General features: G+C 37.4%; 2 protein-coding genes across 5 annotated transcripts; both read right to left on the bottom strand.

The window, feature by feature from the left end:
* Positions 1-3652: 3652 nt before the first annotated feature.
* On the bottom strand, positions 3653-60537 carry Vta1 (vesicle trafficking 1). 3 transcript variants are annotated; one of them, XM_048425174.3, is made up of 9 exons: positions 60375-60534; positions 41221-41278; positions 40287-40381; positions 37918-38045; positions 37118-37193; positions 23828-23936; positions 15771-15944; positions 10608-10685; positions 3653-4214 (listed from the first exon to the last, which is right to left on the bottom strand). In XM_048425174.3, the coding sequence occupies exons 1-9, from the start codon at positions 60405-60407 to the stop codon at positions 4069-4071; spliced, it is 897 nt and encodes a 298-aa protein (XP_048281131.1). In that variant the 5' UTR covers positions 60408-60534; the 3' UTR covers positions 3653-4068. The 3 variants fall into 3 exon arrangements, with proteins under 3 accessions (XP_048281131.1, XP_048281130.2, XP_048281133.1); XM_048425173.3 differs by lacking the exon at positions 41221-41278 and having other exon boundaries at positions 60375-60537; XM_048425176.3 differs by lacking the exons at positions 40287-40381; positions 41221-41278.
* An 8151-nt stretch (positions 60538-68688) lies between these two features.
* Positions 68689-70619, bottom strand: Gje1 (gap junction protein epsilon 1). 2 transcript variants are annotated; one of them, XM_087902583.1, is made up of 3 exons: positions 70581-70619; positions 69701-69889; positions 68689-69238 (listed from the first exon to the last, which is right to left on the bottom strand). In XM_087902583.1, exons 1-3 carry the CDS (start codon positions 70617-70619, stop codon positions 68843-68845), a joined length of 624 nt encoding a protein of 207 aa, XP_087758709.1. In that variant the 3' UTR covers positions 68689-68842. The 2 variants fall into 2 exon arrangements, with proteins under 2 accessions (XP_087758709.1, XP_048281134.2); XM_048425177.3 differs by having other exon boundaries at positions 69707-69889.
* Positions 70620-121896: the final 51277 nt, after the last annotated feature.

Genomic DNA, 121896 nt, shown 5'->3' with positions numbered 1-121896 from the left:
TTTTGTGAAATCTTTCCTGACTTCCTTAGGCAGAAATATGGTGTTGCACACATCACGTCCAATGCAGTATTACTGTTCGCCATACCTCACTTTCAATGCAGCATTACCATGCCCCATACCCAACTTCAAATGCAGCATTACCAAGCCTCATACTCAACCCCAATGCAGCATTACCAAGCCCCATACTCAAGCCCAATGCAGCATTACCATGTCCCATACCCAGCCTCCAATGTAGCATTACCAAGTCATATACCCCACACCAATGTAGCATTATCATGCCCATACCCAACCCCAATGCAGTCCATTCCCAGTCTCTAGAACACCACTACCATGTCTTGCAGCTAATGTCCAATGTAGCATCTCTATGTCCTGTACCCGACACCCACAACAGCGTTACCATGATACACTTCGATTGCTGACCTCAAAGTACTTTAGTTTTCAATAAGTGACTTAAACATTTTATATCTTCTACCAATATCACTCAACTATGAACCCAGCTTTCTGTATAATTATAGACATGGGGATAGTACTATACATTCATTTTATTTCCCTTCCAAACTTTGGATCTGAACTGAGCTTTGGTCTATTTATGGAAACTCAATAAAAAGGAATAGCTAGTAACAAGAATTGTTGTTAGCTTTATATTGAAGTCCACATCCCAGTCTGATCCACAGTTGAAGGGAAAGAGAAGCGGGGATAATAATTAACATTAGATAAAACTGTCAAATTCCATTTGAGGTAGTGTGCCTTCAAGACAGCACACTAACCTACTGAACCACTTATTTAAATCCCACTTCTAGTTCCCTGGAGTCGTGAATTTTGGACCAGACTCCAGTGTGAAAATATGAAGGTATAATAGGACTTTGAAGTTCATGTTTGATCTGTTTTCTTCACTTAGTTCACCAGATGATATGGCTCAAGACAGCAGAAAAACCTAGCTGCTGTTACTCCCTACCCCCCAACATAAACTGTCTGCAGTTTCTCATACTATGGAATACACTCATAACATTGTTCTGGTAGTTTGCCTACATGAAACCTCCTTGTCTGCAGTAGACAGTTTTGAAGTGACTACAGTGTGTCACTTTGTAAGCAGATGATAGGGCCCATCTCTCAGGACAGGTGGCAGGAGGAAGTAAGTTAAAAGTTATTGTATGTAAAATCACTCAGAATTGGTGTCTGGCATTTAGTCCATACCCACAACATTCTTCTCTATTAAAAACAAATCTTAGAATTCTGTGTCCTTCAAAACACAACTTTTCTACAGACAAAGGTTTGTTTAGGGCCCAAACGAGAAGCTTTAAGCATGACTGCTTTGCTGTACAAAATGAGTTGCAAAGAAAAGATTAGGGGGCTGGGTGAAGAGGAAGACATGCAGATAACCGCCACTCTCCAGTCCTCTTTTCTTTCAGAACTGAAGATCTTTTTCAGTTTGCTTTTTCTTTTAACGAGGGCAGAGAAGCTTCACGTTTCCAGAAGTTCAAGTCATATACACAGCAGGTTAGCACCTCAAGACACGGCATTTCTAGAGGTGGAAGTGGGGGGATGTTTTCTTGGTGCAGTCTTGAGGCTAGAAAGCCTATTTTGGTCAGGCTGACCATGGGAATCATTCTTGGCTTTGGTTCAGCTGAGCAGGAGCTTGGTGAGATATTTGGGACAATCACTGTAGACAGAAATTTATCTTATGTTTTCATCCCTGTCTGTCACATTGGTAAACACTGTTGTCAGTTTTATTTGGGACGGTCACAAGGACTTAGGAACACTGTGCTTTAACTAAGGTAAATTCTACCATACTCCCAGCTGAGGTTACACTTCAAGCTAGAGACTTGGGTCAATCATGACTTCCACCTTCTTCCTCACGCCCAGTTTACAGAATCCCTTGAACCTACTTAATACAATTGGATATTACATTCTCTATGGCTATGGTAGCTGAAGCTAACCTCTCATACTCTGATCAATGCAATACTCTTAACTGGCCTCTTAGCTCCCAATCCTTCTTTCCCTAGCCTCTATTCATAGGCATTACAGTAATATAATCCTTTTAAAGGATGCTAATATCATACTAGGCTGTTGTTTTGTTCAACACCTACCTGCAGCTTTTCACTTTATTCTGAGCCAAGTCTGTTATAGTAACCCTGTGTTCTCTAGGCCTCCTTCCAGATAACCAGTCTTCTTTCCACATACATTCCGTGACCAATCACACACCAGTGTAGCTATGATACCCCTTCTGCTCTTTCCTGTGAGGCCCATCTGAATGACCAATTCAGACATGCACACACCTGCACACACCCAGTCTCCTAGTTCGTGCTTCAGTTTCTCCACAGCATTTACTAACACAGAAATTCGCTAAATGTAGTTACTGAGCTTTCTCACTAGTGCCCAGACGTCACTGATGCCCTGTGGACCAGGGCCTGCACCGTTGTGAAGTACTGCTTTAGAGATCTCACCTTTGTCTCCATTCCTTTTGATTGGACAAGACTAACCCACTCAAACACTAGGGTCACTAGATAAAGTATCTCTGGGAGGACAGAAAGCTGAGTCTCTCTGCTGGAGTTTCTAACTGATACAGCCAAGGAAATACCTGAGAACTACTTTTCTAACAAGCGTCCTTGAGAAAAACTAATTGAATATAACATCTGATAACTTTTATTAAAGACGGCCATTTCCTCCCCATTAGAATGTAAACTGAGACCAACTTTATTTTCTGCCCTTTGCTCTTGGAAAGAACAACACCAGGCACAAAGCAGCAGCAAGAAAACATTTCCTGATTATTTAGAAAATAAATTATCGTTAGTATTTTGTATCATTTTAAAACATCTAAATGAATAATCACCATGTATAGAATGTTGTGTGCTAAGCACCCTGACATGGTGCATGGTGTCATTCAAATAAGACCCTATTTGACAGGTGAAGTCTATAGGTCTTCTGGCCTGTGTTAAATGCATACTATGGGTCATGGCTTGCTGTCTCCACTGTTAACAGAGTTTATGAGTCATGTCCTGGTGTCCCCTGTGTTAACAGAGTCTATGGATCATTGCTTGTCATCCCCTATGATAGAGTCTATGTCCCCTACTCTAAGGAATTCTAACCCAAATAGCATAAGTAAAATGCATGAGACAAATTCAACTGCATTTATTAAATTCACCTTTTAGTTAAAAACACTTAATAAAAAGATATTTCTATCATGCAAATCACAACATGGTTGGTTCTGAAGTGCATAGAAAAAACTAAAAGAATATTGGTATTAATGTACATAGAGCACACCTCTAGGTGGTGCATAACCCCTATAAAACTTATCAACTTCCCCGGAACCGAACGTACTATGGTCTTCTTTATCCTCATGCTACAATTCTACCAGGGCAGAAGGGCATCTAAATCATCCATGTGCAACCTTTTGCATTTCATTTTCTAACATAGGAGCCAACCGCTGCTGAAGGACAGTGACTCACTGTGCATGTCACTGGGTAGGACGGAGTCACCTGGAAGCCAGTGTCATTTTCAGTAATAATTTTTCTACCTCTCCAAGACCTTGTACTTCTTTCATGACCTTTCATTTTGTTACCTAGTTTTATCTAAACATGAATATAAGCTACATTTTATCTGTTATCATTTACCATTTTACAAATCCTAAGAGGGGGAAAAAAAAGCCAAGATCTCCAATCCAGAATATTCTGGCAATCTTTATTAAACGTTTAATTTAGGATATTATAGCAACATAATATGGTTTGTCCAAATATTACAGATTTTTCAAAAACTTCCTTTAGTGTATATAAATTAAGAAAGCTTATACCCAACATGATTTTCTACAGGGACATTTTCCTTTTTTGAAGCAGGGTTTGATGCTAAGATCAGCTCTCTATACTCAGAGATAAATGGATCTACTCACTGGACAATGACAACTGGCTGAGGCAGCTGAAGAATGCGACCCCAGGAATCTGAAACACACAGAGGTCATTGTCATACTCAGTCGAACTGCAGTCTTCTGTCAAACCATGCTCCCGACAGGCTGAGGAAAGTGTGATGGCTGTTAGTTCTGGAGGCTGCAAACACATGGCTTCCAGGCCGGACGCTTCACTCCCTGCCTGTTGTCAGCAGCCTAAGAGCCTTCTGTAGGTTCTGCACAGCGGTACCCACATCTTCATATTGCAGAGCACTGCCAGCGTATTTGCAGTACTTCTGAGCTCGAGCAAAATCCTCTGGTGTCAGGCGGATATCCCCTAAAAGAAACATTCAGAGACATCACAGATGATATCACGCTGAGCTGTTCCTTAGGTCCCCCTTTACACTCAAGATGAAACAATGTATTTATGCTTATGTAAAAAGAACAAGTTTCATTTTGTTACTAATATAAACCAGATACACACTAATAAAAATAACTTAACTCATATGTACTCAATTTTCCATCAAGAAGTCCGCATTTTAGCAAATTAACTAAGGGCAAGAAATGACTGGCTGTATGAAACAAGAAAAGCAGCCTGGTGTTTGTACTAGACTGCCGAGGCTCTCTTCATGGAACACCACAAACAGACTAAACCCTTTAGCCCTCACTGAAGCTAGAATGTAAATATATCCTCCAATAAAAGGAGGGGAAAACACACTCCATGCAGAACAGTGTCACTTTTTAAGCACTAACTGTTCTACATTTTGCTTCATTCATGTAAAAATATACTTAAGGCCATCTCCAAATCTTAACATTAAAACGCACAACTACACATGAAAACAGCCATTATAAAACAGCTCTTCAAAATTTATTTCTAGCAGTTTTCTTCTTACATATAAGTAATATGGAAGAATCCAACTAAATAATTTGGATAAAGATATGCTATTCACTTAATCTAAAATACGAATGTTTCTGTATGTATTTCTATGATAAGATAAAAACAGATACTGTGTTTTGTCTTTGGCAAAGCAACAAACAAATGGGCATTTATTTATTTATATGTCTATTCATTCATTCATTCATTTATGACGTGGAAAATGTTGAGGATGGTAACCTGAATAGAAGGCAGAAACACAGAAAAATGAGTAGGCAGCATACTCTAATTATTGTTAAGGCTACACTGAGACACTGATTCTTTTTAAATGGTCTTCAATTTCTTTTTAACCTTTGATGGAAATAGCAAAATTGGACATTACCTTCTAAAGATGCAGCAACTGTAGGTAGGCTGAGAGTAAATCCTAACAAATATTACCATCTTCCAAAGCAAGCACTGATACACTCTGTATTTTTAGTGTTTATTCTGTACAAGGCACTTGGTGGTTACCAGCTCAGTGATTCACTCAATAAATAGGAAAAGGCTGCCTGTATTGTTACTAATTCTCCACATTCTATATATAGTTCATAACATATAAATACTAATTAAATCCAAGATTTTAAGATAATGTGCTTACAAATTTACATACAGCAAATATGCAGAGTGCTACATCAATTAAGCCTTCAAATAATCATTGAGTTAGTAAAAGATTAAGGTAATTAGACATTCTCATTTAACAGAAAATTTTTAACTTCCTTGAATTTCTCTCTTGCTTTAAAAGTAACACAAATGAACAAGGGAGTAAATTACAACTGTGTACTAACTATTCAGGCATAATTCACTACCATTTGTTAGTAGCAGTGGAGCTGCTGTTGACCACATCAGTCAAACTTAAAAACACCAACCTTCTTTTCTGTTCACAATTTGGTCATGTGCACTTCAGTTTATGTTTTCCTTGAAAATTATCTACTAGATTATTTAACATTTTTTTCAAAGTAGCTGAGGCTCTGGCTTCGCGGCTACTTGGATATACACATTCTCTTAGAGTAGAATATGTGTAGCTCGAGTGCACATTAACACTGCCCAGCTGGTGCCTGACAGCCTCTGCTTCAGCTTAGTAAACTTTAACGCAAAGGCAAGTACCCAGTATTCATTACACATATTGGGAAAGAAACTCTGATGCCCAGAACAACTTCCTCTTTACAGCGTCAACGTTAGTTTTGTTTTGGTAACACATCACTTGCTCATTAAAAAGCGAAAAGGTGCATAACAGCAAACCTGATATTACTTTTTTTCATAAACTAAACTTACTCACCAACCATAAAACTATTTTAAAGCACAAACATTTTAGTTTTTATGAAATCATCTCAATATTAATAAAGTGTAAATGAAATATCACTATGGAAAAATGACACATAAAGCTTATGGACACACATAAGACATTAATTCATATGGAAAAGATAGTACCTAGATAATAAAAATTGACATGTAGATTCACATTCAAAATGTAATTTTTAGACACAGATGTCAGAATTATTTTCAACAATATACTTTTGTAACACACCAGGCTTTCCTTAAGAAGTATAATTAAGTATAATAAAATATAGGAATTCAATTTATAATATGAATTAAACATAAAATCTGTCACCTACTTACGGTTATTTACAATTATCACAAAATTTCAACAGAGAAGGTAGAAAAAACAAGAAAGGATACGGTTTAATATCAGTGTACCTCATCCTATATCATAGTATCATAAAGACAGTCTTACTGTCTAAGGGGCACAGGTGAGAAAGCTCCACATGGTCCCAGGTAGTGGTGTCTAACCAGGCATCTCTCCCCGCCCGTCAGAGCAGGCAGAGGATAGCTGCTCAACTGCCAGCCTCTGTTCCTGGGGTAAGGAGTGGGTCAAGACATTTTCAGAGGGAAAGTGACATCACTGAATACTTAATGACAAGAGCATCCTTTCCCAAGATTCATTTATCCAAATTCCCTACATAGAGGACCGGATGCATAACTGGTAATATTTCCAGGATGGGCCTTTCCAATTTATGCAGATAGCTCTAGAAATTAGTATATCAAGGACTTTGGCTAATATTAGAATATATTCCATTATTGATTTGAAAGGACACAGGCAGAGGAAACAGAAACAGAGTTCTAAATCTTTATAAAAAGTAATTGCCCATAGATGCCAATAACAACAAAAGCAGTAAGAGATACAGATAGTATCACTGTTTCAGGTAATGACAACATTCAATATTTTTTCAGATATTGTAACATAATTTGAAGACTCAAAAAATATACAGGGTAAAAAATATTAGACTTTGAAATGTTTTTCAATTTTTCTCTCAGGAGCAGTCATAAATTCATTATGACAATAACTAATATACGTTAATATTAATACATCAATATTACATTTACATAATATATTTATATTAGCATAACAGGTATGCTTCTGAAACACGTAGTCATTAAACACTACTAAGAGGTAACCAGGCAGGAAGTAGAGGTGGGGCAATGAGAACAAGAGAATTCTGGTAAGAGGGAAGAGTCAGTCTGCAGTCGTCATCCAGACACAGAGGAAGAAAGATGCGACTGCCTCGCTGAAAAAGGTACCAAGCCACGTGGCTAACACTGATAATAATTATGGGCTAATATAAGTTATAAGAGTTAATAAGAAACCTGACCTAATAGGCCAAATTAAATTAATGTAGTTTAAAATTAACGTAGGTCTTTGTGTATTTCTTTGGGACTGAACGACTGCAGGACCGGGTAGGGCAGAAACCTCTGTCAACAATCAGGGAGAAGGTGCAATGGCGATCTCACCATGCAGGTAGTTTAAGCTCTCTAGACCTTCCACCCTCTGTCTTCACTGAGACACGCCCCAGCTCCTGACAGTGTGGGCTCACATAAGTACACGTGCAGAGCTTCTGGACTAGTGAAGCAAGTGAGACATCAGACTGGGTTTTCATTTAGTAAGACACCTAACTTTCCTTTCATTTCCTTCGTTTAAAATGGACAGCTCATCTGCATTTAACACAGGATGATGTATCACATGTGTTTTCTACACTTTATCCCTTTACCAACGAGAGAGATCGTGTTGCTTCTCAGTTTTGGTAAAAAAATAAATAAAGATCAAACAACACTGGATGCAGTGTTTTGTTGTGGACAGGTTCTCTACTTTGGATAAACATCAAGGGGTATGACTTCCTTTTTACATTTAGGTATGTGGTCTGTTTTGAACAATTTTTTTTAAGTTTTTATTTTCTGTTTTAATGACTTAATCCTTGTTTTATTCTTACTTGATTTAAACTTTGATTAACAGGTGCTAGTTCACATGCTATCTGAACACATGCAAATAGCATGTACAGACCATCACCTGCCATTTAAATGTTCAGCTTCTACGTATGAGATAACGCAGTGCTTGTCTTTCCATTCCCAGCTTCTTTAGTTTATGTCCTATAGTTCAACTGGTTCCATTCATTTGGCAGCAACTCACAGGATTTCACTCACCTTCATGGCTCAACAGCTTACATTTACATATTGTGCTGGCTAGTATTATGACATCTTGACACAACAGAATCTTTAAGGAAGAGGAAAGTTCAACCAAAAAAATGCTCCAGCCAGACTGGCCCAGAGGCAAGCCTGTGGTATATTTTCTTGATAGATGTGGGCGGGCCAAGCTCACTGTGAGCGTGCTATTCTGAGCTGCCAAGTGGTCCTGCTGCTCTAAGAAAGCAGGCTGGGTAAGCCTTGAGGAGAAATCCAGTAAGCAGTAGCCCTCTATGGCTTTAGCTTCAGTTCCTGCCTCGAGGTCCCCGACTTTTCTTAGTGCTGGGCTTTAAGTATAGTACGAAAAGACCTAGTTCCTCCCCATCTGACTTGGTCATGGTGTTTATCATAGCAAGAGAAACTTCACCAGGACACATATATCAGATTTTCTTCACTGGCTAATTTGCTGATAGCCATTCAGGACCATATTCTTAGTTACTGGGAATAGCGGCATGTGAATATAGATACAGCTGCCCTTTTAGCTTATGGATTTATTCCCATATATAAATCTGGGAACCTGAAAGTGGGACAGCTGGATGACATGCTAGAAGATCAGTTTCAGTATCTGGACTATTATCCACAAAGACTGTCTTAACTAATAAACTATTATAGTATATAAAAGTTCCTTAATCTCCATATCTAATATTTTTGTAGCTCTGATTTGTATTTCACAGACAGCTAAAGATATTAATCATTTATATATATTTGTTGGCCATTTCAACTTCTTCCAAGTGTTTATTTAGATCATGTAGTAATTTCTTTTTTCATTTTTTTTCCCGAGACAGGGTTTCTCTGTGTAGTTCTGATTGTCTTGTACTCACTCTGTAGACCAGGCTGGCCTTGAACTCAGAGATCTGCCTGCCGTTGTCTTTCAGGTGCTGGAATTAAAGGTGTGTGCCACCACTGCCCGACAACTTGCTAATTTTGAAATGGGTCTATTTCTGGTTACAGTTCTTAATTTACATAAATATTCCATATATAAGTCTTTTATCAGTTGACTATAGTTAGGAAATATGTCCCTCATTTTATAGGCTGCCTCTTCACTGCTCAGCTTTTACTCTGGAGTCAATACCATTTGTCAACTTTTGCTTTCATTTCCTGTCCTTTAAAAGTCATCTACATATAAAATCACTGGCCCACCAATGTCTATTAGTGAAATTACCTGGTGCGAGAAGGAAGCACAAAACATGCAACAAACCCGCTTAGGAGTTTATTAGAGGAGACATGTACAGGCCTGGTGAAGTCGGTGCTCCAAAAGAGAGGGCTGAAGATGGTTCTCCAGATTTTAAAGGTTTTCTAGCGCATGCACACAGGGGGATAAGATGATGTACCTATGTCATACGTAGGTCATGCAACCATGCTGCACATGGGTCACACAGGGCCTTTGGCTAGGTATTTTTGCCTGAGGGCTTGTCCGCACATGTGTGGCCCTGGAACCTGGAAGTACCAGGCATGCTAGTGGCTAAAATTATAATAATTAGTATTTCCTCTGTATTTTCGTCCAGTAATTCCAAGTGTTAGGTCTTGTCTTTAAGCAATGTTAGTTTGATTTCTATATAAAAGCTACAAGGGGATAACATTAACCTTCTGCAGAGAGATACCCAGATTTCTTACCACCATTTTCTACAGAGGTTGTCTTTGGCCCTTTTGTTGAGAACAGGTTAACTGGAGATGCACAGGTCTAAGTTCATTTACTGACATCCATTCTGTTACTCTGATATAGACGTTGGGTTTATGTCAGTACCGTGTTTTGGTTTTCCATGACCATAAGATCTAAATACTGAATGTGAAATCAAAATATGGCTCAAATCCAACTAGCGGCAAAAAAATAGAAGTGAGAAAAACGAAGAAGATGACATCAACACGACACGAGCCATCAAATTACCGAACTGCAGACAGCGATGCCGATTTTCATCACTGTTACCTTTCTCCTTTCTGGATAGTGTAATAATGTAGTGCAGATTATGAAAATCACAAAGACAACACATAGTGATTTTGAAATGAAGGAACGTAATTGACCACAAGCTTTCACAGTAGTTGTGGCTAGACATGTGTTATTATATTCATCACAGAACAAATGAGGAGAAAAGAACAGTAAAGAAAGAAAATGGAGTATCTTTGGATGTGGGTTTCTCTGACCATCTTATAGAATCCTGGTTCCCTTGACAATCAAGCAGAGATACTGAAAAAAAACTTGAGTATCCTCTATCATCAAACTTATATGGTAAATTCAAGGAACAATTACAAACACCACTCCAAATAAGGAGAAACACAATGCAACCTTCAGAAAGCTGGATGACTCACCCTGGGAAGCTGTATACAGGTCAGGATCGATGACTGGACCAGTCTGTGGACTAGGCTGCGCGGTATTACTTGTTACGCCTGTGAATGAAAACCAGAGATATGCAGAAAGTGCTTCATCTCCTAATAAAGTATTATTAGGAAAGCAATCAACAGTTGGCAATTATTTCACTATTTCAACATTTTCTTCATTCTGATGAATTAATTTGATCTTATACTACAAACTGGAACAGAAAATGAGCAGGAAAATAAGAGGGTTAACTTTCATGACAAGTGTTTCAATTCTTTTTAATTCTCTGAAATTAATATACAATAACACCACTTTCCCCTATCTTTTTCCTCTTGCCAACCACTTCTATGTATGCCCTTGCTCTCTCTCAATTCAATGCTTTTCTTTAACTGCTGTTATATGTTATCTATGTACACATTCATAAACAAGAAACAGTGACCTGCTCATCCTATATCATATTACTTATATGTATGTGACTATGTGGTCACATTGTTGCCATGTATCTTTAAAGGAGGACCTCCCTTCTCACCATTTAATCTCTTAGGCTGTTGAGTATCATTGAGGACAAAGCGAGACAAAATAATGATTTATTTTACGTTGGCAGAAGAGTACAGTTTAAAACCATGTGCAAATGAATACTGCAATTCTCCAGTTAATATTTTTAAGATGTTACTTCTTCTAGGTGAATGAGTGATTAGATTGACTTCCTGTTAAGCCTTGTCAACACTGTCATACTGAATGAGGAACTAGCACTGTATTCCAGATGTAGCCTATTACTCATCTAAAAAATTAGCAAAATGCACTGAAGTTTTATAACAGAAGACTACCATGATTAGATCAGCAAGGAAAGTAAACAAAGACAAGCTGATTAACTCCAGAAACCACGTGATTTCTGAAAATTCAATTCTGTATGGCATATGTCTTGCAAATAGTAATTAGGTCTGCATAGTAAGTACACTGCTCTGTGTGCTTTGGAGTTCATACAGCTTAGACACTGTAATGCCAGATTAATACATACAATCCTTGCTTCCCTTTTAATGGCCTTACAGTGCTCCTTTTCAATGCATGGACCATGATTTACAAAACAACTCATTATTAAGAGTTGCTACACACACAGTACTATAGTGGACGTACCTTTCAAGGCAGAGTTGGGAGACATAGGAAATTTATGCTGAACAATTCAGTGACCTTTTGCTTAACTTTGATGAGTGCTAACAAAGTATATTTAACTATTAACATTTGACATATTTTCCCATAAATATTTAAAAGCACACACAAAGTTAATAAAAAAAGAATGTTAGAAAGCAGGGCATGGCAGTGCATGACTTTAAGCCCACGACTTGGGAGGCAGAGGCAGGTAGATCTCTGTGAGTTCCAGACCAACCATGGCTACACAGTGAGACTTTGCCTCAAACAACAAAACAAAACAAAATTAACAAAGACTGTTAGCAAACTAGGAGGTCTGAGAGGCTGTTTATCAAGCCTAATTTAGCTTTCCAGAAGACATATCTTAAGTAGAGATGGCCGTGCACATACTCTGAGCAGGTAACACCAACTCTTCCCCAGTGACTCATACTCTTCCACAGCTTAAATCTTTCAGCCGACTCCTTCACAGAAGGCCACACTTTCAGGCCAGCATCCTATGATAACTTTCAAATAATTATGTGTGATAGGCTGTATTAAGAACACAGTAGGATTCATGGACTGCCTAGTTATACAGGATTATTCCATGTAAAGATTATTTTAACACACAGTGTGAATCTTACTAAGTTTTCGGTCAGTCCTTCAGCTGTACAGGCCTGAGGCAGGATACTCTGTCTGAACATGTCTCTTCCTGTCTAAAGCAGAGGCAGGTCTGCCCTTTTGTAGAAAACAAATAATGGGTTGACGTAAGCTCAAAAATACCTGGTAGGTTGGTAATGTCTTTTAGGTTCTATTTAGTCACCGGATGCTCTCATCTGCTTTTTTTTAAAATCTGTTTTGGATTTGGATGGGTCCCTCTGGGCAATCTGTACAATGGTCACAACTTAGACTGCACTATGCTGGAGTGAGATAAGTCTCTTAAAATCCACTCCTGGAGGAAAGCAGTGTGCTTGAGTATTTATTTTTTCCTGTCACTCAATAAAATGCAACTATTATGTCAGAATGTAACTTCTGAGTTACGCTTAGCCAGCATATTAGAAGGCAGCCATATATGTTCAAGAATAATGCAATATTTTCAGTTAACTAACTTGTTCTATAGAGTAAATGGTATGGAAACTCTTAGGAAGGGAGACATGAAAGTTGGTTAGAAGCTAAAATAGATTAACTCCCAAATTTAAACAGAGTCTTGAAATGCAGTGGGGTGCAGAGGCCTAGCAAAGAGAAAAACCTATAAAGACTAAGAGAAGCAGAGGTAAGAAAGTAGGAAACCGGATGCTGCATCCTCCATGTAACCGGGGGAAATGGTACTGAGATCGAAACACAGGCCAGGATGTCAACATATAAATGACACCTCACAGAACACAAGAATATAATTTCTTCCTCCACAGCTCCTCACAGAGCTCAGGTTTGCAGTGTGTTAGGTGAGAAGCAAAAAGGTGAGCACGGGCTGGGTGTGATGGAGAACACCTTTAATCCTTGTACTCCTGAGACAGAAGCAGGAGGATCTATGTGAGTTAGAGCCCAACTTATCTGCATAGAGAGCTCCAGGCCAGTTAGGGGTACACAGTGAGACACTGTCTCAAAAAACAAAACAAAACACCCAAAAGTTAGCAGCAATAGCACAATTCTATCATAATCTATCATATTTATCTAGTTTGATTTTCTGCTAAGGCCTTCTATAATACAGACTGCAAGAAACACAAGTTTTGAGAGATAAAGTGAACATTATTAATGTTCCATGTGGTTTAGGCACAGAGGTAAACACTGCCAAACAACCATTATTCCTGCCTGCTTGCACCCATCGCTTTTTCTGTGGAAGAACTAAAACTTGTAAATGAGTACATACTATTCTTCTCAGCTATCTGAAGGATTTCCCTTCGATAAAAGTGCATCCTGGACCCATTACATGGGAGAAGGTAAATCACTCTTGAAGCGAGCAAGAGGGGAAACATCTGTTATGTTTATAAACTAAAACTGTTATTGTTTTCTTTTATTTGACAGCTATGAACTGAGTAAATGTAACAGAAAAGAACCTGGAGTTAAGAGGAGATCCAGCGTCTAAACTTAATAACTAAATAGAACTATGTCATTGAGAAAGTACTTTGGATTTGAAAAGATTTTAGATCCTCATCTACCAAGGATGACAGACAAAGGTCACAGAAAGGAGGTAGCAGCTAGCTAAGTAAATGAAGTCAGAATCGTGAATTCAAGTTCTCGTTCTTCACTGAGTATGTTTCTTAGAAGTTTTACTTTAATTACTTTTTTTGATAAATGAAAGAGGAGGTATTTATTTATTTATTTGCTATATTTATTATTTATTTGCTATATTTATACACATATGTTTATGGAGAGACGGAGAAAGAGAACACACAGCCATCACATGCTTTTGTTAACCAGATTAAAATGTACTGTGCACACTAGAACACTTCCTAGATTGCACCTCCTAATATTTATAGTCATGAATATTCCCAACAATAAATACTATTAGTGGGATTATATGAAGCTCTCAAGATTTGAAGTTTTTCATTGTTCAAAAATGGCAATTTTATATAGATCGATCAAACAGTCCTCCTACTAAAAGTATAGCTTGCTGTTTCTCATGCAAAGCTAATCTGTATCGAATCCGCGGTGAGTAATTTTACTACAGTGCTGCCATCATGATGTGGTATTTCCCTCTGTTTCTTGTGATTATCATTAATAAGTAAAGAAACTGCTTTGGACAAACAGCAGGGCAGAACTTAGCTAGGCAGGAAAAACTAAACTTAATGCTGGGAGAAAGAAGGGTGGAGTCAGAGAGAAACCATGTAGTCCTGTTAGCACCAGAAGGAACTTTACCTGGTAAGCCAGTCACGTGGTGATACACAGATTAATAGAAATGGGTTAAATTAATATGAAGAGTCAGCCAATAAGAATATACGGCTAATGGGCCAAGCAGTGAGTTAATTAATATGGTTTCTGTGTGATTACTTCGGTTCTGGGCAGCCGGGACAAACAAGCGGCCTCCCTCCTACACTCTCGGATCTGTTTCTACAGTAGTACCTTTCAGGTCATCTTTCTGTACATGATACACTGACATATGATATTTGTCTTGATTCACAAAATTATTTTGAATGCCCATTGACTCTCCATAGAGAAGGAAAGAGAGTGAGAAAAGAATAAGGAAAAGAAGCTAATTTGTAGAGTGCTTACTATGCGCTATGGCTACATCCTAGTCAGTTCTATGCTTACTCTGTGTTATGGCTAAGTACTAGTCAGTTCTATGATTACTATGCATTATGGGTAAGTACTAGTCAATTCTGTGCTTCTGACTCTTCTTGAGACCATGTAGAGGTAGAGGGAGCATCCCAACTAATACACCCAGTGAGAAAGAATCTAGTATTGCAGAACTAGTCTAAATCTACAGTGAAGGGGACAAATAGGGAAGAAGACAAAAAGGGAAGAGCCATTTCTATAATGTACAAAAAACATCATTAGCAAAATAAGAAGCAAACAGTAATCAATACATATAAGCACCTGTCATTGCTCAAAAATTTAGAATGTAATAAATACTAAACCAAAAGTGAAACAGAATGTGAGGACCAAACTCTATTAACATCATTATGTGGACCAAATATAAGTGTTGCTCCTACTTCTAAAAACCTGAGTGTGGTGTATGTGCATGCATGTGTGTGGTGCATATGCATGTGTGAGTGTGTGGTGTAAGCACATGGTGCTTATATATGCCTGTGTGTGATGTAGTGTACATGGTATGTGAATGGATAGAATCTCTCAAAAACATCTGGAGCTAAGCTAATAGCTAGCAAGACCAGAAATCTCCTTGTCTCTACACTCTTTAATGTTGGGGTTATATCTGTGTATATGGCCATGGCCAACTTTCTATGCATGTGTTGGGATCTGAACTAAGGTCCTCATGTTTGTGCAGCTTGCTTTTACCCACTGAGCTAAGTGAGCTATTTCTAGTTTCAGAACTATGTAATTTTTATGAAAATGGGGACACAGTACTGAATTCATACCTGTGCTGTGTGGCACTTCTGCGGGTGTATTAGCTGGAGCATGTGCACCTGGAGGAATCTGTATCCCACTGTAGCTGCCTGGTGCCAAGTTGCTTGGGTCATATGTTGAAGATGATGACTGAGGTGGCTGAGTGGGCAAAGAGGTGGCACCAACATCTTCACTTTCTTCAACATCTGTATATAATGAACGTACAATGTTGAAGCAGGCATTTTTAAATACAATTGTTAAGTACTTTTATTTTTCTCCTATCACATGACAAACACAGTTCCACATAATGCATCTGATAAGCATGTTATTTCCTGAAATCATTTTTTATTTTCTGAAAAATTTCTGACTGACAATGAATACCATTTCTTTAGGACAGTAACAACCAGATCTACACATTCTTTACACATAATATTTCTTTCTTTAAAACACACTTCAAGTGAAAAATAAAGACAATTTTTTTGGCAAAATAGGTTACATTTATATTTTCCAAAATGGACTGTTTTTTTGATAGTTGTCTTTTATTCAATATTTACTATGTACAGGCTATTATTTATTACTGTTGTTCAAAGATTAATAAAAATTAAAAATGAAATTTTATGTTCAGATATTTACAGTATATTATAATAAGTGTTTGGAGAAAAGTGGTCTTTGGATTAGAAAAGCAGCTGAATGATTTAAGTGGGGCTACATGAGCCATCCTTATAAGGACACGGAAGACAGTGGTGCTAAGGATGATTTGAACTGTGGGGGCCTACAGACCAATCTTGTGATATTTTAGCTAAAAATTTGGCTGTTTTTGCCCTTGTCCAAAATGTCTGCCTGAGGATAAATTGAAGAGTTTTTGATTAATGGCACTGGCAGAGGAAATTTTAAAAGAGCCTAGTACTGATTCTGTCATGTGGTTATTAGCATTCACTCTCACGAAGAACTACAATGAAAGAGGCAAGCTGAGCAAGGAAAAATACAAAATGTACAGTTCAAGGAGAAAGAGGTAGTAGGAAGTGGAATAGAATTAAATCCTGTGTTCAGGGAGATAAACAGGTTAAGGGAAAGCCTGATGTTGGATGGAATACAGGGAGTTGAGAGTTCAGGGTAAGAGTCCAATCAGCTAAGTTTCCAACCTATGAAAAGGAATTAAAGAAAAGCTTAGGGCCAGGTGTAGTGGTGCACACCTCTACTCCTAGTACTCTGGAGGCAGAAGTAGGTAGATCTCTATGTTTGAGGCCAGCAAGGTCTACATTGTATGTTGAATCTAATCTGCCTTTCATTTTGATTTTACAGGTAGTTACAGTTAAGAGATTGCCTTGAGTCTCAGAAGAAACTGAACTTTTAAACAGTGTTAGGCTGTGACAGACTATGGGGACTATTGAAGTTGAACTAAATGTAGATTTGCATTATGATATGGCTACAAGCCTATGTATGGGGGTCAGGGAGTGAAATGTGGTGATTTGAAAGAAAATGGCCCCAACATGCCTATAGGGGCTGGTATTATTAAGAGGAATGACCTTGTTGGAATAGGTGTGATTTTGCTGGAGGAGAATGTCACTAAGGGGTGGACTTTGAAGTCTCAGATGCTCAAGTCTGTCCAGTGTATCACAGTCTTTTCCTGAGGCCTGCAGATCCAGATGTAGCTTTTCTCCAGCACCACGTCTGCCGGCATGCCGTGATGCTTCCTGCCATAAGAATAATAGACTAAACTTCGGAAACTGTAAGCCAGCCTCAATTAAATGTTTCCTGTGTAAGAGTTATCATTGTCATTCCGTGTCTCTTCACAGCAATAGAAACCCTAACTAAGACAGGTGAAAACCACATGATCATTTCATTACATGTTAAAAAAAAAAAACAAACCTTTGACAAAAATGCAACGCTCCTTCGTTATAAAAGTCCCAGTGAGGCTAGGGATACAAAGGGCATACTTCAACATAATAAAGGTAATTTATTCCAAGTACACAGACAACAACTTAAATGGAGAGAAACTCAAAGCAATTTCACTAAATTCAGGGAAAAAGACAAGGATAGTCTCTCCATTTCTAATCAATACAGCACCTGAACTCTTGCTGGAAGAGTAAGACAAATGAAAGATATCAAGAGGATACAAATAGGAGAGAAGGTGAAGTACCCTTACTTGTAGATGATATGATTTTATTCATAAAAGATGTTAAAGACTCCAAAGGGAACCATCTATAGCTAACAAACATTTTTTATAAAGTAACAGTACTAAAGAAAATCCACAAAAATCAGTATCCTTCCTATACACAAATGATAAACAAGATGAGAAAAAAAATTAAGTTAACAGTATCTTTTACAAAAGCACCCCAAAGGAAAACTCTAATCAAGCAAGTGAAAGACTTGTATAATAAAAGTTTTAAGACACTGAAGAAACTGAAGAAGACACAGAGATGGAAAGACATCCCATGCTCATGAATCATTAAGATTAATATTGTGAAAATGACTGTTGTAGAATATTATTTTAAGGTATGTTACTTTTGTTTATGCTGTGGAACATTTGTTTAATGATGTACAGATGTGTTACTTTTGTTTATACTGTATTTGTTTAACTCTGTAAAGCTATGATTCTTTGCCCTTTCTAAAACACCTGATGGTTTACTAAAGAGCTGAATAGCTAATAGCGAAGCAGGAGAAAGTATAGGTGGGGCTTGCAGGCATAGCATGTAAATAGAAGGAAGAGAAAGATAGAAAACAGAGAGGAGGACATCAGGGACAGCCACCCAGCCATCCATGGAGTTAGAGTGGAAGAAAGATTTGCGGAAGTAAGAGGAATATAAAAGCAAGAGGCAAAAGGTAGATGGGTTAAGTCAAGTTAAGAAAAGCTGGCAAGAAATAAGCCAAGCTAAGGCCAGGTCTTTATAAGTAAGAATAAGTTTCCGTGCATGATTTATTTGGGAGTAGGGTGGCGGGTCCCCAAAAGAGCTAAAAAGTAAACAACCAATGACAACATATGATCATCCTACCAAATGCAATCTGCACATTCAAAAGAATCTTCATCAAAATTCTAACATAATGCTTCACAGAAACTGATGAAAACAATCTTCAATTTCATATGGAAACACAAAAACCTCAGGCTATATAAAATAATCCTGAATAATAAACTGTGTATTAGCAACCCACATTTCAAGTTGCATTACAGAGCTATAGTAATAAAACAGCATGTTGGGGGGTGGGGCAATGATCAATGGAATTAAATTGAAATATCCATCCAGATGTATGTCCAAATACCCAAAAACCCTTTTTTTTTGCCCCAAAGATGCCAAAAATACACACTGGAGAAAATACAGCTTCTCCTACAAATGGTGCTGGTAAGCTGGATAGCTGCATGTAGAAGAATGAAGATAGATCTATATCTACATCCTGCATAAAATTTGATTGACTCCAAATGGATCTAGGACCTCAACATAAAACCAGATATCCTGAATACAATAGAAGAAAAAGTGAGGAATAGGAATTGGTACAGCCACTAAAGAAATTTGCATGGAGGTTCCTCAAAAAACTGACAATTGCCAGGCAGTGTTGGCACACAACTTTAATTCCAGAACTTGGGAGGCAGAGGCAGGGGGATCTCTGTGAGTTCGAGGCCAGCCTAGTCTACAGAGTTCCAGGACAGGCTCCAAAGCAACACAGAGATACCGTGTATCGAAAAACCAAAAGAAAATAAAGAAAAAGAAAAAACCCGAGAACCAATCTAGCTTAAGCATATACCCAATGTACTCTAAATCTTACTGCAGAGATACTTGCTCAGATATGTACAATTCTGCATTATTCATAATAATTAGAAATTAGAAACAGACTACATGTCCATGAACTGATGAATGGGTAACAAAAATGTGGTACATTAACACAATGGAATATTGTTCAACTATTAAGAAAAATGAGATTATGATATTTGCAAGTAAATGGATGAAGCTAAAATAATCATCTTGAGAAAGGTAATTTATAGCTAGAAAAACAATCATTGCATGTTTTTTCTCACGTGTGGATGCTAGCTTTTAAATGTGATGTATGTAAGCTTTAATTAGAATAACGAAAGAGATTAGGAAGGTAGCAGTAGAAGAGGAAACTAGAAGAGGTGGATTAAAAGGGGAGGGTGACAGGAGGGCAGACTAAAGGAGGGAATATGGGGAGGGACAAACAACATTAAAAGGTTTCTGAAAAGCCATATGAAAATACTGCTGCAGAAGCTTAAGTATATATAGACATATGAAAATAATTATTTAATAGGAATTAACATACAATGATGAGAACAATGCCCTAACTATGTATGTCACACTACCAAGTAAAACCTTGTGGGTTTTTTTTTTTTTTTTTTTTTTTAGCACAGGGAGGGTTATATCCTGTAGTCATTGGCCAATGGTGTTCCCATAGATCCCCTGTTCAAATATTACAGGAATTTCTAATGCTAGTTCTATTGCTGAAGACATCACTCATTATCATTCATGGAGAAATTGAGCTGGAGCCCAACTAAAAGCTTATCCTGTACTAATTAGCATACATGGTGTTGCAGAGTACTATACACACCATGAGAAAAGTAATCATCATTATCTTCAAGCTATGAACCCTGTGACTGATAATAGCAACCTGCCTGCAAAATACACTGGTGCAATAGTGGCACAATGTTACAGAAACAACTAACCAGGATTTCTTTTTTTTAAATCTACTCCATGATATACAGACCCAATTCTTGACACTGCTAAGGTGGTCAAGAATCTGAGACTAGACTGCCCTAGAGGAAATTTACTTCTAGTCTGCAAAGGGAACAAGGCAGTAACATGACTCTCAATGACAAACTGTTATACCCAGAGATAAATATATCATTCAATCTTTATCAGCGAACCATGGTCTTGCAGTAGATGGTAAGTAACAGAGACTAACAACTAGACAGTGTACAGAGAGTGAGAAGCTTGAGAGCACTCAGTCCTAAATGGGATGGCTTTATCAGACTTTCCCTTCCAGGCTCAAGAATCCATACAGAAGAGGAGGAAAGACTCTAAGAGCCAGACTGATGACTCCAAGGAAATAGCATTTGTCAGGGACAACAAGACTGATGATCATCTGAACTCACAGAAACTGACAGCACACAAGACCTGTACACAACCCCCCACAAAACCCCGGGCCAGATAGAGAAGTGGGTACAAGTCCAATCCTATCCAAGGAGTTATTTGCAATTGATCCCTGCTTGGAGAGAAAAATAATTTTCTTCAATGAGTGAACACAGGAGTTGTTAGCTAATACGTGTGTGTGCACGTGCGTGTGTGTGCTGTTTTAGTTTTTGTATTTTTTTGTCCTTTTAGTGTTTTGTTTATTTCTTTTTTAAAGAGAGAGAAAGAATAAGAAATTGGATGGGTAGGGAGTGGTGAAAATCTGAGAGGATTCAGGCAAGAGAAAAAAAATAAGATCAAAATATATTGTTATATATTACATTAAAAAGGACAACCAAAAAGAAAATAGTGATGAAATGGAGGAAAAGGAAACTTTATTCACTGTTGGTTGGAATACACACCGGTGAAGCCACCATAGAAATCAATGTAAAGGTTCTTCAAAAAGCTAAAAATAAGATTACTACATGAGCCAGTAACTCTAGTTCTGGGCACAGACCCAAAGGACTTTTATCTTCTACTCCTGAGGTACTTGCTCATCTATATTTACTGCCACTCTTTACAATAACTAGGAAACAGAATTAGCCTACATGTCCATCAGTGGATGGATAGCTAGTGACAATGTGGTACATATGCACAATGAAATCTCATTTACCTTTAAAGAAAAGCAGAATTCTTACCTTTATAGGCAAATGGATGAAACTGAAAAAGCTTACCCTGAGTCAGGTAACTCAGGCCCATAAAAACAAACCTTGTGTTCTTTTTCCTACATAGGTCCTAGCTTCAAATCCTTAAGTTTGTGAGGTTATCTTATAGTACCTGCAAGTCAGGTAGTAGAAAAGGGCAATTGAGGTGAAGGATGCTTTAAGGGAAGGGGTGGGTAACACAGGTAATATGAAAACAGAGTAGGAATACTAGGGGTGGAAAATGTAGACAAAGATGGGAAAGTTGAGTGGGGGAGAGAGGGTTATGGCAATGGAAGGGCACATAAAAAAGTCACATGGACATCTACTACTTTGTAAACAGAAGGAAATGGAGCAGGAAAAGTCAAGGTTGGGGGAAAAGGGAGAATTTTAGAAGAGAGGTATCCTGCAGGGTGGGAAACGCTGCTTCTAAAGATAATGGGTTATTAAAAAGAAATACCCGTGTCAGGTGTGGGATATTCCCTTATGAACTGTTAGTCAAGGAAACCCCAGGTACCATCAAATCAATACACAATTTTGCTTATTCTTGGTTGGTTACCAGACCTAGATGAGAAGACTTTATTACTAAAGACATATAAGGTGATTCCAAGATACAGATAAATCAAGCTAGAACTAAACTGAATGTTTCCTTCCAACAGCATAATCTTTATAGTACCTCTTGAAAGGTGAAAATCAGGTAGCTGGCATCAATGGTCTTAGTTATCCTAAAGTCATGAGAAGAGAGTATCAATTGAAGGTTTGGTTCAGATCAGACTGGTTTGAGAGCATGTCTACCAGGAATTGCCTTGATTATTATTTTATGTAGGCAAGTCTAGCCCACTGTGGGCAGCAGTATACCCTGAGCAAGGTGCCCTGGGCTATATAAAAAAGCAAGCAAAGTATAAGTTTCCAAGCAACCCACCAAACAGTGTTCTTCTATGGTTTCTGGTTTCAAGTCCCTCTTGAAGCTCCTACCCTGATTTTCCTAAATGTTGGACTTTTGTAGAAATAATACTTTTCTAATAAAACTACCTCAAACTGTTTTTGGTCAAAGTAATAGAAATGAAACTAGAGATACTCACAAAAATATTACTCTCAGTCTGGCTTAAAGTCGGTTCACCTTGCAATGAATGGTGCTAAATGTAAGAGACTCATTGTTATTCAAGGTGCTAGCTGAGTTGTAAGTTCCAAATGGGACATTTATATCACCCACTAAAAACTCAGGAAACATCATGAAAAGGAGGAGAAAAGACTGTAGCATCAGGAAAATAATGGAGAAAGTCCAGGAAATGCTAAATTCTTAGAATGACATAGCTAATGCAGTCATGATCTCACTGCACCATGGCTACCAATAATGGGCTTGCACATGACTGAACCTGTCAACAGTCAATCACATTATGAAGTTCAATGTAAATATCTGCTTTCTGATAGTTCTTAGGCAACCCCTATGAAAAGGTCATTTGACTCAAGAGGGATCAAATTGATTGAGAACTCCTGATCTAGCGGAAATACCTAGACTAGTCTTATGCTAAGTATATACAAAATTTAATATATTTGCTTTCCGTTTCCCATAACCCATCTGTGAATTACAGCTGATCAGCATCCTAGACAGCACAAACAGCCATTCATTAAATCATAACTCTAGCTTTTATTAAATACATGGTTATTTTTTATCGCATCAATTAATGATTTCCGCAGTCTTCCTAGGGCTTATGTGGCATCCATCCATCCATCCATCCATCCATCCATCCATCCATCCATCCATCCATCCATATTTCTATTTGCTTGGAAGTTTTAAAAAAAATCTCTATTAAGAGAACAACACTAAAGTATTTACTATCTGAATTTTGGTAGGATCTAGGAAGATGAGTATATGGAATTAAAAATTCACTTCCCACTTTTGTATGATCTGTAATTTTTGGAGCCCTGTAAAATATAACCCTGTCCCCTGCCAATATGGAACAATTAAAAAAATACACAAAGCATCACAACATTAATATAATAGTCATTGGGGTTTGGCAACACTTCTAGGTCACACTCTGAGTATTTGCCTATGCAAAGATGAAGTCTAGGTAGATATCGGTGACAGTGGAGACATTTAGCTGACATGTTTAGACAGCACATGTAAAGCTGTAATCTTAAATGTGTCCAAATTCCTGGTTTTATAATTATTGTAGGTGAAAAAAATTGCTAGCACCTTCTGAAAACTTTGAAATCTTTTGAAAACTCAACATTCTACTGAACCATTTCTGTTTAGGACTAATAGATACATACCGTTATCTTCTTCTATTCCAACAGGGCCTGCTTGAGGAGTCTCCCCGTTCTTTAAGCAGTTATGGATATATGTTGCCTTCCACCTTGCATACTTTCTGTGTTTCACATTCTAAAAGGGAATATATTTGTAGCACCATCAGACCATGGTAATATAAAAATAAGAATACTAACACAGGCTAAGTCACATTCTTGAGATGAAGTCTCTATTTGAGTGGTGCAGTTCTAAGAGTCTGACCATCTCTACATTCTACTGCTGATTCTTACAGTGGTCAGGGCCTGGCAGAATCTAAGAGAAGGACTTCTCATTAGAACACTGCAGCACTACATCACAGAAAAAGGTCGCAAGGGAAGTGTTTGTGTGTCATGCCAGCAAAATTCCTAACTCTTGGATTCCTAAAGAAAAATGTTAAATGTAATTTTAAGATAAAATATAAATGACTGCAATAACAACTCGTTTCTGTAAAGACACACACACACACACACACACACACACAAATCCATGAAAACACAATAAAGCTAAGCTGACAAAAGTGATACATGGTTAATGTAACTTCCAAGTTGTCATATGCTAAGTGCTCCATCTGATCACCTCAGTTCTCAAGGGGAGGGGGCAGGAATCATCCTGTTGTCTGAAGATGAGCTGAAAATACCAGCCACTAAGGACCCTGGAACTCTCTTTCCTGTTTGAGTCCCAAGGCCTGGTTCCCATTTCCCCATTTCAGGTTTGGCTGCACATTGTTCCACTTCTTTAACAAGTTTCCCAAACAACTGCCCACACTTAAAGTCTTCATGGTTTCACTGTTCAGCTCACTGGACGTGTGCCTGTTTCATTTGTTCTATGTCCACTCATGTCACACACTAAGTCAGACAATATGTATGTACCCATCTCTTTAGTGGCATGGCTCTGTACCTCAGCGAGGAGGAGCTTCTCTCAGTACTTCTCTTGGGCAAGGCTAGTGGACATTTCTAGACTTACCTTGACAAACCTGACCTGGGACCATTTCTGTTTGTGAAACTGTTAGTTTGTTTTGTGACTGTTGTTCTCCTTCCCGATCCAGCCTCCAAATAGCCCGAAGGTTCCTATTCTATCAGAGACTGCAAACTAGTAATCAGTGTGAGTGACTCATAGAGGACTTTAAAACATCACTTCTGCTTCCCACAGTATTAGCAAACTTGTCCAAAGTTGTAGAGAACAGAGGCTCTGTAACCCTGGGATTCTCTCTATTTGGCAGTGTCTGAGCTGGACGGCAGTTCCTTCAAACGACACACTCTTGCAGGTCCATTAATGTGTTTCTCCCAGCTCTTCCACTGCCCTCTCCCTGCATTCCCAGCTTTATACATCTTTAGCATCTATTGTCAGGTACAGTAGTTACCTCGAAGCAGCCTGCCTTTCTCCCCTCTACAACATATGCAATTCCTACAAGCATCAGGACAGAAGTCACTGAACTACATACTGATTTATATGGCTTCTTCATTAATCTTAAATGTATGTAACTAGCCCAAATTTGCTTCTGACGAATATCCGATAACGTGGTTATTTCCACTATGAAGTCACATATACAACTAGTCTCTCCTCTACCCAATTAACGTCATTCACTGAAGACTGGTTGTCTGTGGGAGTCATTTTGGCACCCCTATCCTATCTCTGGCCATTTCCATCATATTCAACTGATTTTATTTTAGAAAAATATCATGTTCTCTATCTCCACATTTCTCTCTAAGATTCCTTTAATCCCCTAACATGTCTCTGTTTTTAATTACCTTCCCCAATGTTTTCCTCATGCAGCGCTCAGATCAATCTTCTAAAATATAAACCCATTTATATCAATATTTTCAGTGGTGTCCCCATGCACGTGGCTATAAAAGTCTTTCCTACTTAGTTCATAACTACCCAGGCTTCTTAGTCTTCCTGTCCACTTTACTCATTATGTAGCTTTCTTCACAAACACTAAATTATCTAATTTAAGAATCTCCAGGTTTACATGTCCACTTGAATCTCATTATCTACAAATGATATTATTTGAAAATGTTCAATATCCTACTCTCCAGCTATAAAATTAATTACTTATTTTACATATAATTAGTTACCATGAATATTTTTGTAGTTTAATAAACATTTGCTATTAAGACTTTAAATTAGCAATCAAAGACATGTAAAGTAAGCTGTGCATTCCATCTTCCCCTTGAAGCTAATCATCCAGCTATGCACACAGGAAATATATCAGCTACAAGCAGGAAAAAAATAAACCTGTCTCTTGTGCTAAGTGTTTGAATACTCTATCTTAGGGTTTCTATTGCTGTGAAGAGACACCATGACCACAACAACTCTTATAAAGAAAAACATTTAATTGGGGACTGGCTTACAGTTTCAGAAGTTCAGTCCATTATCATCATGATGGGGAGCAAGGCAGCATATAGATAGATGTGGTGCTGGGGCTGAGAGTGCTACATCTTGCAGGCAACAGGAAATCAAAAGTCACACTGTGGGAAGCTTGAGCAAATGAGACCTTAAAGCCCATCTTCACAGTGTCATGCTTCCTTCAACGAGGCCACACCTACTTCAAAAAATCACCTTCTAATAGTGCTGCTTCCTTTGGGGACCATTTTCATTCAAACCATCATAAATTCAGAAAGAAAAACGGGATGCTCAGAGATCCCTGGGAGTATAAATGGTATTTTGGTTTGCTCTTTGAAGACAAACATGATGTGAAAAGAAGGAGAAAAGGGCAAGACCAGGAACGTAGAAAGAAAGGTCTATGTAGTCAGAAAGGCAGAAATAAATAAAAGTTAAGATAAATAGAAAATCAATCTGCTCTGGGTAAGAAGAATATGGGTGAGTTGGATAAGAGAAATCCAAAGCAGAATCATAAGTTTTAGCTAACAACTTTTTATCACTCTCCAGGTTATAAAGCACTTTTCTACTCTTTCCTCTTTGGTCCTCCATAATCACCTTGAAGCACAAGCAAGTCATATTTTACTTCCTCCAAGACTCAGAGACATTAAGGAACCAAGTGAACAAAAATACCTTCCACATTTATGATTCTGCTTCAGTCTCAGCTATGCCATTTCCTGCATACTATTTCCTCATGCTGTTTTCCTTTTTCTACCATGGTCATCTTGTGGTCAAATGTTTCCTCTTTTTCAAGGCTCAGCTCAAATATTTACTCCCAAATAGCCCCCCTGGCTTGCAGGAAGTTAATAATTATTTGTCATTTTCTCAAGGCAGGCACTATGCTAACTGCTGCGGGAGACAGAATGAAGAAGACAGCACAAACATTACATACAGTCCAACATGAAGGCCAGCCAGTAACTGCCATCTCTAAATGTGGGCCTTTTGATCCAAAGTTCGGCTTTTATCTTCTGCTGGAGAAGAAACCACACACTTAAGCACAAAGAAATAAGAATAAAAGGCCTGGGTCCCACAATATCCTTGGTGGGCATGTTTTCAATGGCCTGAAAGATTTCCATGGGGTCCAACCATTTCCATGTAGTGGATCCAAGGAAATAAGCACCTAACACGTGATTCAAACCACAGCAGTAAGATATTACTGCTTCATTCTTTCTCCTTAGGGTGGATTAATCTCATCATTACAGAGCTATCAACAGTTATGAGATTTTAGTAGTAAAAACAGGCACACTATTTAGTAATGCTTTGGTAAGGTACAATGATCATGACACAACTTTGTAATTCAGATGGAAATATGTGAATCAAGGGGAAAAGACTTTAAAAGGTCAATTACATAATGTATATTTAGAATGTATCTAGTAAAACGAGGATACTTCTGCAAACAAATGAACTGCATCTTTATACACGTTAATCTTGTCTGTTTTGTGGTAGAGTTGTATTATGACTGTATAAGATTCACTCCTAGTTTCAAATTGTGAGATGTTTAAACCATCCTGGGCACCTTTCCTAAGTATGTAAAGTTTTAAGAAAATATTAGTTTAAGTAAAAGAGGGCTTATATTAGTAAACATGAAACAAAATTTCCCACAGCAAATAAAGAAAAATTTGTTTTTAGTCCCTATTTTCCACAACCCTGGCATGAATAATATGTAGCAGAAATTTCTGACAGTTTTAACTTAAGTTAGTGGACATTTGAATGCTGCTGTAAAAAGAAAGAATGTTTGATGATGCAAAGTATTTTAAGAGGAAAATTTCAAGATGTCAATATTTGTGAAATCCATTCACTCTTTTTGGCTGATTAAGACATCCTTTCTGGGAAACAGGAATTGTAAAAGGAGCTTTTACTTTTGTCCCTGGCCCCAAGTTCCTGTTTTTTAAGTGAACTGATGAAAATCACTGACAATGGCAAATTTGATGTAGTAGAGTCAGCAGCGGACATGGAGATTTCCAATGAGATCTCAGTTTGTCACCTGTGCTAACCTTTATAGTGACTGGACTGCTATGAAAACACATAGCTGGATTAGGTGTTCTCAAACTAAGTCCACATGATAATGAAAGGAGATTTGATGTAGGATTCCCTCTGTATGCTGTGATTACCATTAATGAATAATTAAGAAATTGCTTTGGACCTATAGCCGGGCAAAACTTAGCTAGGCAGGGAAAACTAAACTGAATGCTGGGAGAAAGAAGGGCAGAGTCAGAGAGAAGCCATGGAGCCACCTCCAGAGACAGACATGCTGAAACTTTGCTGGTAGGCCACAAGCCTCATGGTAAAATATGAAATAATGGAGATGGGTTAATTCTATATGTAAGAGCTAGTTAGCAATACACATAAGTGATTGACCAAGCAATGATTTAATAATTAATATATTTTCTGTGTGATTATTTCAGGGGCTGAGCAGCCGGGAACCAACCAACAAGTGGCCAAACCACACAAATTGGCACCCAATATGGCTAACTAAAAATTGACTTAAAACCTGAGAAAGCTTAAAAAAGAATCCTAGACACAAAAGAATAGAGTTAAGCATGGTTTGGTAGTGGCATTTTCTTGGGTGGGTTCTGTTTGCTAGAAGCAAGCAGAGGCATGGCTCCTTTAAGAGAGGTTTTCCTGATTCAGCGGTAGCAGAAAAAAAGCTGCACTGGTTTTCAAAAAGTGGTGGCTTCCTGGTTCGCCAGCACTGGCTCTGGCTCTTTCAGGAGGTCTGGCCAAGGAGTGTTTAGATGGGTTTTGTGAGCAAAGTGCTAGAACTTGCTTAATGGCACGATATAGACCTGTTGTATACCTGGAACTGGGACAGTATTCACAGCTTACAGAGGTGGTGAACGGACTTCCACCACATTGGACTGTGCAGAGCAAGCAGGCAGGGCTGTATATACCCGAGTAATGCCGCAGCTTAAGTTTTTAAGAAGCACTTAGCATTATAAGAAGCTGTCCTGGCCAGTGAAGAATTATAAATACACAATAAAGACAAATTCAGACATAAAAGATGTCTAAATGAGACACAGTGTGTTTAATAAATGTATGTCGGCGAGGGAGAGAAGAAAGAGTATAGAAAGTTATAAAAAGTAAACGGTTTATAAAAATAAATAAAACAAAGTCTTTAAAGAGACAGAGTAAACTTGTAGAAAAAGTAATAGAGTAAGAAAAATAAGCCACATAAAGATGGACTATATACAGAGAATCTGGATTATGTATTATTGGGTTTTCTTTGAATTTTCTGACTGTGAAGTAACTAAGTACTGGGAGACAATTCCTTGTTTGGACTGCTAAGCTAAATCAACACACACATACACAACACACACACACACACACACACACACACACACCTTAAAGGTATCTTAATTTCAAAATATGGATCTAAGGATATGTTGCTTTGGAAAAGAGGTTCTTCTTTTGTTTCGACAGAGGATGAGAACCTATGCATTCATTCCAGGCTAATGTGGTTTGATGGACTAAGATCCCCCTAGAAAGTTGCTTTGAACACCCTTCAAAAAATTACTTTGCCCAATAAACAGCAGGAAGCAGTTGAGAGAGAAATACACCTATACTCTCAAATATTTTTTATAAATACTTCTTTACATTTAAAGGGGGATATGCTATAGAGATTTGTATTGGTACGGATTTTGGTTTATTGATACAAATTTATATTAAGGTCAACTTGTTACATATATATTTCTGCTCTTAAGGTATTGTATTTGTACGGCTCTTCAAAAATTTAATGTATAATTAAGAAATATAGGTTACTAGAGATTTATCTATAATAGTCAAGCTTCTAGTCTTGTTAGTTAGGTTTTCTAGATATAATAGAGACATATTTCAGTTAGACAGGTATTCTTCAAATCTTTCAAAGACCTTCAGAATATGGCACTTAAAATGTTTTAAGAGCTTAAGACTTTTCGTGACAGTGAGACACATATGCTCCTGGCTGATGTAGATGGGCTTTCTGTCTATGTGTTATTTTCATTGGTTAATAAAGAGACTGCCTTGGCCCTTGATAGGACAGAAAATTAGGTAGGCGGAGTAAACAGAACAGAATGCTGGGAAGAGGGCTATGAGGCAGAAGCCATGGAGCCAGTCACCAGGTCAGACATGCTCAATCTTTTCCGGTAAGCCACCACCTCGTGGTGCTACACAGATTATTAGAAATGGGTTAATATCAAGATATGAGAGTTAGTCAGTAACTAACTCTCTAGAGATAATGTCCCAGGCAGTGCTTAAATGAATACAATTTGTGTGTTGTTATTTTCGGGGCTAAGCTAGCTGTGCGGGAGCCGTGCGGGATGAAAAGCAGGCCTTCCCGCAGCCCCTCACTACACCTGGCAGCACCAATCTACTTCAAGAAGATGGGCATTGAAGAGGCTCCTTATGGAGTTTGCTAGTCATTTGGGCAAAAAACTGCTCTTGCCTGGTCTGCTTGATGGTATGCTGTGTGAACTGAACATGCAAGACCCACAGAGAAATGACTGCTGAACTTGCCTAAACATGAGATGACCCTTTGGGGTTCTTGCTTCATGAAAGAGTCTGCCAGACATTCTGCTAGACACAGAAGAAAGTAACTGATAAAATGCCAATACAAGTGGAACTGTCTTTGAAATTTCTTGCTTCACGGAAAAGTCTGATGGATACTATGGGCCTGTAGGCTGAAGATGGATGCCCCAATGTTACATAAGAATTTTGGGTGACTGTCTAGGCAGTGATATATCTCTGTCATTTCTAGAGTTTTGGAAGTTGCTTACAATGCACTTTCTATTTACTTAGGTAACATCAAATCCTTCTGGAGTCTTTGGTAGAATTGCAGTTATAATTACACTTTTCCTTAGTTATAATAAAAGATAAAGTAGATATAAATATTATAACTGTAATTCTTGTTTGATACTTGTTTTGTTGTACGTAATTTTTCTATGTTAAAGTTAAAAACCTTCCTTCTTATTTAAACAGAAATGGGGAAGTGATGTGGGATTCCCCTCTTTATGCTGTGATTACCATTAATGAATAAAGAAACTGTTTTGGACCTATAGCAAGGAAGGACCTAGCTAGATAGGGAAAACTAAACTGAATGCTGGGAGAAAGAAGGGCAAAGTCTGAGAGAAGCCATGGAGCTGCCAGAGACAGATATGTTGAAACCTTGCTGGTAGGTCACAAACGTTGTGGTAAAATATAAAATAAGGGAGATGGGTTAATTCTATATGAAAAAGCTAGCTAGCAATACATTTAGGTGATTGGCCAAGCAACGATTTAATTAACAGTTCCTGTGTGATTATTTTGGGAGGCTGGGTAGCCAGGAACCAACAAGTGGCCTTATCACAACAGAGATTTAATTAAAAACAAAAAGCAAATTTGTCCAAAACTTGCAGACTTGGAAAAACCAATTTAGCCAGTTTCTGGCACATATGAGATTTCACATTGGGGAAAGCCCCAATGACCTGTCATTGCCTTTCATTCTTTCTCCTTGCCTTTTTGTCTAGACTCAACATTACAAATATTGTCATTAATCACTTTAACTGCTTTCATCAACATTAGAGTTTCTAAACACTTCTGTACGCATCCTATACTAAAAGCTACATTCTACTCACTCTGTACTTCCTGCACCCTGAGACGTCATTGCATCACTCCCATTGCTTTAATCTCCATTTGTATTTAGTTTACTAGTTGTCCAGGTCTCCTGATTTTCCTTTTACCTTGATGACATTGCAACCAGTCCTTTATACTGGCTCATTCTTGTTATACAGGCCTGGACTTCCACAAATTAGTTCTTTAGATACTCCCTTTTCCCCATTTAACATGGATTCTCTGATTTAGGATGATGGTTTGAATCAGAATGGGCCCAGAGACTCATATGCAACGTGGGATTTCCTTCTGTATATGTGTTGCTTTTGTTTTGGCCAGTGGCATTGGAAATCTGAGCAGAGATAAAGAGAGTAGGCTGAGTCAAGGAGAAAACCACCACTGGAACCTTACCGGTAGACCATAGCCTCGTGGTGATACATAGATTAATAGAAATGGGTCAATTTATGATGTAAGAGCTAGCTAGGAATACACCTAAGCTATTGGCCAAATGGTGTTGTAATGAATATAATTTTTGTGTGATTATTTAAGTCTGGGTGGCTGGGAAATGAATGTGCAATCTCCGTTTACATATATGTCTGCTTAGTTCCCAGTTGAAGAACTGCTTGGAAGGGGTAGGAGCTGTGTCCATGTAGGAGGAGCAGCTGGGTGTGGGCTTCGAGGTTTCAAAGGCCCAGGCCAGGCCCTATTTTGCACTCTGTTTGTGCCTGTTGCCTGTGGGTCATGATGCAAAGTTCTGAGCTTAAGTTCTAGGACCATGCTTGTCTGCTTCCAGCCATCATAATAATGGACCAACCCTCTGAACTGTGAGCAAGTCCCATTTAAATACTTTCTTTTAAATTTGCCTTGGTCATGTTGGCTTTTGACAACAACATATAAAAAAGTTCCAAATTTACATCTTTTCAGACTATTTCAAATCTCAGGACTTAACATACCTAACTAAACATTTCCCTTTTAGGGTTGTCAGCCTCCCCCTGCCCCATTTTCCACATAGTTTTGTTACTGACAACAATATATGAGGGACAACCACATTAAAACCTAGTAAAAGGCATCATATTGGAGGAAATCTTTTTATTACAGAATATTTTCATTTTAGAATAAGTTCTTTGTAGTCCTAAATTAATAAGCTTATAATGATCTCATAGACCTCAGAGCTGTAGTTCAACTGACATTAAGCCACTATATACACATGTCTTAATGGCAGTTCTCCCTTTTTTGCTATTTGTTATTGTTCTAAGGCACTAGTGAGGCTAGGCTTAAACTAGGTTGGCCTGGAACTCATGATCCTCTGGCCTTCGTCTCCCGAGGGCTACAATTAAAGCATGCTACCACAAGTGGCTTGCAACACCATTCTTAACAGCTGCTCAAGACCAAGCTTCCAATCATTCTCTTATCACCTACTTCTATCAGAAACACAGTCAGAATCCAACTACTTACCATCATAACCACCACTGAATATTCAGGTCTGAAAAAGTGATAGCTCTCATATTGACTATCTAATGTCTACTTTCCCTATTCAATCCTTGTCTACCACCCTGAAAATAGTAACTTAAATAAAGAATTCTTATCAATTATTCTGAATTTCCCCTCCTCAGTATCTTCTATTATTCTCACTGTTCTTAATTTCCATTCAGTCACAAAATTTTCCTTGGTACCTCCAATCATGGATGTGTAGTTAATATTAGCTCCAGAATCATTACAGAACTTGATAAAAAAGGATGCATTTCATCTAAAATTGTCTCTTTCTAGACTATCTATGTGATTTTTTCCCCCTTATTGCTTTTAAGAATTTGTTAAAATGTTGCCTCATTCTCAGCGAAGCCTTCCGCAAATCAAGTTGCTTACTTATTCCTACCTTTAATTTCTCAAGCACAACGATTAAAATGTAGCAGTAAACGCTTTTTATTAAACCTGAATACATTCTGACTTGGGGTTGAGGACAGTGTTGAAGATATATGTAAGATCCCCAAGTAATAAAGAGAAGTGGAAAAGAAAAAAAACCTCCTGAGAGGGAATTTATAGCTTTCAGCACATTTTTAAAGCAGTCATAACAAAAGACTAATTATCTCTTAGTGCCTACAGCGCATTTACCTCTGGTCCCTAAAATACGTATGATGCCTACTGTTTGTACGATAAGCAACAGATATCAATATAGTACCAGCAGCAATGAAATGTAGTGAGAAATACTTGAGACACAAGCTATAAAAATTGTTTTAATAATGACTATATTGTGAAGTACTTCTAATTACTTTTACATATACTTCCCGAGAGGTTTAGACAAAAGTTTTATAGTTGCAGAATTTTCAAAGCAACCATAATCTCACAAAACAGATTTTGAAGAGAGCAGAATTTACTTAAAAAGTAATTAAATAATAAATGATCCACATAATTTATCAACTCTCTTATCATAGCATTGCTATGTATGTTTGAATTACCTAAGATTTCCAAATAACATATGGATGTCAACTATAAAATAATATAGCTTCATTAAACTTATGGGAAAGTTTTAATAAGAGTATATATTATATTACATACAGGTAGATACATTCTTTCTAATCAAGATATTCCACATATCTTGCAATCATTTTTCTCAGATGGAAGGCAATCTCCTACACAACAGACATGGAGATCAGGAGTATGTACACACAGCAGTACTATCTGCTCCACAGCACAACACCATGTCACTGCACCAGTGATGTCCTCTGCTGTTACTTCTCCCAAGGCAGAAGATCTAATCTAAGAAGCATGCATTATTTAGTCATATTTAGTAATCATGTCTATTTATTTTCGATCTGATAAAGACTTTTTCTTGACCCTGACATAAAAACTGCTAGCGTAGTTATAAAAATGTCTATTAATTGGATCTGTTGGATGTTTCTTCATGTTTGGTTCACATCATATATTTTGAACAGCACTGACACAAACAATTTAATATTGAATAGGATAATGGTGATGTTGGCTTGCTCCAATACTAGTGTTGCCAGGTTTCATAACCTGGTTAAAAAAGGTCCACGTGTTTTCCTTATAATTTCACTGTTTCTCTCTTTGAAGAAATTCAGTAATAGGGAGATAATTAATAGAATTTAATGCTATAAAGAGTCTCTCTGTTCTTCCATTATCTACTCATGTTATTATATGGCCCCAATGATTTATAGACACAAGTTATTGTCCGCTGTTATCAGACTTGCACTGATGTCCACACTTTTCTTCTCCATTCTCCTTCTATTCCTTTATTTACTTACTAATTTATTTATTTAGAGATAGGGTCTAAACATAGCTCAGGTTGGTCTCCAACTTGACATCTTCCTACCTCAATGTTCCACATTCAGAATCACAGGTGTGTACCACCATGTCCAGAGGAAGTTGTTCTTTATACAGACAATGTGGCCCCTTTAAGGTGTCTCCTGTGTCTCTTGATTATGACCACACTACAAATTTTGGTTTTTGTACGAGAAGGTCTAACCTAATGCAATGCTTTCCTGACCTGAACTATGATTCATTTTCATAAGAGTACTGGTTCCTGTTATAAAATCGGGTACTTAGGGTGTTCTTTGCTACTGGCACTTGACTGTTTTAGATAGTCTTGGTATAGAGAAATAGGAAGTAGGCAGTATATGCGTTTTACACATATTACATACACATTGTCAATACATATTCACAAAAACATGCAAATTGTGTATATAAAACAACATATACACATATGCATAAATGTGTATAGATAAACCAATGTATTCAGAAGCATGACATAAGATCCTCTAATTTTGCAACACAATATACTTCTCTCTCTCTCCTCTTGCACTTAGTTTCTACCACAGTGAAAACCTGCTTCCTTCTGTTTTTATCCATTTGTTCAATCCCAGAGTAGAGCAAGCCACTTTATAACTGCCAACTTACCCCAGATAAGCCTATAAAAAGTTCAATACTGAAATTTTTGGAATAAAGCTGACATATAATTTGTAATGTATGTTATGCATATTAATTATTATTTTGATAAACAGATATTGACCTAAATAAATTCCTCCCAAAATACATATTTCTAACTAATAATATTCCTTTATAGCCCTTTCCAAATCCGTTTCCCTTGCCCTCTTAAAAAAGTTCTTAAAAGTACTTTTCTTTCCTTTTTTTTTGTATTAAAATGAACTTTTCTATTAGCTACACATTATATACAGGCAAACATGCAAAGCACACCATTCGATTCTTCTTTTGACCAGCATTTCTACAAAATGTATTCATATTCTAGGCTACATCACATGTCAATTCTGTAGCATACTGAATAACACCACAATTTTGCTGATCAATTGCTGAGATGTAGACATCTGAGTTGTTTTCAGATTTTGCTATTATGAATAAATTTCCAATGAGTAAGCTCTTTTTCTAGACATAAGTTTTTATTTCTCTTGGGTAAGTACCAGAAAAGGAAGTGCTGGTAGAAAAGGTGGGCGTATGTTTAATTTTATAAAACCTGCCAATTCTTTCCACTAAGTAGTTAAAACATCTAATATTTTCACCAAGCACAGTTTGAAAGGTCTGGTTCTAAACATCTCAGGGCCAGTATTTGTTTGGATGAGTTCTGTGATTGTTAAAGCTACTGGTTTTATTTTGTGTTGTGTTGTGTTTTTCTTTTCTTTTTTTTTTTAAAATCAATGACTGAGTAGGTTTTTAAAATCTCTAACTATAATTACAAATTTTTAAACATTTTGTGCTAAGTATTTCATATAATTTGAAAATCTTGTTATGTGGTATAGAGACATTTGTGTCTATACCATTTTCTTCATGAACTGACTCCTGACTGGCAGGAAATGTCTCATGTAATATGAGACAGTAAAATGTAGAAGCTTACTTTGCTTATCATTGCTGCTTGGCTTTTGGTGACTTTGTATCTGACATGAATGTCCTTTTGTACACTTTTACTTTAGGAAGGGCAGCTAGTACTCCTAATTGCCGAGCTGTCTCTCCTGCCCCATCTTCATCTTTGTCAAGTAAATATTGGTATTGATAGGATTTTGATAAACAATTTTTTATTTCTGCTTTTCTTTTGTTCCATTCCTTTTCTTTAAGCATTTGTATTTACAATTACATTACCTTCTTGTTTCTTTTTCTTTTCTTTTTTAAGTGATAAATCAAGTATCTTCCAAAGCATTCCTACCCTATGTGTAACATGTTGTTTCATTTGACTTTCAAAATGTAGCTGGAAAAATGACCGTTTTTGCTTCCATTCACACTTCTGACAGACATGATGGTCTGAAGAAACAATACAACATAAAACAGCAGAAAGCAACTCTGCTCCTCTTCAGTTGAGACAGGCGCACACTCACCTCATCTGTCAGCTCGCCAAACACTGTTATGACATCGATTAAAAGGCTCGCGGTGTAGAAGGACTTGATCATGTTTCTGGAAGAGAACAGGTACTCGAATTTAAATTAAACACTGAAATGCAGTCAAGTACCTATAAAAAATATGTTTAAAAACACTGAAATTAGTGCTTGAAATAAAGTCTATTCCAAGAAAACAAATGGGAGCCCATTGCTAATGTCATCATAAAAATCTAACACACTGGACCTAAGTAAAGGCTACAAGGTTTTTATCGTGAAGTTTGATTTAGCAATGTCAACTATTATGGGAATCTATATAAAGAACAATGCATCTCTATGGTTTTAAATATTATAATAGCGACCAAGCTATCATCTAATTTGGCTAGTACTCTTTCTTGCTTTGTGTATGATTTATTTTTTGAGACAGTGTCTTAGATGTAGCCTCTGTTAGCTTTGAGTTTTTGAGAATCTTCTTATCTCGAAATAGCTATGTGCCACCACACCCAGCTAGACTGGTATGCTTTAAAAATTGACATCATCAGGACAAATTTGTTTTGACTAAAATCAACTCAGTTCTTTTCACTAACTGTAAGGACTGGCTAGCTGGGACAAATGTACTGAGGAATGAGTCTGACATAAATAGTCTTCTTGTAACCTAAAAAAATCACTGGACATTAGAGTTGCAAAGTTTAGAAACCAATACTCAGGTGAATACAAAGTATTCAACTGGAAACTAGGTAATTCTTGTCAGAAAGTAGCCAAACTTATAAAAAAAACCAATTTTATTTTCCTTCCTCACTTACTTGTGAAACCGTCCCGCTCGATCCTCATTGTCTGCATACAAGAACATTTTCAAAGCATAATTTTCCAAATGGGCGCAGCCAACTATTTCTTGAGTAACAGCTTCATTATCTCCCAGCTGTTTCTTAAGCTAAAATAAAATCAGACACATAACTCATGATTTTGGGTTCTCAAAAGGATCTGTTTAAGAACAAGTAATTCTAATAATTACTTTAAATAAATCACTTCACATTCATTTCAATAAAAATTGTATCAGCAAATCTTATAAAATAGCTCTACTCCAGCCTCCTGTACTCAAACAAAAGCTCAACTCCCTCACAAGGATGAAAACGTAAAGGTACATTGGAACTTTCAAGATGAAAACAACTAAAAATAAAAGACAACATTGCCAAGTATCGTGGTGAAGGATCAAACCCCATATAACTATTACCCAGCCACTAACAACTACCCTAAAATGGAACTAGAAACTTCTCAAGCACATAATTTAAAATTTAACTTTGACCTATTTCAGTTTGTATCAAATCTATAAAAATAAAATTTATGAGCATCACTGTGTCTAAAATAGCACCTCTAGAGCACAGTGTTTAAAGGAGAGCTCACAGCAAACTGGAGAAGAATAAAGTAGCAAATTAATTACCAGATTATTTTAACTTAGACACATATAGCCCAAGTCAATGCAGTTTACAATTATGCAGACTTTCAGTTTGCATATCGCTCCACTATCCAAACAGTAATTTGAAATAGTTTGAAACTGAAGTAGTTTCTCTTTTGCTTGTCTAGAACCATTAAACTGAAATAAAATTATTTTCAGGAACATCAGATTTAGGCAACCATATTACTAAAATTGCTTTTGTCAGAGGCTGGCTGAAAAAACAGTTCAGGGTTAGAAGCACTTGCTGCTCTTGCACAGTACATGGGTTTAGTGCTCAGCACCCACACAGTGGTTTATAAAAATCTCTCACTTGAGTACCAGGGGTATCTGATGTCCTCTTATGGATTTTATGGATTCTGTAGATACTGCACACATGGGGAACACTCACATACATGCAGACAATCTCTCTCTCTCTCTCTCTCTCTCTCTCTCTCTCTCTCTCTCTCTCTCTCACACACACACACACACACACAATGTGGATTGCCTAAAAGTCAGTCAAAGTTAAAACGCTAGCAATTAAAACAGCTAATTTAATCTCCAGAAGAGATATATGTAATGTTGGAATTTAAGGTAATTTTGCCTAACCTTACTCTAAATAACAGCAGAAATCCACCTAAATCCTCATATAACACAATTTACTGTGTTTAACCTGTAAACTGATTTGTAAAAGCAGATTTAGTCCTAAAAATTAGTGAAAATAGGCCACTTCATCTTATGCTCAAGCAAAAGTAGCTCATAAAATCATGACATATTTGAATGATTTAAAGTATAATGCAAACACTGTATCATTGAGATACACATGCATAATTGCTGACTTTATGTCATTTGCCATGATTGCATGCCTTGTAAAGAACTGAGTTCTGCTCAGTCTAAAGCTTTTATCTTAGCTGTTATTACTATAACTGAAAAAACATAATCTGTGTAAATGTCTGGTACAGGTGGAACTTTATGCATTCACCACAATGTATGAAAGTTCAAGCCAACCTGCCTTAGTATGACATCACCCACAGTGGGCCGAGACCTGCTGCACCAATTACCATGGACATGCCAACAGACTAATCTGATCAAAGCAATTCTTCAACTGAATTTCTCTCTTCCCAGTGACTCAGATTGCACCAAGTGACAAAATAAACTAACCATGACACTAGGATAGCAGGGCACTGGGTCACTGAGTGGACCTTGATTACTAATACAAGTAATGGTCGGCATTATATTCTTTATTTAGAGACACTCAATCCAAACAACTCAACTTTCTGTTAATCTATCCACATAATAACCGATAACGTTCCAGTTCCCCACAGTGAAGAGGGAGACATTCTCATCCACCTCTGTCCAGCCAAAAGAGGAGTGTGTGCTGCCATGAAGAGGATAAGCAACTGGAACCACCTCATTCATGATTCCTTCCACTAAACAGCCCACTTTATTCCAGTGGGAGCCATTGAAGAATTCCTCGGTCAGTAAACCAGATGACCATGTGAACGAAAGTAGGAAAGGATGAGCAGAAAGCCATCAACAATAATGCATATGCAATGATAACAGAGCCTACTTTACACTTGGAGCTCCCCTGCATACAGTGCTAAGTTTTCATCAGGTATAATGATATTGCTAAGTGTTGCCAGCGGAAGGGCTGAAATGACAGAAGACACACACATGCACAAAAACACAAAATGAAATGCCACCTAAAACAGTCAGATAGTAAGTTATTAGTGTTTAACTTACAGCTTCTAACTGATCCATTAGCTTTGATAAGAATTTACGACACTCAGGAGTTTTACTATCAATCTTCATTCCAGTTTGCATAGCATATAAGCGACCTACACAAAAAGAAAAATAAGTTGCTTTTAAATTTCTATACATTTTAAAAATATCCACCAGTTATTTAATTACATCCAAGATTATAAACTTTATAGCATCCATTCATGAGGATAAATTCCATTTGTTAGGATAAAACTGGATGAGGGAACATTTTTAATCTTTGAAAAAATATCCACAACCATTTTCTGATAAACCTTAGCTGCCCTATAATCTGGTATTTTCCTTTTTCCATGACATCGAGCTCATGGTCCTTGTGTCTGGGCTTCCATGGTTGTTGCTCTTGAGGTAAGTAAGTACTGCTGACTGGACACCAGGAGTGTGTGCTTATTGCAGGCTCCTCCCAATTCCCAGAGGCTCAAGAGCCTTTGCAACATATTTTGAGTAGAATATCTAGTCATTCTGCTAAGCATGCAAATGAACTAAACATCATTCTTGTTCCCACCAAGTGGTTTGTGGACAGTCTTATTCTTCGCAGCCTTGGACTTAACAGCTGAGCATGTCTTTTCCTACATTCCCTTTCCAGAACATCCAGAAAGTTGAGGAGTATCTGTCAATTCTCTAAACAAGACAAGGTTTCACATCTTGAGAGTTCTTGTCTCAGGCTTCCCCTGTTGAATCACGCAACAGTACTGCTTTCTTGGCTCTCAGCTTCACCTTTGGTTTAGTTTCCTGGCTTTTTAAGTGCTATCTTGTGAGATGGGAAACAGCTGAACTTTTATACTTTAAAATTTTTAAGAGACTGAGTATTTAAAATATTTTTACCTAGGAAGAAATTCAGAACGTATATAAATTTAAAATAAAGTTAGATTTATTCTGGATTTTACCACAAAAATCTTACCTAAACAATGCAAGAGAACCACTATGCTAGCACATTTTTCCAAGTAAGGCCTTCTTTGCTGTAAAAAGGGTGTACAATTTAACTTGTGAGTCAAAGCATTAAAGTAAAAAGACAAGACAAGAAAAGACAAAATACAACCCATGTAAAAAATGCCCAACATGTGCTAGTTTAGTGGTGCTGATAGACAACCTGGGCAAGGATGCCAAGAGAGGCTTGAGCTAAGATTTATAGGGAGAACTGCTCCAGTCATTTCAATGTATGCTCATCCTTTAAATAAATACACCCTTTTAAAGACTAATAAAAGCATTTGCGATAAGACTAAAGTGAAGACCTCCTTAACACAACAGTTTTCCATTGCTGAGAACCAGAAATGTTTATGGTGGTGACTACGGAATGAACACACACACACACACACACACACACACACACGCAAAACATGTAACGCCCCCTCTACAAACTCAGCACATCCCGGAGACGGCAGCACTAGTGTTTTCACAGTACACATGGGTTCTTCCAGCACGCACACTGGGGTAATTCTCAACTGTTATAATTGGTCTTGTGTTATGGCACCTCCTAGTGGATGTATTCACAAGTTGGGTAAGAGGGAACCAAGAGGTAGCATTTCAAGTGCCATTTCTGAGAGCTACTTTAAGGTGTGCTTTAAAACAAAGTACCACTATATAATTATTTCTATAATTATAATCTATGCAAAAGCCTGTATCTGTTAAACTCACAAAAGCTGATATTAAACAAAAACTTGTGTCAACCTGGGGATTGAAAGTAGCATCTTGCTGCATTTCCTAATGATATTATATTTCCTAGATATCTTGGTACTCTACTTTATGAATTAGGACTGCTATCAAAATTAAAATATTCTACTAAACTGATTTTCTTTGTAACAAACTGGTTTGAAGAACTATTGTATTTTTGGTTTTCTTGAGGGTGGGGAAGAAGAGGCAGGGATTAAAACCAGGGCCCAATGCTAAATTAACACAATACTAATGAACTATAATCCGTCTGTAGTTCATTACTTGAGATCAGACAGAATTCCTTCACATTCAAAGACCCATCTAGCCCATACTGCTTCATAATCAGCACTACCAGTGTTCCCCTGGTTCCCTTGCTCTGTCCTAACCTAAACTTGTTATCACTTCAGGAGATCAGGACTGCAGTCCTCAGATAATAATTATTTTTATTCCCTTACAGTCCACCTACCTTGGGACTTACAAGTTGCCTTTATGAGCTGAGCTGTTATCTAATTTGTAATGTTTCCCCAGAGTCTTCTCAACTCTCTCAGCTGTTCGTGTCCTCTGACACCCAATGCTATCGTATCTGCAATGGCCTGTGGATCTCAGCGTCTACCTTTGACCATCTCACACACTTCTGAAGCTTTCTTCATTACATGCATATTACTGTATGCCTTCCCATATGCCTGTTTCCCATTGTTTTGCTATGGAGACATGTGTACAGTCAAAGATTATATTTTGCAACATTCAAAACAAAAGTATTGCTTTGTACAATAACCAAGACTAACACCACAGAGCCAGAAACTGCTGGGAGACATGTCAGCAAAGTCTCCTTGCCGTCATAATGGCAGGGAAGGATCTCACCTTCTTCATTTTTTCCTTGCCATCTAGACTACTACTACTTGGTAACTCAAGTCTAGTATTCACCTTGAACTATATGCAACTTTCGCAGTGCTAGCTCTGAAACTCCTTGAGCTTGGGATCCTGTAATTTCATAGAGACGTACACTGACATGTGTACTGTTAGCAAGCCATTATTTTAATCAAGGGAGGAAATCCTTATTTTACTTAGCTCATTAGTTCAGGGTTTTTTCTACAATAAACAAGATAATCTAAATCTAATATAAATATAGAAACAGACTTACTGACCTCTAAAGCATTGTTTTCTGCTCACACTGCCATTCCACAAATAAATTACCATCACAAGCCAATAATGTGCAGCTAAAGTTGTCTATCAAGCACAACTCGTGAATGCAATACTCTGTTTTTCTAATGTTTAACTATATGCACAACTACAGGCTTCCAGTTCATTAGTACCTTTTCAATTTAAATTATAATCTGTCTTCTTTCAGCTATCTCTGTAACCAGATTTAATTTTACAATGTATTTTTCTTTTGGCTTTTTGAGGTAAGAGTATTGCTCTGACTCTCAGGCTGGCCTGGGACTCACTATGTAGCCTAATGCTAGCTTTAAGTCTCAGGTATTTGTTGTGCTTCAGCCTAACTGCTGGGGCTAGACGGCCATGTTACCATGTCTGTTGTGGTGGCTTGAATAAGAATCTTCTCATAGGCTCAAAGATTCTTAAGATGTGCTCCTCAGTTGGTGGACTGTTTGGGAAGACTAAGAGGTGTAGCCTTTTTGGAGGAGTTGTGGCCTTATTGGAGGAAGTATGTCACTGGGGGCAGGCTCTGGTTTCAAAAGCCAATAACATTCCCAACTTTTCTCTCTGCCTCTCACTTGCTGATAAGATGTAAGCTCTCAGATCCTGCTTCATCGCCATGCCTACCTATTTGCTGCCACCACCGCTGTCACCACCACCACCACTACCACCACGATGGTCACAGATTCTCCCTCTGAAAATGTTAAGTAAGCTCCCAATTAAATGCTTTTTTTAAAAAATAAGTTATTTGGTCATGGTGTCTTTTCATAGCAATAGAACAGTAACTCAGATATCTGTCTACAATATATTTTTCTATGTGACCATCCTATGTGACTATACTTCTACCTGTAAATCTTTTTATTATAGTCCCCTGGCAAAAACATACTCAGATATATATTTAACTACCCCTTTTCTCTATATTTGTATGAAAGCAGCACAGACTGCTGGCAAACTGTCATGACTGTTAATCTCAAATAACCTTAAAATGTACTTTCTCAAAATGCCAAGCTTTATTTTAAACACATTTTAATCTCTTTAAAATATGGACACCTACAACTACACACAAAAATTAGCACATATTAATTAACTGATCACTATGGAGACACCGGTCAGTATAAGATGATAATGTGTGGCAAGATAATCCTGACAGTTTCACTTCTGTGTGCCTTTTCTAATCTTCTCTCACAGTATGGACAGCGACCATCACCTTAGATCACCATTCAAGGACAACAGTTAGCTATTTAGACCAACTTGGAGAACAAGTGACTATCTGACACAGTTAAAGCCCAGGTAGAGGAGTGACGTTGATTCCTAGATTTACCTTGTCTTTTATAACAGCCCCAGGGAAATGAATGGAAAATTAAGTCAGCACTTTCTTGCTACCATACAAGATTTATTGTCATGTGAAAGATTTAAGGACCTTATTTAGCTTCTGCTATCTACAATATATAGAAAAATGTGTATCAATTTCCTCTGAAGGAAAGATACAATAAATAGAGAGAAATGTTTATCTATTTCCTCTGAAGGAAAAGTAACACTGTTTATACTTCACCACTATCATCCAGATTCTCATTCTTCAGGAACACTAGAAACACAGTGTAATAATATTTATGGACATGACCTAAACCGTGCCCCCTTCATTTGTGTGTGTGTGAGTGTGTGTGTGTGTGTATCTATATATACTACACTGTATTGTAAAGACATTATTATATAGTAAGATCCTTAAGAATTTGATCCTCTCAAATTCTGAATTGACACTTCTGTGCTGGTTATGTGTTGTGAGATATATGATCACATGTGAACTCTGAGTGTACATTTGCATTAATTAAACAGAATCAACCTTGGATCAGGAGGTGGAACCAGCAACTAGTTGACAGAAAGTAATCATAGAGTCAGAAGGAGTCTGGAAAACAGACAGATGCACAGAAAGTAGTAGGGAGGCACTTTGAGTGTGGTGGCCTTTTTTGGTTTAGAGGTGGAAGAGACTCTGAGACACCAATGGAGAGGGAAGGTCAGCTAGTTGCTCTTCAACCTCTCTGAGCTAGCAGGTTTTCACCCCAGTCTCTGACTGTACTGGTGAATAGAATGATAGAGATTTAGTTAAAAACTACATTTGGTGGTGGCAGCAGGAGGTAGGTCTGGCGGGATTTAGAAGCCCTGGCTACTGCCTGAGAAGTTAGCCAATAACTGAGGAGCCACAGTTGATGGCTGAAACAGTAGTAGATTCAGGTTCAGGCACAGCGGGTGATAAAACAACACTTATGTGGCTTACAATTTGAAGTTTGGAAAGTGTAATAGAAGATACATTCTTTAATAGTAATAAAAATAAGCCCTTTAAACTCTACGAAAATTAAAAAAAAATATCTGAAGCCATGTGGAAGGAAAAAAGGATCAGTTTCACGCAGAGCTATTTGACATATAAGCAATTCATTGTAGAGACAGAAATATGAACATTAATATGTAACACAGATAGAACAAATGCATGTGTAGCAAAAGTTGCCAACAAGAAAATATTTCATATTGGAATTTCTTTTAGGAATGGGATGGATAGTTTATAGTTTTTTTGAGATTATAATATAATTACACCATTTTCCCACTTTCATGTGTACCTCCATCCCAGCTCTTTTTCAAATTTATGGTCTCTTTTTGTTTGTTTTCATGAATAAATATTATTTGATGATGAGTAATGAGGTATGTTTGCAAAAGGATTAAGTACTTTCCAAACCAACTTTAATTTAATGTGAGGCATTCGGGAGACAAACATTTACTAATCATGAAGGTATGCATTATTCAAAGTTCCACAGACTCTGAAAATAAATGTTCTAACAGGTCTTGCTTATCCAAGAGAAGTATAAAAACATTTAACATGTAAATACAAAATTTTACATACAGATACACACACACGCACACACCAGAGAAGAATAAGGTTTTTTTTTTACCTTAACACCTGTATTTTTTTTATGAGAAAGTAATTTTATTAAATTATAAAAGTTTCCATTTCCGCCCCTCCTCCCAACACCCTCCCACTCCCCCAACCTCCCAACACCCTCCCACTCCCCCAATTCCCTTCTCTCCTCCCTCTCCATCCCCAAGAGGAGTCAGGGCCTCCTGCCCTGTGGGTAGTTCAAGCTCCTCCTCCCTCCCTCCAGGTCCAGGAAGGTGAGCATCCAAACAGACTGGATCCCAGAAATCCAGTATATGCAGAGGAAACAAGTCCCAGTGTCATTGTCAATGGCTTTTCAGAAAGACTCAAGAATAAGGTTTTATTATATCAAAGGAACATGACATTAAATACAATGATATACATTAATGTTTAAAAGCAAAACTTATTTCAAAAGATAGAGCTGAAAACACTACAATATTTTCAGTTTGTTATAAATACCTGCTATATCATCAGTATTATCCTTTGTGAAGCTACTTCTGAGTCAAACATTGAAATACACTGCAGCTCTTATAGCAGGTATAACTGCACTACTTTCCAAAGTAAAACAACAGTAACAACCTCCTCCCCTGTCAATACATATACACTTTGACCACACGTAAAATCAAAACTAAACAAAGAGCAAGAAGACAGAATAAATTAATGTCTACTAAAGGGTACACATTCTTCCTTCATCAGACAAGCATTTTGGAACCCTTGGATGCTACAACTACTTTAAGAAAAAGTTACTCTTAGTTCCTCCTACAAGATGAAATGAAAATTGGCCTATAAATTAACATATCTAGTTTTTATTATCTACAAATCAGCCAATATTCACACTTCCATGCTGGATACTAGCATTGTATTGACACACCACAGGCACTACATGACATTTGATTATTAACATAATGCCATAAGCTGGGCCAGGTAGAGCAGGACTGTACTCTAAAATACTCTTAAGGCTGAGGTGAGAGGATTATCAGGTCCAAGGCTGGCCTGTGAAACTGGGAGATGTCAAGGCCTTCCTAAGCAACCTAGAAAAAAAAAAAACCAAAAACCCTGAACAAAATACACGAAGCAAGTTTCCTGCATGCTATCTAGAGAAAACCTAAAAGCATGGAACAGCTAAACCAGCCCAGCATTCTGCGTGGAGACACACTGTCAAAACTCAGGGGAAAGACAACAGCTCCAAGCCAGGACAATATGTCCTCTAGCTGAATTGGGGAAATAAAAAACAAGTTTGTCTTTAATTCTTTTTTATCTATCTATCTATCTATCTATCTATCTATCTATCTATCTATCTATTTATTTATTTATATTAGTTATCTAGCTTCAGGAAGAATGAGTTATAAGGTGAAGGCTAGGGTAATGGCTGGGAGGAAGCTAAGAGAAAGAAGGCCATTGATCATCATGGCCAAACACAGCTAATGTTAGTCAAACACCAGTAAGGGTATGTGCATGGGGAAGCTTCACAAGGCCAAAGAATGCACACAGGCTATGTGTCTACCTCTTACCAAGCATACACACTGTGCTAGAATACATTTATAGCCAGGTGGTGGTGTGGTGGTGGTAGATATTCAGTAGACTTCAAAACCATACTTTAGCAGTTAGACTAACCTGTTCCTAGAGAAAAGTCTCTTTTATGCATACTCTCCAAAGGCTATTTTATCCATGCTTCCCAAAAGAAATAGAAACAATAATGGCGACAAACAAAAGAACAAAGCACAAAGAGATCCACTGAACCACTAATACCTTGAATGTTAGCCAGATAAGTTAGCCAGATAAGTGTTCTATGTCCAAGCAAAAATTACTAACCATGCTGGTGTGAAAATGTGATGCATAAAGCAATAAGCCAACAATTCAAGCAGATCAATGAATGATAAAATGATGTAAATATCAGATGACAGCCAAATACTAGGAACTAATATGAAAGTATTTACATAAAAGTAAGGAGAAATGTATGCAAAGGGCCTCAAATGTAATGCCTAGAAGTAATTATCCAAAGTGAAAAATTCACTTGATATGATTAGAAATAGTACAGTATAAACATAAGAAGAAGAAATGGCTAGCGAGCCTTAGAAATAGCAAGAGAAACCACCCAAAATAAATCTGGGGGAAACCAATCTTAAGAAAAGAATAAAAACAACTTAAAAACCAGCCCCTGCAGGTCCAGGAAAATGTCAAGTGTCTAGCTAAAATGTGACTAGATTCCCCAATGAAGGGAGCCAGTCAAAAAGGTGTCAAAAACGGGGTGAAGAAAAAAAAACAAACAAACTGTCAAATGCAATGTACAGCAGGCATAAATGCATCCTTAAAAAAAAAAAAACAAAAAAAACAAAAACAAAAACAAAAAACCAGCCTGAGATGAAAGCGCATGTCCTTACAGCAGAGGTTGAGATAATGTCAGCATCAAACTGAGTTAAGAAATGACATAGTTCTGGGAGAGAAAAGACAACACCACCAGATTTAAAGCTGAGGCTACAAAGAAAGGAAAATGATGAAAATGATATTTATATGTTACATAAAGGGGGCTGACCTGCTTGTTCGGATTTCTGTCCTGTCCGGTACCCCCAGCTATTTAGTCCCAGAGAAAAATCACACACAGATCTCTGTAAGTTATAATGCTGATTGGCCCATTAGGTCAGGCTACTTATTAGCTAACTCTCACATCTTGATTAACCCATTATTCTGATCTATGTTAGCCATGTGGCTCAGTACCTCTTTCAGTGGGGCAGCTCACATCCTGCTGCTTCGGTGATCTGGACAGGAGTGGGAGGAATCAACTTCCTCCTCCCCAGAATTCTCCTGCTTTCTTTGCATCATTTCTACTTCCTGTCTGGTTTTCCTGCCTACACCTTCTGCCTGGCCAATCAGCGTTTATTTAAAACATGATTGACAGAACACAAACAATTCTCCCGCACCATTTATATAGTCAAATATATGAAAGAGTAGTTTCTTACTTAATAAAATTAAAACAGAATAGTTAAAAAGTAAAAATGTACTACATAAAATATGAGATGTATGAACACATACATGCCAACTATCAGCAAAAGACTTGGAAAAACAATGCATACTTCATGGGTAAAGTTTTATATCATATGACAGCAGATTCTGATGCCTTAGTGCAAATTTTACAATAATCACTAATAAATAGAAATCTATTAATCTCACATTGGAAAATTGGAATGTTAGAATCCTTAAACAAACAAACAAAAACAAATTCTTGCAGGGACTAGTGAGATGGCTTAGTGGTTAAGAGCACTCCAGCTCTTGAGAGTATCTGGGTTCTATTCCCAGCACCTACATGGAAGATCAAAGCTCTGTAATTTCCATTTCAAGTCATTCAATGCCCTCTTCTGGCCTTTACAGGCAAAATCATTCAACGTTGCCCACCCCCACAAAAGAGTACCCTAATTGTGTACCAAAGAGACAGAAAAAGAAAGAAAAACCAGAAAAAAATCAAATATAAGGCTGATAGCAAGAATACCCAAGAGAAATGAAAGGATTTCCCCGGGAAGGGGAAATAGAAGAGATCTCCTGGGTAAACTGGGTGTGGGGTGGGAGGTGTAGGGAGAATGAAGGCATCCAGTTGGGCAGGTTGTGGGTAGGACAGAGTGACAGAGTAATGAAAGAGGAGTCTTGATGTGGGGAGGAGGCATTTCCAGGGTTAGGGAAAAACATGGTGCCAGGAAAACTTTCAGGAATCCACAAGGATGACCCCAGCTAAGACTCCTAGCAATAATGGAGAGGGTGTCTGAACTAGCTTTCTCCTGTAATCAGATTGGTGACTACCCTAATTGTCATCAGAGAACCTTCATCCAGTAACTGGTAGAAGCAGATGCAGAGATCCACAGCCAAGCCCTGGGCCAAACTCTGGCAAATCCTGTTGAAGAGATGGAGGAAGAGGTAGGGCATTCAAGGTCATCACAAAGGAACTCATAAAGAAACAACTAACCTGGGCTCATAGGTGCTCACAGACTCTGAACCAACAGCTATGGATCCTAGATAGGACCAACCTAGGCCCTTTACATATGAGTGAGAGTTGTGCAGCTTGCTCTATCTGCAGGACTCCCAGCAGTGGGATTAGGGCCTGTCCCTAATGCTTGAGTTAGGTTTTGGGAACCTATTCTCCTTACTAGGTTGCCTCGCTCTGGCTGAATACAAAGGGAGGTGCTTAGTCTTACCTCCACTTGACAAGTCATGCTTTGTTGAGACCCATGGGAGGCCTGTCCCTTTTTGTACAGAAACAGAGGAGTGGCGGATGGGGGGGAGGCAGAGGAGAGGTGGGAGAGGGGGGCATGAAAAAGAGGAGAAGAGGGAAGGGAAATTTTGATTCAGATGCAAAATAAATAAAAATTGTAATAAAAAAGTAGGCTTATATTCAAGCACATTAATAATTACATTAAACAATTTACTCCAATTAAAAGGACAAGGCTGCCATCTGAGAAAAAATATAAGACTTAAGAATATATTCTGTCTTCAAGACTCCAGTGAATTGGAGTAATAATTACTTAAAAATAACATTAAATTAAAAATTTTCAAGAGTCATGAACCTTCAAAATCATTTAAAAGTGGTCAAATCAAATTAATTGACCACAAAAATATTGTGAAGTGGATGCTACTTTTGTCCCAAGATTACTAATAAAGTGCATACTTCCTGCCATCCGATTCTCAAAGATGCTAAAACCATGTCAAAAAAAGACAGACTCTTAGACAAATGGTGCTGAGAGAACTAGATGGATGGTCAGATGTACAAGTGTCACTCTTGATCTTATATCCCTCAAAGATCAACTGAAAATGGATCCAAGTGCCAAAATAAAGACTTGAAATCACAGGGGAAACACTTCACATTAGAAGTACAGGCACAGACATTGGAACAGGATCCAAAATGGATTAGAGAAAATATCAAGAATTGGCAAATATAATTACATAAAATCACAAAGATTCTATATAGAAAACAATTACCAAGAGACAATCTGAAGAGCGTGAGAAAATCTTTGCCATTTACATATCCAGGGAACTAATATTCAGGATATACAGATAATTAAAATACAAAACAGTAATCCAAGAAATAAATGAACAAATATGCATTATTCAAAACAATCCAGAGCCAATGAATACAGAAAAAAAGTCAACAACTATAGTGAGATTTTTATCTTATATCAATCAGAATAGCTAAAACCAAAACCAACAAATGCTGGTATTTGTGAGTGACACAGTCACACATTGAGTGGGAAGGTAAACTAGTATATCCACAAAAATCAGGACGGACCTTCCTCAAAAAACAGAATTACCTACACCATTCCCAAGTATACACTTAAGGAACAAGGGCAGCTTATCGTAGAGATAACTGTATATCCATGTGTACTGAGACACTATTCACTACAGGCAAGTTGTATGACTAACAGGTATCATCAACAAGAAGATACAATGTGACACACACACACACACACACACACACACACAAAATGGAGTTTTATCTATTCACAAAGAATGAAGACATATCATTGGAAGAAAAATGTAGGAGGAGGGCCTGGGGCCACTTGTTTGTCCTGACTGCCCAGAACCGAAATAACCACACAGAAACTATATTAATTAAAACACTGCCTGGCCCATTAGCTCTAGCTTCTTATTGGCTAACTCTCACATTAATTTAACTCATTTCTATTAATTTATATATTCCCACGTGGCAGTGGTTTACCAGCAAAGATTCTAACCCTACATCTGTCTCAGGTGGTGGATCCATGGCGTCTCTCTCTGACTCTGCCCTTCGTTTCCCCAGCATTCAGTTCTGTCTTGCCCACCTACCTAAGTTTTGTCCTTCTTTCCCCCAGCATTCAGTTCGGTCATGCCCACCTACCTAAGTATTTTCCTATCAACAGGCCAAGACAGTTTCTTTATTCATTAATCAAGACAGAAGGACCTCCCATATCAGAAAAATGGGCAGAATTGGCTATCATCAGGCCCGTGAAGCAAGTCAACTGTGAAAGGCAAATACCGTATTTTCTCTCCTCTGTGAAAGCAGGGGAAAATGAGAAAGATGACATTAAAGTAGAAAGGAGACTACTGTAAAAGAGAAAGGGGATGAGAAAGAAGGGGTAAAAAAGGTAATGGGGTCATCATGTACATTATATGTACAAGTCTCACAACAAAGTCCACTATTTACACAACATTAAAAATAAACTAAATTTTACAAAATGAAGCATATTTGTCCAAAGTCATGTAACGAAGTAACAGGTTAGGATCACTTAGGTACAATCTGGCTCAAGTCACCTACCCTTCTATTTCTCAAGCTCTCACAGCACACATGTACACAGCATTTTATATGTGCTATGTATATGCAACCACAAATTATATATATTAGAGTATATAATTATTCATACTTCTTTTTTACAGGACGCTGTGTGTATTTTCTGTAATAAATGTAACTATCACTTCCATGGTGAGATAGCAGTCTATTATATCAACCCACCATAAATGACTTGAACTTACCCATACTAGCTTTCAGCATTTCATAAAAATGGCTTCATGTTGGACACTTTATACTACCATTTTCTCCTTTAGGCCCATTTTACTCAACTGAACTACCAAAGTAAAAATGTATTATATATTTTCTTCACATAATGACTATTTGATTATAAAATAAGATCGTAATCTGGTAAGAATCCTTGATATAATCATGGATCATCATTATTATCATTCTTGGCATAGTCAGGCATTTTTCCCTCAAAGAACTGAAGGCTAAGAAAGTCAGGAGGCAAGTTACAGATGACAGCAGGTGTGAATTTGCACATAAGTTTACATTTTAGTCACTTCAGGCAAATGTTACCTGTAATGAGTTTAAGTGAAAAGCCATGTGGTTCTTTATTCTTCTGTTATGTATTCCAAACTGTCTAAAATAAATGCACATTATTTTGACTTATGTTTCTCAAAGGTGACAAAACAATACTCTATGCTTCTACAGGAAGTAGGAAAAGTGTGTTTGGGGATTTACGTGAGAGTGTATGTCCACATGAATACCAGAGGGCAATGGTGGGTGTCTTCCTCACTGACCATCACTTATGTTTTAGAGCCAGGGTTGGTTTCTAACTGAACCTGGAACTTGCTGATTAGCTAGACAGGCTAGCCTACCAGCTCCAGAGATCCATCTGTGGCTGCATTCTCAGTGCTGGGATTACAGAGGAACGCTGTCATGTCTGGCTTTTATGCATGTGTTCGTAATCAAAATTGGGTGGTCATTTGTATGGTAGAGCTTTATGACTCAGCCATCTTCCCAACACCAGTATTTACTTGAAGATTTTGTATTTGTTGATGCAGTGTCTGGGAGGAAGTGTTGCCAACACAACAGTTCTGACAACAAAAAATCGTCCTTCCATGATTTCCAGCATTGTTTCCAAAAAGAAACAATAATAAACTGAGGTTTTTTTTTTTATTTTTATGTTGAAAACCCTGGGCAGTACTAAATGTAAATGCAGATACAGGACCTGAGTGGTTACCTAAACCTCACACTTCAGATAGTGTACATCTCTTGTTGTCTTAAAATTGTATATATGTGTGTGTGTGTGTGTGTGTGTGTGTGTGTGTGTATGTGTCTCTGTGTGTGTATTTAACATTTTTATTTTATATAGTCCTATAGATTATGGAGTTTTGTTGCACAAATGTAATAAAGTTGAAGCCTACTTCCTCCAACCATCCCCTACATCCTGATAGTCCACTGATGAAGTCTGTATCTTCATCACCTAACCGTCAGTCAGTAGCACTGTTAGATGAAGACCAAGCCTACGACATGTCTGTCTTTTGATAGGAGTCTTCATGTTTAAACTGAGTCTTAATAAACAAAAGCACCCACTCCTAAAACAAAACAAAACAATAACAACAAAAAGTTGTTAAGGCCCAGGGTAGAAAAACAAAAGTAATCATAACAGCTAAATGAAGATTGCTAGTGGAGGCAGGAACTTAAAAACACATCTGTGAAAACTTATATATATGATCCTGTGCTATTAAAAGTGGATGTGTGCTTTCACTTCTGAGCAGTCAAATGTAACTATTATGAAAAGCAAACCTGACCAAAGAGGCTTAAATTACTTGGGATGACAAAGTAGGAAATGAAAGAAAGGTAAGGGGAGATATTTGGTTCACAGGCTCCATTCAAGCTTCACAGTCACCCCCCCAAAAGAGTTTTATTTAAAGAAAGGAGAGCATTCAAATGACTACATTTATAAAACAAAATATGGGTGTCCATACACGTGCAAAAACAAAAGCAATGGAATTATAATGCACACAGCAGGAATTGATCATTCTGTTCACTGCTGTTAACCTGTCATGTCACAGTGTAGGATACTGAGTTGGCTTCTAACAATAATAAAAAATTCAAACAAAACTATGGTCCCAATATATAATTTAATTTCTGAAACTATAAAATTAACAAAATTCTTCCCATTGGTTTAAGTTTATTTAACTTAAAAATCCATTTTTCTGTGAGATTAAGAATAAATTAATAATAGACAATCTTTAATGCCAATTTCCAGTACTTTATTATCATTAGCACAGAAAGCCAAGATTTTTGGTATTTAATTAAACATTTCTGCTTCCATGTGCTATTACATTAACATAGCTGACTGAAACAGCTCCATGTATTCACAACTTCCTGAGGAACTATTTCATCTCTCTGTAATCACATAAACAAACAAAGTCTCAAGAACATGTTTCCATGGTCACTAAAGTTCTATGGCTTTACAATGCCACCCCCTGGAGGAATCTTTAAAGTCAAATTGGAAAGTTTACATTTAGTTACAGTGAACTTAAATAGAGATCTTTCTCAGTTCAGCCTATTGCACCAAATCTGGCAGTGTCAAAATGTTTTCATTAGTAGAGACTCAAATATTTTCTGGTTTTACTAAAGAAAAGGGGGAGTACAGTCATACATGGAGACTCATTATGAATATAAAAGCTTGGCCTTCAGCTTAGGCTTTTGTTCAACTAGCTCTTATAACTTAAATTAACCCATATTTTTTAATCTATGTTTGCTCCAAGGCCCGTTACCTTATCTCCATACTGTATGTCCTGCTTGCTTCCCTATGTCTCACTAGCGAAACCACCTTTCTTCTTCTCAGAGACCTCTCTGGCTGGAATTCCTGCCTAATCTCTTCTGCCTAGCTATGGCCCACTTAACTCTTTATTACACCAACCACAGCAATATATCTTCACATAGTGTACAAATATCCGACAACAGCAAAGACACCATTTTCATGGTATTTATTTGTTCATTTGTGATACATTTACACGCATACACACACAATTTGTGCTTTGAAATTTTACATCTCTATTTATAGCAAAATGAGTAGCATCTGGGCCCCACACATGCTAGGCAAGTGCTCTACCATGAGGTATTTCCTTAACACTACTTCTTTTCTGAGACAAGTTCTCATGCAGCCCAGATTGGCTTTGAACTCTTGATCCTCTTGCTTCTGCCACCTGAGTATTAGGTTACAGGTGTATGTCATGATGCTTAGCAAGCTTGAGAATGGAAAGATCTTCCTGCATTTAGCATTACCTACAGGACCAGATAGCACTGTCCAAAATATTTCACATAGTGTCTGTTGTTTGTAGGACTAACACATTTTCTGGCTTTATTTGAGAAAAAAAAAAAGGATCTACATCATAATACTTCATGAAATCCTGATTAAAGTTGTTTCGGTATTTGTGATAATTTCCTAATCACAAGTTCCTCCAAACTGGAACCACTAAACTATATATATGTATGTATGCTATATATTTCCATTTTCCCAAAATGCCTTCTAAAACTGTGCCAAACCTCTTAGTCATGTCGGTGATGATTTTAGTACGCTTACCTACACTAAATTTAATTTTCACATTAAAAAGATGGTTTTCATTTTAACTAACACTTATTACTGATTATCTTAGTCATCATCAAAAGCAGTTAGGACAGGAACTAAAATAGGGCAGGAACCTGGCAGCAGAGGTTGAAGCAGAGACCATGAGGAGTGCTACTTACAGGCTTGCTCCTCACGCTTGTTCAGCCTGCTTTCTTATGGAATATAAGACCAGCAGCCCAGCGATGGCACATCCTACAAGGGCTGGGCCCTCCCACATCAATCACAGATTAGTGGCTGCTAGGACAGAGAGGTAAGGTGGTGTGGAAAGTAAGGTAGGTGCTGTAAAAGGCACCATGACGAATGTAATGGGCCTTTTGTGTGCCGCAGAAACCATTTTATGTAATCTGAAATAATATGACGACTGCGCTTGCTATCAGGCAGCTCTGGTAAGAGTTATGCCTCAAAAACAAGTCTCTTAGCAGGCTACTTCAGACAGGGGCCCTGATATTTTAACGCGCTGACCCCAAGGTGGTGCTGAGTTGCTAGTGAATCAGTCTTGAGCTGTGAGTCCCGAGAACACACGGCTACCAGCCAGCTAAATGATACAAAAATTGGAACTTTGGGAATGGTCTTCTGGATCACACTGCTCTGGAGACATGGCTTCTCCAGCTTCTGTGTTGATGTCAATTGGCAAGAGGACTTGAGACTCATGTGTGGCCCTAGCCTCAGTGACCACTGAAATTCCAGCACTGTGGTTGTTGGGCCCATCTGCCAGCACTAGCAGTTGGTCTGTGCTCTCAAGGACGTCTGGGACCTCCATCAGTGTTATAACCCCAGCCGGTCGCAGCTGAAGGACGTCATGGTGGATGTGGGTGCCGCCTGCAAGCTTCTGAAGAGTTCTTACAAGAGAGCATTTCCCACTGGAACCCTCAGCAGCATGTCTCCTAAAACAACTGTTCACCACTTGGGGAGATTTCTATTATCTTTTATATTAGCTTGACAATATAAAGAATGTTTGTCTGAATAAAGCGAGCATATTCCTAAGACATGTCTTATTTGGACATCCTATTGCCTTATAGTCCACGGGCCAACCATGCTCTCTGGAATGGATTCTTAGACTGTTGTGTCTTGACTGTCATGGTAAACATAGGAATCTACACTGACAAAACTGTTTAGAACTAAGTGTGTAAACACATGAAAAAATGCACTCAAGACTTGGAAATCAGAGAAAACACTGGTGGATTGTACAAATCTCAATATTCTGGCCATGACATCACATGGCATTTTTGTGGGACAACAGGCTTTCTCTGTATTATATTTTACACCTGCATGGATCAAGAGCAGTTTCAAACGAAGAAAAGCTTAATTTAAAAATTAAATGTTTTGATGCATGTAATCTCAGCATTTGGAAAGGAGAGAGGTGAGTAGATCTGAAAAAACACAACCCAACAGAACAATATGAACTTATGGGACTGGTTCTTGAAGAACAGGTTTTCCACTGTGGAGAATTTACTGCTTTGCTGTGACTATGCTAAACAGTTTAAGCATGGGACACTAAACATCTTCATACTGCCCAAGAGGGACAAAAGATAATCTAGTACAGTGTTGCAGCATTCACTTCTGATTTCGAAAGGAAACAAAAGAGCAGGCATGCTACAAATGTAACAGTGCTAAGGGAGCTTGGAAAATACAGGACTAGGACAATCTCTATTAGGTCCAGGATTCACTTGGGAAGTCCCATAACTACTCAGGAATAAATCTAACACACATAGTTTGGATTTCATAGTCATAGAAACTCCTAACTACAATGGTATCTGTACCTTGAACTGGATCCAAGTATAGACATAGAGTTTCGTTTAATAAATACTTTATACACAACAACAACAGCAGAGAATTTTCTGCTTCTCTATGCAGGCATGTATGGAGGCAGGGATTAAGGTTGGCTGTTTTCCTCTGTTGCTTTCCCACCTTATTTTCTGAGGCAAGATCTCTCATTGAACCTGCAGTTCATCCCACTGGCCAGGCTGCCTGGCAGTTAGCTGCTGGGATCACCTGTCTTTAAATGCCATCATGTTGATATAAAAAGCTTTTCGTATTTGAAAGCATACAGAGTATGTGGGGGCAACAAATCTAATTTAAAAGGTTCAAAGATAAACTCAGTAATAAGAAAACTATCAAAAATGGCCAGGCAGATTTGAAAACAAACAAAATTCTGAAATAAAAAAATAAAAGTTGAACTTAACTCAACAGATGTGTTAAGCAACAGAATATGTGGAGATTAAGACAGGTCTTAAGGAGTTACACAACATAACACAGATGATAAATGAAAGAAGAGAATTAAAGGGAAAAGGAAAACATTTATGTAATAAATACTTCACAGCAGCTTAACAAAGAAGCAGCAACAATGCAATATCCTATAATTGATAAAAATCCATTTATAGTCTTAAGAAAACAAATCCCAAGTGAGCACACAGCAGAAATCAAGGCCTAGAAAACTAGAATGTACCTTAGAAACTGACAGACAATTTATATTAAGCATTTTGGAAAAAGAACTTCCTGAAGAAAAACCAGGCCATGTACTGGAGAATATACCTGCAATACATGCAACAAAGGATTAGTATATATTATTAAGAAAGGACAGTTTAATAGAAGCATGGGCAAACAACAAAAAGGCAGTTCAAAAGGAAAGCACATGCGTAATTAGCATATGAATAGATGTTGACCCTTATTAAAACTCAGAGAATTGCAAATGTCACTTCAAAGAGATGGCATCCACAGCATGAAATTAGCAAAAATGAAAAGCTCTAGCAACACCAAATGTGAGTACATTAATATGTTCCCATCATTTCTTAAACGCTGTATGGACATCATGCATTATCTTATACACGAGTCTTACAACAAAAACTGTATTACAGCCAAATGGACTTTGTCATAAAAATGCCCACTCAAGACTCTAGGGAGAGGGATTCCACGGAAACAGACATGAAAACCAGACGGCAGCAGGATAAACGGTCCCTACCAGGAAGGGGTGAGGACAAAAGTGGACTCTCACTTCAAGTTTACCTAAAAGGTGCAGTGATAAGGCTCAATTTTAGGGTGCTATCTTGGGAAATCATTTTTTAATTTTTTATGTTAAAACAAAGGGTATCAGGAACAAGCTTAGAACAAAGGGCAAGAATGAGCATGATGATACAGGAAGGAATCAATCCTAGGTAGTCACAAAGGTGCATAGTGATAGGAGCAGGGATTCGCTTAGAGGGGAACAAAGGGCCCTGTTTCCCAGTTCAGAGACATTGCTTCTTTGTTCATGAACCAGCTTCTCTCTGGCTCTAGCCCCTCTTTTAAACTTGTCTCTGAGTCTTCAGACTTTTATTCTGTCTAAAGCTATATTCTTCCCCAAATGTCCATGAAGTACTGGCTTCAATGGTCAGCTCAGTGAAGGACCCTCTGAACAAAGAAAAATAAAATCCCCTCTCCACTCTTCTGGCACTTCTATTCCCTTTCCTGGCTCTTTATATGATGCAGGAGTATTCTCTAAGCAATCTACTCTCATTAGTTCTATGAACGGTGTTTTTTGCAGTACCTAGGAACACCTGGCACCAGGTAAAAAGACTCAATAATTACATGCTGCATGAGCGATGATTAATACTTGGTTGAGGAAGTTAAAAGAGCAAGCATGGTGAAAATAATACTCCAGATGAAGTACGGTCACCTATCGCTTGGAAGACGACACACAATATCCATGCACATCTGAGAAATGGGGCACATATAGAGATGGGATGGGATGACTGGGTCCAGATTTTTCCTAACAATGTCCACAACAGAGGACTCATAAATTGAGTTTCTCTATTCTGAAAGTTCTTTAGAGGCTCAGAGTAGAACAGTCATTTCTTGCAACAAAGATATGAATCTAAAATTCAAAATATAGTTTACATGAAACTACTAGCACTACCCATATCACCAACACCAAAAGCCTGAACAAAGTTAGACCCGTTTTCCCTTCAGCGGTAGAGTATATACACCTCAAACTGGGAAAACTTTGTTATTAAACTGCTCAACTTTCAGGACCACAAAAGAACGACTGAAAAGTCTTAATGGTGGGAAAGCTGCGTATGGAAAACAGAAGTCAAGAACAAGTCAATTCAAGTCTCCAGTAGCAGACACACTCCGCTGAACCCCAAAGCTGTCAGAATGAACCGGCACTTTTTGCTAGGTTTCCTATGAGTTTACCTTCCCGCCCGTCTCTGGGCCACCTATCTGCGTCTCACCCCGTCACAAGGGCTCGGCTACCCTGGCAGCATTCGTGAACACACAGAAAACTGGGAGAGTGTGCAGACTACTGAAGAGCCCGTGTAGTCAGTCCCGAGGCACTTAAACCCACGTTAAGGAGCGTGGGGCTTCCCGGGGCGGGACAGAGGTCAAGGCTCAGGTCTAAAGCAGGGTGCGGGGCGGGCGGGCCTCGAGAACGGAGCGCGGCGACACGGAGGGACTCACAGTAGTAGGCCACCACGGGGTCCCGCTTGTCATGCTCCTGAGCCGTTCTCAAATGATGCTGTATGCTCTTAAACTGCGCGGGCAACGGCGGCAGCGGGAGAAGCGCGGACATCTCCACTCCCGGAAGCGCCACTTCCTACTAGCCGGCCACAAACACTTCCGCTTCCGCCTCCGAGCGGAGGAAATCCCACCCACTCTGCCGTTGCTCAGCGGCTTGTCGGCTGGGCGGGACGGATGCCCGGAAGAGACAAACTTCGCTGCCGCGCTCAAGGCAGCTATAACGCGGGTTTGTGAGTCTTTGGTGTTGCACACAGCAGCAGCGCTCTCTGCTGGTAAGAGAAAGAAGCGGTTTTTCAAATTTAACTTCGATTTTTTTTAAAATTATTTTTTATTTTTATTTTTTGATGTGGAACAAAAGGAAGGAGAAGAAAGGGGAAAATAAGAAAGTAAAGTTTATTTACTGGGAGAAAAAAAAGGCGTCCTATAACTTCCAGTACCCCAATCTTAATTTTGTATATATTAACCTTCGCCTCCCTCCATCCCTCCCTCCCTCCCTCCCTCCCTCCCTCCTTTCCTCCCTCCCTCCTTTCCTCTTTCTCTCTCTTTCTCCCTCTCCTCCTGTGTGTCCTTAGATTTTAAGTCTCTCTCCATCTCTTGTGTGTGTGTGTGTATGGTCTCACTAAGTTGTCAAATCAGTCTTTGAACTTTATATCCAGAGCTTCCCAGTTAGTAGTGATTACAGCCATATGCAATATTGATAGCTCACAGAGCTTTTAGTAGTGGCTGGGTTCACTAATATTTTATTTATTTATTTATTTATTTATTTATTTATTTATTTATTTATTTATTTATTTATTATGTATACAATATTCTGTCTGTGTGTATGCCTGCAGGCCAGAAGAGGGCACCAGACCCCATTACAGATGGTTGTGAGCCACCATGTGGTTGCTGGGAATTGAACTCAGGACCTTTGGAAGAGCAGGCAATGCTCTTAACCTCTGAGCCATCTCTCCAGCCCCTGGGTTCCTTAATATTAATAGAACAAATGATCACAAAATAAAATTGTTTAAACATTCACCAAAAAGTACACAGTGCAGCCTTTCTACAAACGGTGGAGATACTGCAAACATGTAAGTCAACGAAGGTGGATCTGGAAGTAGCCACTGCTTTTGGTTTAGAGGCTCTAAATTCTTGCATAAGAAGTACTTGTTTAAATTAAAAATTTGCATGTTCACATATTAGACTAAATAGCCAGCCCTTTTCAAACTTGAAAGCTAAATACATGGAAATTAATGAAAATTGAATACTTGCTCTGATCTGGGTACTGTATATTTTCATAAAATAACACTGTTTAAGTTTATTATTCTCAGAAGATGAGGAACATTTGGGAAGTATTACCCGATTTTAATTCTTGTAAAGATAGAGTCCTGGAGATTTATTCAACACTTCTGACTCAGGTCATTTTAAATAATGCCTTACCTTTTCTTTCTACCAGTACCTCCTCCCCATTCCATAATAGCATCCATAGCATCCTTAAGGAATTGCATTTCATTTTTTGCCTTTAGTGGCCTCTTTCTTTTTTTTTTTAAAAAAAAGCAATCTTCTTGATTTTTTTTTTTTTTAGTGCAGGCAGTTATAGATGTCATTTCCCGCTAACAGCTGTCTTCGCTGTATTCCAGAGTTCTGATAAGTTGTGCTGTCATTTTCATTTTGTTCTAGTAGGTTTTAAATTTTCTTCCTTGATTTGGGTAATGATCTGCTGCTCCTTCTCAAGCGTATTGTTCAGTCTTTAAACATGTGTGTTGTCTCTGTGATTTCTCTTGCTGGGGTTTCTAGTTTGATTCCTTTATTGTCTCACAAGATACACTGAATTATTTCAATTCTCTCTCGACTTGCTTTATGACCTATAATATGTTCTATGATAGAAAAATTTCTATAGGATGAGTAGAAGAGTATATTTTTGTATGTATTAGACAAAAATTCTGTAGATAACTATTACATCCAACTGGTCTGCGATGTAGTTTGACTGTAAACTTTCTTTGTTGATGTCTATTTTGAAAGGCTTTTCTGAGGATAAAAACAGCGTATTGATATCTGGGGTGTTGATTATCTTGGCACATGCCTGACCTGTAATGTACATTACTGTTTAATTTATGAAATCATGGACCCAAGTATCCATTGAAATGATACTTGCTATATTTACATTTATTATATGATATTCACTTTATCACTTGGCTAGTATATAGTGGTCTTTATTAATTTAGATTTGAAGTCAATTCGATATCAGAATACTACACCAGCCTGGTTTGTTTCTATTTACTTAATAGTTATGTTGTAGTTCTTTGAGGCTCAGTCTCAGTTTCTAGGTGACTTTATCAGAGATGTATTTCTTAGTATAAATAGCTGTTAGATTTCGTTAAAGATTTAGAAAAATGTCTATGTATGTGTGTTTGTTTTGTGACTGTGAGTGCATGCGTGTGTGTGTGGTGTGTGTGTGTTCCCCTACAGAGGTGAGAAGAGTGCTTTGGACCCCATAATTAGAGGTCAGGTAGTTGTATACTGCCTGTAACCTGTGCTTGGGACTAAAGTCAAACTTTCTGGAAGAACATACCTACTCGTAACTACTGAGTGATCTTTGCAAAGCTTAGATTTTATTTTTTAATACAGGCAGTTAGTCTCATCTTTTAGATGAGTTAAGGTCATTTGTGTTTCAGTTTGTTGTGGAGGATTTGCTAACTTATGTTTTTGCTTTCTGTTTGTCTGGTTAGTTAGGTCATTTTCTATTTTCTTCCTCCCCTATTATGAATAGAGTTTTATGCTTGTTTGTTTTTTGGCTTTATTGTAGGAGACAACTTGTTTGTTCCTGGCTGCTCAGCCCTGGAATAAATGCACAGAAACTATAGTGATTAACTGATGTCTATTATTTTGTATTTTCCACAAGACTCATGGCTTACTGGCAAGATTCATCTGTCTCTGGCAGTGGCTATATGGCATCTCTTTGACTCTGCTTTCTTTCTCTCAGAATTCAGTACAGTTTTTCTTGCCTAGTTCCGCTCTACCCTATCAACAGGCCAAGGTAATTTCTTTCATTAATCAATAAAAGCAACACATATACATAAGGGTTTCCCACATAATTTCCCCTTTTCTGTTTAAATAAAAAGGAAGGTTTTAACTTTAACCTAGAAAAATTACATATAACAAAACAGGTATTAAGCAAGAATTAAAGTTACAATATTTATATCTACTTTATCTTTTATCATAAATAAGGAAAACTATAACTTTATCTATTCTTCAACTCCATCAAAGACTCTATAAGGACATAATATTACCTAAGTTAACAGTAAGTGCATTGAAATCAACTTCCAAAACTCTTGAAATGACAGAGATATCTTGCTACCTGGACAGTCACCTAAAGTTCTTCTGTACTATGGGGCATCCATCTTCATCCTATAGGCCCATAGTATCCAGCAGACTTTCCCACGAAGCAGGAAATTTCAAAGACAATTCCACCTATTTTGACAGTTTGTCAGTCACATTTTTCTGTGTCTCATAGAATGTCTAGCAGAGTCTTTCATGAAGCAGGAAGCCAGAAGGATCATCTCACCTTTAGGCAACTTCAGCAGTCATTGCTCTGTGGGTCCTGCATATCCAGTTCATATAGCACAGCATTAAGTTCAGGCAAGAGCAGTTTCTTGCCCAAATGGCTAACAAGCTCTTGGTTGCCCATCTTCCTCTTGAAGTAATTGGTGCTGCCAGGAACAGATTTGTATCATTGTCATGAAAAGTACTAAGTTCTTAAAACATTTCAAATGCCATATTTTGTAGTATTTGAAGGCTCTGAAGAATATCTCTGTACATCTAGAAAACCTAACTAACATGACTACAAGCTTGACTATTATGGATGATTATTAACTTATATTTTTTAATTATATATTACATTTTTAAAAGAGCTGTACAAACACAACACCTTAACCAAGAGCAGAAATATAATACATATAACCAGATTGACCTTAAATTTATATCATTAAACCAAAATCCAATGCAAATTATTCATATCTATAACATATCCTCATTTAACTGTAAACAAACATATATAAGTAATATTTGGGAATATGGGTGTAGTTATCTCCAAACTGCTTCCTGCTTTTTGTTGGGCGAAGTATTTTGGGGGGTGTTCATGGTGACCTTTCGGGGTTCTTGGTGCATCAAACCACATTAGTCTGGAAGGGATCCATATGTTCTCAACTTCTGTGGAAACAAAAGCAGAACCTCTTTTCCAAAGCAACATATCCTTAGACTCAAATTTTGAATTCAAGATACCTTTATGTTGGCTTAACTTAGCAGTTCACACAATGAAATGTCTCCCATTATGTAGCTCTTTACCAGTCAAAAAATTTAAAGAAAACACAATAATATACATAAATCAGATTTTCTCTCTATATTCTATATTTATGTGGCTTTTTATTACTCTATTACTTTTTTACAAGTTTAATATTTATTTTATTATCTTTATTCCTTTAATCTATGACTGTCTGTACTCTTTTTTTTTATTGTATTTACTCTCTCTTTACTCTTTTTCTTCTCTCTCCCAAGCCTACATACATTTTATAAACACAGTGTGTCTCATTTAGAGATCTTTTATGTCTTAATCTGTCATTATTGAGTATTTTTAATCCTTTTCTGACCAGGAAAGCTTCTTAAATGCCTAGGTGCTTCTTAAAATCCTAAGCTGCGGTGTTACTAGGGCTAATATGGACCTGCCTGCTTGCTCCTCCCAGTCCAAGATGGTGGAAGTCTGTTCACTGCCTCTGAGACTGCCAGGTGTGAGCCATCCTTACCACCTCAACTCTGATAATCAGTGTGCCCATGCTGCCACCAAGTAACTTGCAGCACACTACCCACAAACCCCATTTAAATGCTTGGTATCCTGAAAGACTCAGAGCCATTCTTGCTGATTAACTAGGAAGCCACTGTTTTGAAACCACGTGGTTTTTGATGCTATGGCTGAAATCTTCTCTTAAAATAATTGTGCCTCTGCTTGCTTCTAGCAAACAGAGCCCACCTGAGAAAAGTGCTTAACTTTGGTTTTTTGTGTGTCTAGAATTCCTCTTAGAGCTTTTATAACTTTCTCAGGTTTTATGTGGATTTAGTCGACCACATTGGTACACCAATTTGTTGTTAGTGGGCCACTTGTTTGTTCCTGGCTGCTCAGATATGAAATGACCACACAGAAACTATATTATTTTCAGTACTGTTTACTCAATAGCTTAAGCTTATTTCTGGCTAACTCCTATATCTTAAATTAACCCATCTCCATTAATCTGTGTATCACCATGTAGCTGTGGCTTACTGGCAAAGTTTTGGCATGTTTGTCTCTGGCTGAAGCTCCATGGCTTCCCCTTGACTCTGCCTTCTTTCCCCGCAGCATTCAGTTATTTTTCCTGCCTACCTATATTCTGCCCTGCGCAGGCCTAAGACAGTTTCTTTACTAACCAATGGTATTTACAGCATACAGAGGGGAATTCCACATCATGGCTTGCTGTACTTAAATAAAGGATTTTTTCCTTTTATGTAATTTATTCTATCATTTTTTTTGTTTGTATTTTCATATAAAATTTAGATTCTACTTTCAAGTATTCACAAAAATATTGAATTTATAGTTCTATGTGAGTCACCAGAAGTTCTAAGTGATTAAGGCTATCAACACAGTTATGTTTTATTTATCTAATTTAATTTCTTTCAGGATTACTGCATTATTTTTATTGTACCTATCTAGCAAATTCTGTGTGAAATTTTCCAATTTGTTTTCTGATATTTTTAGTATATTATAAATGGAAATACTTTTGCAAATTTAGATATTTTACTGTTTTAAAGCATGGGGTTTTTTGCATTTCATTATCATTTTAGGGTTTTTATGTTTTAGAATTTTCTGTGTACTGTTTATATAGATGATATTTCTTTTTTTCCAATCCTTGTATCTTTTATTTGGTTTTATTGAGTTTACTCACGAGATCATCTGGAATATATCTATATTTATATCTATCTATCTATCTATCTGTTTTTCTCTTAGTGAACTACAGTTCAGATTCAGCAAAAACAAGAAAAGTGGAAATGCTTCTCTTTGTTCAAATCGTGGGGGAATTGTTCATTCTTTTCAATATTATGGGGTATTTTCTAATATTCCTTTATATATTTTTAAAATAAAATTTAGATTATGTTCTTATTAAGTAAAATGTTTGATTTTTTTATTTCGTCAGAAATGACTGTTAAATTTAATCAAATGCTTTTATTTGCACCTGTTAAGATGACTATGTGATTTCTTCTTTTAATACAGTTCAATTACATTAATTGTCTTTTAAGTGTTTGAAAAATCTGTCACTCCCAGGATAAACTCAACCTGCACATGTTCTATCTGCATCCATAGTTGGATTATGTGTGCTAAGATATTTTTCTAGGAAATTTCAATAACAAAATTATGCTATGTTATTCTCTTTATACAAAATGGGAATATTTTCTCCTTGTTCTGACACAATCTTGCCCAGGAAACTGGGAGGTTCTTTGGTCTTTCTTTCTAAAGAAATTTTGTAATTGTATCTCTTCCTTAAACATTTGGTGAATTTGACAAGAGAGGCCAGCTGGATCTGGAGTCTTCTTCAAGAAAAGGGCTTACATCTTAATTTATTTAATAAATTTAAGAATATTTATGGTCTGTGTATTTTATCAGTTTCTTTTGTCTTAGCAATAAGCATTTCAAAGAATTTCTTCATCCATCAAGCTTAGTGTTACATTGTTCAAGTATCCTTCTGACCATGTTAAGGTCCTATCACCTTTCATTTCTCATAAGATTGATTTCTTCTTTTGTTCTTTATTATCTAATACTGTAAAACTAAAATGTTACTGGTTTTACTAAACTTTGAAATAATCACCATGTGTTTAATCCATTTTTGTTTAAATTTCATTTCATATTTCTATATTTCATGTGATTTGTATTCCTAGCCTATTTAATGATTTTAGCTAGTTGCTTTGCTAATTTCTTAAAGCACAGAGATAAATAAATTTATAATTTTAATGACAAAATATAGGACTGCTATAGGCTGCCAACTTTGTTTTAATTCTTGTAACAAATTTCAATAAACTGTTTTCATTATCATTTGGCTTATAGTACCTTGTAACTTCTGATGCCAGTTCTTCCTTAGTCCATGGATTAATGTAAATTTGTCAGTGATTTCTCAAATACTTAGACATTTGCTCATCATCTTATTCTTTATTTTATTTACAGTTTATTTGCATTATTTCAGGTCACCATTCTCTTGACTTATCACTGCACCACCCAACAACTTTGGGTACCAAGTTGTTTTGTTTTTAAATTTGACCTAGCAATGTAGTACATATGAAATAATAGGTCCTCAGAAGCTATTTGTTGAGTGAAACTAAGTTGAATTTTCTTCTATGCTTTTATGTGGCACAAGATCAATGATTTAAATTCCTAATATGGAATTTGTAACATCAAACAGGCTAAAAGATGCTTAATAAAATTCCACAATTTCAATATTTGATAGACTATGTATGGTTCCCTACTAAAATACCAGCATAAAACAGTAGGACATAAATATTTTTAAATGACATTAGTGAGGACAGTTGTTGAAAATAAAGACAAATAGAATGCACTGATTTTCTGTAAAATTACCTATGTGATAATTTCAAAATCATTGAGGAATTATAGCTTAATGTAAACAAAATTTTCCATTCAAATGACTTTAAATATGGAAGTTATACAAAAACAGGATTTGTATAGGCACAACAGGAAACAAGGAAGCCATGCACAATGTTATTACAGCAGCTCTAATTTATTCCTTAACTATCTCCATGATCATTTAATATTAAAATTTTTGGAAAACAAAATATTGGGAAAACAAATAGGTTTACTATTAAAGATTCAATTGTTCATTATCTCCGAGTTAGTAATAAAACTATTAATGACTTTTAATTAATTTATATTTTGTTTTTAAAATTATATTTTGCACAAATGCAAAGATAATTATGTCCTCAAAGTTTAAACTCTATGGTTTAATGGATAGAGAAGACCCAGATTCTAGTTTGGTTGAGTGACCTTCTGAACATAACAACTCTGAATATCAGTTTCCCAGTCTCTAGCCGAGGTAAGAAGTTTCTTTGCATAAAATAATGCGATCACCTAAAATGTTGTATATGAGAGAAGCCTATAAAATCACTATTTTAAAATGAATTATAATTAGTTTTATGTGTACATTATCATAGAATAAGTGATAAAATAAAAACGGAAATATTTGCTCAAAACCACCTAGTTTAGAACTTGTTATCTATTTCTATTATACATAAATTACAGATACACCAAAATTTATAGAACATATGGAATTGAGGTACTTGATGAGAAAACTAAACATAAAGATTGATCGGAATTATTGCATGACTTTAGACAATCAACCATGTCATTGTTTAAATAGGAAACATGATCTTCTGAATATGATCTCAAAAATCTCAGCAACACACAATACAATGGTGATTACAGTAAAGGTGTACATTGCAATGAGAAAGATAGTCTTTTCAAAATGTTCTGGAACCATGCATTTTACAACATTTATCTTTTTACCGAGGGATTCAGCATCACACAAGTATAGAGGCTTCACCTGGAAGCCAAAGAGATGAATCTGAAGCCAAAATGCTACCACCTCCAGGCTGATCCTCAACAAGACGGAGAGGATGTAAATCACAGTGTACGCGGGCTTTTGAAGGATGCATTCTTGGTTGATGCTTTTACATGCGGCATAAAGATGGAAAATCGCCCCAGGAAGCAGGACAATCACTAGCTGTAATGCCCAGAACACCTAAAATGTATCAGAACTATTTTAGTCAACTCAAATAAACATGCCACCAAAAACACATGGAAAATTCACATCCAGAAAGGGCTAACCTAAAAATTCTAAGAAGTTCCACAGATGCCTTATAAAAATGAAATTATGATAAACAAATGCAGTAGTGTTTACATATATCATTTATTTTCTAAGATTTTACAACTTTAAATATATGGCAACTGGAAAACATGATCATATTTTACTATCCCTGCCTACCCACTAGTGATAATGACAAATTACCTGATTGTAATAGCTGCTTAATGTCTTTATGCTAAACATATCGATAAATAGCAGAATACTGAATTTGAATGGACTTTTTAAGGACCGCAAGTTACATTTTCTCAAAGATTCAGACAGTGAAAGAGTAATTCTCAAAACTACAGGAGAAAAACAATCTGTGTGCTGGGGAGTCAATGTTTGCGTCCACACTGGAACACTTACTTGGGGAGTTATTGGCCTGAACTGATTGTAACAGAACAGATTTATCTCTCTTTTGTCTGGCTCACAGCTGAAATGCAAAGCCTCGTTCCCATAAACCGCAAAGCCCAGCACTCCAAGGAAGAACATCCTCACAGAGCCGAAGAAGAGGGTGTGGAACTGGCCGACCACAGTTGGAGGTTTAACCTGTTGGTTTTGGAGGAGGACAAACTGGGTTGGAAAAGGAACATTCGGAAAGGAGATTTTGAAGGATATTTTTATGATCACATCAAAAAGTACTTTGAAATATTAAAGTCTGAGAAGCTTTGAAGCAAGACAGATGCTTGAGATTATCAAATTGACTGTAAACCCTGCAAGAGTTCTGTGCTGCTTTACTCTTCAATTATAGACTGCAGTCGTCAAATCGGGCTCTATTGGCAACCAAAGAGGGAAGTTTTGAAACGTTTTAAATAGTTTTGAATTCAATGAATATTTCTTTCTCATGTAATCTCTTGGAACTAAAACCATAAATCTTACAATGTCTGATTGCCCCATTGGAAGATTAGATCATAATACAACATTAATCTTAGAATAAATACTATCAAAATGACAGAACATTATCAAAATGACAGAACAGCATTTACTTAGGTTTTTTTTTCTTTCCATACTTAATATTGAATTAAGAGTGTGAGCTACTTTAAAGCATCAATGGATAAAAGTATCTCCAGGATTAATCTGTCTATAATTTTAAATTCAGACTATTTTACAGCACATGGTTGTTATGTAAGTTATTTTCTTTGTAAATGTACAGTTAATATGTCCATCAACACACATGCCAACGAGGTTAAAAATACACAGACAAAAATTCGTACAATTGAACTTCTTGTTTGTTACTTACACATCCTTCGTAGAAGTTCTTGATGTAGTTTAGAGACATTTTTTTCAGAAGATATTATCTTGGCATCCCTGTGGGCTATTGTTAAACTATGTTGTTAGTTTGCTTCTACAAGAATCCAACTCTTACATTCTCTCTTGACTTGTACAACAGAAAGCACCTATCTCTGCAAATTTCTCTTCCCTCCTCCTGTTTCTTTCTTTTTTCCTCAGATCTCTGGGGCCCTAGTCAACTTTCCTATCTCCACCTCAAAATAAAACAAAAAAACAAAGAAACAAAAGCACAGGGCATGTGGTCACTCTAATAATCCCTTGGCTTGCAAGATCAGCAAAGCTAGCCAGTCAGTCAGCAAAGCAGGCCAGCAGACAGATGCTCTGAGCTCTCAGGGGCCCTGCAATCTCTTGAGAATTGCTTAGATGTAAATCGGCACACTGTGTACTCTGGAGTGCTATTTGGTATGTCCTAAAGTACATGAAAACATTGCTAATATTTTCTAATTCACTTTCACAACATATTGCTAATTTCTACGAGGTCTAAGAAGTTGCAAACACAGATGTGTGGTGATTATTCCAAACCTGAGTATTATTAGTGTGTTGTGATATGGATCTCTTTGCTGATTACTTGCAACAGACATAGAAAAAGAGGCAATTGGGTTTCCTAAAGATACATACGTGGGACAATAATTAAGATAAGACTAGGGTTTAGCATGAATCATAGCTATCTTTTCCTTTTGTCTTTTAGTAGAGACATTATCCACTAGATATTGTTATGGATACTGAGGTCCAGCATGGACTTAAAAAGAGAAATAACTACTCCTACTTAAACCAATTTGTATTATTTTTTATACAACAATAATAGCACACAGCCAATGATGGATCATAACTATTTTCTTTACTCACCTTTCTTTCTCTTGTGATATCCTGAAGACTTAACGTCACACTGTTTATTTTTTCCCAAAGGTGGAGAAGCGATAAAGTTATATATAGTTGTAACCAATGGGAAAAGGCAGTGACATTCTTGAATAAGAGTGCTGTTTTAATAGGAGCAACCAAAATGAGCATCTTAATGATTCCGTAAATAAAAAAATTCTCATATTCATTTCTCTTCAGAGTCAGAGTATAGGTATACTTTAATTCCTTCCTAGAAAGAAAAGTGTAAAAGCTCTTACAATTATTTTTTGTGAAAGGAATCTTGTTTTTTATTCTACCTTTGTGCAGTAATAAATAATGTTAGTTAAATATAAATGATGTCATACATTTTTAAATAATAGCATCTTTCTGTGGGTACTTGCTTACAGGGGGAAAGTACTGGTTAATAAATGTTCTACATTCACTCTTAGCTTCGAAAGGGATGGTGAACTCACCAGGTAAGAGCACTTCTTAGGAGAGTGGTCTCACACATATGACAGTTGCTAGGGTTGTTTATTGAGTGAACATCTGGGTTCCTTTGCATGTGGGTTCCTAGAAACACAGGTTGGGCAGTGCTTAGGCATCTGCCGGATGCATGTTGTTAATGTTATATTAAGTAACACAAGATATGATAGCTCAGATGAGAGAAATAGCTTCTACTTTTCACCTGAAGTTGTGTGACAGAGATATGGATACAAAAATAAGGAGAAATTATGTTCAACTTCGTATTTTTCTATGAATATATTATCATAAATATTAATTTCTCTCAATGTTTTCACCATTATTCTAGGATGCTAAGCCTCCTGTCTAATAGCAGACTTAAGCTATTATGCCTGGATATGGCTTAGCTATGACTCTTCTTGTTCTAGAGTCTGAGATATGAAGGTAAATGTCTTCTTTTATTCAGTATCCACGTAAAACAATGAAATGGACCCAAGAGTCATCAACACTTCTCCTCCAAACCTGGAAGAGCAGGAGAATATAGCCATCACTGCTGCACAAAGATTTTGAAATTACACATGGGAAAATATTGCCAGTTGGTGACTTTATTGCTTAACCGAAATGGTTCCCAGATCCACAGCTAACTATAGCTTGTAGCTCTTCAATGGCCTATAACTCTACACTCTGCTCTTGGCTAAAAGTATCATCCCTTTTCAATTGAGAAAACAGTAGTTGTGTTAAAAGCCAAATGATTTCCTTCACTATTGTCTTCCAGAAGAAAACCAGGGAACAAGAAGTTATATAATCTGATCAAGTTCTAGTTCTTTAAAGCAATACTAGCAATTCTTTAGCTATTACAGTGTTTAAACATGACTTATTTTTTATGTGTATGAATGTTCTGCTTGCATATATGTATGTGTATCACATGCATGCCTGGTATGTGCTGTAACATAAGGGGGCTGGCTTGTTTGTGTTTCTGTCCTGCCCGGCCCCCCAACTGTTTAGTCCCAGAGAAAATCACACACAGGACTCTGTAAGTTATAAAGCTGATTGGCCCATTAGGTCAGGCTTCTTACTGGCTAACTCTCATATCTTGATTAACTCATTTTTCTGATTTATGTTAGCCATGTGGCTCAGTACCTTTTTCAGTTGGGCAGCTCATACCCTGCTGCTTCGGTGATCTGGGCAGGAGTGCGAGGAATCAGCTTCCTTCTTCTCAGAATTCTCCTGCTCTCCTTGCATCATTTCTACTTCCTGTCTGGGTTTCCCACCTACATCTCCTGCCTGGCCAATTAGTGTTTATTTAAAACATGATTGACAGAATATAGACAATTCTCCTGCACCACTTCCCCCTCTTTTTTTTAAACAAACAAACAAACCAAGGAAAATATCCATAGTCCATTTTTTTGGGAATGTGGGCGTAGTATTCCAGGCTACTTCCTGCTGGTTAGGGGCGCTGATAATCTTATGGGGACCTAAAGAAAATTTAGAGTTATGATCAAGTCCTGACTGAAGTATCCTGTGAGTCTTGATCATCTCAGGCAGCAGTCTTGAATCTGTTCTGGATGAAGAACTCAGATACCTGGGCCATCTATTCCTGCAGGAGATTTTTCAGGTGGGCTTCCTCGATCAAAGGTGATTTTTCTTAACTCTGAATAAATCCAGAGCCTCTCGTTTTCTGTGGAAACAAAAGCAAAATCTCTTCTCCAAAGTAACATACTTTTTGACTTCAATTTTGAAGCCAAGATATTTTCAAAATACCTATCTTGGATTAATTCTGCAGCATTTATAAGCAAATATCTTTTAGCAGCTGTTGCTCCTTCCTCAGCATTTAAACAATTTAAAGAGAGCATAATAGCAAATAGTATCAAAATTCTCTGTACATTTTCCATCTTTATGCAGCTTTATTTTAACCTCTATTTCTTTTATTTTTACTTTCAACTTTTGGCTTTTTGAGACAGGTTCTCTGCATATCTTTGTCCTAGAACTCTCTCTGTAGACCAGGCTATCCTTGAACTCCCAGAGATCCGTCTGTCTCTGCCTCCCCAGTGCTGGGATTAAAGGTGTGTACCACCACACCCAACTATTCTCTTTCTTTCTTTTTTATTTTAAGGCTTTAAACCTTTTTTTTCAAGCCTGCATATATTTTTAACACACTGTAAACCATTTAGAGGTTTTCTTACTCTTTGAATCTCTCCTTACTGTATATCTCTCTTTTTCTGACCACATGGGTCTTTAATTTGCTAAGGAATATGGAGAAGACAACAGTCAAAAGCTCTTAGGCATTTCAAGGTCCCTGCCAGGAAGCAAGCTGCAACATTGTGTCCAGTCAGGACTGCCTGCTTGAAAGAGTCAGAGTTTTCCCTGGCAGGACGGCCCAGAAAGCCAGCATTTTAAAACAGCGCAGCTTTTTTCCTTCTACAGCTGAAAACTGAAATGCTTTACTCTAGTCTTTCCCAGGTGTTCTCAGGCTTTCTGTGGATGCAGTTATCCACATTGGGCGCCATTCTGTAACATGAAGGGGCCTGCTTGTTTGGCTTTCTGTCCCCGCCTGCTACCCCACAGCTGGCAGGCCCCAGAGAAAATCAACCACACAGATCTCTATTAGCTATAAAGCTGATTGGCCCGTTAGGTCAGGCTTCTTATTGGCTAACTCTCACATCTTGATTAACCCATTTTTCTGATCTATGTTAGCCATCTGGCTCAGTACCATTATCAGTTGGGCAGCTCACATCCTGCTGCTTCAGTGATCTGGGCAGGAGTGGGAGGAATCAGCTTCCTCCTTCCCAGAATTCTCCTGCTCTCCTTGCATCATTTCCACTTCCTCTCTTGGTTTCCCACCTACACCTCCTGCCTGGCCAATCAGCGTTTATTTAAAACATGATTGACAGAATACAGACAATTCTCCCGCACCAGTGTGCAGAGTCAAAAATGGTTTCAGACCCTTCTGAACTGGGTTACAGACTGTTATGAGCTGCCATGTGGGTGGTGGAAAGAGACCTACGGTACACTACAAGAATAACAAATGATCTAAACTGTGGAGCCATTTCTCTAGCTTCTGCTGTTACCTTCTTAATTATTTATTATCTAATCTGTGTATCGGATTTAATACACCTAACTATTAAAAATACTTTTATTTCTGGTTTTTCAGGGTGGTGTTTCTCTGGGTAGCCCTGGCTGTCCTATAACTTGCTCTGTATACCATGCCAGCTTTGAACTCATAGCAACCCTCTTGTATCTGCTTCCTGAGTGCTGGGATTAAAGTTATGTCCGCCATTGCCTGAAATGCACTTAGCTTTTCAGTAAGTCATCCTACCTTTAAATACTTACTTTTCTGTCCTACATGTATACATATATTTGCTACTGTTTGGAGAATAAGTTTTTTGAGAGACCATGCTTTGAAGACTTTTAAAAATCTTTTGATTTCTAATTGACAGGTCATTAGTCATACTTTAAGTACAAGAGAAATCATAGGCAAGGACATTAAAGTTATATCATTAATTTGAATTCCATGTTAAACCCCTTTTTGTATTAGATATTTTGACCTGATAGGAAAAAAATCTAGCATAGTAAGACCTGACTCCAAAATTTCAAAACCATGCTAGACTTTCTAGACAAAGAATCCAGAGTGAAAACATAGATCATAGAACATGGGAATAGAGGGACACCGTGTACCTTCTTATTTTCTTCTGTAGAAACTTAGGTGAGCACTAAGAGGCACAGTAGCTGAAGGGCCCTATAGTCCTTTCTCTTCCCACTTCCAGAGTCTGATCTCATTGTAAAGAGGCAAAGCAAAGGAGATGGTTGGCCTAGGGAGGAGCTACAACCAATAAGCGCACATCATAAAGAAGTGTGTCAATGTTTATAGAAAGAATACATAGCATGTAAAGCAGGGGGTTCATGAATTACAGATTTGAGATCCAAACTGCTTATCACCTCTGAATGACAGCTTCTTCGAGTGGAGAGGGCAATTATTCTTAGATCATATTGTCATTGTTATATGTGGATTATTTTTAGAGAGCATTTACCCTATTGTCAGTAAAAGACGAAGACTGTTGTAGGAGGCCAGTTGCTCATTTTCCAGCTGTACAGACTCCCAAAAATAATCACACCGAAATTATATTATTTAAATCACTGCTTGGCCAATCACTTAAGTGTATTGCTAGCTAGTTCTTATATCTTTGGTTAACCCATTTCTATTATTTTATATTTTACCATGAGGCCTGTGGCCTACCTGCAAGGTTCCAGAAGGCAGATCACATCTTTTCCCTCTGGCGTCTTCATGGCATCTCTCTCTCTAAATACATATCTCTTCCAGCCTGGCTATATTCTGTTAAGCCATTGGCTGAAAGCAGCTTCTTTATTCATTTCCCAATAAAAGCAAAAGATACACAGAAGGACCTCCCACACCACCAGACAACTGTTGTTTTTCAACATTATGTGAGTTTTCCTCTTTATGCATTGTGTGGAATGTGAACAAATTAAAGATCCCCTTATATCATGAAATTTCTGTGTGATTTTGAAACATTTAATCCTTCCTGCTCTAGCCTAGAAAAGACAAAGCCTCTAATTTTGTGTAGAGCCTAAGAAAGGATTGAACGAAATAACAATGTATAAGATGTATTATATATTAGCTTCTGGAAGTAAGTTTATAAACATCATGTAACTATTATTGTTTACCACATACTCTAGTATTTTTAATGGAAGTTGCCAAACGTTTGAAGAGCAAGTAGCTATTGAACTACAACTCTTGTAAAAAGTAGAAAAGTGTCTCCAAACATGCTGTGTACAATATTATCATGTTGATACCTTAATTAGCATAGATATAACACCTCCCTATGATATAGTAGCATTAGAAGAGGAGCTTTGCAAATTAAATACTGTGAGAGAAGAGGGATCATCTTTCTTCAGGAGTATCCTCAGATGAGTTGTCTATGATCCAGTCAACAGTCTCAAATCCATGCTGTGAAAGCAAACCTAATTAACTCAGGGGATGTATATGTACAGGAAAACTCAGTGGAAAAGTGTTTGAAGGTAAGTTATAGAGAGAATGGGAGGGGATTCAGAGAAAGAGAGGAATAAGAGTATGAACATCATCAATATGCATTAGAGATATTTTAGAGATTCCAAAGAATAAATGAAACATTAAAAATAAATAAAATTAAGAAAAATAATTTATTAGCAGATTTCAGTCATAAATATATTACCAGGATTAAATACAATGACACAGATTTTTCTTCTATACTTTGATATTATAATTACATAATTTCCCCTTCATTTGCCTTCCTCCAAACTCTGCCATGTGTTCCCCCTCTTGCTCTTTTTCAAATTCATAACCTCTTTTTTCTTTAATTGCTGTTACATGCACACACATGCACATGTACACATGTATTTCTGAATAAATAAATATAACCCGCTTAGTCTGTACAATGTAGTTGTGACAAGATATTTAGGAATGGGAATATAATTCCCATCAAATTCCAACACAAGTCTTCACAAATATTGAAAGGATAATTTTCAGCTTCATATCGAAAGAAAAATCTCAGGGTAGCTAAAACATTACTGAATAATAATTACTGGAGGTATCACCACTTCCACTTTCAAGTTGTTTTACTAAACTATAGTAATAAAAATAACATAGTATTGGCACAAAAGCAAACACAATGATCAATGGAATCAAATTGAAAACTCAGACATAAATCTACACATCTCTGGACACCTGATTTTTTTAAATAAAGAAATCAGAAATACACAAAAAGTGTCTTCAACAAATGATGCTGGTGAAACTGGATGGGTGCATGATTTATACTTACCACCCTGAACAAAACTCAACTCCAGATGGGTCAAAGAACTCAACATAAAATCAGATAAATTGAAGCTGATTGAAGAGAAAATGGGGAAGAGCCTTGAATTCATCATCAAGATTTTATGAACAGAACAGTGCTAGTACAGACACTAGATCAATAATTAATAAGAATAAATGGGGCCTTGTGACACTGCAAAGCTTCTGCAATGTAAAGCACACCATTATTATTATTATTATTATTATTTTACAAAGAAACAGCCTTCAGAAAGGAAAAATTTTTGTAAACTACATATCCAATGACAGGCAAAAATTCAAAAGATATAAAGAACTCAAAATGCAAGATAGCAAGAAAAAAAGCCCAATTAAAAAATGAGGTAGAAATCTAAGCAGAATTCCCCAAAATGAAACTCAAATGGTTGAGAAACACTTAAAGAAATGTTCAACAAATTTAATAAGTGGGGCCTCCTGAAACTGAAAAGCTTCTGTAAAGCAAAGGACATGGTGAACAAGACAAAATGATAGCCTACACAATGAGAAACTATCTTCACTAACCCCACATCAGACAGAGGTCTTATCTCCAAAATATATAAAGAAATCAAGAAATTGGTCATAAAAAGAAAAATTTGCGAGACGCATCCCTTGTCCAGCAAGCAGAAGCGACCACGAAATCGAGAATCCTTCCCATATCACGCCTTTATTGGAGCCAACTTGGTTGAAAAAGGGGGAACGGGGAAGGAGCAGGAGAAGGGGGATGAGAAGGGAGAGAATAAGGGAGAGAGGGTGAGAGAGCAGGAAGAGAGAGAGAGAGAGAGAGAGAGAGAGAGAGAGAGAGAGAGAGAGAGAGAGAAAGCGAAAGAGGAAGTGAAAGAGAGTGGAAAAACCCAAAGGCAGCTGCTTTTCTAAGGTGGAGAGGCTCGAATGCTGATTGGTTGATGCCATTCTGCTAGGGCCCGAGGCCACAGGACAGGTCAGAGAACCAAGGCTCTGAAATGCAAAACACAGGCCCCAAGCACTCTGGCCTGTGCAGCAGCATCAAAGGATCTGTATACCTCCAGGCTGTAGGACTGCTGGCACCATCTCGCCAAGGCGACATAGGCTCCTTACAAAAAATAATCCAATAAAAAATGAAGTACAGACCTAAACAGAGAACTCTCAACAGAGGAATCTAAAACAACTGAAAGACAGTTAAGGAAATGCTCAAAGTCCTTAGGAATCAGAGAAATGCAAATCAAAACAACTCTGAGATTCCATCTTACACCTGTAAGAATGGCCAAGATCAAAAACACCGATCACAACTTATGCTGAAGAGGTTGTGGGGTAAAGGGAGCACTCCTCCAGTGCTGGTGGGAATGCAAGCTGGTACAGCCCCTTTGGATGTCAGTGTGGTGATTTTTCAGAAAATTAGGAAACAACCTTCCTCAAGACACAGTAACACAACTTTTGGGTATATATCCATAGGGTGCTCAATTGTGCCACAAGGACACGTGCTCAGTTATGTTCATAGCAGCATTGTTTGTCATAGCCAGAACCTGAAAACAACCTAAATGCCCCGTGACCAAAGAATTGATAAGGAAAATGTGGTACAGTTACACAATGGAGTACTACACAGCAGAAAAAAATAACATCTTGAATTTTGCAAGCAAATGGATGGAACTAGAAAACATCATTTTGAGTGAGGTAGTCCAGACCCAAAAAGACAATTATCACATGTACTCACTCATAAGTGGTTTTTAAACATAAAACAAAGAAAATCAGCCCACAAATCACAATCCCAGAGAACCTAGACAACAATGAGGATCCTAAAAGAGGCATACATAGATCTAATCTACATAGAAAGTAGAAAAAGGCAAGATCTCTTGAGTAAATTGGGAGCATTGGGCCCTTGGGAGAGGGTTGAAGTGGAGGGGAGTGACTGGGAGGGGAGCAGAGAAAAATGTTGAGCTCAATAAAAATCAATAAAAAAAAGCGCTTCTCTACCTGGCTCCTCACTATAACTCCTGGTCAGCTAATTACTGACGCACCCTCCTGTTCACAGGTGAATTTTATTTAATCAAACAATCTTTGCACCATTAAACAAATGTTCCAGAGCATAAACAATAAAATAATATTCTAAACTTAAAACTATCATTTAAATGCTCTGTAGCCAGACCTCTTGAAAGAGTCAGAGCCATTTGTGCTTACAAACCAGGAAGCAGACTCCCAAAGAAGCTGCACAGCCTTCCTTGCCATTAAGGAATCAGGAAAGCAGCTCCTAAAGGAGCTGTAACACTCCTGCTTGCTACCAGCAAACATAGCCCATCCGAAAAAAAAAATGTGGCTACCAAGAAGTTGTGCTAAACTCCGTTCTTTCGTGTCTAGAATTTCTAATTAAGCTTTCTCAGGTTTTATGTGGATGTATTCAGCTCACACTGGCCTGCCAATTCATAGGCCAAGGCTGCTCCTTTGTTCCTAGCTTTGCACACCCAAAATAACCACACTACCTAAATTGGTGTGCAGATTATGTGTAATCTCAGTCAGATTAAAAAGAAAAACACTTATTATATAATTGTTTGACCAAACCCACTAAATGCCAAAGTAGTCTGTAGCAAGAGAAACACATCTATAAGCATATTTCATGATTTCAAAATGTATTCAAAACATTAATAATTAAAACATTGACATGAATTGGCATTAAAACAGACATAGAAAGCAATGGAATAGAATGGAGAACATAGAAATGGGTTTGCACATGCCAATCTTAGAATGGTCACCAAGCAGATTAAGTGTAGTAACAGTAGCCTCTACTGTGAGTGAGAAACTTGGATACCTATGTAGGGCAGGAAGGAGATTGGGCCCTTATCTCAGACACATGCAAACAAACGTACAATGTGCTTGAAGGTAGCCGAAGAAAAGCTTCCTGAGATTGGTTTGGTAAGGAATTTTTAGATGTAACACTGAAGACTGGCAATAGAGGCAAAACCAGAAAGAGGTAGCATATCAGAATACAACCCTCTCTACTGCGAAAGAGTCAATCAACTAAACTAAAACATAAACTACAGTGTGGAAAGTGCACTCAGGTTGCATATCTGTTAAAGGAGTAACACCTGAAGTATAGAAAGAGCATGCAAAACTCAATGTTGCATAACCAAATAACCAAAACACCTGAATGAAAGGAAGAACAAAGGAACTACTTAAACCATGTATCAAATGGTTAAAGACAAGTGAAAAGATGCCCAGCACTTCCTATGATCAAGGAACTGCCAGCCAAAACCAGGGTAAAATATTACCTCACACATGTCAGAATGGTTATGATGTCAGCAAATGTATGGAGATAAGGGAGCCCCTATTTGCTGTCGATGGGTACGCAAATTGGCACAACCATTATGGAAAAGAGTATGAATGTCCTTTAAAAGCAGATCGGCCGTAATACACATTCTAACAAGTGAAATTAATTTCTTCTAAGGTTCTCTGCATGCCCATGCTCACTGTGGCATTATCCACAATAAAAAAGATATGTATCAATCTACGGCCCACTACCACTACTACTACCACACACACACACACACACACACACACACATATGTAAAATGTTCAGATTTTAAAAGAATGAAAGACCCTTTCCCTTGCTACCATCTGGATAATAATGGTGGATTCATATGAAGTAAATCAACCTTTCAACTGGACACAGGATGATAAATATTCTTGTATATGAGCTCTAATGTGGTCAAATATATAGAAACAGGCAGTGGTATGGTGGCCACCAGTGGGGGTATGTGAAAGTGGACAGGCCACAGTGTCCACCGTGCCAGGTGATCTATTAGCAGTGCAGCTACAGACAACAATGTTGAAATTAAACGTTTCTAACAGGACACATTGTTAATACACACCAGTGATATAGGCAGGGCTGGACACACTAGTAAGTTTCACCATAATTAACAATATATGTACACAAGAAAACATCATGTTGTCCACCTTAAATAAATATAATTATTTCTCGAACAACTCAAAAATCCCTGAAAATAAAAAGTTTGTTCTGTGTTTTGCTTTCCACACACAGTGTTCTCTGTTCTTGTGCTTATTTAGCATTTTTTATTCATTCTTTCAATAAACACTGAGCACTTATAGTTTCAGCTGATATGTATGTAAGGTGTTTGTATAGCAGTCCTTGAATTCAAAGGCTTGTAAGGATAAAAGAATGTGTGCAAGGTGCTTGGAGTGTATGAGAACATGATAGTCCTTGAACTCAAAGAACTTACAAGGATAAAAGACTGTGTGGGTCAGGCATGGAGAGATGGCTGGGCGATTAAGAACAACTTGCTGCTCTTGCAGAGGACTGTAGTTCAGTTCCTAGAACTCCAACTCAAGCTCTACCAGATCTGACGCACTCTTACGTCCCCCATGAGTATTGCTTGCATGTGGTGTACATACACAATACAGGCAAAACACTCAAATACAGAAAAAAACAAATCTTGAATAAAGAATATATTGCTATGTGTAGGTAACTGTGTTTGTGCTCATGCATGTGTGTGCGTAAAATTGCAGTGCTTAGGGTTTGCTTAAAATAGGGCATGATTTGTATTTAATCCTTCAGAGTATAATTATGAACTATCTTGTATAATTTTGTTTCTAACAAACAAGGGGAGATGATCGCATTATAAATTCCCTCTAATATTTTTTGACTTTCAGTATTTGCATTGTGTCTCAGTAATTTATCCTTCTTTTCACATGATAGCCAATGACCATTGAATGGGGTAGAATAGAGATCAATTTAGGAAGTCACAATGGTGTGCTTCTCAGGACAGCTGAGATACGGCAATCTGGATGGCTGCCTAGATTTATAAATCACGGTCCTTAACCAATTCATATCTCACTGAAATCTCTGACCTGCCACAATTGAGTTTGTCTTCCTACATGAATAATTTATGTTTTCTAGAATGGAATTTGGGATGGTTTAATAGAAAGGTCAATAACCAGCAATGTTATTTTGGGTAAATGATTTAACCTTCTGAGGTACACATCCATTTCTCCAAAAAGGCGGGTCTGGATACTACAATCTGTAAGTAATTTCACAATTCTGTGGTTTTATGAGTCTAAGTATTTATTACCATAGTTGCAATGATTGCTCTACTTTTGAGATTTATTGACAGTTATTCATTTGGAACCAGCAGTTTCTTGTTCTAAGAGTAGAACAGAAGGCTCTGTTTTCCCATCATTTCAGGGAGTTTGTATTTTGAATATTCCTACACTGCCTGGTTTCTAGCTTCATAACACATGTGACTCTTCCTTTTTGGATATGCCATTAATAGGATTTAATTCCAAGGAGAACAAGACATATAAATCCAGAAGACCCGAGACCATATCTTTTTCCTGCGGTTGCTATTTAAGCTTCTATGTTTGATCTTTAGCTTCACTTTCTCTGTCTTTAAAATGAGTAGACAACTCTTAACCAAGATGTGATGATTGGAAGAGTAAAGAATTTACTTACTGCCTTGAGCAATGTCTGGCAGGTGTTTGGTTTCTCAGTAAACAACATTTTAACTCCTGTTTTGGAGATGGGTTCCACATTCCATCAGTTTATCAGAAATTATGCCAAGTGGGCAAAACTGTGGACTATTTGTGGAGGCCCACAGAACCGCCACAATTATTTAATTAACAAACATGACATCGAATCATTGCTTGCACTGAAAGACCCTTGAAAAAAAGTACCCAAAATCGCCAAGCCAGGATTTCTTCATCTGTGTGGAGTTTATTGAACAGTGTCAATTTGTGGATTTGTTTTTCAGTGAGTGCTGATAAAACATGAACTATTACTTCCTCAAGTGCGTTGTTTGTTCTCTCCGTCACCCCCCACTCCCTGCTCGGGACTGCAGTCATATTCATGCGAAACTGCTTGATTTGGTCCCAGTGGTAAGTTCTACAAGTTGAGTACACCCTCCAAAGCTCACATTGAAATTTTATTGCTCGTGACAGTGTTAAGGGGCAGTACTTTAAATTACTTTAAGTAGATGATTTAGTTATGAGACTTCTGTCCTTGAAAAGGAATTGATGCCTATTGGGTGAGTGGGAGTGGGTTAGCTCTTTTGAGGGTGGGTCTGGATTATAAGGACAAATTTCTGCCCAGTTTGCTCTTTCTGTGTCAGGCATACTTGCTTTGTTTTCCACCCTGTTTTGGAATAGGATGAAGTTCCGTGCCTGTTGCCAGATACGTTCTTTTAGACTACCCAGCTTGCAGCAGTGTGAGACAAGTACATTGTAACTTATGCAATTTGTGGTTCATCAGTCAACCTTATCCACTCCAGAGCTCTGAAACCACAGATAGTACCTGAGCCTAATTCCTCATATGGTTATCATTCTAGAGAAGGTGGGATGGAGCTGATAAAGTGAGGCAGACTAAAGTCTCTTCCAATAGTAAACTTTATTCAGAGCATAGTTAATTTTATACTCTGAAGGTCAATGAAACATGATTAGTAAAACTCAGAGACAGAAATTGGGATTCAACCTGAAGGTCAGAAAAACAAAACAGTCAACCACTGGTTCTTACCTCCACCTCAGTACAAAATGGCAAACTTGCCTCTAGGAGTCTCAGAATAAGACTGTGACAGAGCTGTCTCCTGTTTTATAATCCTCTCTAGTTCTGGGATTAAGTGTGTGCACCACTACCGTCTGGTTTCTATCGCAATCTAGTGTGGCTACTAGGATTAAAGGTGTCTGTCACCACTGCCTGGACTGTAAGCCTGGCCAGTGTGGCTACTTCACTTTTCTGATTCTCAGGCAGGCTTTATTGATTAAAACACTAACAAAATGCCACTACAGGTTAACAAGAGTCAGGTGAGTAAAACTTAACAATCACAATGGCAAACCATATGCAGCAGGCAAGACTCACACAGCAAAAATGTATTTTCCATGGAGGCACATAAACAAATATCAATATCCAGGTGTAATGAATAACCTGATGTAAAACCACTCCTACCTTCTACACCTGGTTGGAACACAGAACTATAGTTCAAGAACAATTACTTCTTTTGAAGAAAGTGAGGTCATAAGACTCTTGTCTTGTTTCCCGGGAGCTTTCTCAAAAGCACTCAGAATTCTCGCCAACTCCATTCTTGGGCAATGTTCCAACACTTGCATACTGTGTATTTCTTAGATATAGTATCTAAACACAGTGTCTATGAAGAAATTTGTAATTTAGGGAAAGTAAGACTTTCATAATAATTTCTAACCAAATAGAAAATTTAACAGTACATTCAGATAAAAGTTATATGAATATATTGCTTAGATATATTCATATCTATCATATATATACATATATATATATATATATATATATATATATATATATATATATAGAGAGAGAGAGAGAGAGAGAGAGAATTTGGATACTATATCTAATGATACAATGCTATGAATGAAGCTGGGCAGTGATGGCACATGCCTTTATTCTCAAAACTCAGGAGTCAGAGCCAGGTGGATTTCTGTGAATTTGAGACCAGCCTGGTCTAGAAGAGTTAGTTCCAGGACAGGATCCAAGACTACAGAGAAACCCTATCTTGAAAAAAAAACCAAACAGAAAAAATTTTTATGAATGTACTTATTCTTCCTGTCTAAATATTGTAGAGTACTCGCCCCTCTTTACGTGAGATAATTCAGCACCTGGATGACAGGATGAGCTGAGGGAAACAATTCAGTCATGTGACATAGTGTTAGGTACCCATGGCAGCATCATTCTGAACATAAACACTGGGATACTGACACAACAACCGATCTGGTCGCATAGACAGCCGCTAAATGACTAAAGTAATGATAGCAGATGCTTTTACGGTACACCAACAGAGGGATGATGGACTTACAGAACAGGAAGGACTGGGGCAAGAAAGATAGCATTATGCGACTCTGTTTCTCAGTTTTAAACTTACGAACTGTTTCCCCTTGAAGTTTTCCGTGAAATAGCTTTGGACAGTGTTTAACCAAAGGTAACAGAAATTGTGGGAAATGAAGCCCCCGAAGAAGAAGTATTGCCCTCTGTCATAGCAACAGAAAACAAGGACCTAGCTGATCCTTAATTTTTTTCTCAGCATGTGTTATCTTAAATAGTTAACATATATGCTCAGGGGTTGGAATTTTTCATTTCAGACATATTTTATCTCTAGATAGAGGTCACCAGTATGGTTGATATATTCTTTGTGAAAGAGACTTTATTACAGCATTGTTATATCCACACATTTATATATTGTTTCTGATTGCTCTTTGGTATAAAATAAGAGCTGATTTGTTCCAACAGCAATTATGTGGTCCATGAAGTTAAAATAATTACCATGTGGCTCATGAAGCAAAAGCTTGCCAGCACTCCTCTGTCAGTTCTGCCGTAGAAGTTGAATTTAGGACTTTTAAAAGAATTCTCTTTCTTTTCTAGTAATTATGTTAATATATTTGTCTTTTATCTTAAATAGACAGAATATATTTTAGTAGCTATTTAACTTCTTTTCTGGTTTCATGTTTTTCCTTTATAAGTCTGTTTCTAGTGATTGATTTTCTCAATATTAATTATGTGTTCTAGCTTTTAATAGACCTGGTAACTTTTAATTGATTTCCAGGCATTACAAATTTTATGTTGTTGGCTGTTGAACTTTGTAGTCTTCTTTTAAATATGGTTATGAATTGTTCTGGCATGCTACTATCTTATTAGATTCTACTGAATACTTTGAAAGATTAAACACTGTAAAGGTAGATTTAGATTTGCTTTTAGCATAGAAAAATTTAGAATTATAACTAAAGTAAATTCTCCCAAGTAAAAGGATGACTCCCATGACTCAGGATGCATTCTGATCCACACACAGTCAGTACAATTTAGTCATTGTTTAAATAGTGTAGCACGTGTATTTACTGTGTACCAGTTAACATGACTATATCATAAAATGATCTCATCTTATGGGGGCACTGTTATATGAATGACTAATGATTGACCCATATGTAGTTTTTAGTGCATGGCTATATTTACAGAGTATATTCTCCATTCTGAGAACACAAACTGTCTCAGAACATAAACTACTTTTAGTTCTTTGTGTTTCAAATATTTTTCTTTGTTTTTGGTAAAGGACATTGCTATTCAGTAGCCTGGGTTTCCTTGAGTTTGTGATCTTCCTGTGGATATCCTGAATGGAGGAAGTAAGCATGTGCTATTGTATCTGTTCTCGGGTGTGGGAGTGATGCTACGGTGGTTCTTTCTCAGCCTCTGTCTAGCTTCTTATCATCTATGGGATCAGTCCTCAGTAGAAGCTTCCAGCAGATGTCCCTGCATGCCTCTAGAGTGCTTTCTGTTTTGTTTCCACCTCTATTGTACTCATTTTGGCAAACCAAGTGCCTAAACAGACTTCTGCATTCTCAGTTCATAGAGATACCTAGGCTGTGTTAGGGTTTCCTGCTCTGACAGAGCCTGGAAACAGATGTACATAAGCTGATGTATATAACTTGCTTAATTGTTTCTTCTTTGGCAGTGAAGTTCTGCGCTGTTTATAAGGAGGTTGAAGCTTTTTATTTATTTATTTATTTTATTTTTTTATGAGAAAGTAATTTTATTAAATTATAAAAGATTCCATTTCCGCCCCTCCTCCCAACACCCTCCCACTCCCCCCACTCCCTTTCCTCCTCCCTCTCCATCCCTAAGAGCAGTCAGGGTTTCCTGCCCTGTGGGAAGTTCAAGTTCCTCCCCGCTCCCTCCAGGTCCAAGAAGGTGAGTATCCAAACAGACTGGATCCCCAAAATCCAGTATATGCAGAGGAAACAAGTCCCAGTGTCATTGTCAATGGCTTTTCAGAAAGACTCCGGGCCAGCCACATTCAGAGAATCTGGTTGGATCACGTGCTCGTTCAGTCCCAGTCCAACTGGCCTTGGTGAACTCTCATTAGATCAGTCCCCTTGTATCAGTGGGTGATAGCATCCCTCGCAGTCCTGATTTCCTTTTTCATTTTCTTCCTCCTTTTGCTCCTCATTTGGACCTTGGGGAGACCCAAAAAGAGGAACATGGTATGTATGCACTTATAAGTGAATTCTAACCATAATTAAAGGTCTTTGAGCCTATTATTTGTGATCCTAGAGAAGCTAAATAAGAAGGTGAACCTGATGAAAATTATTTAGCTATCCTCTTGGAGATAAGAAATAGACAAGAGTCCCAGAACCTTCATCTGGCGATGGATGGAGATAGAGACAGAGACCCACGTTGGAACACTGGACTTAACTCCCTAGGCCCAAACGAGAAGCAGAAGGAAAGAGAACGTGATCAAAGAAGGCAAGACCAGAGGGTACCTTCATCCGACGATGGATGGCGATACAGACGGAGATCCACATTGGAGCACCGGACTGAGCCCCCCGAGGTTGAAGCTTTTACAGTAATGATAGCGGAGGGCTGCTGTTATTGGTGTGATTTTTTTTTTAAATTCTGAAAGCAAAAACATAGTCCTTAGCTCTACAGTTCTCCCCAAACAGAAACCCTTTCAGATTCATTCTGTGGTTCTCAGTGGTATGCCAAAGAATTAAGATTCCTGGACTTGTGGCGACTGGACAAATATAATGCAGATTAAAAATATTTGTAACAGAGCAGATTTGACTTAGAAGTAAAATGAGGAATTCAACAGAGCTCTCTGGAAGTGTCAAGTGCTATATGGTCAGTACTATGACAGGGTGCAGAGGTATTTTTCAAATTCTACTTATTTTTTTACTTGTGTATGTATTTATTTATTTATTTATTTATTTATTTATTTATTTATTTATTTTAAATGACCAAATTGTTTCTAGTTCTGAGTGTTTGATTGTCTGTTCATGGATGTACTATTTTTTTAAAAAATGGAGAATTTTATTGGAGGACCAGTACACAGGAATTTCAGTTAATTCATAATTAAACTTTTAATATATTTATTTCAGTGTACTTGCTGTTTTTACAGAGGTGGGGCATGAATTATCAAAGCATATGTGTGATGGTCAGAGGACAGTTTTCAGACGCTGATTCTCTTTTTCCACCATGTGGGTCCTGGAGATTGAGCACAGGTTAGTGTTTCCTATGTTTTCCATTGTATTACATAAAACTAACCCCTCACTAAGGGAATGCTAAACTGACATCCGTGACAGTCAAAGTCTTCTATATTTAAATATATCACTATTTCCTGGTTATATAAAAAACCTACATATTCTGCTTATTCCTGGTTTTGAATATGCCATCGGTGGCAAGAGGAAAACTTGTATGATGTACCTTCTAGAACTTCTGTTATTATTAAACAAGATAGTCTGTAGGAAGTATTTGGTATCATATGTGAACATAAGTACTAGATTAACAAAGAAATATTGGTGGTTTCCTGGGATCACTACTTACAAGTTGGTCATTTGCTAATGTGACACTGAACTTAACGATTTTATGTGCTTATTCTAGAGTCCTATTCTAGACTCTTTAGTTTTATGTTGGGCAAAACCAGAAAAATTTATGTGACTAACACTATCTGTATCATCTCTTAGGGCATCAGGCAGCAGCAACCAAACACCCAAACCTAATAGGATACTCCTGTGTGATGAGGGTAATTTGGTCCAAGTGTGATGAATGATAAAGGTTCTCCACCTCCACTCCATCCCACTACTGCTGGGAATTACTGGCTGCTGACACAGACAGCTACGTCCTTTGCTGAGTATAGCCCTACCTTTCAAGAAATTGTTATGCTATTTTAGATCTTTCCCCAGTGGGGACTTGACTAAGACCCCAGTGACAACCATATCAGAGGCGTTTCTTCCTTCAGCCAGTCTTTCCCATTTGCTCCTGCAGTTAATTCTTGAGAGTATTCTTCAAAAAATATTCTGCTAACATATCTTCATGTCAGATTAGTCAACTTTCCTTTCTGTTATAAATATCTGTGAAAATATGTTTTTTGATGTTTATTTTGACACATGATCCATTAATTTCAGCCTACGACCAATGGTTCTGTTTCTCTGCATGACTGGTGATGTAGCACATTTTGGAGGAATTCTGTAGCAAAACAAAACACTGTGGGTGAAGTTGAGAGGGAGGTGGGAGGAGCCCACAAACCCCTTCAAGGACATGCTGCTAATGACTTGATGACCTGCCAGTAGGTCCCAACTATTAAAAGTTTTACCACTTCCTTCCAGTGCCATACAGGGCATCCAACCTTTGGGGGACACTCGGGATCCAAATATTACTTGAGAAGTATGGGTGTACATGTCCAAATGAGAGGAGATGCTCCGTTCAGAATGTACCCATCGTCTGCTTAGCTCTCTGTGAGACTTGACACAGTCTTTCCTTTCAGAACATCGGTTATTAAACAATTGTTAAGATGCCTTATTGTCTTCATGTTCCTTTCCTTGACTACAACCTCTGCCATCATAATGAGTCTGGGAATGTTTCGTACTTTTACTTCAAAAGATATTTATACTACAGATGTTCCTGAATACAATTGTGTCTGCTGAGTCAGAGCTATTAAATGAAGAAGGGCCATGAAGGTAGAGAGGAAGGGATGTGTGAAGATGTTATGTTCAGAAATCATAAGTTAACAGCTCTAGGCTGCTGAGGTGTTCAGCATTTAGGTTGGCTAGAAGAGGTACTGTTTCTAGTCTCTCAGATCCACATCACCTTCTAGGACTCTGATCACTGAGGATAGTTCCTGTAATTCAAAAGTGGACTCTTAGTCCATTTTTACCTAGGACTACTTAAGCTTGAAGGGACATAAGAAAAAAAATCCATTTGGGTTTTTCATTCTGAGACAATCTATCATGTAAATAAACATGGCTTTAGGAAGCTTATATCTTAAACAATTCCAAGTTACCACTGTCAAATGAAGAATTTTGATCCCAAGGTAGGTTGAGGTATATGAATAGTATTCTTAGAAATCAATTATTAATTGTTGCAGGTTAGTGACATCTCAATTATATTTTAATAAATAAAGACTGCCTGAAGATCTGAGAGTAAAACGATACCAATGGTCAGCCTTATAGACCAGGTTATGGTAACACACACCTTTAATCCCAGTAACCACAATGACACACACCTTTAATCCTGGTAGTCACATTAGTGGCCATAGAAATAGGGTGATGCACACCTTCAATCCCAGCCCTAGAGAAGAATATAAAACGGGGTGAGACAATTCTCAGAGACAGCCTCATTCTATGATTCCTGGAGGCAGGATCACCATTTCAGACTGAGGTCAACGTAAGAGCCAGTGACTGGCTGTTTTGCTTTTTGGAACTTTGGGTAGAACCCCAATTTCTGACTCCGAGTTTTTATTAATCACGCTTCATTTAATAGTGCATCAGGTGCCCTAACTGGATTGCTTAGATTCATTGAGAAGAAAATCGTATTTCTCCTTGTGATAAATAATACAAATTTAAATATGTGAAAGTTCAATGATTTTTTTCTTTGTTTGGCAAATCAAATATCTGTAGAGCGTATATATGATGGCCAATGTTGTAAAATTATTTACTGCAGGTCAAACTGAAATGTCTGTACATAATGCATCTCTTTTGTTGGTGCTTGTATTTGACTTAATTGCAATTTTCATCATTATAAATCCTGCCTACCATCAATTGTTGTCATTATGCCATTGATTTCGTGTCATTTGAAAATGTTGCACATAATTAAAGATTGTAAATGTAGTGTAGGGAAACTTAAAGATTGCTTCTAGTTTAACTAAACACCCTGTAATGGCTTAATATTTGGAAATATGGAATCATATTTTGAATTGCTTTTGTACAATGCATGCCTTTAACTTATGAAATGTTTCTAAAATTGAACTTTGGTTTATGCAAGCAGTCTTATGCGCATAAAGTTCAGATTTCAAAATTAAAAATCTCATACTAAATTGTTGAGCTATGATTAGAGCTGCTCCCTGTTCCTTTGTGACATGTTTCCAGGGGAAATTCACTCCTTTGAATAATAATGAACCTGAGGCACATTTAGCCTTTGAAGGCTGATTAATGCCTTTCCCTGTTATGAACACCCAATTTATAAAATATTTTTGTCCTTCTTTGTAAGGAAAGTTTAGCAGAAAATTTTCTACTCATTTCTACACATTATGCACTGGGACGTTCTTATTTTTCTTCATAATATTAATAGCGATCTTCTGATGTAGATATACAGGAGCTGATAGGATATGAAGCTGTATATGAGGTGATTATATTAATATCCTACTTACTATAATTGTTTCAGATTTCTGAGTCACATAAACTAAAAGAATTTAAAAACATCTCATATTTGCTCACAGTTTTAGAGTGAACAGTTTTCCCAGATTTATATGCCACTGATACTTTTCAAGGTGCAAAGAAAGGTTCTGTAAGTATCCTATACTGATTTATTAATAATGACAAATGTTGTTGTACATACAATTAGCAGAAGCCAACCTCAGTATCTGTGCCTGTGTATGGGATCCAAACAATTTAGTATATGAATTTATGTGCAGCAAGTTTCTAATAGCAATGCTGCAATATAAAATGTTCGTATGCATATGTGATTTATTTATTTATGAGGAGGCAGGTTGCTAAGGTTGTTAATCATAATGATGCTAGTAGAAGTTAATAACTAGTTAAACGCCATTATGTGAAAGACAATGATAACCAACAGGGCCCATTTAGATAAAATTTATGATACTAGTAGGCTGAAAGATTATTTATGCCATTGAATTTGTTGGAGTAAAACATAAAACTCTAAACTAAATGGAAATGTGGGGCTGGAGAGATGGCTCAGAGGTTAAGAGCATTGCCTGCTCTTCCAAAGGTCATGAGTTCAATTCCCAGCAACCACATGGTGGCTCACAACCATCTGTAATGGGGTCTGGTGCCCTCTTCTGGCCTGCAGGCATACACACAGACAGAATATTGTATACATAATAAAATAAATAAATATTTTTTTAAAAAAAGAAATAAAAAAGACATATTCTAATGTTGCTTCTCTAAAAATTTCTCATAGTTCTCAAATAATATAGAGAGACCTTGACAAAAAGTAAGATTCTAGTAGAATGAACTACTTCGAATTGGTACACAGTACAATTTGGAATCAAATGCCATCTCAGGCATAGCATGGAGGATTTCCCTAGAGCATTACCATTTCAGGAACTCAGGTGTATCATCAAACTTGTAAGCCATGAAGCCTGTTTCTCAGTAGATGAATGGTCCTATTGATTCCTAGAGTCCTGGAGTCGGAATATCAGACAACTTTCAGGTCCTTGCCCAATGTGCAAACAAGACTCTAGTAACTACATATGCCTTTTGAGTCAAATGTTCTAAAACCTGCTGCTTGTGACTAAATTTAATAAGTACTTCTGTATAGATGAGTGTTTGAATGGGAGGTATACTTTTGTAAGACTGAAGGTATGGAGAGAATTATCAGAGTTATTTCCTGACCAGCAAAGTGCCCTAGCAGGTAAAGACGTCAAGCCTATGCTTGATGGCCTATGCTAGGTCCCAAGAACCCACACAGAAGGTCGATGAACCTCTTTTCATGTGAATATCCACATACATACAGATCCACGCACACAATGCACATGTGTGCATGCACATACACACAGTAAATCAGTAAATCAATCAATCAATAAATGTAGATTGCTATTTCCTTGGCCAACTTTACTACTGATTACTTGATGATTTTAGCTAAAAGCAAACATTTCTTTCTGAGTGTTTGGAACATACGGCAATACCCAGTGTAATACAGGGGCACTAGACACTTTTGAATAAACTGGGAAGACAAAACCCAGAACATTTCAAATGGTAGAAAAATCCAAAGATACAGTAGTGAGTAAACAACTATGAATGGATCATAAAAATGTCTCTTGTTAAATTTTTTCTTTCTTTTTTATTATTACTTAAAAAATACCAATCCAAATTCCCACTCCCTCCCCTCCTCCCAGTTTCCTCCCTCTCCCTCCACAGACCTTCCTCCCACCTCTCCAACCCTAAGAGAGTGCCATGCTCCCTGCCCTGTGGAAAGTTCAAGGCCCTTCCTACTTCCTCTAGGTTGAGCAAGGTTTACATCCAAAGAGAATAGGATCCCATGAAGCCGGTTTCTGAAGTAGAGACACATCCCAGTGTCACTATCAGTGGCCCCTCAGTCTGCCCGAGCTGTCAAGCCCCTTCAGAAGGGCCTGGTTGTTTCCATGCTCGTTCACTCCCAGTCCAGTTGGAGTTGGTGAGCTACCAACTCCAGTTAGCTCAAGCAAACTGTCTCAGTGGATGACCCCTTATGGTCTTGAATTCCATGCTTATACTCTCACTCCTTCTACTCTTCAACTGGATCTTGGGAGCTCATTCTAGTGCTCCAATGTGGTCATTGCCTCTTTTCCCCATCTGTTGTTGGATGAAGGTTCTATGGTGATATTTAAGATAATCATCAGTCTGACTACAAGATAAGGTCAGTTCAGCCACTCTCCCCTCTATTGCTTAGGGTCTCAGCTGGGTTCATCCCTGTGGGTTCTTGGGCATTTTTCTAGAGTCAGGTTTCTTGCTAACTCCGTAATGGCTCCTTCAATCTAGATATCTTTTTCCTTGCTCTCATATCTGTCCTTCCTCCATCTTGACCGTCCCATTCCCTCAAGTTCTCTTCAACCCCCCTCCTCTCCTCCTCTACCCTCTGCCCTTCTGCTCCCCAATTTTTGTCTGATTCAAATTTCCTGGTGGGTCTGTATATGTTTTTCTTGGGGTTCACCTTATTACTTAGTTTCTCCAAAATCCTTAAGTATAGGGTTGTTGCCCTTTGTTTATGACTAGTATCCACTTATGAGTGAGTACATACCATATTTGTTTTTTTTGGGGGGGTCTGGGTTACCTCACTCAGGATAATGTTTTCTAATTTTGTCCATTTGCATGCAGAAATCAAAACGTCATTATTTCTTACTTCTGAGTAGTACTCAATTGTATAAATGTGCCACACTTTCTTTATCCATTCTTCAGTTGAGGAGCATCTAGGTTGTTTCCAGTTTCTGGCTATTACAAATAATGCTGCTATATGAACATAGTTAAACAAATGCTTTTGTAGTATGATTGAACATCTTTTGGGTATACGCCCAAGAGTGGTATTGCTGGATCCTGAGGTAGATTGACTCCCAATTTTCTGAGAAACCGCCACACTGATTCCAAAGTGGTTGCACAAGTTTGCATTCCCACCAGCAAAGGATGAGGATTCCCCTTACTCCACAACCTTTCCAGCATAAGCTACCATTAGTGTTTTTGATCTTAGCCATTCTGACCAGTGTAAAATGGCATCTCAAAGTTGTTTTGATTTGTATTTTCCTGATAGCTAAGGAAGAAGAACATGTCCTTAAGTATCTTTTGGCCATTTGAAATTTTGTTGAAAACTCTCTGTTTAGTTCAGTACACCACTTTTTCATTGGGTTATTTAGATTTTTAATGTCTAATTTCTTGAGTTCTTTATATATTTTGGAGATCAGTACTTTGTCTGATGTGATACTCAACTACATATGGAAAAACAAGAAACCCAGGATAACCAAAACAATCCTGTATAACAAAGGAACTGCCAGAGGCATTACCATCCCTGATATCAAGCTCTGGTATTGGCATAAAAACAGAGACATTGACCAATGGAATTGAATTGAAGACCCGGATATTAATTCACACATCTATGAACACGTGATTTTTGACAAAGAAGCAAAAAAGATACAATGGAAAAAAGAAAGCATCTTCAACAAATGGTGCTGGCATAACTGGATGTCAACCTGTAGAAGAATGAAAATGGATCCATATCTGTTGTCATGCACAAAACTCAAGGCCAAATGGATTAAAGACCTCAATATAAATCTGACCACACTGAACCTGATAGAGGACAAAATGGGAGTTAACCTTCAATGCATGGACACAGGAGACCTCTTCCTAAATAATACCCCAGTAACACAGACAATAAGAGCATCAATAAATAAATGGGACCTCCTGAAATGGAGAAGTTTCTGTAAAGCAAAGGAAACAGTCAATAAGAGAAAAAGGCAGCCTACTGAATGGGAAAAAATCTTCACCAACCCCACATCAGACAAAAAATGTATCTTTTAAAATATGAAAAATTTAAAAATAGATGTGTGTAATTTTTAGTTGAAAGTAGGATTCTAGCAGTGTGATATTTCAGTACTTGTATACAAAGTGTAATGATCACATTGTGCTCACTTTCTGCCACAAAAACAAAATCCCTTCAGATAAGCAACTTAAGAGGAAAATGCTTATTTAGGTTCCTAGCTCTGGGGATTGCATCCTGTGAACCATTTAATTGTATGTGCTCTTACAATTGCCCTTTATTTAGCTTCCTATTCTCAAGAAGAGTCTGTTTCTAGTCTCTGAAATCCTTGGCATATAATTCAATACACTTATAGACACAGATATTCTTTTGGACTTAATGGGTTCTGATACTAGTTTATCAACTTGGCACATTTAACATGAATACCATTCAGACTCTAATTTCTCAACTATTGTGTCATTTTCTTCTGTTGTTGACATCAACAAGACATATATCTGATCATTACACTTTTCTGTATATTGAAATATTAGGAAATCGAAATATCACTCAATGAACCCAGAAGGTAGAAGTAAACATGATGGATGGAGGCAGCATTCTCATTAATAACCTGAGTTTGTTAGTATTGATGTATTTTAAGAAAGACATATGTACGATTTGTCATTCTATTGAGAACAATTTCTATTGTTTCAAAGACAATTTTTGATAAAATATCAAAGTACTGAGTAAAATGTCCAAACTGTGTAGTAATCAGTGAAGAGAGAAAAAGTATTGAGAAAGAAGATTACAGCTCCAAAGGAAAAGGTCTTGGCCTTAACCAGCGGAGACTGTCTTCAAGGAACAAGGCAATTTATTTTCCCACTGGGGCTCATTCAGATTCTTGTCTTTTCTGGCAATACCATGCAGCTTATATTCAGTGGACTAAGTTCATATCAGTCTTTTAACCTCTGCAGAATTCTTTGTGACTGCGCATATTGGCTTTGAGGGAAACTTTTTGTGTTTCATAATTGAGATTTCCATGCTAAGAAACCTCTGGAGAATTAACGGGGATGGCATGGGCAAAAGAATGCAACAGGATTGTACCACAGGGTGATCTCTGCTGAACAAGTGCATACAGGCAGCGGAGACAGGTTTTGATAACACTCATTTGGCTATGTGTATATTTGCAAGTATCAAAGCGTCTGTGTGAAATGGTAACGTTGTAGACACTTATCTTTTATGTTCATGGCAATCCGTTCAGTGTTTACATGTTTTTATGCTTTCAAATTGGCAAGGTTGATTTTGATACTTGTTTATCATAGATAAAATAATTAAAATGTGGCTATTGTTTGACTCTCAAACTGATGTTCTGCTTGTACTATAAATGTGTGAATAATAAGACACTTGGAGATATTTCATTACAATTTTTATACTGTTTTGCAATAATTAAACAAGATATAGAGAGGGATGGTAAAGATAGATGTATATATATGGAATTTCAGACAAACTCCTATTGTGATGTGACATCCCCTGTTCTGATTACTACACTTGTACTTGGAAACAGTGGATGAAATGATGCACTGGCCACAGAACCATCCACTGTCATTCTTTTGTTCCTTTGATTTGGTTGTTTTGCTTTTACAGCTATCTTTTGAGAGTTAGGAAATGAAACCAGCTCTCAGTAGGTGGCGCTAACGAGACACATACTATTGAATTGTCAACGGCTGCTGACAGCAATCTGTTTGCCAGCTAAATTATGAAGTTCAGTAATAAGGATGCCGAGGGAGAAGAGAGATTGGTCGCGTTGTCTCACATTTGGGGAATGCTTATGAGATACCAAGGGATTTTAGTGATTTGTCCAATTCCTGATATATATGGAATTTGAAGATTATGCTTTTTCTTTTTGCCCATTTCATATTTTTAGAAAACAAAAGAACAATCATTTTATTTTGCTGAAAATAAGGGCTAGTTTTTTTTTTTGAAAGTAATTTTATTAAATTATAAAGAGTTTCCATTTACGCTCCTCCTCCCAACGCCCTCCCACTCCCCCCCTCCCTCTTCTCCTCCCTCTTTGTCCCCAAGGGCAGTCAGGGTCTCCTGCCCTGTGGGAAGTCCAAGTTCCTCCCCCCTCCCTCCAGGTCCAGGAAGGTGAGCATCCAAACAGACTGGATCCCAAAAATCCAGTATATGCAGAGGAAACCAGTCCCAGTGTCATTGTCAATGGCTTCTCAGTAAGACTGCAGGCCAGCCACATTCAGAAAATCCGGCCACATTCAGAGAATCTGGTTGGATCACATGCTCGTTCAGTCACGGTCCATCTGGCCTTGGTAAACTCTCATTAGATCCGACCCCTTGTATCAGTGGGTGATAGTATCCCTCGCAGTCCTTCGTCATTTTCTTCCTTCCATTTGGATCTTGGGGGGCTCAGTTCCGTGCTCCAACGCGGGCCTCCATCTGTATCGTCATCCAACGCCAGATGAGGGATCTCTCCGGGAAGAACTGCTCAGCAGGGCAACAGGGCTAGCTGGTCTTCCCAGGACTCAGGAGACCAGGGCTAGTTTTTTTAACCTATGAAGAGAACTTGGTAATCATGCACTGCAAAAGGGGAAAACTGGACTATTATATTGATGATTCCACTAAATATTTGCATAGGATTCAAATGAGAACCATGAGAGTTATAATAAGGAAATTATGATCTTGCTCATCTTTGAGGCATATCTAGAAGATTTCCTATTTAGGCTGTGTGCTTCAAGTTGGAAAATTACTCTCCCTCAACTCTAGCATACACTCACAACAAAAATTGGATGCAGAATGACAATTGAGTGTACTTACCAAAGAAAGTAAAGACAAGTTAATGTTAATGGACTGGTTGATGAATAAAGCTGTTTGGGTCAATGGTTTAGTAGAGTAAAGGCAGACAGGAAATCTGAAGAGAGAAAGAGAGAGAGAGAAAGAGAGAGAGAGAGAGAGAGAGAGAGAGAGAGAGAGAGAGAGAGAAGGTGGAGTCAAAGAAATGCCAGAAGCTGCTGAAGGAGAAGAGTACCAGGAACATTTTCGGTAAGCCACAGCCTCATGGCAATACACAGATGAATATAAATGGGTGAATTCAAGATATAAGAGCTAGCTAGAAATATGCCTGAGTCATTGGCCAAATAGTGTTGTAAGTATTATAGTTTCTGTGTGATTATTTGGGTCTGGATGGCAAGGAAACATATGATTAGTCTCTGCCTTCAGCCCTAAATAAAAATTTGACTGCTGAATTCCTTGCCTCTTTCTAACAGAAATGATCTCGTCTCAAAAATGTGGTACAAAAATGTGATACAAAAATAATTGTATGTATCAGCACACATCAAAGGTCATATCCCAGTGAGTTCAAGACCCCAGTGTTTTGTAAGCATTGGTACAGACATGTCTTTTATTGTTTTATGGGATTAAATTGAAATATTTTCCCAAAGAGAAAGATCTCCAATGTAACTCTTCATCTTCTTACGGGGGTTAACTGAGAAACAATTTGTGTGTTTCCTATTTCTATAAGTTTCATAGTCAGTCATGCATTATTCTGAACTTATGGGTCAGAGCTGTCAAGAAGATTAATATAAAATCCATTCCCCACTTAGAAACTTCCATAATTTAAAGGGTCCAATAGATTTTCTATAAATGGTTTTGCAAGTAAACACAATGAGCCAAGGGTCTGGGAGGTTGTCTCCCTCCTCCACTTCCTCCTGGTTTGTATCTTAGAAACCTTACAGGTACAAGGTTCATATATTATGTCATTCAGTCACTTAAAGAGTGTAATTTAATAGTCTTTTCTACAGTCACAGGATCTCACAATCACCACTACAATCAGTTTTGAAACATTTTTGTCTTGCCCCAAAGAAATCTTACACCATTATCCCTGCTCCCATTTTTTTCTTACCTTCTCAGGTCCCAAGAGACTAATCTATATGTTTTAAGATTTCAATTTCTTTAATTTTTGTTTTATGTTCTAACTCTTTACTTTATGGATTATCATATATATTTGATCAGATCCACTTTGATTCATATGAACAGTTTTGTCAAGTTGCAAATTATATTATTTAATTTAAAATTACATTGTGTGTGTATAATTATATAATAAACATAAAACCACCTACAATGACAATCAAATTATCTGTTAAGATTATGGAAAATGGTTGTGGTGGTGCATACTAGTAGGATTTCTGAAGAAGGCAGAGGCAGGAGAATCGCGAGTTTGAGGTTAGCCTGGTCTACACATTAAAAAAAATGATTCATTCATATAATTAAAATGTATTGTTTAAGAGATATATTTCTCTTTTACATTTCATTTTGTCTTGAGAATTTCATGAATGACTACTGTATTTACATCATTTCCACTCCACTGTCCCCCCTCCAACTGATCCATTATCCTTGGAATTCCCTCTCAAGTCTATGATCTTTCCTTTACTATTATTGCTACACCTCCCCACACACCTCCAACCCCACCCACACAAGTGTATGCTTAAATACAACCTGCTGAGTTCATTATGGGTTGCTCCTAGCTGTATGTGTTTAAGGACTACTGCTTGACATTGAACAGCTTATCAATGGACACTTCCCTGGAGAAAACTGCTTCTTCCACTCTCAGAAACCAACTAAGTTCCTACTGGTCTTTCTTCTGGCTTGGTCTGTGTAGGACACCCACTTCCATGAAGGGATGACAACTGGTGGTGCCATTGTGCAGGTCTTTTTTAGGTGGCAATATTGCTAACATTTCATGGCTGTGGCTTCCCTACCATGTTGTAGCAAATGTCCTGGTCTTCTATCTCTTACTATCTTTCTGTTCCCTCTTCTTCAATATTCATTGATCCATTAGGTGAATAAAGGGCTTGTGCTGTATACGTCTCACTTGGGGATGGTAGGTGGCACCTATATTTTGAAGGCAAACAGCAGCCGTCTAATTAGACTTATGGCCCACTCAGTAAGAAGGGATTCATGCCTAGTATTGTAAACCAGCCCTGCTACCTGTGAATGATGAGGTCATGTACTCTAGAGAGTACCGACTCTTGCCACTTCCTTAAACCAATATAATTCTTACATATGATTCTAAAAACCTAGTGTTACACATATAGGTAAGTGTAGCTCTAACCCCTTATTGAATAATCTTCTTTTGATAACAGAAATCATCACAGAAATGTCCTTAGTGTTTCTCTTCAAGTGATACGCTACCGTAAACTGCTGGTTTTGTCATTGAAAGTATTTGCTTTCATTTTTAAAGGATGACTTGACTGATTATGGATTGTTGTCTGTTAGGTTTCCATTTATTATTGTGGTTATAACATCCCATTGGAACAGAGATTTCTATCCTTTCAAGAGAAAAGAAATGAACTGTTAGCCTACAGTTCTTCCTTTGCATTTGACAAGTCATTTTTCTTTTGATGCTTTCAGTATTTTATCTTTGAATATTTTTATATCCTTGAAATGCCTTGGAATAAATATCTTTGTGCTGTCCAGTTGGGAGGTTATGGGTTTTTTTGCTGTGTTTTAAATATGTTTTGCCAAACCTATCCACTTTATCTTTGAATATTTTATATTTCTTTTTATCTGTCTGCCATTGTGATATTGTATGTATGGTAGGATACTTAATGATATGCGAAAAGTTCTCCGAGTCTGTTCACTTTTATTTTGCCTTCTCTTGTCTCCAGATTATACACTCACTACAGTCTATCTTCAGTTTTACTGACCTTGCCAATTCAAACCCAGCGTTGAGTACACCAATGAATGTGATATGTTAATTGTTCCACTTTCATCTCCAGAATTCACATGGGGTTCTCTTTTAGAAAGAATCGCTTCCTTTTCAAAAACCTATGTTGGATGAGACATCCCAAACCTTCTTTTTCTTTTTAAACCATGATTTTTTTAGATGTTTAAATATATTGAACATTATATTCAACTAGTATAGACAAAATCATTATGAAATAATTAACTTGAACGTTTCATGGGTTACACTTGATGTTTCTCTCTTCTCCTGTCTGCTCTTTCCCCTATTTATATCTTGTTTCATGTATAAGAATTCTCACTAAAAACTATATGGTTTAGATGATACATTATATTCATTCTGTATGCTGACCACCTTCAAACCTATTTGCTTGTCTGTATTTGTTAAGTAGGTTTTACTGTTTGAATGATGTCTCTATTCTCCACAGCGTGCAATCTCTGATATCACTCCTCAGAGAAGGAAACTCTGTTTGTAGATAGTCAAGCTAGTATGAACTTGTTTGAACAGTATCTTTTGATATTCTTTGTTCCTGGACTCTTCAAAATCTGTATTTTAATCTTAAAATTATATGTATGTTTATGTGTTTACAGAGACTAAAGGCATTAGACACCTTTGCAATGGGCTAACAGGTGGTTTTGAGTTCTGGAAACCCAACTCTAGTCCTCCTAGGAGGAATATATACTCTGGGGCCCTGAGCCATCCCTCCAGCCCCTCTGTGAACTCTTTATTAATCTTTCTGCCTCAGTAAATGTCATATTCAACTGTTAGCTTCAACTAATTGCTGGCTGATGCTCTATTGTTTTTAATAGTACCTTTGGGGCATTAAGTGCTTCACAGTCTGATTCAATTAAAGTCAGAACTCTTTGCAAAAGGTAGACTTTGAGGTCAGTATTTTAGCTTTGTTCTGTCTTGTTTCTTTGATTTTCTCTTATGAAGTGAGTAGGTGGTTTATGATTTAGCTTATTGTTCTTAAAAGTTATGGGGCATCATAGTATTCACTGATTTAAACAGTGCCATTATCTTAAAATTCCCAAAGTCTTTTTTCTTCCAATGTTAGTTTCTTTGGGTAAAGCTATTGGTTGCTTTTTTTTGTTTGTTTGTTTTGTTTTGTTTTTAAGTCTTTCCTTAACACTCAAGGGAAACCACTCTGAAAGCAGAGGATATGGATTGCTTTATTTGAGTAAGACCACTGATTCACAGGCAGAGCAAAGGCCAAAGGTGGTGGTCTAATTTTCTTCACTTTGCCTCTCCCTCTTCAAGTAATTCAGAATGAATATGATAGGGCCCCAATATTTACAGATTGATACACCTGTGGTATAACTTCTGACATGTTAGTAGTAGATCAGGGGTTAAGATTGCTCTGAACTTCTCAGCTACTCTTGGCTGGACCAGAGCTCAGAAGGTGGAAATTAAAAACCAATGCTACTCTGATCCTCCCAGGAAGAAACTGCATGGAGTCTTGTGTTTGTGGTTTCTCACTCACCGAAGGAAGCTACCACATTAACTGGGGCTCATGAGGGCTAGAGGAGGTGAATTGTCACAGGCTTATTCTGATTTTACTTAGATATTTCAGGTAGTTTGGACGGTCTCTCCTCCTCTTCCTCCTCTTCCTTTTTTTTTTTTTTTACACTATGGACAATGTCAAAAGGTACTAAAGTTACTTGTATTAATGATGCTAACCAGTTCTGCTTTCCTCTGGGGATAATAGGTCTATGGAGGTGTTGGTAGTATGGGTTTTGTTATCACAGCCCAAACTGACTAATAGATTCAGAGACTGTTGACAAGGCACAACTAAAAAGATGTACTGGTTCCACACATATACTGCCCCTTGATACATTAATACTCTGTACTTTATCAGTATCCTTAACCAGAGTGGTATATTTGTTACAATTAATGAACTTACATTGAAATGTTATAAATCACAAGAAAACCACACTTTACATTAGGATTCACCCTTAGTGGTGTGTGTTATACTCATTGGACACATTTATCATTATGGTATCATACACAGTACCTTTACTAATGCAAACATTCCTTGTACTTTGCATATTCAGATTTCCCCTCACATAACAATTTGTCATCACCAGTTTCCTCTATTGTCCGTAGCTTTGCCCTTTGAAGAATGTCTTATACTTGGAATAAAATGGTGTGTATCCTTTTCAGATTGTCTTAGTTTGCTTAGTTATACATACACATTTTCTCTGAATTTTTTTTACAGTTTCTGACTTATTCTCAGCATTGAATAAAATTTATTGTTTGATCTATCATTGTTTGCTTTTGTTCCATTGACTTACAGAAAGACATCTTAATTATTTTCAAAATTTTGCAATAATTAGCCTGATGTAGGTTTTTCTGTGTGGATATATGTTCTGGATCTGCGCATTCTAGTTTATAAGAACTATAGACATCAAAGTACTGTAAGTGGGCATAAAGAGAGCCAGATTGATCTTGGATTGCATAGAATATAATTTATTGGGAGAACTACTAGTGCAAGAATGGTCCTAGGTATAAGTAAAACCAGTTGAGTTCCCACATTTTGGGTGTGAAAGAGGCATATATATATTTGGGTTAGGACCAAAGTAATGTTATCTTACCTTGAGTGTAGATACATGGTGTGTTGTAAACTAATATCAAGGAATGAGACACTCTTCTGTATCAGTAGTTGGGCTGTAATGCTCAATATCCAGCTCTAACAATTTGCTAGTATGGTTTGTTGGAAAACTATGTAGGGTTATTCTGGGGGCAATCATGGCAGTTACAAATCATGAAGACAGCAGTCAGGTCAAACAGAAACTATAGAGCACATGTTTCCAACTCCTTTGGATAAGTACCAAAGACAAGACTTGGACCATATGCTAAAAATATGTTAAGTTTTGCAAGTAACTGCCAAGCTGTGTTTTATATTTTTCATTCCCACCATCCCTGAATGAAGGCTCATGTTGTTCCAAATTCTCATTAATGTTTAGCGCTACCAGTCTTTTGGATTATAGGCATTCTAATATATGTGTAGAATAAATCATTGTTATTTTGATTTGCTATACCTTAAAATATTATGTTATAAAATAGTTTGGTAAAGAAGTCAAGACCATAATGGTGATATCTACTGAAACAGATTACCTGAGTTAATGGGAGCTTACCGATTCCAGCTTGACAATGGGGGAACCAGCATAGGATCTAACAAGGCTCTCTGAATGTGGGAGGGATACCTTGCTCAGCCTAGATATAGTGGGAAGTACTTGTTCCTGCCTCAAAGTTAGGTGCTAGACTTTGTTGACTTCCCGTGGGAAACCTTGCCTTCTTTGAGGAGTTGATGTAGCACGAGAGAGAGGTAGAGGGAGGAGAAAGAGGGGAGGGAGTAAGAACCAGAATTGGTGTGCAAAATGAGAAAAGAGAGGTTTTCTCTAAATAAATAAATAAATAAATTAAAAATAACTTGCTATACCTTAAAATATTATGATGTTGGATATCTTTATATGTAGCATTTTATCTGTTTACCATCTTTTACTTTTTTGTAAGTAATGTTTTAATTTACCATATGAAAATGTCCTACATGTATATAAGGTATTTTAATCTGGTTTACTCCTCTCTACCACCTACCAACTGTTCCCAGGACTTAACAGTTCATCTTACACTCAACCTATATCCTTTTTAAAACATTATCATCATTGTTAATAGCCTTCTTTCTTAACATTGTTCTATTGCTGTGAAGAAACACCATGGCCATAGCAGCTCATATAAAGGAAAGCATTTAATTGGAGCTTGCTTACAATTTCAGAGGTTTATTCTTTTATTAGCATGATGTTGACACACAGGCAGACATGGTGCTGGAGAGGAGCTGAGAGTTCTACATCTGGATCTGCAGGTAGCGGGAAGAAAGATAGCCACTGCCCAGTGACACACTTTCTTCCATACCAACTCCAACAATGTCACATCTTCTATTAGTGTCATTTCCTGGTGATCAAGCACTCAAATCTATGAACCCATAGGGACCATTCTTATCCAAATCACTATACCTTTGCCTGAATCAGATCAGTACTGACTATGAAAACGGCCATGGTGAATGGTGCATGGTGCATCCACTGGAGCATGAACAACCTACCAGAGGACACATTGCTGAAGAAACTTTTCTTCCTTCAATAGCCATCATCTGATGAGAGCCCTTCTCCATTGATGCTGTAACTTTACCAGCTTGATCTTGTGAAGGTCTAGGGCAGGCTACCATTGTTGCTGTAAGGTAGTGTGTGTATCAGTCATGCCATTGTGCATAGCCATTTTATCTGAATTGAAATAGTCTCTCCAGAGGGAGGAAAAAGACTCAGGAGACTTGGAAAGTAATCAAACTTACATCTGTGACCATTGAAAACTGATCATAGGCACCTCCCTCCTAAAAGTTACATAGATGGGGTCAAGTGGGGTTGGGTCTGGAGGAGACTGAACAGCCAACCTGCTGAAATAAAATCTTTTGAATCTGTAGAAACCCCTTTAAATTGGGATGCAGGAATGCAACTTTCATGAGTCATCACCAGTGTTGGAGTTTAATCCCAGATTCTGCAAGTCACCCTTCAACCAAACTCATGTTGCTCATAACCTCAAACAAACAAACATCGTGCTTCACTAACTTGGATTTTGGAGCAAAGCATTACTTTTGTTTGTCATGAATTCTCCCTATGCATGTATAGACATATGTGTTATTTCTCCTGAGGAAAAGTCTTTTACCCAATAGTCATGTCAAGAAGACAACAGTGGACAGCTCTTCTCCTCTTCCTCCTGCTTTTAAAATCTTTACACATCCTCGTCTGTGATAGTCACTTCTCCTTGGATGGGGGAGGTTGATATAGATAATCCATTTATGAATGAGCAGTTAATAATTTATTTTGATTACTTTAATTAGTTACAGATCTGCATTAATCATTACTCACAGCAAAAATAAGCTTCTTTGACCAAAGTTGAGAGATGTACAACTTTGAGGGGTATAAACAAATTTATTAAGTAATTAGTGCTTTGGACAATAGGACCAGTTAGTAACACACCAGTAGATTTGCCACTGGGGATTATGAGATCCCCAGTCACAAGCTTTAGATCAGGTTTTCAATACTGGACATTAAATACTTCTTGTGGATTGGAGACCTCAAGTCCAATCAGAAAGTAGCTGCTTATATCCACACCTATCTTGCCATTATTTTTAGAGTGGGCACAACTTGTCTGTCAGGTTGGTATTGTAACATTTATGGTCCAGTGCTGCCTGAAACTAACTTGTCTCCCCAGTATCCTTGCATAGTACCTTCCAACACTGTAATAGCCAGTAAAATTATTTCCCCAAAGACAAATATAACAATTCCAGAATAAGAAATTGAATGATTTTTAAAAATATTTTTGCTGTGAACAAAATGTCTATGTCCAAGTCCTGATGTCTCCCCAAGTAACTGGCCTACTCTCCATCTTGGAACATCTCTTTTGATGGATTTGTCATCTGTCTTTGGAAGTTTTATTTGTCTGGTGGTCTCTGGTTGTCCTTGATGGATGTATCAGATCAGGAGTCATCTGAGACTTCATTTTTGTTTCTGAAAAGATACAAACATAATCTCTCCTTGATGTTAGAACATCAGAATCTTGATTTTAATTTAGCAGTTATTTTAGGTCGTGTCTCCTATAGGGCAAATACTTTTGGGTAGCAAAAAAATTATTATTTTTAAAAAGAAAAATTTAAAATTTAAAATTAGCATAGCTAAATGTGAGGATTTGGGTGGGTGTAGCCTGATACCCACCTTCTTTTAAGTTTTTCTTTTTTAAATTTGTCTATCAAGTGTTTGATGGTGTCAAACAATAGCTTGATCCTGTGAATAGTAAGGAGTTTCAGTAACATGATTAATATTAAAGATTTTTAAATCATTTGTTAAAATAAGCAGGACCATTATAATTTTTTTTTAGTTTAAGTGTCCTAGAAAGGAAATGTATAAAGAACTGTTTGACAAAGTTAAGTTTCAGACAAGATACAAAGGTATTTTGCTGGAAATTCCAGGGTCATGTGTCATGGATGGGGCTGTGTTCCTAGCTGATTAGTTAGGGAGAGGCATTATGTATACCTGAGGTGCACCTTGAACACAGATCTTTAGATACCCAACGACAGAGATTGTCCAAAGCACAAAGGGTCATATTTTCAGATATGAAGCTGATGTGCCTTTATTACTAATTATGTATTAGAATTTGGAATACTGGAAAAATTGTCTTTATGCTGAATATAACAATGCCTTTTATAAAGGACATGTTATCATGATCTTTTTTTCTTTTAAAACTATTTCCTCTCCAGAGTCTGATCTTTTTATCAGACTAATGGCAAGCATAAAAGTAAAAACAAAACAAAAAAAAATAAAACCAACCAAACAAAATTGATTTAACCAAGTTTATGGTCTTATATGTCTTATTATCTTTTAACAGTTTATGACAAGTTAGTGATTTTAGTAAGATTAAAAGTTAATCTTAGACATACATCTCTAAGTCAATTTCTGTCAACCAAAGTAAACCTTAATAAACTTAGGAATTTTTATCATACAAAAATCCATTCTAATCCAAAATAATAATAATAGGAGGGTTAATTAAAACAATTTTTTTAGGTGTTGTTTTCTATCAACAGCAGCCACAGCAGCTCTTGGTTTCTGCTCCTAGGCAGGTCTTTTTTCTGCTAGAGTTTAAGGCAACGAAATGAGGTTGATGGAGTAAGTCTTTTTTCTCCATTTTATATCTCCAAACTACTCATGTCCCACCCATCGTAAGTTTCTGCTTATTAGACTTCTGCCTAATTCCAATGTTTCCTTCCATGGTATCCTTTCTACATTCACAGTATTTCTGCAAGATTTGGTTTTTCTTAAGTTAGACTGCTTTCATTTCTCAGTTCATCTCTGTCCTTCATGTGCTAATTTATAATGAGGGAAATTAAGGCTGAGCTCCAGTATTCGTTAAGGACATACATTTTGGGTGAGGATGTGAAAACTGGGGTTCCAGAGTTATCTATTATGACCGTAAGACCCTGATTCTTCTTGGTCCATCCAAATAAGCTATTATCCAAATTTAAATAAACAGAAGAGTCAGTTAAAATATCTAATGTCTGGGAAAATCTGATAAAACTGACTGATTACAGCAAGATTAGATTTTTGAGCTGTTTAACCCAGAGTGGGTACAATCTTTTGGTGGAGCATGCTGAATTTGTTTGTAAACATGCTCTTTGTACTTTTTTTAGAGCCATCTATAAAAGCATTAGAAACAGTCCCTATAGAATTTTAGGAAATTCCCTTAGGCAATACTCATGGAATATTTTTATAAAATCTTAAAAAGGAGATCCTTTTTAACTCTTATAGATCCCACACAGCATGCTACTGTGACTTGCCAATTATTAATAGAGTGAAACAAACAATTTTACTACACTTTATTTAGAGGAAAATAATTTTTGTAGGCTCTTTATCAGTAAGAGGTTATTTCTATGAGCCTTTGCAGCCTCATTATTTAATCAGCTAATAACTTGCTCTGTGTCAAGCTTTACATTTTTTTTAATAGAAATTAACCTGGAGTTTTCAGAAAGTAACTTAAGGAGCAGAGCCAAATCCTCAGTAATGATAAACAGAAAAGAACATACACAATGACATAGGTCAAAATTATAAATTTTGTCCTTTTTTATTTACCATGAAAGTTAACTATCCGTTTAAGCTTAATTAGATGATAAAGAGAAGAGAACATCCACCCACCTTATAGTTAATGACTAATAAACACCTCGAGAAATTTAAACAGCATTGACTTGGTACTTTATGCCTTGGTTGTGATAATTTCTGGCCCAGAAGTCGGACTTGTTTTAATTTTTTTCTTCCATGAAGGGTCCATTGATATTAAGTTATTTCCAATATTAGAGGAAAACAAAACACATTTTCCACAAAAAGACCTTTAATATTGAGTTATTCACACTATGAGAGAAAAACAAAACAAAACCAAAAAAACATTTAATCAAAAACCAAGCAAGCAAACAAACAAAATAAGTTCTGGGACAACCTAACCCTAGTTCATGTTGTGCAGAAAATCTCCACCATGCCATTCAATCCTTGGAACTCAGGTGTTACTGCTCTGTGCTTGAGGGCCCTTGACAGAAAGCACAGACAGGCATCTTGCAGCCAGAAAACTCTGAGTTACAGCTGCCATTAATTTTTTTCAATCTTTTGGAATAATTCTGAGTATCCCAGTAATTTAAAAGCTGTCCTACATAGGGTGAATGCATTTCATATGACACTACTGCTTCTTAACTTGCTTCAGATCTGTCATTATGTTTCCAATTAATCTGAAGATAAACATTTCTCACTTTTCTTCAGGGGAGATGCCCTTTCCTTTTCCTTTCTTTATTCCTGTCTCTAGAGCTTCTGTATTTAGTAACTGAACATATTGTTGCTCCTGAGATAGGGAATTTCAATTTCCTATGTACCTGCAAAATACTGGAGTCTTGACTCCCATGTTGGGTGCCAAATGTCAGGTGTCTGTGTTGTGCAGCATGACCAAAGAAAGAGGGTAACTCCAGATTGTAATTTCAGCTCTCTGGCAGTAGGGAGGAACAGTTTTGAAGAACTGAACTCTGAACATCTGTGCAATTGTGTGATTGTTACAAAAATGTTGTGCTTTTGATAAAACAAATTTCTCAAACCAAAGCCACTGATATAATCTACATGTTTTCTGAAGGAAACCATCACACTCCTATTGTAATGAGGAGCAGTGGGTCGCTTCCCACCACCTGGCTCCTGGCTAGTTTTATACCCGAAATAATTACAGGGAAACTCTATTCATTTAAACACTGCCTAACCCAATATATCTAGCCTCTTCTTGGCTAACTCTCACATCTTGCTTTAACTCATATCTAGTAATCTGTGTATCACCACGGGATCGCGGCTTACCAGGAAGATTCTAACCTACGTCCATCTCGGGCCAGAGCTTCATGGCATCTGCCTGACTCTGCTTTTTTTTCTCCCAGCATTCTGTTTGGTCAACTCCACCTGTCTAAGCTGCTGTCCTATCAAAAGGCCAATGTTGTCTCTTTATTTGACCAATGGAAGCAACACATAGAAAGAAGACCCTCCTGATGGAGGAGGGTTATCTGTCTATTGTGTTATTTTCATTGGTCAATAAAGAGACTGCCTTGGCCCCTTGATAGGACAGTAGGCGGAGTAAACAGAACAAAATGCTGGGAAGAGGGCTATGAGCCAGACGCCATGGAGCCAGCCACCAGGTCAGACATGCTGAATCTTTTCTGGTAAACCACCACCTCGTGGTGCTACAGATTATTAGAAATGGGTTAATATCAAGATATGAGAGTTAGTCAGTAACTAACTCTCTAGAGATAATGGGCCAGGCAGTGCTTAAATGAATACAATTTGTGTGTTGTTATTTCTGGGACTAAGTTAGCCATGCAGGAGCCGGGTGGGATGAAAAGCAGGCCTGCCCGTAGCTCCTTTCTACAGATGGCGCCAACGTGGATAACTGAATCCACATAAAGCTTGAGAAAGCTTGGGAAAGAATAGAGTAAAGCATGTTTTCTTGGTAGCAGCAATTTCTCAGGTCTGCTCTGTTTGCTAGAGCAAGCAAGCACTCTCATCTAAGGGAGGCTTCCTGACTCAGCTTTAGCTGCAAAACTTTGTAGCTCATTAAGAGGTCCTGCCACGAAACACTTAAACTGTGTTGGTGAAAAACTGAATGCATGCTTTTCGGTTTTCAGCCGTAGCAGGAAAAAAAGCTGCGCTGTTCTAAAATGCCATCTTTCTGGGCTGCCCTGCCAGGGCAGTCTCTGACTGTTTCAGGCAGGCAGTCCGACTGAGTGTGGTCTGTGAGCAGAATGCTGCAGCTTGCTTGCTAGCAGGGACCTTGAAATGCCACAGAGTTGTGGCAATAAAAATGGCTTCAGCAGTACCTCTACCATGAGGCTGGAAAGCTAAGAAATGGCCTAGATCCAGCCATCGAAGCCACGGTTTTAGGCTCATGTGGTCAGAAAAAAGGAGAGATATACAGTAAAGAGAGATTCAAAGACGAAGAAAACCTCTAAATGGTTTATAGTGTGTTACAAATAAATGCAGGATAAAAGTTAAAGTTCTTAAAGTAAAAAGAGAGTAGTTATGTGTGGTGGTACACACCTTTAATCCCAATGCCTGGAAGGTAGAGGCATATTGACCTCTGTGACTTCAAGGGGTAGAGGTAGATTGACCTCTGTGACTTCAAGGTGTGGTAGCACACACCTTTAATCCCAATGCCTGGGAGGCAGAGACAGAAGGATCTCTGAGTTCAAGGTGTGGTAGCACACGCCTTTAATCCCAGCACTGGGGAGCAGAGACAGACAGATCTCTGTGAGTTTAAGGACAGCCTGGTCTACAGAGTTATTCCAGGACAAAGATATACAGAGAACCTGTGTCAAAAAGTAAAAGTAAAAATAAAAGAAATAGAGGTTAAAAATAAAGCTGCATAAAGATGGAAAATACACAGAGAATCTTGATACTGTATGCTATTATGCTCTCTTTGAATTGTTTGAATGCTGAGGAAGGAGCAACAGTTGCTAAAAGATATTTGTTTATAAATGCTTCTGAACTAATCCAAGATAGATATGTTGAAAATACCTTGACTTCTGAATTTGGATCTAAGGATATGATACTTTGGAAAGGAGGTTCTTCTTTTGTTTTCACAGAGGATGAGACCCTGTGGATTGCTTCTATCCCAATATGGTATGATAGACCACGCCCTCCTGAAAGGTTTCTGTGAACACCCTCAAAAAATTTCTTCACTCAACTGCCGACTGAGATGAATCTGGCAGACAGGTTATACAATGAAAGACCTGATTAACTGCGCCCCTATACAGCAGGAAGAAGTTTGGAGAGAAATAACTACGTCCATATTCCCAAATATTGCTTATAAATGTTCTTTTACCTTTAAAGGGGGATAGGATATAGATATGAATAATTTGCTTTGTTATGGATTTTAAGGTCAATTTTGTTATATGTATATATGTTTCTGATCTTGATTAAGATATTGTGATTGTGTAGTTTATTTAAAAATGCAATGTATAATTAAAAATATAGGTTGTTAATGGATAATACTAGCTTGTAGTAATGTTAGTCTGATTTTCTAGAAGTGCATAAATATATTTCAGATAGACATTCATATCTTTCAAAGACTACAGAACATGGCATTTAATGTTTTAATAACTTAGAACTTTTCATGACAATGAGACACGTCTGCTCCTGGCAGCATCAATCTACTTCAAGAGGAAGATGGGCATCGAAGAGGCTCCTTATGGAGTTGGTTAGCCATTTGGGCAAGAAACTGCTCTTGCCTGGACTGTTGAATAAACTGGACACAGAGAACCCGCAGAGAGAGGACTGCTGAACTTGCCTAAAGGTGAGATGATCGTTCAGGGTTCCTGATTCATGAAAGAGTCTGCGAGACATTCTGCATGACACAGCAGATAGTGACTGAATTGCCTTTGAAATTTCCTACTTCATGGAAATGTCTCTGGATATTATTGGCCTGAAAGCCGAAGATGGGTGCCCCAACGATACAGAGGAACTTTGGGTGACTGTCCAGGCAGTGAGATGTCTCTGTCATTTCTAGAGTTTTGGAAGTTGCTTACTTCTTGTTTACTTAGGTAATATATCCTTCTGGAGTCTTTGATGGAGTTAAAGAATGGATAGTCGTAGTTATAGTTTTCCATTATTATGATAAAGATATAGTTATAAATATTGTGACTGTAATTCATGCTTGATAACTGTTTTGTTATGTGTAATTTTACTAAGTTAAAATGAAAGCCTTTCTTTTTTGTTTAAACAGAAAAAGGGGAAATGATGGAGGAGGGTTATCTGTCTATTGTGTTATTTTCATTGGTCAATAAAGAGACTGCCTTGGCCCCTTGATAGGACAGAAAATTAGGTAGGCGGAGTAAACAGAACAAAATGCTGGGAAGAGGTCTATGAGCCAGACGCCATGGAGCCAGCCACCAGGTCAGACATGCTGAATCTTTTCTGGTAAGCCACCACCTCGTGGTGCTACAGATTATTAGAAATGGGTTAATATCAAGATATGAGAGTTAGTCAGTAACTAACTCTCTAGAGATAATGGGCCAGGCAGTGCTTAAATGAATACAATTTGTGTGTTGTTATTTCTGGGACTAAGTTAGCCATGCAGGAGCCGGGCGGGATGAAAAGCAGGCCTGCCCGTAGCTCCTTTCTACACCCTCCTACATCTCACCCCTGCAACTTTATTCCTTAATGTGCACTGTTTACAATACCTAATAATGCAGGATGCTCCAGGTGTGCGGGGACTCTCTTGTGATCAGAGTCATGCAAATGCTGTGAAGCTCCTTCAGAAAAGCAAATCTACAAATAACAGAACACAGCCATTATTTTCCAAAATGGTTTCTTTAAGGTCTCAGTACTTCTAGAAAATAACCACTCATTCTTATGTTTGTCCTGGATATAGTAAAAACTGCTATTTCATTCTGTTTACCCTAGGTACAATGATTCTACTAATGTTTTATCTAAAATTCCCAACAGTTCTTTGCCAAAGAGCAGCTTTTCTATTTCTGGGGAATTATTGCAGGACCTATCTGTTATTCCACTGACTAGCTTTTCATTGTGTCTCCATCATCACACTATTTTAACTACTACAGATTTGTAGTATGTCTTCAGGTAGCATCAATTCTCTGATTTTATTCTTTTCTTACAATATTGCTTTTTCTATGATTAGTCTTCAGGAAATCCATGGACACCTTATTGTCATTTTGTTGATGCCCACACACTACCTTACTGGGCTATTAATTGGATTGTTTTGAATCTATAGATCAATATGTGATAATGGATGTATCCTGTCATTTTTCCCATCTATGAATATAAACAGTTGTTTCCATTTATTTAAAGTTCTGATTTTATTTGTTGTATTCTTGCAGCTTTCCTCAAGTAGATAGTGTATATATTTTCTTAGACGTGCATTTATGTATTTAATTTTGGAGACTAAATACAAAAGCTTTAGTGTTTTGAGTTTAAAACCAACTTAAGAAAAAATTTGACAGCTGGACATTAGTTTTAAGTCTTGAAATCCTGCTACAGTTCTTTTACTATTTGCTAGAAGCATTTTTCTTCTTCTCAGTTTTTATTATCCTGTATTTTCCATATCAAATTTTAAGTCATCCATGAACAGAAACAGTTTTATTTCTTCCATTCCAGTTTATTTTTTTTTCTTGGCTTACTGCATTATTGCATTATTAGAGGACATTTAATATAGTGTTAAAATGGTGAAAGGAGGGACATCTCTCTTTTATTATTGATCTTAGTGGAAAACTACAGAGTTTATGCTGTGATAACTATGCCTTCGTTTGTTCTGTCAGGGGTTTATTTAGTTTCCCATATTATTAGGAATTTTAGCTTTTAATAAATACACAAAACTGGGGGCAGTATTTCTTCAGTAATATTTTTTTCTTTTTTTTCTTCATCCACTTTCTGACACACCATTAAAGTGATATTTGTCTAACTAAATATCCTGTGATACATTAACACTTGATTAAATTTTCTGTATTCATTTCATTTTAAGTGGCATATATTACTGTATTGAAATTCACTATGAATTTTCTCTTGCAATATTTTTCTGCTGTTAATTATATAAAGTTTATTATTCATAATAGGTTGTTTTTCTAATATATATGTTTCTAATATATATAGTCTAATATATATATAGTCTTTCCTTAGGATGCATTTTCCTTTTCTGACCAAATGAACTACAATTAATTTTCCTTATTATTCATCTAATATTATATCATCCATATAATTATTGGTTTAATTTCAGTGAGTTGAGTTTCAGACCTTATTAACCATTTTTTGATTGGAAGGATAGATAAGAAAAAATCCCACAATGTATTGTCTTGGGATTTCTATTGATATAAAGAGACACCATGAACATTGCAACTCTTATAATGGAAAATTTCATTGAGGTGGAAGCTTGCAGTTTCAGAGGTTTAGTTTCTTATCATCATGGCAGGACATGGCAGGATGCAGGCAGACATGATGCTGGATACATCTTGGTCAGAAGGCAACAGGAAAAGTGTGGTGACACTGCAGTAGCTTGAGCATAGGAGACCTCAAAGCCCACCCCAACAGTGACACACTTCCTCCAATTAGGCCACACCTACTCCAGCAAGTGCACACCTCCTAGTAGTGCCACTGCCTTTGGGGGCCATTTTTTTTTTTAAAAAAAAACTACCAAATGTATCATTATTTTTTTCTAACTTTGGATACAATACTTTGTAGAATGTAACAGATGCTCTGAATACTCAAAGTCTTTTTATACTCTTACTGCTAAGACTGTAACTTACTTTTAGTACTTATTGTTCCATGAGTTGTTGACTAGTTATTTTTGGATAGTTACTTCATAAATTTGAGTAAGTTTAAAGAACTCCCTCTTCAATGTAAATAAACATACGTTTAAGTTATTTTTTTGTCTTTCCCAGACCATATTGATTTTAATTCACTGGAATTCTAACATATTTAGTGTTATGTAGAGACTCATTATTGTAATGTGAACTGGTTTTCCAAGTATTGCCTGCTAGTAATCTATACTTCGCTGTTTTCATTTATTGCCACATACCTTTAAACACATGTTTTCTTATAGATAAAACTGTTTCTGAACTTCCTATTGTATTTCTTTGATTTTAATTCTTATCTGCCAGTTTCACTGCTCTTTCAGGATTTTATATTGTATTGCTCTCTAGTTTCTCAGACATTATACATTTGCTTTCCCTGTTATCTTAACACTAATTGCATATAGATATACTTGTGTTTCCAATGCTCTTAAATGTGAATCTGTAAAATGTTGCAATATATAAACCATTTGACTTATTTATAATACTTTGAAGGGAAATACATTGGTAGAGATAAAGATTATCAGAGTAATATAAATTTCAATTTGTTCCAATTTACTTACAAAATAATTATATTAACAAATTTGAAATAAGGACATAGTTCCTTATTTTTTATATTAGGGACATAAAATCTATAATGCATATTTTATCAGCATTCTATATCTCCCAATTAAAAACCCATCTTTTAATTATATAGACATTGCATTTATTCACTCATTTTAGTTTTTAATCTTTAATTTTTATTCATCATCTGTTTGTTATATGTATATGATGTGTGTGTGTCTACACTCTTGTGTGTAAATATGTAGAGGCTTACAATAATTTTAGTTATCTTAGTTCATCCCTCTCCACCAATTTTTGAGACAGAGTCTTTCATTGAAGCTAGAGTATTTCATTTTCACTAAACTATTCCTTCAGAAAGTTCCCAGTATCTGCCTCTTTCTTTCATTCCACTGCTGGTATTAAAGATGTGTTTTTATGTCCAGGTTTTACCCACATGCGTGTGTTCTGAATCCATGAGGATTCCAAATGAAGATGTACACTAAAAAAAAATCCACACTAGCTCAGAATTGAGTATAATAAAGGGTTATTTATTTAGGGGTAGACTCACAGATTACAGGGCTCTGCTTGAAAGGAGAACAGCAACCGAATCCCGCAGACTGAAGCATGCTTTACATTGGTATTTATAGTATAAGAGGCCATGCCCAAATGGGCAGGTAACTTAAAGGCTACTGGCGGTAGAAATTCCTACAGCAGGTTCCCAATCTTACACAGCAAATAGTTTACCAATGGAACCATCTCTAATGATCTTATTTATGTATTTGTTTTCTTTAGGAATGAAGAGAGATAACAGACAATGGACTCATAAAATAAGCTTCAGAATGCAGTTTTATTGAGTTGTTTGTAGAATTAAGGAAGCCATCTTACCTCAATCATTTAGTTGTCTTTTGTAAAATATAAGACTTAAGTACTCACATCAAAGAATATTTACAGCTATTAGTGAGATATGAATCTCAGCAGATGATGGCAGATTGAATAAAATACACATGTTATTTCTTCAGTGCATGCCTGTTTTTGAAGTTTCTTGAAAATAAAATAATATTCATATTCTATTTAGAATTTTGTGATACATCTAATAGTTGTTACATAGTTATAATCACTTAGTGAAATCTCATAATAGTCATTAATGACATATAGTCTATAATAACCTTTACCTTGAATTTTAACCTGTAAGTGAATATATAGAGAGATTAATTAAAAAATGAAAAATACATATAATACAAATGTCTTCTTTTTAAGAGTCCCATGACTTGTATATTTGCTAACACATCTTTTGGACTAAGCAGTTTTCTTATCTGAATGGTTATAAGTATAGACATAACAGAAGAATATAGACAATCAGAAAAAGATGATACAATATTCTGGTTTTCCACATGTACTCATATACATACATTATAATATGATAACTATAGGATAATATAATATCAGGCACAAGGAAGCCTCCTTTTTGTGGGTTGGTCAGAACACTCCATATGATTTCCAAAACAATATGAAGCCCTAGGTTCCTCTGCAGGGTTGAGAGTTGAGGGTGGGTCATTATTGGTGAAGATACCATACATTTAGGATACACAACTCAGATAATCTTAGCTGGATTTAGCCTTACAACCTCTTTTCTGTGGTATAGCTTACTTGGTTCCAGAAAATACTGTGTAGGCTGAGAAGAGTAGAAAACAGTTAAATAGTCCATCCAGCTGCAGTACTACAAACCATGACAATCATCAGCAGGTTAAGATATTAGTAGGTATAAGAAGTAGTTCTCACGTGTCTGTGTCCGTTGTCTCATTGAACTTATTATGCTGGGCAGTAACTTAGCCAGCATCTCAGGGGTAGTAAGGTTATGAACTTAAGAAAGAATTTACTATGATAATTTGGTAGATCAATGCTAATTCCATATTGTATTATAAATCTTATCATTATACTCACAGATAAGCATATCTACAAGCCCTCATCAAAGAATCTTCTCATAGCAAATGGAAGTCATCTCAGAAAACCACAACTGGACACAACGCAGAGATCATGGGGAACGCAGTCCCAATGGACACACCAACACCACAGCTCCTGCATCTGTGGCATAGTGGACATCGAGGAAGAAGGGCCATAGAGATTATAAAAGCCAGACTATCAGAGAATCTTCTGTTAAGCACTGGATCCTTAAAATCCTGCATAAATAGTACTAGCAATACGGCAGTATTAGTATACGTGTCCACATTAGTGAAAGGGGATCTATCTCATGGGGGTCTTACCCCTACGTGAAGAACTGCCGGCAACCAATTAGCCTCTTTCAGGGTTGAGCCCCCTTACAGATTTTCCTACACAGAGTGGTCAGCCTTGAAACCATATGCACACAAACAAGAAAAAGAGATTCAGCAGATATATTTACACATGCACAGACACATATGTAAAAAACATAGTAAAATAAAAATACTACCAGCCTGAGAGGGGCATGGGAGCAACTAGAGAAAAGAAGTGAAACAATTTTATTGCAAGGGAAAACACTAAACATAAAAATCAATAAAATAGGATACTTTGAGCCTGGAAGTTTGAGACCTCCAAGGGTATAGATTTTTTAAAAAATTTACCTTGCATAATGCGGTTTAATGCTATAAGAGAAACTAACCTTGAAGATAAAATTTTTAGAGTACTACAATTCATAAGTAATTATAGCTATGTTGCAAAAGTAAAATGGGCCAACATAAAAGCAATATTCATTTATTCAAAGAAATGGACATGAAAATTCCACTTGACCAATCTAAACTTGGCAATGGACTAAGCAGTGAAATTCAAGAGTACAACACAGACTCAAAACTTAGTTAGAAAAAACTGATTACAATTCCAATATCCACCTTGCTGTGTGAGGTCTTATTCGGTAGGCGATGTCTGAAAAGCTGCTTAATTGACAAGTGTCTTTGCTCCTGTACACATTTTTATCAGCTCATAACTCAATCTGTAAAGGTGCTTCTTGACAGACTTATAACTGTTAAACTTTATCTTCTTGCACTCAAACCCAGACACACATTTCACCCAATGACAAGAGTGTTATTTCTCTAATTTTGGAGCCATTATATCTGGACAGTTTTATAAAATTTAATTTATGATCATTATTATGTGTTTGTGAATGTGTTGTGAATGTGTTTGGGTTGCTGCAGTATGCATGAGGTGGTTAGAGACTGCACATTCCAGTTGCTTCTCTCCTTCTGTACCATATGTGGCCTCCAGGGATGAACTCAGGCTGCCTGTCTCTCACTGCAGCTGCTTTATGCATTGAGCCAACTGACTGGCCCTGAGCAGTCTTTTCTTTGTAAAATTCTGATGGTGGCTTTGATTCTGGAAACTATTGTTTCTCTATTTACAGATTGTGAACCTGTCAATGTGGGTGCAGAGTTAAGTTCTAGAGTTCCATATTCTTGAGAAACTGAAGCAATAGAGTCACTTGAGACCAAGACCTCAAGACGACTCTGAGTGACATAGAATAACATGAGGGGGTCCTGCTTGTTTGTGTTTTCTGTCCCCGCCTGGTACCCCACAGCCGGCAAGCCCCAGAGAAAATCAACCACACAGATCTCTATAAGTTATAATGCTGATTGGCCCATTTGGTCAGGCTACTTATTAGCTAACTCTCACATCTTGATTAACCCATTTTTCTGATCTATTTAGCCATGTGGTTCAGTACCTTTTTCAGTTGGGGCAGCTCACATCCTGATGCTTTCGTGATCTGGGCAGGAGTGCGAGGAATCAGCTTCCTCCTCCCCAGAATTCTCCTGCTCTCCTTGCCCACTTCCTGTCTGGTTTTCCCACCTACACCTTCTGCCTGGCCAATCAGCGTTTATTTAAAACATGATTGACAGAATACAGACAATTCTCCCACACCACTTCCCCCTCTTTTTTTTTTTAAGAAAAACAAAGGAAAATATTCATAGTCCATTTTTGGCAATGTGGGCATAGTATTCCAGACTACTTCCAGCTGGTTGGGGGCGCTGATAATCTACGGGGACCTAAAGAAAACTTAGAGTTATGATCAAGTCCTGACTGAAGTATCCTGTGAGTCTGGATCATCTCAGGCAGCAGTCTTGAACCTGTTCTGTATGAAGAACTCTGATATCAGGCCATCTGTTCCTGCCGGCGATTTCTCAGGTGGTCTCCCTTGGTCAAAGATGATTTTTCTTAACTCTGAATAAATCCAGAGCCTCTCGTTTTCTGTGGAAACAAAAGCAAAATCTCTTCTCCAAAGTAACATACCTTTTGACTTCAATTTTGAAGCCAAGGTATTTTCAAAATACCTTTCTTGGATTAATTCTGCAGCATTTATAAGCAAATATCTTTCATCAGCTGTTGCTCCTTCCTCAGCATTTAAACAATTTAAAGACAGCATAACAGCATACAGTATCAAGATTCTCTGTGTATTTTTCATCTTTACGTGGCTTTATTTTAACCTCTATTTCTTTTATTTTTACTTTTAACTTTTGGCTTTTTGAGACAGGTTCTCTGCATATCTTTGTCCTGGAACTCCCTCTGTAGACCAGGCTATCTTTGAACTCCCAGAGATCCGTCTGTCTCTGCCTCCCAGGCTACTCGTTCTTTCTTTTTCTTTTTCGTTTTTTTTTTTTTACTCTGAGAACTTTAACCTTTAGTCTGTATATATTTTTAACACAATGTAAACCATTTAGAGGTTTTCTTACTCTTTGAATCTCTTTACTGTATATCTCTCCTTTTCTGACAACATGGGTCTTTAATTTGCTAAGGAATATGGAGAAAACAACAGTCAAAAGCTCTTAAGGCGTTTCAAGGTCCTTGCCAGGAAGCAAGCTGCAACAGTGTTTCCATAGTCAGGACAGCCTGCTTGAAAGAGTCAGAGTTTTCCCTGGCAGGACGGCCCAGAAAGCCGATATTTTAAAACAGAGCAGCTTTTTTCCTGCTACAGCTGAAAACCAAAATGCTTTACTCTAGTCTTTCCCAAGCTTTCTCAGGCTTTCTGTGGATGCAGTTATCCACGTGGGCGCCATTCTGTAACATGATGGGGCCTGCTCATTTGGGGGCTTCTGTCCTGCCAGGTCCCCCAGCCGTTTAGTCCCAGAGAAAATTACACAGAGGACTCCGTAAGTTATAAAGCTGATTGGCCCTTTAGGTTAGGCTTCTTACTGGCTAACTCTCACATCTTAATTAACCCATTTTTCTAATCTATGTTAGCCATGTGGCTAAGTACCTTTTTCAGTGGGGCAGATCACAACCTGCTGCTTCGGTGATCTGGGCAGGAGTGGGAGGAATCAGCTTCCTCCTCCCCAGAATTCTCCTGCTCTCCTTGCATTATTTCCACTTCCTGTCTGCTTTTCTCGCCTACACCTCCTGCCTGGCCAATCAGCGTTTATTTAAAACATGATTGAGAGAATACAGACAATTCTCCCGCACCAATAGAACATCATGCTTCAGAAAATGAATATATCAGATTTTAATTGTCTACATTTATGAGCAATATATATATACATAT

The sequence above is a fragment of the Myodes glareolus genome, chromosome 1 (genome assembly GCF_982192425.1).
Source record: "Myodes glareolus chromosome 1, mMyoGla1.1, whole genome shotgun sequence".
NCBI classification, from domain to species: Eukaryota; Metazoa; Chordata; class Mammalia; order Rodentia; family Cricetidae; genus Myodes; species Myodes glareolus.
This window is presented reverse-complemented; position numbering and strand designations above follow the sequence as displayed.

Coding starts and splice junctions, on each gene's coding strand:
- Vta1 (XM_048425173.3), bottom strand. CDS start 60,486: ATGTCCGCGCTTCTCCCGCTGCCGCCGTTGCCCGCGCAGTTTAAGAGC. Junction 38,046..40,286: donor TAATGGATCAGTTAGAAGCT/GTAAGTTAAACA, acceptor ATTTTATTTTAG/CTTAAGAAACAGCTGGGAGA. Junction 37,194..37,917: donor CGAGCGGGACGGTTTCACAA/GTAAGTGAGGAA, acceptor GTTCTCTTCCAG/AAACATGATCAAGTCCTTCT.
- Gje1 (XM_087902583.1), bottom strand. CDS start 70,619: ATGTCTCTAAACTACATCAAGAACTTCTACGAAGGATGT. Junction 69,890..70,580: donor AGAACTTCTACGAAGGATGT/GTAAGTAACAAA, acceptor CAAAACCAACAG/GTTAAACCTCCAACTGTGGT. Junction 69,239..69,700: donor CAATAACTCCCCAAGTAAGT/GTTCCAGTGTGG, acceptor GATACATTTTAG/GTGTTCTGGGCATTACAGCT.